The 122,074-nt window shown below is 41.2% G+C and overlaps 2 protein-coding genes, 3 long non-coding RNA genes and 1 other non-coding gene across 15 annotated transcripts; 3 read left to right on the forward strand and 3 right to left on the reverse strand.

Moving 5' to 3' along the window:
• Positions 1-37,692: 37,692 nt before the first annotated feature.
• On the forward strand, positions 37,693-39,082 carry LOC131253228 (uncharacterized). Its single transcript, XR_009175030.1, has 3 exons — positions 37,693-38,179; positions 38,380-38,701; positions 39,037-39,082. It is a non-coding gene; the product is annotated as an uncharacterized LOC131253228 (long non-coding RNA).
• A 471-nt stretch (positions 39,083-39,553) lies between these two features.
• On the forward strand, positions 39,554-43,571 carry LOC131253229 (uncharacterized). Of its 4 annotated transcripts, XM_058254139.1 has the most exons (7): positions 39,575-39,677; positions 39,834-39,928; positions 40,476-40,635; positions 40,780-40,854; positions 41,584-41,651; positions 43,040-43,128; positions 43,234-43,571. In XM_058254139.1, exons 2-6 carry the CDS (start codon positions 39,891-39,893, stop codon positions 43,086-43,088), a joined length of 390 nt encoding a protein of 129 aa, XP_058110122.1. In that variant the 5' UTR covers positions 39,575-39,677; positions 39,834-39,890; the 3' UTR covers positions 43,089-43,128; positions 43,234-43,571. The 4 variants fall into 4 exon arrangements, with proteins under 4 accessions (XP_058110123.1, XP_058110122.1, XP_058110121.1 ...); XM_058254140.1 differs by having other exon boundaries at positions 39,554-39,677; positions 39,782-39,928; positions 43,040-43,571; XM_058254138.1 differs by having other exon boundaries at positions 43,040-43,571.
• A 20,346-nt stretch (positions 43,572-63,917) lies between these two features.
• On the reverse strand, positions 63,918-117,373 carry LOC131253231 (uncharacterized). Of its 3 annotated transcripts, none has more exons than XM_058254142.1 (3): positions 116,303-117,373; positions 64,339-64,377; positions 63,918-64,250 (listed from the first exon to the last, which is right to left on the reverse strand). In XM_058254142.1, exons 1-3 carry the CDS (start codon positions 116,714-116,716, stop codon positions 64,164-64,166), a joined length of 540 nt encoding a protein of 179 aa, XP_058110125.1. In that variant the 5' UTR covers positions 116,717-117,373; the 3' UTR covers positions 63,918-64,163. The 3 variants fall into 3 exon arrangements, with proteins under 3 accessions (XP_058110125.1, XP_058110127.1, XP_058110126.1); XM_058254144.1 differs by having other exon boundaries at positions 64,334-64,377; XM_058254143.1 differs by lacking the exon at positions 64,339-64,377.
• Positions 69,664-70,141, reverse strand: LOC131253233 (uncharacterized). Its single transcript, XR_009175036.1, has 2 exons — positions 70,054-70,141; positions 69,664-69,939 (listed from the first exon to the last, which is right to left on the reverse strand). It is a non-coding gene; the product is annotated as an uncharacterized LOC131253233 (long non-coding RNA).
• On the reverse strand, positions 70,823-73,424 carry LOC131253232 (uncharacterized). 5 transcript variants are annotated; one of them, XR_009175035.1, is made up of 6 exons: positions 73,018-73,422; positions 72,615-72,935; positions 72,246-72,577; positions 72,001-72,100; positions 71,732-71,810; positions 70,823-71,598 (listed from the first exon to the last, which is right to left on the reverse strand). It is a non-coding gene; the product is annotated as an uncharacterized LOC131253232 (long non-coding RNA). The 5 variants fall into 5 exon arrangements; XR_009175034.1 differs by having other exon boundaries at positions 70,825-71,598; positions 72,246-72,289; positions 72,391-72,577; positions 72,615-73,424; XR_009175033.1 differs by having other exon boundaries at positions 70,824-71,598; positions 72,246-72,580; positions 72,615-73,423.
• On the forward strand, positions 106,650-106,756 carry LOC131254481 (small nucleolar RNA R71). Its single transcript, XR_009175595.1, has one exon. It is a non-coding gene; the product is annotated as a small nucleolar RNA R71 (small nucleolar RNA).
• Positions 117,374-122,074: the final 4,701 nt, after the last annotated feature.

Consider the following 122,074-nt stretch of genomic DNA (forward strand, 5'->3'; position numbering starts at 1 on the left):
ACATGTAATGTTGTTTTTGGTTATTCCCGAGTTATGCTCTGATACCAACTTCTGTCACGCCCCAAACTCGGAGACCGGGCTCACAAAATTCCCGATCGCCGAATCCGGCGCCGACAGCCTCCGTAGAACCCCATTCTCGGCTCCCAGCGCCCATTCGCCAGGTTCCGATCCTGAGATGCTACAAGGAGGATTTTCAACTTCAGTTTGATTCGTAATAAGCATATCCAAAGGCATAACCCACAACAACAACCAAAAACTCCATCACATTTTCACTATAAACAAAAACTTTACAAGTACAATGAGCATAAGGGAAATACAACGATGATAGACCAAAAGCTCCAAAAAGATCAGCTATGCGCCCAAGCCTCAGCGCTGCTGCGATCCTACGTCACCTGCACGCAACGGTCGTGCATAAGCTTATAGAAAGCTCAGAGGGTGGTGAAAGTGTATGCTCAAGGTGGTAATGCAGCTATACAGTATCAGAGTAATGCGGAACAAGCTGATGAATGCCAAGAATACTATAGTCGTACCAAGGCCATGCGGTGCAAGGAATGATGTCGGCCATACCAAGGCCATGCAATGCGAAATGCAAGTCAAGCATACAAATCCTCATCTAAGTCCACATGTCAATACGGCTCAAATCTGGAATATCACCGGGGTCTAGTACACTCCAAGCCAGATTGCCGCCCCATCGCGCGCAATAAGGTGAGTGGAAAAGACCTCACTATCCGCCTGCCAATATCGGGCTCGGCTCGTCAATAGCGGACCCATTCCTCGAGCCGGTCGAACTCAACCTAGCATTGCCCCCTACTCTCGGGCGGGTAAGGCCACACCCCTTCCAACCGACCACGACACAGTGGAAAGCGCAACCGTCTGGTAATCGGCACTCAGCGCTCATGCATCCACTCGGTCTAGACGTTGGAGCAACCTCCTGGTACCATAAGGGTTTAGGGACTTTCACCGAGGGATATCTATCGCACCCCATGTAGAACGGTATTTCCGGTATCCAATCCTGCCAACCACGATGCGTCTGTGGAGGCTATGGCCCTGATGTCGCTAGGGCGTATAGTAACCATATCACACAATGCGAATGCATGAATCACACTATTCAGTCATGCGGAAATCCTACGCGTATCGTGCGCTCATGTAGGGCAACACCCCTTGTACGGGAGCCCCTAAACCATCTGCCCGAAGGCATATGCTATGATCAGGCATTTCTCATATCAAGCATACGTATGATGCATATGAATCATGGAAATTAAACATGTTATATGGGATGGATGATCATCATAACAAAGATGGGCCTAGACGGCCTACATACCAGACGTACGAGCCTAACAATGGCCCTAGGGAAAGTCATAATGCGGACATTTAACCACACTATACTTGCAATGTGGACGTCAAACCACCATTGCTCCCAAGGCACGACTGTCATAAATATCATTATATAAATCATCTTGGGACTGCACATTGCAATGAACCTTAGGTATATCTCATTGGGCCTTCAATACATCAAATGGGCCGTATCTCATGGGCCTTATATTCATTAAGTGGGCCACATCAATGGGCCGCATCAATGGGCCTTATGTTCATCGCAATGGGCTATAACCCGCGGGCCTTAGAGTGCATCAAATGGGCCTACTCACATGGGCCTTATATGCATCAAGTGGGCCTGCTCACATGGGCCTTATATGCATCAAATGGGCCTACCCATATGGGCCTTATATGTATCAAATGGGCCTCACCAATTGGGCCCCATACGTGCATCAAATGGGCCTACCCATATGGGCCTTGTATATATCAAATGGGCCTCGCCAATTGGGCCCCATACGTGCATCAAATGGGCCCCGACTCATAGGCCCCAATACATTTTAATGGGCCTCGACCCATGGGCCCCTAATGCATTAAATGGCCTCTTCCCATGGGCCTTATATATAAATCAAAGTGGGCCTCAATCACGGGCCAAAATAATTGAGATGGGCCTCCCTCCATCATTATATTAAATATAATATAATATATAATATATATGTAGTGCATATAATATTATATATAATATAATATTTTATATACATATAAATATACACATATATATATATATATACACACGCACGCACCCAGCACGCACGCACCCACACCCATCACAGTGGGCTCCACCGTCCAGGCGGACGGTGGAGATAAAACACTTACATCACTGTGGGCTCCATGTGGGGCCCACCATAATGTTTAGATGCCATCCAACCCGCTGATAAGGTCACATGGGCCCAGTTGAAGGGTGAAAACAAATCTCACCCTGATCCAAAACTTCTGTGCACCCCAAAAGGATTTCAAAGGTAGAAGTCTAATCCCACTGTTTACCAAGGTGGGGCCCACGGCTACAGCCGTGCTGGGCTGCTGGTACGTCCGTCCGCCCGGACGCTGGCGTGCGCAGGCAGCGCTGCTGCACTTCTGACGCAGCAGCAGCAGCAGCTGCTGTTATATTTATTATTATTATTATTTTTGTTTTCCCATGGATTTTGCAGGTGGGGTCCACCTCTTGCAGATCTGCTCCGTCCAATGGCTCTCCATGCCTCACGACAGTCAAAACAAGCCCGATATTGGGCCTGTTTCAGTGGATAAAATAATATGGGACATTTCAATGGTAAACTCACCGTTTACCATGTTATGGCCCGCCTGAAAATCTGATCGGTCCCATCTTTGGGCTCAACGCCTAAAAATGGCTTGGGAAGGGAATGGATGGTGTGGATTGGAGACATGCATCAAGGTGGGGCCTACATGAATGGGCCTCCTCCATGACCTTGAACCAAGCTTTTATTTGTGTTTTCACCAATCGTCCAGCGTCTCTGGACGCTGGACTCTCTGGTCGAGCAAGGTGGGCCTACTCATGAGGGTCACCACTGATGGATGGCGTGGGTACAATACACGCAAAGTGGGCCCCACAGGTAAATGGTTTAGATAACCTACTAACTTCATGGTGGGGTCCATTCAAGTGGGCCACATAACCTCATTAACATAAAAAATAAAAATAAAAATAAAACAATTAAAATAAAAAGGGAGAGAGATAGAGAGTGAGACCGTGTGATGGAGGGACCCCGGCACTATGGGCCCTCCCTTGCACTAAATCATACATCAAGTGGGTCCCATTACATGTGGGCCCATTAAATTAAAATTCAACGGTAGAGATTCCTTCTCCACTAAATCAGACGGTCTAGATGACCCTAAATATGCAAGAAAGTAAACATCATGATGGGGTCCATGGAGAATGGCCCCATCATGGAATGATCATGATGATCCAAGTGGGCCATTGGCCACATCATAGGGTCCAAAGTGAGATCCGAACCATTGATCGGTTGGCCTCACTTGGCCCATCTTAAAAACATCAAAAAAACTATCCTATCCAAACACCCACCGCTTGATCTTCTTGCTCCCTTGGCTTCCTTAGCTCCTTGTGCTACTCTTTGATGGAGGAAGATGGGAAATGGATGGTTGAGATGAGAGATGAAGGGGTGGGAAAGGTGGGCCTCACAAATACAAATTTCTCACCATGGGAGGGCTTGGAGAAGTTCATACATATGGGACTTGCTATGGGAGAGTTTGAAATGAGAGAGAGACTTGTAAGGGAGAGAGAGAGAGAGAGAGAGAGAGAGAAAGAGATGGGTGATGGAGTGATGGGGGATGGTTTGGGTTGAAAATTGTAAAAGGAGGTATGGTTGATGTTGAAAATGGGAAAAAGAGGAGTGGTGAGGTGAAAAGAGGGTAGACTTTTGTAAAAGGTGGAGATGGGTTGTTGTACTTAAGGTATGAGATGCTTTAATGGTTGATTGATGGGACTAATTGTAGAGATTCCATCGAAATCCGTAACGCGCGGTGTTTCTTCAGAATAAACGCTGATCGGCATCTTCTAGCCTGGGTATCGGTTCGGTGCGCAAGTCACGACGTTGGAACCGCGGCGACGACGCGGTCGCTATGATATAACTTTCGGACCAAGCCGACGTCGGTGCGCGGAACCTGGCTTAGGATCGTGCGCAAACACCGAATACGGTGCGAAGGTTGCCGGAATTTGACCGGAAGGACCGCGGAACAGAACGGATTAGGACACGGGTCTTACACACGCCACATAATATAATGGAGAGGGGTTTCCTTAAAACACTCATAACCATATATTGGGCCTGCCTAAATGTGATTCACATATCCAACCCACTCATTATGTGTGTCCCACTTGGATGAGGGGTCAGACCAATTTTCAACCGCATCCAAAACTCATGTGGGCCCCACCAAGTGCTTTTATATTTTTTAGGATGTCTTCACATAGTTTTAGATGGTATGGCCCACTTGAGTTTCGTATACAGATGATTTTTGAGATATCTCATAACTTAAAGGGGACACATCAAATCCATAGTGTTGATGTTCGACACATCATGATCGGCCCCACAAAACTTACTAACATCAATTCTTAGGTTCTCACGAGGTCAGTAAGTTGGGTCACAATTTTGACTAGAATATTTGGCCCATTTTACATGTCTGGTCCATTCACTCTATTTTACTGATCAATACCCTCAATTTTGGAACCTCAATCACGCTACATATGAGAAAAGATATTGGGTATACCAAGATTGATCAACAATTTTAGTGAAATTTGATTTAAACATCCGAAGTATTTACTCTTCAATTTGAACAAATTAGATTATCCAAAAATGATTAAAGGTTCGATTAGTGGATGTGGCTAATAATTTAGTAATTTTATTTTTCACAGATAAATTTCAATTTCCATATAAAAATAACATTTTTTTTCAAAATGTATATCTTTTTTACTCTTTTAACAAAATATCCTTTTTATTATAAAATATTTCAAAAAAAAAATTTAAAATACAAATTCTGAATTTTTATTTTCAAAATCGCAAAAAAATTCTCATATTTTAATTTTTTTCTCAAAAATTTCAGAATGCCGATTTTTTCTTCAAAAGCATCATTTTGTTCTCAAAATTTTTCTCAAACATTGTTAAAATTTCTAAACTTCTCAATATTCTTTTCACGTGATATTACAAATCAATTAAATATTACCTTTTAATTATATATATAAAAAAATTTCCACTCATATGATATAAAAACTATATATATATATATATATATATATATATATATATATATATATATATATATATGGGAAAAAGTACTATGCGCTCGACCTCACGATAAGCTACCGTGAGGTTGAGCTGTGTGGGCCCCACTGTGATGCGTGTCAACCATTAACACCGTGCATTTGATGGGTCCCCTCTAAATTATGGGATATCCTAAAAATCAGTCGTATACAGAACTCAGGTAGGCCGTACCATTTAAAATCATGTGAAGACACTGTTAAAATATATAAAAGCACATGGTGGGGCCCACCTGAAATTTGCATGCATTTGAAACTTGGTCCGAACCCTCATCCAAGTGGGACACACATAATGGATGGGCTGGATTTGCAAACCACATCTCGGTGGGCCTAAAAAATGGTTATGAATGTTTTAATGGTGCACGGCCCCTCTCCACTTCTGTATGTGGTGTGGCCCACACAAGTCATGGATTGACTTGATTTTTGAGACCTAGGCCCACGATGGAATGGTGCATGTGACTGATGGGTTAGATGTTCGAAACGCCTCACGGTGGGGCCCACACAGTTCGACCTCATGGGACGGACTCATGAGGTCGAGTGCATAGTACCTTTTCCCATATATATATATATATATGTGTGTGTGTGTGTGTGTGTATACACACACACACACAAACATATTATATATATGACTAATTTTAGTTATTGACTTGTTTTTGTTCGTAAGTTAAAAACATTAGCGACAGTTTTCATCCGTCGGGAATATTTATTTTTAGCGACCAATTTTCATCGGTAAGTGTTTTTACCAACGCAAATTGAATTTCGTTAGTAAAATATTATTCCTGACAACTTTAGTTTCTCAGTAAAACCCTTACCATGAAAGTTTTTATGGCGCGAAAATTTTCTATCTAAAAAATTATAACCGTTTTATAGACGAAATTTTTCGTCGGTGAAAACATTATTACCGACGGTTTTCAGCCGTCGGGAAAAAATATACCAATGAAAAAACGACGAAATTGTTTTTCGTTGGTAAAAACATTATTCCCGACAGTTTTAGTTCGTCGTCAAAACTCTTACCAAGAAAGTTTTAGCGATAGTGTGAAAATTTCCCGTCTTAAAAATTAAAATCGTTTTATCAACAAAATTTTTGTTGGTAAAGACATTATTACCGACGGTTTTCAGCTGTCGGGAAAACTTTTACTGAAAAGAAATCGTTGATAATAAACTGACGATTTTTTTCGATGGGAAACACATTATTCCCGACGGTTTTGATTCGTCGGTAAAAGTCTTACCACGAAGTTTTCAAAATAGCGTGAAAATTTTTAACACTTTTACCAACGAAATTTTTCGTGGCGAAACGTCTTTCCCGATATGTAATTTTTTTGAAAAAATTTCGTGGGAAATGTTTTTGCGATGATAATTATAACTCGTCGCAAAAACGTCGACTATTTGCGATGATTTACAATGTTGTTGTCGATACTCTAACATTTCGCAATGAAACTACATTCGTCGTAAAAAGTTTTAGTTGGTATTTGTTGTACAAGTTAACCTGGTCGTAGCTAAAACAAACTAGTTGTTGCAATAAGTTAACCTAGTCGTCGTTAAAACAAAAAATAATATTTTGCGATGACAATCAATTTATTGCATAAAGTGGACATTAGCGATGACTATTAAAATGCGTGGCGAAACGTCTTTCCTACCATTTAATTTTTTCAGAAAAAATTGGTAGAAAATGTTTTAGCGACGATAATTATAGCTCGTCGCAAAAAGTCGAATATTTGCAATGATTTATAATGTTGTTGCAAAAATTCTAACATTTCACAATGAAACTACATTGTCGTAAAAATTATAATTTGGTATTTTTTGCAATGAGTTGAACTAATCGTTGTAAAGAGAACTGTGGAAAAAAGTTTAATGTTGTATTTTCGCAACGAGCTTAACCAGTTGTCGTAAAAGCTACTATTTGGGACAACTTTGGTATCATCGTAAGAAGGTTTTTTTATTTTTATTTTATTTTTATTTTTTTTATTTTTTTACGATACCTAATTTGTCACAAAAAGTGGCTATTAGTGAACTGGTTAAGCTCGTTGTGAAAAATTCATATAATAACTTTTCGCGACAAGTTTTGCGACGACAATTGAAGCTCGTCACAAAAAAGTTAACTATTAGCGACGATTTAAACTGTCATCATAAATAATCTATTTTTTACAACGACTTGAAATGTCATTATAAAAAATTAACTTTTTGCAATGAAATTAGACTCGTAGCTAAAAAATTCGTTGCAAAAAGTCTAATTTGTTGTAGTGGATTCTAGTTCATTCATGTCTATGGTTGGCTAAACCTCTTAGCTAGGGCTAGAAGGTGAAGCTTATAGTGAGATCCAGATCTGTGCCCCAATAATTGCTTTAATACCACTTGTTGGGTATTGGGCTACGAAATCACACGGAGATGGATCTAGGATAGCAATCCAAGAGCACCAAGCAAACACAAGAGAGCACAAAGATTTAACGTGGAAAACCCTTTTGAGAAAAAACCACGGCACAAAGTGACAAAAATCCACTATGAAAGCATAAATTACAAAGAGAAAAGACTTACACGATTCGAACAACCTTTAATCTCACCCTTGTTACACCCTTTGAAACCATAAAAATATTTTAGAAACCCTCTGGAATAGTTTAGGAAACCTTAGAATATCTTAGAATGGCCCTAGGAACTCCAATTTATAGTTGAGAAATTCCAACTTTCGCACCGACTTGGAATAGTCCGGAAACCGCCTTCAACTAATCAAACCAAGGCTAGGGCTAGTCCTCGGGCTAGTCGAAGGGCACTTCGACTAGTCGAACTTATCCTCCGACTGGTCGAATTTCTGGAAAGTTCCAAAATAAATTGTTACCGAACTTTCACCCGAACTTTCTTGGGCTAGTTGAATTTCCTCAAATTTAAGACATCTATTAACAACAATTTTTAATTACTTGAGTAACTATTGGAAACTTACTCTCAGTGTAGCTATAGGAATATAGTCTCACTTACGTCTAGGAATGTGCTATGGCCTAGAATTTTGGATTGTCTTATCTAAACATTTGTAATAGTCATACTAATTAGAAAAAAAAAAAAAGGAGTGGTCCACATTCAACTTGCACGAGTGGCCTACCTGATCACCAGAAAGATCAGGCAAAGGCAATATACCAGCTAAAGCCCACTGAGAACATGCCTCCGTCGTATGTGGAGTGCATGAACGTGTGCCATTCAACAAGTTGGACCCACTATTAAAATAGCAGACGAAGACAACAAGAAGTTCAATTAATTAATTGGGCCACAAGTATGAGAAAATTTGGAAACTTAGAAGCTATATGTGTGGCTAATGTTTGATATTCAAGGTATCATGTAGCTGATGAATGTACATCGGTTTACCAATTCAACATGGAAGTATGATGTTAGCCTTATGCTTGTTTGAAATGGGTCTCAGTGGATGGATGGCTCTGTTTTTATGAATGTGTATCACAATGCCATAATATAATATTGTTGTACATGTGCTACCAAGAGAATCCATCCATTCATATGATAATCCATACATCTCTGGCTAGATAAATTTAATCTTTAATGTAACTTTTACAACTCAAACTTCCAACTCGACTTATTCCGATCCTGAAGAAACTAACTCTCTGTTGTTCTTTTTTCTTTTTTCTTTTTTACCTTTTTTTAGCCAAGCACAGCAAAAAGATCCAGCCTCACCTATCATATAAACTGCATACAGAATCCCCAAGCCAATCCTTTGACAAAGGCATGGAGCTACCAAAATCAATCCATACATCTCTGGCTAGTTAAACTTAATGTTTTATGTAACTTTTACAACTTAATCTTCCAACTCAACTGATTCCAATCGTGACGAAACGAATAGCAGGCTGCCTAGCTCCCTCTGTTTTTTGTTTTGTTTTTGTTTGAGGGGCGCAAGGTTAAAAAAGAAAAAAGAAAACATGAGGCTAGATCCTAAGGTTTTGTGCAAGGCCCCCAACACTTTGGCCTACCAAAATCAAAATTTTGAAACGGCCAGACTCGAAATAGTTCAAATTTTGGGCCAATGCCAACCTTAGGCCCAGCTCATTGAAAGGCCTACTAAGCATCCCATACCTGCATTGTCCATAGCCAGCAAGCCCTCAATCTCATGCAGGAGCTCACCCCAACTATGGAACAAATGATTAGGCTTGCTCACAAGTATTCCCAAACCATCTGCCACTGAATTTCCTTATCTAAAAGCACCGGATTTCCTAAAATTTATAACAATTTTCAAATGGGAAATATCCCCCACCTGATACCAAATCTTCCATGGGGCTGGTGTAAGGGGATTAGAAATGGCATTAAAAAAAAATGGAATCTGATAACACAATAACATTCCTTAGCCCTAGGTCAATGCAATACTAATTAATGCTGTCAAAGCCTGCATGTGTTTCAGCCACATTATTAGTGACCCTGTCATAGAAGTTATGAAAGGTAGAGATAACTTAATCTATGTGATCTCTAAAGATTCTACCCCTTCCATCCTCATCAGGATTCCCACGGGAGGATCAATTAACATTTAGTTTTATCCATTCCTGTTCCGGCTTAGCCCATTTTTATTCCGGCCTATCCCATCCTTGTTGGTATTCATGGTTTTATGTGTACCATCCATTTCATCAGAGATTACTATGGTCTGATAATTCTAACCATCTTGTTAGTTGTACATCAACATACATTTGAAAACATAGCAATGATTCACATTCGTCAGGCGAAAGAATTACTTACATCAATTAGATGAACCATTGGATCATACAAGTTCATTCATTTTTTTTTTTTTTTTGCCAAAACCAAGGTAGAATTCATTGGACGAATACCTCATCAAACTTATATCAAGTTGGTAGTCCAAATGCTAGACTAATTTCTTAACATTGTAAGGTTTTATTAAATTCATGATACAATCTCCCTTTGCCTAACATAAGATTTTTTTTTTTTTTTTTTTTAAAAGAAAACATCTTCTCATATATTCAATATCAATACAAATACACTCTTAACCTAAGTCTAAATAATATATTTAGAGCTTGTTTAGGGAAGGATTCAACAAACTCATTTCATTTGCAAATCTTTCTCAAAATAACTACTAACAATAACTTAGTAATGTCTGAGGTAAGACAAACCTTCATCTAATATTTGCGACCTAACTTGCTTGTCTCGATGAATCATGACCCCGAGATACAAGTCCTTGATTGTGTGCATTTCAGCAACAACATCTCTCATTTGCATTCGTTTTCTTGGAGATTCTGCAGAGCACAACACACCGATTTTGACCATTGAAATCAAACAGTCATGCATTCTATTTCTTGTATTGATTTGATTTTCATTGCCTTGAATAGCTTCAGCTTCTTCTAATAGCAGTTGTGGATCAACAATCTCCATTACTTGTTCAGCCAAAGCCAGCTTAGCAAAATGATGAAGGCTTAGATTGTCCTTAAACATGTCATCAGCAGTCATGCATTCTATTTCTTGTATTGATTTGATTTTCATTGCCTTGAATAAATTCGGCTTCTTCTAATAGCAGTTGTGGATCAACAATCTCCATTACTTGTTCAGCCAAAGCCAGCTTAGCAAAATGATGAAGGCTTAGATTGTCCTTAAACACGTCATCAGTTGGCCCCTTTCCAGTGATCATCTCTAGTAGAAGGATTCTGTAGCTATAAACATCTCCTTGTGTAGATGCTTTTCCACCCATCGCATACTCTACAATTTATACAACTTATGTTAGAATCTAAGTGACCATGGCTCACTGGTAGATAATGAGTTTCAACACCTAGGTCATGGGTTCGAGTAATGGGTTCGAGTACACATGTGGTGCGTGTGGGCAAAAAAGACTGTTTGGATATAAATAATATCAAAGGTTAGAATTTTGAGAGAGAGAGTGAGAGGGAGAGAGAGGAAATATTCTATTTAAACAAGTAATTTGCCTTTTTTCCTTTACTAAAGATCTGAATTCCTCACATCGATTGGTGTGCTATGAAGTTATATGTCCCTATCTAAAAGGAGCTGACAAAATAAATGGATGGTATGGATACAACACATATATATCACGGTGGGCCCAATAGATCCAAGGACACTAACTAATCTGCTTCCAACGAGGATCACACCAATACAATGATAAGCCAGGGAACATCATACCATGCACCATAAGATCCATTGCAGCACCAAAATTAGCCTATATATCACTCATCACCGCACCAATTTTCTATCCAGCTAGTGGTATACGATTTTTTTTCACACACCGCCACATGAACACTTGAAAACTAGTGGCATGCCAATTTAATTTTTTCACATACCCTCACATGGGCACTTGAACCTATGATGTGAGTGTTGAAACGCAATACATATACAACTATGTCATACGATCGAAACCCACAATCCCACTACTAATCCAAATAGCTGACAATGGACGACAATGAACAAGCTTGAGTTGGGTGATTTTTCCTAACCTAGGTTTGGCTTATTGCCCGCCCTAATTATTCCCTATATCCAATGTCTATGACTTATATATATAGTTCTATGCGGCCGGGCTCATGGGAACTATGTGCTCGACCACATAGTACCTTTCTATGAGGTCGTGTGCTGGAAACACTCTAGCGGTTGGATGTTAAAAAATTCCAAACCAACTGTGAGATTTTATAGGATGAGTAGAGAAACAAAACCAATTAAATTGGTTATTAAAATAAGACTCTGGTATCTCCTCCGAAAGCCTTTAGCATGAAGTACAGTTATGGAAACCTAAGTGGAGCCTACCGTGGGTTTTGTGGAGAAATACACCTATCCATCCATTTTTCTATATCATTTAAGGGGTTGAGCCTAAAATTGAACCAAATTCAAGTCTCAAGTTGATCATATAGCAGGAAACAATGGGAATAATGATTTCAACCCTTGAAATCTTGCTAGGCCCCACAGTGATGTTTATTTGTCATCTAATCTGCTCATAAGATCATACAAACATGGATGAAGAAAAAAAACAAATATAAGATTGATCCAAAACTTCGGTGGCCCCAAGAATTTTTCAATAGTAAATTCAATTGTTTCATGTGGTGTGGTCCATTTGAATATTTTATATGATTAATTTTTGGGCTTAGGCCCTAAAATTATATGTAAAATGGATGGACGGAGTAGACCAGATACATAAATCATGGTGGACCTCACAGAGTTTACTCAGTACGCTAAGCTCTACTTCCGTCAAACATGGGCGCGGATTAGCGGATTAGCTACCAAAAGTTGAGTAGCACTAGCTACCAAAGTGACGTCACCAAGTTCCATGGACCCACAATGATCAATGTTTTGTATCCAGGCCTTCCAAATCATTTTAGGGCAATATGCGAAGAATGAGTTAAATCTAAAGCTCTAGTGGACCCCAACACAGAAAACAGTGGGGACAGTGCCTCCCACTATTAAAAACTTCTAAAGGCCGCAAAAGTTTTGGATCAAGCTGATATTTGTGTTTCTCTTATTTTATGTCTTTTTAAACTTTTGAAAAGGTTGGATTTTAAATAAACATTATGGTGGGCTTTAGGATAGTTTTAACGGTGGGAATCACTCTACCCGCTGTTTTCTGTGGTGGGGTCCACTACAGTTTTTTATCTACCTCATTCTTTGGCTCATGACTTAAAATGATATCTCAAAATGGATGGACGGCGTGGATATAACACATACATTATAGTGGGGCCCACAAAACTTGGCTACGTCACTTCAGTACCCCACTCGCTACTCAACCTGTAAGTATCTAATCCCCGTCCGTCAAACACGGACCGTTCCGGAAACGGATTGGCTACTCCCCTGCCACCAGCAAATGGCGGTTGGTCAGTGCTTTGTCGGCCCCACAATGATGTATGTGTTTCATCCATGCTGTTCATCTATTTTTCTAGATCATTTTCGAGTATGAGACCAAAAATAAGGTATAACCCAATCTCAAGTGGACCACATTATATGAAACAGTGTTGATTGAACTTCGACCATTAAAAACTTTTTGGGAGCTAAAAAAGTTTTGGATCAAGATGATATTTGTTTTTTCACTTCATCTATGTCGGTGTGATCTAATCAACGGATTGGATGTCAAATAAACATTATTGTGCGCCTTGAGAGGATTTTAATGGTGGATATCGAATCACTATTGTTTTCTTATGGTGTAGTCCACATGATATTTATATCCCTTTCATTCTGGGGATAAAGCATTAACATGATATGTAAAAGTGGATGAACAACATGGATGAAACACATACATCATGGTGGGGCCCATAGAGCATCGACCACCACCACTAGGCTAGTGGCAGGGGAGTAGCCAATCCGTTTCCACCCGTTCTGCACTACCCAAAAGAAAGAGGATGTGGATTGCGTCCTACCCCCGCTAGGGCTATGTGGGGCCAACGTGATGTAAGTGTTTTATCCACGTCATCCTAAAAATGTAGCAGGTCCAACTTCAGTGGACCACACCAAAGGAAGTTACAGTGATAATGACACCCACCGTTGAAACCTTTTTAAGGTCCACCGTAATATATATATATATATATATATATATATATATATATATATATATATATATATATATATATATATATATATATATATATATATATATACATACCTTATATATCCGAGGTATGTATCGATGGATGAAGTGAAAACACAAATATCAGGTTGATCTGAAACTTCTCCATCTCTCCCAAGAAGTTTTTAATGGTGGACGTTCAATCCCCAACTTGTGGTCAACTTGATCCCTGGCCTGACTCATTTTTTGGATCATATATTAAAATGATAAGAGAAAAACAGATGGACGGGGTGGATCTCAACCCCATGGTAGGCCTCACCTAAGTTTCTAAGGCAGGACCTTCATGCAGGAGGCTTTCTTAGGAAATATACATCAGAGAGAGTCAGTTTAACCAGTTTCACTGGTCTTGTTTCTCCACTCTCATATAAAATCTAACCTTTCTTCCTATGAAATCTCACCATTCTTTTGAAACTTTCATCATCAGAGCGCTAGCATAGTACCCACACTTGACCTCATGGGAAGATAACATGTGGTCGAGCGTATGTGTGTATGTGTGTATATATATATATATATATAATATCCACACCATCCATCCATCATGATAAACATGCTGCAAAATTGTAGTAGATCCGAAGCTCAAGCGGATCAGATATCGGTGGGGATTGAAAGCTTGTCATTGAAAACAATTCATCTAAGTTTGTGTGACCCTATGAACACGTTGTATGACAAATAAACATCACAAGTGGCCCAAGAAAAATTTCAACGGTGATCATCATTGCCCTCCTCAATGCTTTCTGTGGTGTGGTCCACTTGAGCCTTGGAACTGCCTCATTTTTGGTCTTATGGCTTAAAATGATATGGTAAAATGGATGGATGGTTTGAATATAACACATACATCATAGTGGGGCGTACAGAACTTTGCCACATCAAGTGTGTGACACACCACGCAATCCTATTGGGGAAAGTAATGGATGACTTCTATAGATCACTTCCTTTCCACATCCGGTAAAGATTCAGTGACCCATGGAGCACGGGGATCCAACCGGTGTTACTTTTCTTTTCGCGTATCATGCATCCAGGTTGTGGTAAAGATAAAAAAGTGTTGAGTCATACATGTGCATCGCATTCATCATGATCCACGCCAATTTTACTGTTGACTCGGAGGCATGCAGCTTTTTTCGTTTTTCTTTCTGGTCTTTTTTTTTTCTCCTTGATTTTATATTTGGATTCAATGGACCATAGACTGCCCTTAATTTTGCATCTCTTTTCCATTGAGACTTTCGTTTCTGCAGTCGCGAAATAACCGTCCGTTTTTTACATCGTTCTGCACCGCGTTGGGACGGGCCAAAAGTCTTTTTAACCTTTAATGTTAATAATTTCAAAATCCTTTACTAGTCTCTTTATATGATTTCAGGGGATGCGACCAAAAATAATGCATCTAAAACTCTGATGAACCACATGGTTAAAAATATTGAGTATTAAACGCCCACTGGTGAATGCTAGTGGTACCATTAAATTAAGGTTTGAATTATGTTACTATGTATGTGTTTTTAGCTCATACAAGTGGGAATGACAATATGAACAATTTGATAAACCGTTTCAACGATTTAGATGGCAAATAAGCATCATGTTGGACCTAAGAAGGTTTCAACAGTAGGTATTTTCCACTCCTCTTTTTCCTCTTCTTTGACCCACTTAGGCTTCAGATCTGCCTCAATCTTTCAACCTGGCCATAAAATAATCTAGTGAAACTGATGGATGGTATGGATTTATCACGAACATCACCAAGGTTGCCCCACCTAGATTGATGGGTTGCATGAAAGGAATTACTGGAAGTGTGTATTTGTTGAGAAATGGATATTATCGTCAATATCAGCTTTCAAAATGTATGGAATATCTTCGTCAGATTCACAAACTCGATACTGCTAACTTTAGAGCTTACCATTACTGAGCTCGGTACTGGAGGGGTCACTACCAAATCCGAGTCTTCTCTATATATGGAGTAGAATCCACTTCACATTTCTCTCATCATCACTTTGGCTTTCCTGCATCCACAAAGTCGTCAATGTGAAATACACTCCAACCATTGGACGTGTGATCCCGAGTTAGGTTCAGGGCCAAAAGATCAAGCTGACTTATGATTAAAGTGGACCACACCAAAAGAAACGGGTGGGAGAGATATATTCACCCTTGAATTTTTATAGGGCCTACCATGATGATAACATGAAATCTACTCCAACCATTAGAGGGCACACTCAAATCTAGGCCTGGCCCAAAAATAAGCTATCCGTGATGCAGGTGGTCCACATGAAGGGAAATAGTTTAGAGGTGAACATCGCCCTTAGTACACGGTTCCAATCATGTGGTTGACCTGAATCACAGATTGGGTTGATTTTTGGGCCATGGGCCTAACATGGTGTAACACACTTGCTAGGGTGGTTGGGTGTGGGCTCCAACAGTGGTACAAAAGCAGAGGTAGCTAATTGCCCCCATATTACCCATGGTCCTGCATAATAAGAGCATCTATGCACAAGCTTTTCACAGCTGCCTCACTATGCAAATATTTCCAGCTTGTGAGCAGATAATCCCAATTGAAATGAAGGTCACCAACCTGATTTTATTCAAATCGGGGTCCTTAAAGAATGACCCCAAATTTGAAGGACCCACACCCAGCAAGATTCACAAAGATCTAGATATACAAAGTGGCTACTCACTTGCACCCCCACATGAATCACACCATAGTAAGGCATCAATAATTCTTTTCTGTTAATGGCTTTAGTTGTGATATTTGTTAGATTAAAATCATAACAGCAACTCGTATGTTCAGTTGATGACGGAGGAGTTGAGTTCTTTCATTCTGAGTAGCAGATCCTTCTTCAATGTAGAACATCTTTATGAGAACGTATAAGTTTATAGCACACCAATTGATGCTAGGAATTCACAACCTCAGTAAAGCAAAAAGGCAAATTACTTGTTTGAATATTATTATTATTATTATTATTATTCTTATTAGTATTATTATATAAATGCACATTATGATATATATATATATATATATATATATATATATATATATATATATATATATATACACGCACACGAGGTACTGCTCCACATGACCTCGGTGTTGAATCACACTCTGTCTACCATGAACATATGGTCACTTAGATTCTAATATAAGTTGTATAAATTTAAGAATATGCAATGGGCGAAAAGCATCTAAACAAGGAGATGTTTACAGCTATGGAATCCTTCTATTGGAGATGATCACTAGAAAGGGGCCAACTGACAACATGTTTAAGGATAATTTAAGCCTTCATCATTTTGCTAAGTTGGCTTTGGCTGAATGAGTAATGAAGATTGTTGATCCACAACTGCTCTTAAAAGAAGTTATTCAAGGCAAGGAAAATCATATCAACACAAGAAACAGAATGCATGGCTGCTTGATTTCAATGGTCAAAATCTGTCCGCGACCCGCTCTACATCAATCTCCAAGAAAACGAATGCATATGGGAGATGTTGTTGCTAAAATGCATGCAATCAAGGACTTGTATCTCAGGGTTGGTATTCACCGAGACAGACAAGTTAGGCTGCAAATATTAGATGAAGGTTTGTCTAACCTTAGTCATTAATACGCTATTATTAGTAGTTATGTTGAGAAAGATTTCCAAATAAAAGGAGTTTGTTGAATGCTTCTATAAACAAGCTCTATATATATTTAATCTTGGCTTAAGAGTCTACTTGTATTGCTATTGAATATATAAGATGTATTTCTCTTCTTCTTCTTTTTTCCTTCTTTTTTTTTTTTTTTTTGGACTTATGTTAGTAAAAGGGAGATTGTATCATGAATTTAATAAGAAAAAGACAACATCATATTATAATAAGAATAGCATTGACTCACTAATATGTTTAATGCAAAAAATTTCAAAATGACTTTACAATCTTAAGGAATCAATTTAGCATTTGGACTACCGATTACTTGATATTAGTTACAATCTTGAGGAATTAATTCAGCATTTGGACTACCAACTTGATATTAGTTTGATGAGGCATTCATCCAGTGAGTTTGACCATGATTTGGAAAAAGGAAAAAGAAAGAATCAATTTCTATGATCCAATGGTTTGATCCAACTGATGTAATTCTTTTGCCTAACGAATGTGTGAATCATTGCTTCGTTTTCAAATGTATATAGATGTACAACTCACAAGATGGTTAGAATTATCAAACCATAGTAGTCTCTAACATAATGGATGGTACAGATAAAACTGTGAATACCAATAGGGATGGGCTAGGCACGAACAGGAATGGGTTAATATAAAATGGGCTAAGCCGGAACAGGGATAGATAAACTAAACGTTAATAAATCCTTCAGTGGAAATCTTGGTGAGGGTGGAGGGGGTGGAATCTATAGAGATCACGCAGGCAAAGTTATCTTTGCCTCTTTTTTTTTTTTTGAAAATGAATATGTATATTTCCTGTAATATGCAACTTTACAGAGGTGTCCCACCATTACAAAAAGGAGAGGAGGACACCAATGAAAAGATCATAACTAGAGAACTGATGGGAGGAGACTAGGAGTCCCTCATAGAGCCAAGCCCCGTGCGGTCGAGGAGGTACTCTCCACGAGTCAAAAAGTTATCTTTGCCTCTCATAACTTCTATGGCAGGGTCACTAAATCTATACATCGTTTACTCTTTTCAACAAAGATACAGGGGTGTGGCCCTTTTTTTTTTTATTTATTTATTTTAAAAAAAGGTATTGCATCAACTTGAGGCTCGGTAATGGATGGTTGAGCTTGAATTTTTGACGCAGGAGGATAACTGTTCCGAATCCACGGAACTTCTCTGGACTCCTCCCAGAGGCTTCTCGAATCCACAAGAAAGAAAGCAAGCAAAATAAAAAATAAATTCTATAAAATTTGAGTTTGATTAATGAATTAAATAAATGAGTTCACAACCCTTTAAATAGGGACACCAAGCAATGGGAGAGAAATCAGAAGCAAACTACAACTAAAACTCCTAGAATTTGCAACTTACTATAAATAGTAAACTTACTATTTATAGACGGTCGCGATGTCTACTAGTGTGCAAGGTTTTCGCCCATAAATAGTAAGTGTCCTATTTGGCTTCACCAAACCATTCTCCTAATTATTCTAAGCTCTTTTCACATTGGATGCAACTCCTAAAGCTCGACGGAATAAGAGTTATAATCAAACTAAAACTTATTATTTATAGTAAAAACAGAATTAAAATAGGAAAACGCTCGTGATCCAGGGGTATTTCGCAAATCCGGCTTGCGCAACGCGGTGTGGCGGGGTTGGGTGGCTAAAGTGGCTCGTTTTACCCCAAAATCATATATTTTATGCCCAATAACTCATTCCGGATTGTGAGATGCGCCCGATCTAAGTTCAACAAAGATACAGGGGTGTAGCCCTTTTTATTAAAAAAATAAAGTATTGCATCGACTTGGGGCTCGGTAATGGTATTCCATAATAACTCCAAAATTGTTTTTTATGCCATCTTTAATCCCCTTGCACCAGCTTAGTGGAAAATTTTGTACCGGGTGCAGGCTATTGCCCGCTTGAGAATTGTTATAAATTTTAGGATTGCCCACACCTTTAGAGAAGGAAATTCATTGGCGGATGGTCTAGGAGATCTTGTGAGTAGTGGAAAAGCCTAATCATTTGTTCCATAGTTGGGGTGAGCTCCTGCATGAGATTGAGGGCTTGCTGGCTATGGACAATGCAGGTATGGGATGCTTAGTAGGCCTTTCAATGAGCTGGGCCTAAGGTTGGCATTGGCCCAAAATTTGAACTATTTCGAGTCTGGCCGTTTCAAAATTTTGATTTTGGTAGGCCAAAGTGTTGGGGGCCTTGCACAAAACCTTAGGATCTAGCCTCCCGAAACAAACCAAAATTATGGATAATAAAGCAATGAAATAAATCAAATTTCAGGTGGGCTCCACAAAAGGAAAACGGGCCTCACCTATCATTTAATAGCTGTGCCCACTATTGAGGGCCTTGCACAAAAACTTAGGATCTAGCCTCCCAAAACAAATCAGAATTATAGGATAATAAAGCAATGAAATAAATCAAAGCATAAACCACATGACACAAGAGATTTTTACGTGGAAAAGCCTTAAAGAGGTAAAAACCACGGGATCTTGTCCAGATCAACAATTCACTATGAAGTAGAACATTACAACATTCTTCACTCACACAGGAGTGGATAAACAATAAGAGAATAAAAGAAAAACGGAGAGATCTCACCAATCACGAGGATGTAAAAGCGCTGAGATGTTGATTGCACAGTAGATCACCTCCACGAGCATAACCTCCATTCCACAAGCTTTCTCTCTCTCTCTCTCTCTCTCTCTCACACCTTTGATACCCCTAAACCCTTTACCAAACTCTTGCAAAGCTTTGGGATACTCTCTTGCATACATAGAACAGCCCTAGGGACTCATATTTATAATTTAGAAAACTCTTTTCCACACCTCTGTGAAAACCACCTCAAATTTACGCGGTCTGCACAAAATTCGGACTCAAATCTACATAACCTCGACTAATCAAGCAGGGTCCTCGACCTGTCGAGCAGCCCACTCGACTGGTCAATCACCTCCCTCGACTGGTCGAGCACCTTGGAATTTCTAAACCAAAACTCCTTGTACTTTGAGTTAAGTACCACTCGACTGGTTGAGCAGATCTGTCTGCTCTTCTAACCTGGGGAGGAAAAATCTCATCAAATCTTTCCCTTTCTGACTTAGGAGGAATTCACATTCTTCAAGCCAATCTGGTTTCTACAAACCTCAAACTTACCCTTGAGCAATGCCTTGGTCATCATGTCTAACCCGTCATTGTCCGTGTGGACCTTCTCAAGTTATAACACCTTCTGTTCCAAAGTATCCCTGACCCAGGGATACCGAATCTCTATGTCTTCGACTTAGAGTGCTGACTTGGATTCTTTCTCAAGTGTATAACACTTTGACTATCGCAATAAACCACGTGCTGCTCCTGCTCCAGGTTAAGTTCCTAGAGGAACCTCTTCATCCAAAACATCTCTTTACATGCCTTTGTGACCGCAATGTACTCGGCCTCTATCGTCGACAATGTTACGACCTTCTGTAACTTGCTCTGCCAAGAGACCACTCCCCCTGCAAATGTGAACATGAACCCTGATGTAGACTTCTTAGAGTCTATGTCACCTGCCATATCTGTATCTGTGAATTCTTCTGCTCAGTCTTCTTTCTGAACACCCACTTATTGCTTAGAGCTTTCTTGCCCTTAGGCAGTTTCACCATGTTATAGGTGTGGTTCTTATGCAAGGATTCCATCTCCTCTTGCATAGCTTTCAACCACTCCCCCTTATGCTCGTCGGCTAGGGCTTAGGAATAATCTTTTAGCTTTCCCCTATCAGTCAACATAATATACTCATGTGGCGAGTACCTCTTGGATGACTGTATGTCCCTAGATGACCTCCTCACCTGTGGCTCAACCGGTGGATCAAGTGGGGGCTGCTCCCCTGGTCCATCTTCTGAAGGAACTCCCTCATCCTCTGCACCTTACTATACTCCCCCGTCATCAGGCACCACGGGAGGAATAACCGGATCCATGTCCTCTAGCTCACCTGAACTAGGCTGGTTCTTTTCTGGCTTACCAATGTCTTCTATACACTGATCTTCAAAGAAAACCACATCTCTGCTCCTGACGAGCTTCTTCTCAGTCGGATCCCACAATCTGTAGCCGAACTTTTCATCATCGTACCCCAAGAACACACATTGTCTGATCTTCATATCGAGCTTGGACCTCTCGTCCTTTGGTACGTGAACGGATGCCCTGCATCCAAACACCCTGAGATGACTGTATGATGGATCCTGTCCAGTCCACACCTTCTCAGGTACTTCTCCATTCAACGGGGCTGATGGAGACCTGTTTATCAAATACACTGCCGTGTGCATTGCTTCTCCCCAGAACGTCTTGGGCAATTTCGCATGGGATAACATGCATCTGATTCTCTCTATAATGGTGCGATTCATTCGCTCAGCTACACCATTATGCTGGGGGGTCTTGGGAACCGTCTGTTCATGCCGTATACCCAGGGACTTACAATACTCATGAAAGTCGCCAATGTATTCACCACCATTATCAGTGCGGATGCACTTCAATGATCTACTTGTCTCTCTCTCGACCATAGCATGAAACAATTTAAACACACCAAAGACCTCGTCCTTGGATTTCAAAGCATAAACCCAAACCCTCCTAGATGCATCATCTATAAAAGTGACAAAATACAATGCCTCACCCAAGATTTTTGTCCTCATAGGACCACAAACATCAGAATAAACCAAATCTAATGCATGCACTTTATTAACATGAGAAGCAGTTTTAACAAATGAAACTTTATGCTGTTTTCCTGATAAACAATCGATATAAGTTTTGAGAGGTATACCTATCATGTTTGGAAGGAGCCGTTTCTTTGCTAGTACATGAAGCCTTTTTTCACTCATGTAGCCTAGATGCCTGTGCCATATGTCAATAGCTAAATCTTCCACTACGTTCAACCCACCCTTGCACACACTGACCCATGTCTTGTAAAGGGTTCAATACTTCTTTCCTCTAGCTGCGATCAATGAACCTTTGATGAGCTTTCAGTGGCCATCAACAAATTGACTTTCATAACCATCATCATCCAACCTTTCCATCGACATCAAGTTGAGGCGAAGGTTTGGGATATGCCTCACATCCCTGAGAACCAATGTGCAGCCCACATCGGTCTTCACATAAATATCACCGACCCCTACGATCTTCGATACGCCAGAATTTCTCATATTCATAGTCTCATAGTCACCTGACTTGTAACTTGTGAAGAAATCCATGTGTGGAGTCCCATGAAACGAGGCTCCCGAGTCTATCACCCAGTCGGTGTCCTGACTCGTAACCGCGAGACAAACAACATGATCTACTGAAAGAATAACTACAACGTCGCCATTTGAAACAACCGCAGTGGAATCTGATTTATCTTCCTTCTCATTTCTTTTTCCTTTCTTGTCGTTCTTATTCTTACGACACTTATGCTTATAGTGGCCCTTCTTGCTACAATTCCAGCATTCGACATCCTTCTTGGTACTCGACTTGCCTCTTGATTTATCTTAAGCCTTCCCGCCCTTTCTGTTCTTTCCTATCCCACGATCTTGTGTCGTAAGGGCCTCTTGCTGAGTAGACCCCTGAGACTTCTTCCTTATCTCCTCATTGAAGAAACAGCTAGTTACCTGTTCCATGGACACCTTTCCGTCTGGCGCGGAGTTACTCAGAGACACCACTAATGTTTCCTAACTATCAGACAATAAACTATGCAATAGCAAAGCCTGTAATTCATCGTCCAGGACCATCTTCATAGCAGAGAGTTGGTTCAATATGTTGCTGACCTCATTCATGTGCTCAGCTACATAACCACCATCTTTGAACTTGAGATTCACAAGTCGTCTTATCAGGAAGATTTTATTACCGGCTGTCTTCCTCTCATACAGCCCTTCCAATTTCAGTCATAGGCTAGCGGCTGAGGTCTCTGTAGACACATGGTGGAACACAGAATCATCCAGTCATTGTCTAATAAACCCCACCGCTTTTCGGTCTAACTTCTTCCAATCATCATCAAACATATCCTTGAATTTTGGTAATATGCCTTCCATATGGTTCGGTTAGAACCATTGAGGTTGATCATCCTTGATGAGCCACCTTCCATAATTCAAAATCGATCCCATTCTATTCAATGAACTTAGCTTTGATACCACTTTCTTAGGGGCCTTGTACAAAACCTTGGGATCTAGCCTCCCAAAATAAACCAGAATTATGGGATAATAAAGTAATAAAATAAATCAAAGCATAAACTACACCACACAAGATATTTTTACGTGGAAAATCCTCAAAGAGGTAAAAACTACGAGACCTTATCCAGATCAACAATTCACTATGAAGTAAAACGTTACAACCTTATTCACTCACGCATGAGTGAATAAATATAAGAAAATAAAAGAAAAATGGAGAGATCTCACGGATTACGAGGATGTTGAAGCGCTGAGATGTTGATTGCATAGTAGATCACCTCCACCAACATAACCTTCCTTCTACAAGCTTCCTCTCTCTCATTCTCTTTCTCTCTCTCTCACACACCTTTGATAGCCTTAAACCCTTTAACAAACCCTTGCAAAGCTTTAGGAAACCCTCTTGCATTGCCTAGAAATGCCCTAGGCACTCCTATTTATAGTTTAGGAATCTCCATTTTATGCCCCTTGTGAAAGAGCCTCAGATTTTCGCAGTCCGCACAAGATCCGGACTCAAATCTGCGTAAGCTCAACTGGTCGAGCCGAGTCCTCGACTGGTCGAGCACCTCCCTCGACTGGTTGAGCAGCTCGGAGAAAATACATCAATTGGTCGCTGGACTTTGAGTCGAGCGCCACCCACGACCGATCGAGCAGCGCGGTGAATTACTCCGAATTTTCAACCTGCTGCACTGTCTCTCCCCAGAAAACACAAGATGGGAATAGAAATGCCTACCCCATCCTGAAGAGCTTGAACCGGCCTCTCTTACTAACAAAGGCCCTGCTCCACTCAATGGGATTGCAAGCTGCAACCACACAAACATCACATGCCACTCCCCATCCTGAAATCCAACGGCCCCAGGATACAAAACCAAAAAACCCCAATGCCAAAATTTCCAATCCAACAACCACACTACTGGTTCAAACTACCCACCCACAACGGCCATTTCTCAGCCATTTCAGTCACCGAGCAACAGAGACTTATGTAACAGCCCCTACGCAGGGCCAGCTGCATCAATACGGCAGAGCAGGGACCTTCTGATGCAAAAAGAGCAACTGAAACAACCCAAAGGAAAACTGTGAACTGCGCTACTTCTCGGCTGCCTGCCGCTAAGATATCCTGCCAGTAGTCACAGATAACAGCAATACACAGCTAACAGAGGAACACAGCCAATCGTCTATCAAACCAGCCATGCTGCATATGCCCAACTGTACCTGAGCCCAACCAGCAAGGGTGCCTACTCTGTGTTTTTTAGAAGCATGTTGAATGCTGAAACAGAGAGGGCGGCTTGAGACCGCATTCGGCCGAACTTGACAGTACCCAGCCCCACCCTGTCTAAGAATAGAGTACCCCGAGCAGGAAAGGGGAGTTCGGAGGCGGAGTGAAAGAGAATCCTCTGCTCGACTTCGCTTCCTAATTTGGCTAGCCCATCTGCCACTCCATTAGCCTCTCAAGTTGCTTGTCGGATGAAGCTGCCCAGGCCCTGCTGTCAGATGCTGCTTGTGCTGAATGTTGACCCAACGCTGCTGGAATTTCTGCAGGTTGTTGAGGCTAAGGTGGTGTCCACCATGAGCTCCAGGCTGTCATCCAGCGTTTTTTTTTTTTTTTTTTTTTGTTTCCTTTTCAGCTTTGCTTTTTGTGGATGTCTGTATAGCTACTCCTGCTCGAATATCTCCGGGCAGCTGCAGTATGTGCGTTGTGCTGCATCTTTGGTGCTTCATTGAATATGGTCAGTGTGTTGTTGTGGCAGGCTTGCTTCTGATTTAAATAATTAAAAAACAAAAGACTCTGAATACTAGCAAGTGCAATACAAACTACCTCTCTCCTCGTGTAAATATAGATTGAAAGGCGTTTGAAAGGAGGAATTCGTTTTATCTATTTGAAGAAAAATCGACGGAGGTTTTCAGGGAGGATTAGTAGAGCATGGCATCAGAAAGCACGGGTTTGTTGGGAGCACAAGCGAATAGAGCCCCGTCCATCATGAGAAATCACACGTCCCAATATGGAGTATGGGTGGCATCTAAGCGTTTCACCAGCTGAGCCCCACTTATTAGCTCTCGTGACTCAAAATAGAGCCATCTCACCCCTCAGGTGAGCCAAAACGTGAAAGACAAATGACCAGCCCAATCAATTTCAGAAATTAACCGGCCTGATTGATAGGCCAAAACATCCAAACTTCTTGCCTACATGATGGAGAGTTCATGTCTCATACCCTCTCGCTATATTGGCACATGTGCTTGCTTGTAGATGGGCAGGGCTTCACACGAATGTAGGCAAAACTATTTAGAGATTCAATCTTTAAAATGGAGCAGTTCCACAGTCAGTGGGATCTCCTAAGTAAATTCTCTCTCCTCAAGGCAAGGTCTCCAATTTTGTCTGGCTCTAGAGCCAGAGGTTGAGCATTCAGTTAAAGACGATGATTGCTGGTTCACCCAAGAAAAGGCTGTTGCTCGCATAATTGCAAAGCCAAAAGCAATGGACAGCTGCTTGTTTTGCACAATGGAGAACCTGAGAGTGAGTGAAATGGCCTGATTTTTAGAATAGAAAAATCTCAAAAAGTGTGACCATATAATAAAATGTCACTTCTCCTACATAAAAATCTCAATGTCGTGACCATCAGTATTGCATTTGAAGTTGGATGGACCATTAAAAGAAAATGTCAATAGTTCACATTCAACTAACAAATCAATGTCTTTGAATCATCCTTTAGCATGGCCAATCTACAAATCCATGAATGGCAGGTGACAATCATCTGACCATCACTTCTAGTGGCCCTATGGATCAACAAAAATTATCTAGCCTCACTCGCAACTCTGTTTTTTCTTTTCTTTTCTAAGGTTTCCTGAAAAACGTCCATACATGTTGCAATAGGATGCAACCCTACTTTAGCAGTTGGAACAGGTTTTAAATAGCTGAGTATTTGCTGCTGTATCAGGCTCTTTCCTATCAAATCAGGCCATATGTTCATGAGCAATACCAATATTTGGGTTAGATTTTTTAAAATTCATTTAAGAACCACTTTAATATTAGAGGAATGTTTAAGGGCTCTGATTCCTCGCTCTTTATCACCACGGAGTACACCTCGCCGGTTTCCATGAATTCCTCCATGAAATCTCGAATGTTGATCAAGAGTGAGCTCCTCTCTACTTTAGAAGCTTCAGGGTAGTTCTCCAGTGCCATAGGAGTAAGAATCGTCTTCTTACAATCCACGATGAAGACATATACATTGACTCGTCTTCGGTGGGTTGTATCACCATTGGATTGCTATGATTTTTATTTTTTATTTTTTTTTTTGAAATGGAAGCATGTCTTTTTATTTTATTTTATTTTGTTGTAAAATGGACTGATGCTACCTACTATGTGGGTTGGTTGACCTCAGATGACCCATTACAATAAAGATCGATAAGTTGTATATTCTGTAACGATACTCGGATCAAAAGTTACGGTCGATTTACAACAATTTCTTCCTATTCGGATTAAATTTCATTGAATAGATGTGTTTGCGGCCCAGTTATGTCATGCCTTACTAATGTAGAGTGGGTCGTGGACACTTTCATGTCCAAGATGGATTAAAGAAGGCTCAATCAGAGGCAGAAATCATTAAGACCATTAGAACCATAAAATAGACATATCTCGTAAACCAGAATGAGTTACTTGACGTACCATATATGATTTTGGGGTAGGATGAGCTACTTTAGCCAACCAATCCGAATATGTCAGATTGCCCTCGACGAATTTGCAAGATTCCATCAAATCGACGATCAAATTGCATGCATATTTGAATTTTTATTATAAATAGTAAGTTTTAGTTTGATTATGACTCTTCATCTGTTGGGCTTTAGGAGAATAACGTGGTTAAGCCACATAAAAAACTTACTATAAAAAGTAAATTTACTATTTATAGTAAGTTACGAATTTCTAGGAGTTTTAGTTTTCTCTCATGTTGCTTATCCATAAAGGGAATCATGACTCACCATAAATAGTAAACTTACTACTTATAGACAGTCGTGAATCCTACTAAACATCACGGTTTTCAGCCAAAAATAGTGTCCTATTTGGCTTAACCATACTATTCTCCTAATTATTCTAAATACTCTTCATGTTGGACACAACTCCTAAAACCCAGTGGATAAAGAGTTATAATCAAAACTAAAACTTACTATAAATAGTAAAAACGAAAATAAAATGGGATTTCAACCAAAGATCTAATAGAATCTCACAAATTCGGCATGGGCAACCCGGCACGGCCTAGTTGGGTGGCTAAACTAGCTCGTCGTACCCCAAAATCATATATGGCATGTCGGATAACTCATTCTGGTTTATGAGAGACGCTTGTTTAAGGTGCTGACAGTCCGGATCACTTCCGCCTCCAATTGGGCCTTTTCTGATCCATCTTGGCCATGAAATAGTCTACAACCCGTCTATGTCATATAGTGCCTGAACAATTGATGCCATACGAAATATTTTTCCCTACTTGGGGATGGTAAAATGGTGCAAATCAAACTTTGATGGGATGGTACTAGCCTTCTTATTATGCTGAGAAATTGAAGTTTGATAGATTCGTGGACGGTGGAAGGGAGCTATGTTTATCATTAACACGAAGGAACGGGGACTACAATCTCTCGAGTGATCTCGGCTCACGCACGAAAAAGAACTCTTTTTAAATTCCAGCCTAATTACGGTGGGACCTAGGAAGTTTTTAACGGTGGGTGTTCAATGAGAACTGTTTCCTGTGGACGGCATGGATGTGCAACACATACATCAAAGTGGGCCCCACAATGAGGGAAACACCCACTAATGTGTTACTTGGGTGCCACCTAATCCGTTTCTTTATCGGGAATAAACGTCCCACCTTGATTTTAAAATAGGATCTTCCTACGTGTGAGCATCCATGAAGGGATCCCATCGTCCGATCACCAAATATGGGCCCCACTCCTACAAACTCAAGGACCTGACTTCCGACGGAAAGGATCGTGCAACCGAGCTTCTCTTTATTTTCTATTTTCATATATCCTCTTAAATTATAAAGAAAAATATTAGAAAAGCTTTTAATTTGGATACCCTATCCTAAAATAGTAGTGTTTTGTAATGAGGACTTACAAAGTATAATAGCATAATGATATAAGAAATTTCAGTGAAAATGCACAAACAAACATAATGTAGTGAATGCTAGCTGAAAAACATGATGGGGTCTAAATTCAAAGAAGAAAGGAAAATGTAGCAACCATTGGATCGGTTCTACGGTTCGGATCAACGGTCCGGTTAACGGTTCGGATCAATGGTTCGGTTCGGTTCTACAGGACCCTAAATCGGAACCGATCCGTAATCAACGGTTTTCAAAATTTGGGAACTGGAACCGGACCGTTAGCACCCTAGAACCGGACCAAATCGGACCGATCCAACGGTTCCAGTCCGGTTACATGGTTCCAACGGTTAAATGTGCACCCCTAGCCAAGGTACTAGCCTTTTGATTACGCTGAGAAATTGAAGTTTGATGGATTGAAAGTTAATTAAGGAAATACAAAGAAAAGTTGAAAATACATCACAGTGGCAGATAAACTCACATCAGCACTGAGAAAGCAAACTATTTGTACTAACAAAAAAAAAAAAAAAAACTAAAACATGCCCTATAAAGCATGCATAGAGGGTACATCTAATGGGTGAATCAGATATCACTCAAACATCATACCAGATCCCACGTAACTTGAATGTATGGTAATTGTCATGATGTGTATGTGAAATTCATTCTGATCATTGGATGGAAAATTCCACATTACGCACAAGGCCAAAACATTAGACTAACTCGTGATTCAGTAGGCCACACCAAAGAAAACAATTGGGAGAGGAGTCCACTCTTGATTTTTACAAGCACCCATTGCAATGATTATATGAAATCAGCTCTAACCATTAGATTGGCCTATCAAAATTTACCATGGATGCCCAAACATCAGGCCCATCTGTTATTCAGGTAGGCCACACCAAGTGTAACCGTTTGGAAAGTGAGGATTGTACTACACATTTTTTGCAATTGTGTGGTCCACATGAATCATAGAATGACCATATTTTTGAGCCCTGTTCCTGATATAGGCTGATGCCCTTGGTGGTTGGAGTGGATTTCACATAAACATCATGGCGAGGCCCACCCAAGCTGCCCATGCCATGCTCAAACTTTTTGGAAGAGCCCTCTCATTATGGGTTTGAATCATACAGATAGTGGGCCCAGCTTAGATTGCCTAGGATTCCAAAGAAACACCCTTGGTCCAATGATGAGAACAACTGACCGATCAAAGAAGCTTATGCTGTTAAAGGGAGACCCAGCCGGACAGAATGAAAAACATGTGAAATGAAAATGTATCAATTGATTACTATCTAAATAGTTTTCCCTACTTGGGTGGTCCAAATCAAACTTTGGTGGGATTTCTCAGCTGAAAAAAAAAAAAAAAAAAGAACGGCCCCAAAACATCTGAAAATATTCTGGCAATGGTAGGAAGAAGATCTACCGATTGCTTTGGACCCACTCCACTTAAAAGTCAATCTGATAGTTTAATACAACGAGGGAAGCTGATTCCCTGGTGACCATGCCACTAGGATGCTGTGGGGCCCAGCTTGATATTTGCGTTTTGTATCAACACCATACCATCTATTCTCCAATGGCAATTTATTTTTATTTTTTTCTCAAAAAAATAAAAGAAGAGGGTATTCATAAAACAAATGGGCATTATATTACGTCCATAATGAACAGACGAGATTTTAAATTTATTCTATTTTATCCATGTGGTGCAGGGCCATTTACCATCTTCCTTTGGGTGAGTGTTGTTAGAAGGCCACAAGTGCCGCTGTTGGGCTTGGGGTGTCAACGGGCCTAGTTTAGGCTGGGCTAATTAAGCTCCGCACAAAGCCGGCCTGCATCTTTCAAGCGAAGCCCAAACCCAGCCTGAGCCCGTGATGGGCCAAAAAGTACAGCTCATGCCAGACTAGATTTTCATAGAAGGTGCGGTCGCCCCATAGCCCATGAAATTTTGTAAAGGGTGCACACCCTTTATTTTTTCAGGAGACCCACTGTGATGTGTATATAAGATTTACTATGACTATTAGTGTGTAATCCCATGCCAAGCCAAGGGCAAAACAATTATCCTCTTTTGGTTTTTAAGGAGGCCCACCTTCATGTGTTAGTGAGATCCACCATGGAACATCTCCTGCAAGTGTTACAAGTCTTGACAATTAACAAGTTGTACATCAACTTGAAGAAGTGTTGTTTTTTAACAAATAACTTGTTATTTTCGGATTTTTTGTGACATATGCGGGCATTCATGTGGACGATAAAAAGGTGCGAGCCATTAGGGAATGGCCGATTCCGACGAACCTTCATGAAGTAAGAAGTTTCTACGGGTTGACAACATTCTATCGATGATTTGTACAGAATTTCAGCAATATAGTTGCACACATTACAGATTGCATGAAAAAGGGTCGTTTCAATGGACTGATGAGGCTAACAGAAGCTTTGCTAAAATCAAGCAACGATTGTCCACAACCCTAGTTCTTAGTTCTTCCTAGTTTCCATAAGTCGTTTGAGGTTGAGTGTGACGCCTCATATATCGAAATTGGAAGAGTCTTATCACAGGAATGACTCATAATTCCAATTATACTGGTTAGAACACCATGCACATGCTTGAGAAATGATTGACATATGAGCACTAATGATCATCATGCACATGTGCAACAGTTCTAACACAATTAGACCCATTTGTAAGCCTCCGCATGCAGGGTACATGACTCATAATTTAGTCTAATGTGAACTGCGTGCATGTTAGAAAGATCGCATTTTTTTATATAGGAATTCATATTTGTTCTTAAGATGATTTTCTCTTCAATGAGAATCAACTATGCATCCCCCAAAGTTCTTTGAAGGAGCAGATATCCAAGAGCTACATGGAGGTCGCCTTGGTGGACACCTTGGGTGAGACAAGACGTGGGCTCTTATTGATGAATAATATTATTGGCTACAATTGGTAAGTGACATGGGTAAAACGATGCAGCGCTGTCATGTTTATCAGACCTCTAATGGGCAATCTCAAAATATGAGCCTTTACACTTCATTACCTGTGCCTCACAACCCTTGAGAGGACTTATCTATGGACTTCGTACTTTGTATCCTACAAACACAACGCTGCATGGATTCATTAATCATTGTGGTAGATTGTTTTTCAAATATTGTGCACTTTATCCCATACAAAAGGACACTCGATGCAACATACATGGGTTATCTATTCTTCAGAGAGGTCGTACGGCTACATAGGGTTTCCAAGACCATTACTTCTAACTGTAATATGAAGTTCACTAGTCACTTTTGGCGGAATTTATGGAATCGGTTCGATATGCGACTTGAGTTTAGTAGTGCCTATCACCCGTAGACCGATAGGCAAACTAAAGTTGCAAATTGTACGCTGGGAAACTTCCTTCGATGTATTTTAAGTTCCAAGCTGAAGTCGTGAGATTTGACATTGTCTCAAGTGGAGTTTGTATTCAACAATATGTTGAACCGCTCGACAAAAAAAGTCCCCGTTGCAAATTGTTTATGATCGAGTGCCCCCGCCACATACTTAATTTGGTCTCTTTGCCCAAGCCATCGAGTATGAGTATTGCAGCAGAATATATGACAGACCAAATCATGGGCATTTATGCGAATGTAAGCCAAGTTGCAAGCTTCAAACAATAAGTAGAAAGAGTAAACCGACAAGCATCGGCAGCAAAAGGTGTTCGAGGTGGGCGACAATATTATAATTTATTTACACAGGAGAGATTTTCGACCGGGACTTATAGCAAGTTGAAAACCAAGAAGATTGGACCAGTACCGATCCTTTGAAATATCAATGGCAACGCTTACATTGATAATCTTCTAGATGACATGGAGATCTCGCGTACTTTCAACTCTTTTGGATGACAGAATATTCTTTTTAAGAGTAAGGACCTGCACACACCTCTAGGGAGGCCAATGGGGTTGACGATAGCCTAGCAAAATTTGGTATTAGTTCCTAATCGTCTTTGGTTCTCACCTCTCTGGTGGAAGTCCCCTTTATTCCCAAATGGCTTCTTTTCCTTGACAGGGTGGGGCTAGATAATCTGAGAGCGAGATAACCTTCTGTGTTTCATTCCTTCTTATGATAGGTGGGCCCTTGTTCTTTTTTGTCATTGGGCCTGCCCGAAATCTCTTTTGTAATTATCTCCATTCCATATATATAATCTAATTTTGATAAATAAAATTTAAAAAAATAATAATAATTAAAAAAAGGCTATGGACCTGAATGAGTATCATAAGCTGAAGCTGGACGAGAACTTGAGGTTGAATTCTTTTGAAGTAGAGAAGACTGATGTAGAGCAGGCCATATATACTTTCATGTCAAAGATGGGCAAGTGACGGCCTGATCAAAGGCGGAAATGATTCAGACCGTCAAAATCTTATATCAATTGTATCTCGCAAACCGGGATTGAGTTTTTTGACATATTATATATGATTTTGGGTAGGAAAATATTAAATCATATACAATTGCTGTCTTTAAATAATAATTACACCATCTACAATTGAATTCAGAGATTGTGAAATGGGTTGCAGCAATTTACATTTAACTCTATAGTACACAACTAGAGGGCTGTCGAAAATTGTCTTCACAGTTTCTTTACACCACCAGTTTTAATTCCTCTGTATACGAATTTCTGAAACTTTTGGTGGTAGAAGTGCTGCAATACATGGTATACACGTGCATCTCCAATCTTTTGCAAGTAGTTTTGTTTGATTCTACAGTGTTTTTTTAAAAAAATTAAATTAAATAATGTGCATTTCAGCTTGCAACTCAACTTTTACAACAAAAAACCTGCCAGAACTCTTGATGTTGGGGGAGATCTGGGCGATCTGATTCCCAGGCCGATAGGATGCTGCTGCCAAATTATGAGATAAGAATGACACCTCAGTTGTGATTGGGGAAGGAAAGGGTGGCAAATGCTAACATGATTAATGAGTTCTTCCCAAGTACCAAATGTACTGACTGCACTTTGGAAGCCTTGCCAACCACAACTTGGTGGTGCGCCTAAATAATCCTTATCATCAATGTTTTTCAGCATTCCTTAATAAGTAGATGAGACGCTGTAACATTACCAATCATAATCATTTTTCTTGCTGGGAGAACCGCCTGGTTTCGACCCTGTTATCCAGAAACATTTGCAAGTTAGAAGATGGAAAAGATCTATTACTTTGTGGATAAGTCCAGTTTTACAAGATTGATAACACTAATTAACAATAGGTGATTTTGATACGCACATTTCCAAATGCAGCCATACATGTCTAAATGGCACGTGTTTGGGACATCCAAGCCGTGCATCAGCTGGCCCCCACCTCGTAGATGACCCAACCTAAAAAGCAGGCCGGTCCACCCATCATGTGGGCTACACTTGTATGCTTAATGTGCACCAGATAGAAACTTGCTACCGAACATCTATTTGTGTGTGTCCTACACCATATCTGATGAGTAGACTGGCCCAATGTCGGGAGTAAGTCATCTACATGGAGGGGTCCACTAACAATGTTTGTAAAACCACCATACCTTTATGGGGTTGAGTTTTCCATTTATATAGACGTATACAAAACAGAGTAGAGTTTGAATACAGAGATAAAATAGGAAAGATAGCTACAAATGAAAACCGTATAACAAACAAATGGAAACTGTATAATCTAAATTATGTCTCCTATAATCAAGGAGGATTCCGTAAATCAAGAACTGATTTACTGGAATTCTCTACAGCTCCCCGCAAGCTAAGAGTGGGATTAACACAAACTCGTAGCTTGGATCGAAAGAAGATATAAAGATCACGTGAGACACTCTTGGTGAAGACGTCAGCCAGTTGTAAGTGAGACGGAACATGCTGGAGACGTAGAGTGCCAGCAACAACGAGCTCACGGAGAAAATGGTAATCAAGGTCGATGTGCTTGGCGCACTTGTGGGACACGGGATTGGAACTAAAAAAATTGCACTCTTGTTGTTACAAAGAAGGAGAGACCGGTGAGTTAAAGGAACTCGAAGATCTTGTAGGAGATGAGTGAGCCATAAGACTTCAGCAGCAGCAAGGGCGAGAGCTCGGTACTCGGATTCGCAGCTTGAACAAGAAACTGTCGGCTGTTTCTTGGCACTCCAAGAGACAAGATTTTTGCCAAGAAAAACTGAGTAGCCAGAGGTGGAGCGTCTAGTGTCCGGGCAGCCAGCTCAATCAGCGTCCGAGTATGCAACTAAGCCCATGGAAGAGGAGGAAGTGAACTGGAGACCAAAATTAAGTGTTCCGTTGACATAGCGAAGGATTCGCTTGACTGCCTGAAAGTGAACATCAATAGGCGCATGAAGGAACTGACTTACAGAGTTGACTGAATGGGCAAGATCAGGACGCGTGATCGTTAAATACTGCAAGGCTCCCACTAAGGAACGATAGAGAGTCGGATCCGCAAATGGAGTACCTTCAGAGGAGAGTCGTTGAGAGACAATCATGCGAGTAGTAATCGGTTTGCTATCCAACAATTGAGCACGGGCCAAGACATCAGTAGCATATTTAACTTGGCTGAGAAAAATACCGTCTGGTGTGGAAGATGCCTCTAGTCCAAGAAAAAAATTCAGCGGGCCTAAGTCCTTGACAGCAAATTCAGAGTGCAGCTGGGAGATAAATCGGTTGATGAGAGCAGAGTTATTCCCAGTGAGTACGATGTCATCAACATAAAGGAGGAGATAAATAAGATCATCTTACCTATTAAAGACAAATAAAGAAGTGTCCGCGCGGCTGCAAAAAAAACCAAGTTTTAGAAGAAATGAATTAAACCGTTGAAACCAAGCACGGGGTGCTTGTTTCAAGCCGTAGAGGGCCTTCTTTAATTTGCAAACATGAAGGGGATGGCAAGGATCAACATAGCCCGGGGGCTGCTCCATATAGACAGTTTCATGAAGAATGCCATTGAGAAAGGCATTTTTGACGTTAAGTTGACGTATGGGTCACTTGTGAGACACGGCGAGAGAGAGAACAACACGAACTGTGGAGGTTTTGACCACAGGGCTAAAGGTATCCGTGTAATCAAGACCGGGAAGTTGAGTGTAGCCCTTTGCAACGAGGCGAGCTTTGAAACGCTCAATGGATCCATCAGAAAGAAATTTAGTCCGAAAAACCCATTTGGAACCGACAATATTGGTGTTGGAGGGCTGGGGAACAAGATCCCAAGTATCATTGGTTTGAAGCGCCTTCATCTCTTCATCCATGGCAGCAAGCCAAGCTGGGTTTTTGGCAGCTGATTTAAATCCCTTGGGCTTAGAGGTGGCAAGTAGTGCATGGATCAATGGAGAAGACTGCACAAGGCTGAGATGCGCAGGATGCCGGGGCTTAAAAATTCCGAGTTTTGATCATGTAGTCATGGGATGAGAAGTAGAAGGAACTGATGAAGTAATGGCATGTATCGGGTCCATGGGAGCTACAGGAGGAGCCAAGTCCATAGAAGTTGCAGGTGCAGGCGAGTTACAGCAGATGGGGATGTGGACTCCGTAGCAGAAGAAGGAACCTGCAAGGACTCAACAACAGAGTCATCTGCACAAAAATGACAAGGAGAAGGAGGGACCTGCGTAGTAAGTTAACATAGAGATAGATGAAGTGAAAACAAAAATATCAACTTCATCGGAAACTACTGTGGCCCCTGAGAAGTTTTGAACGGTGGATGTCACTGTCCCCACTATTTTCTATGGTGGGTCCACTTGAACTTTAGATCTATCTCATTCTCTTTGTAATGCCATAAAACAATCTCTACAAATGGTTGGACGGTATGGATACAACACATGCATCATGGTGGAGTCCACAGAGCTTGGTGACGTCACTTCAGTAGCGATTTGGCTACTGGCCTTGTAGTATCCAATCCGCGCCCTTTCATCCCGGTCTGCTTGACACTATCAACAGGTTACATTATCAAACGTTAGGTTCGACCTTGGAAGTTTTTAACGGTAAACACACGTGTCAAGTCTATGGGATTAAATGGTATTGAATTGTATTCAATGGGTTTTGCACAATAATCATTGCATGTTAGAAATATGATGGTATTTTAATTATCAATCCATGTTTAGGATAAAAATCTTGATATGGAAAAAATATTGGATTAAGAAAAATCCTGTTTAGTGGATCATGAAATTATAATCAATGAATTAAATTCATAATTAATGTTGGTCACTTGTATAGATAAACATGTATATCAATGTAAGACGTACATGTGTAGTGGATTTCAAAATTTTAAAAAATCTTAAATAAGACCAAGTGCCCACTCCACTCAATCCCAACCTTTACTATCCTCCCCAAAAGCCCGATGGAATTTAGACAAATCAAATACAATTCCATCCCACTTTATCTCACTTAATACTATGCATGGAATGAGCTCATTTAGATACCATCAAATAAGTTAGGTTTATGATCAAATTATAAATATTTTTTCTAAAAAAAAAATTTTAAGTTACTTAATCACTTCAGTTTTATAAGTAAAAATAAAGATAAGCTTTTCTTAAATAACTTGTAATCAAAATGCCACTTACATTCACATAGAATAACTCACCTGCAATTTGACATCTTCATCATGGTTAGACACATCATGTAAATGGATTGAAATCCATGTAAACTCCACCATAGGCCCCTTCTACCTGTCTCTAGTCTTCAAATACCTAAATTCCAAATCAAGGGAATTTAAAGTCAAGGATAATTTTAAAATCTTTAGTTATATTTAGCAACTTGTATATGGAATTACTAATAATTCAAAAATACTAATGCATTGAAATTATGTAGCATATTTACAAGAGTTTGAATGTAATTACTAAATTAATATTAATATGCTTAATGAGGGGACATGTAATGTTTAATATAGTGATTGTAATAAATTAATTAAAATATATATGTTGATAAAAAATGATGAAATTTCATATTTCGGATTGACCACAGCATAGGATCACAATTGAACCACTAGCTTTTTTAATCATTGATTTATAGGGCTAATTTATGGACTGCTCAAATCATTCCATTAATATAATTTTAGTTATGTAGCCGATGGTGAATTAATAGCTTAGTCATGACAACAATATATGTTACACATCCTACTCTCGTTCTTTCAAAAATAAACAAACGCGGCAGAGGGTCCCTATAATATAAATAAAATAAAAAAAGAAGGAAAAAAGAAAGCAGAAAGCCCTAATTAGCGCGACTCTCTCGCTTTCGCTATCTTTTCCTCTCACTTTCTCTCTCCCTCTCCATCTCCATCTCCGCCGTCTCGTCTCTCCCTCTCCCGTCCTCGATCTCTCTCTCCCATACTCTCTCGATCTCTCTCCCTTCCTCTCCCTACCCCTCTCGATCTCCCGCCCCCGCACGACTCCCCTCTCTCTCTCTCTCTCTCTCTCTCTCTCTCTCTCCCACACGACTCCACCTTCTTCTTGGCAGTGCAAGAGCTCGAAGAGCTTGATCAGCCTCCATCGAGATCGAGAGACAAAGTTATTGGGCATTTGGAAGGAAAGCGCTAGGGTGCCTCTATCGATAACATGCTCACATGGAACTTCTGATTCCCATCGATCTCTCTGTACAAATCATCGGATCAACGTAAAATGGAGAAAATCGATATCTCCTGCTTCTTTTGGATTATACAGAGGATTAGGGTTTTCATGTTGGGACCTCGAGCACAACATCCAGGTCAGTGAGTTTCCCTCAGATCTGATAGCTTTTTCCTGCGATGTCTGCGTTTTCTGCCCTTCTGCTTTGATTTTCCTTGATTTCTTGTCAGATCTAAGGTTCTTATGTGATATATGGTGTAGATATCTTGAAAAATGAATGATATCTTTTTATAAATCACCGATAAAATGCTCTATACCCTGTCCATTGTCTTCCTACAGGGATGCTAACACTGTAATGATGTTATGGAATTTGTACTTCAAAACTTCACAGAGATGAATAAACTTTGGGTCCGAATGCATCATCAGGTTAGTTGAAATTTTAGAGAACTATCGCTATTGTGTTTGGGCACAAACAGTAAGTGCATGCCATAAATGAAAAACTGGAGCATGGGGGTTTGTGAAGGGAAGATGCAGTGCAGTTTGAATTTCATGCTATTCTACATGTTTGACGAAATTCCTCAACCAGACTCTGTTTCTCACCAATGAATGATACCAGCTCCAAGTTGATTTCCCCAAGCATTACCTCATGGAAGCACCTCAAGTCAGAAAAAAATTCTTCTTCTTCTTCTTCTTCTTCTTTTTTTTTTTTTTTTTTGTAGAAATTGGTTATCTGAAATGTTGATCAATTGCTTGAAATGTCTGACCACATTAGATTTTTTAATACAAAAAAGGCTGACCAATTACTCAACTCTGTATTGGATTGTTATTGTAGGGCCCCCTAATCTCTTATCAAACAGCTTGTGGGGCCCACTCCTGGGCTTTCGTGGAACCAACTCCTAGGTTGCAGCATCATGCGTCATCAAGTTCAAAATCAAAATGGACATTTCCAATTACACATTTCTTAAGTTGCTTATGTTTTATAGTTATCTGCTCTAGGAGTAGCTGAATAATTTTTAAGACCTACGACAATCCACTCAAATATCTACATTTCCTACACATTCGGCTTGAGATTAGTTTGCTGTAAAATTGGCTAATTTGTAGTTGTAGTTTCTCTTTTCTTTGGTTTTTCTTTTCCTGTAACTCTTTTGGCTTTTGGCCTTTTGTGCAATAAAATCTTCTAAGTTAAAAAAAAATAAAAAAATCATCTCGTTGACCTGTTGGTAAACAAGGGGCTTGCTATCCCCATATGCATGCTCTCCACATGCAAATGCAGCAGAGTGCCAACATGGCTGGTCCACTCATCAGGCAGCCACCCCTATATGAAAGCAAAGGATATGGTTTAAGATAACTTGCCAACAATGTTAAAAAAGAAGAAGAAGAAAAAGAAAAAAGAAAGATTACTTGCTAACAGTCAATTGTCAACATAGATAAATCTATGAGTCCTTTGGAGAAAATCCTTTCCTTAAAATGCTTCCTATGACGGTGGATTGTTTAAGATTAACTTGCCAACAGGTCACTTAATGTTTCAGGGAGGACAAGTGGTCAAGTACACTACCCTGTTAGCTTGTGGCAACTATCATGGAGTTGTGGGCTTTGCAAAAGGAAAAGGCCCAACAATTCCCATTGCCCTCCAGAAGGTATCTATTTGATGCATTTGTAAATATCAGCTCAAATTTTAAGTCCTTGTTAATTGGGAAATCGATTATTTATGGTTAATTCTGCATTGTGGCTCATCCATCAGCAAAAGAGTGACTATTTTACCTCCATTTGTTGCCATTCTGAGACGCTGGCAGCCACTTTTGGCAGGTATTCATGAACTTTTTCAGATGGTCTGAATCCCCTTGTTGTTGATGATCATGCTTTGGCAGCAAATGCACTGCCTCTTGAGGTGATTGAACTTCCACACTCCTATCTCTTTCCAGTTTCATGGAAACTGTGAGTTGTATACACTCTCATTGAAGAGTTTTGTGATTGAATTCTATACTCTCTCACAGTTTTAATCCACTATATTTCTTCTCTGCCATTTGTAATTGATCTTAATTGGATTAGTTGAGAGTTTTCACTGCATGAATGCTAATAAGATTGATACTTTGTAAAGAAATTTGATATAATTGATGTAATTAGTGTTTCTTCCTGGTTCTTGTGATGTCACTCTAGCGAAATCCATATCTAGATAATTAGATTATTAGATGTAGCTATGTCTGGTAATATATAGTATACTGGAGCTTGTCATGACCATTATGCTTGTGAAAATTTTAGGGAATTCCACAAATTATTTTGTTGACGCTATACTGTTTTATCAGTCTAACTGTTTTTGTTTTTCCTGAAAATTGGTTTGACGTTCTTGTGTATTTCATCTGTGGAGGTATTTAATTCACTTATAGAGTAGGTGCAGATCTTGCATGATTAAAATCATGTTCCTCTTTCTCTCTTAGGGAGGAGGATGGTGCAACAATGTTACGACTTGCCTCTCATGAAAAGAAAACCATTTGGGTTCATCCAAGAAGACTGGGTTTGATGTCTACTTCTCCATGGCTAGGGGGGGAATGCCACTTTGCCTGCTATGGAAATGACCAAGTGCTTCGACATCAGCTAGTAAGCCATTGTTATTAAGGTGTCTCTTGCTTGATTTTATACATTAAGTATCTGTTATCATATTCAATTCGTAAGATGCTCCAAGTGTACAAGTATGAGCTTGAGCAAAACCCAGTATAATTTCTATTCTTGATCCCATGAAAGGCGAATGTTGATGCAGCAGCAGTTAAAATAGTCATGGCTGGAGCTGGATGTGAAAATGGTAGTAAAGTGGAACAAGTGAGAAATGGCCTTCATATTGTTATATTTAACATTGTTGCTTTGTGAAATAAAACTATAATTTCTCACATGTTCTTTCATTTTGTGTTTTCCCTTGTCAAACTCACAACCTTTCTCCATCCTCAGATAACATATGCAGTAGTTGTTGCATGGATTTTGAATGCTATTCTAGTCTCAGAATGATAGAGCCAGAATGGTTGTCCTGCTCTCCTCTTTTAAATAAACCTGAAATGCCAGCTGGAATAAATCTGTGAAGTTGTTGATAGCTCTACAAGGCTATTACCAAACATTCTTTTTGAAGCCGTCTCTGTTACAACTAGCTTCATTGGCTCCTTATTACAGTGCCTGCCATGAAACCAAAATGCATACCTGGTTAGACCCAATTTTTATCTTTTTTATTTTTTTAGCCCTGATTTCTAGTGAATACCTTTGTCATTGGCTTGTTGATTTTACTCAGCCTATGTAATTGATTATTACATAGCAGCTGTGGGAGTTTTGTGCTCACATTGCCAGTCCTAGGCCCCGGTAAAGGAGAAGGGTTGCATCAGGTTGGCAGCCAGTGTGAAACTTTTTCCACAACTTTATCATTGATTTAGTAGTGACACTATATTCAAATGATCGTACTGTTGTTTAATTTGTTGCTATGGGAATTATCAGCAACTGAAATTTTCTTATCTCTTGAGAGTGTGGTCTCTTTACTGATTGAATCTTGACATTTTCTTGTTCCAGGTGCCATTTACCAAATTTATATATTGGAATGGAATACATGCGGACACAGTTTTAAACTTGTTGGACAGGTGAAATTCATGCTTCTTGACATCATGCAGTTGTGATTTTATAATGGTAACAGATTCATAAATTTGTTTAGTTAATTCACTGTTCACTTATTTTGTGGATTATGGTCCTTGTACAAGTTGATGTGGAAGGGAGATGCATAAAGGCCCTAATATATGTGTTAAAATCTTTAGTACACAATGAGTTGACATATGCACTGAGTCAACCTATCTCAGGCTCTTGAAATGCATGTCAAATGTTAGTTTCATTCGAGTAAAGGCGAATCAGGGGATTGCCTGGTGCATATTATATTATTTCGTGTATTTGAAGGACAAGAAATAAGTAGCTTTGGTGAGCTGTTTGTGTTCTAATTTCTAAATGAAGTGAGGGTGGATGTTCATGAGTTGGACCTGAAGTTGTGGATGTTGGACTGCAAAAAAGGTTGACTGGGCTAGTGCCTGGTTGAGTCATGCTGAATTGTACAGAGTCGGTTGAGTTTTTGAGCCGAATTGACACGACTCATCAAGTCATGACTGAGTCATGCTGGCCAGTGAGTTTCTGTGAAACCTGGCCTGGAATCTCATTGAACCAAGTCGACTCAACATGGTTGAGTCGACCCACCAAGTTTTAGTACCATGATCTCTGGATGGATGGCTCTGATTGATACATCACCTGCTGAGTGTGCCATGGATGGAAGGAGCAGTGTATGTTCTTTCGATAAAAATTTTTCTCCACATGGAGCGCCCGATGCACACAGAACAAGGAAACACCTAGGTAGAGAAGCAAAGAAAAACCACCAGCATATAGATCTATAAAAGACTAGTTGTGGTTAGATATTTTAGCCCCCACAATTAGGTTTTGAGGTTCTTATATTCAAAGGATGTGGGGGAATCTCTTTTAAATTAAGGTTAGGGTTATATTAGGAAAGTGAAAATGTGGCTGCTGCTCAAGGGCCAACTCTGATTTCACCCGGAATTGCCAACCAATGGCTCTGTTTTCACCGACGAAAGCCAACATAGGCTTACGTTTTACCCACAAGCAACCTCTCCACTCTAGTTTTTTCTTGTACCCTGGTGGTCCTTTTGACTATTAGTAGTTCACTACTTGGGAAATAATTCAAATCATAAATGAATGTTCCCTCTTTTTTTTTTTTTTCTTTTTCTTTTCCTGCTACCATTTATTTTGTATATTCATGCCTATTCCTTATTTTGGAGCTAATTTGTTCAATCTCCATTCGATAAATGGTTGTCATGGCTTTTCGTGGAATGCATGTGTCATATCATTATTCAGGATTGTCCCAACTATTTGGCGTTGGCTATTGAATGCATCTGTTTCTTCATGCTTGTGGTGGTAAGCATCTTCTTTGCTGCATCTCATATATGACGAGTGAACTGTGACATTCTGTTTGAAGCTCAACTTTAGGGAACTATTCAGGACCACCTACAAATATTCAACATTAAGATGAAGGCAAAAATGAAATCACATCAGATGCCTGAGCAGGTGATAATGTCATCCACTTTAAACTTTATTAGCTCACTTTTCTATTTGTTTCATAGGTTGTTTCGTTTCTCAATTAGTTTCCATGCTATATTGTTATATTCACAGGTTGTGTTTTGGAAGTGGATTACGCCAAAGATGTTGGGGCTGGTCACACAAACATCAGTGTATCATTGGTCAATAGAAGGTAATATTGCATTTTTCTTTTCGTACAAGGGTTCTTTTGAACTACATTCAGTTTCTCGCTTTTCTTTTTTGATAGATCAATTTATATTTCAGTTAGGAACTTCCATTACATTGTTGAATTGCTGGCTTTAAAATTTACAAAACTTATTTGTAGGTGATTCAGAGTGTATAAAGATTTGTTTCAGATATTTTGATATGTAACCATGTGCTAATATTTGTTATATGTTCTGTACTTTAATTCACAGAAACTGTTCAATTAAGGTTTGATTTATTTCACTATAGGCATTGTCTGCCTATAATATGTTAGTTAAAAACTGAAATAGGAAGCAATTTCTTTACAGTATATGCCTAGGAGGGCTTCCATGAATTTTATTTATTGCCTATCATATACCTAGAATAACTAAGAGTTTCCCTGTATCTTATTGGGGTAAGCTGATATGGATTCAACACTGCCGTATCAACTAATGTGAAATTGATTTTCTGAACCACATTCAGTAGGCTATGCATCTACCGTGGCTACGGTACCAATGGCTACGGTTGTACGTAGGGCTACTCATATGTAGCTATGGATTTTATCGGTAGCTTTTGATCATTTTTGCAACAAAAACTGATGATTTAGCGGCGTCCAGCACAACTGTCAGTAAAGGTCTTGGCCGCCGGTAAAGCCTTTACCGACTGAGGCTTTACCGGCTGTTAGATAACCGCAGGCAAAGGTTTTACCGGCGGTTTTATTGGCCTCTGCCGGCGGTTTTGACCGCCGGTAAAGGCCAGTTTTCTTGTAGTGATGGGTCTACACATCCCACTCTCTTTCTTTCAAAAATAAACAAAAAAGGAAAATAATTGATAATCCCACTGAAAAGAGAGAATGCAAAATCAGCATGAGAGATGATTGACAATTCCCTTAATTCCAAATACATCCCTTCTATGCTTTCAAATGACTTTTGGATTCTGAAAACCCTTCAATGCCATCGAATCCTCCCAATCTATGCTGCCAAAGGAGACTTGATTCGCTCCACACGCCTGCCTCGGTGATGCAGACACGTGCCAATTTTGGACGTTGTTAGGACGGGTGGTAATATCAAACGTTTATGCTTTTCAAATGGGTGGGGACACTGTTTTAAAAAGTAGCCTGTTTCACTCACGTGGACCACGTATCTCTAGTAAACTTAAACTACTAGTTTAAAGAATTTTCTTGCCGTCCATTAGTCCAGAAATGAAGTAGATTCATTTCTCAGGTGGACCATACTAGCGGTGATTGATCATTAATGTGCCAAAAAACATTGGGATCAAGCCAATATATGTTTTGTCCCTTCGCTCAGGCTTACATGATCTTATCAGCAGGTTGGATGGAAAATAAACTTCATGGAAACTTTACTATAGCCTCTAAGAAGTTTTTAATAATAAAGTGTTCAATCACCACTGTTTCTTATAATATGGTCCACCTGAAATTTGTGTTTTTTATTTGTTAATCTCATTTCCTATATTGATCTTGGAAAAAGGGATGAAAGACATGGATACAAGATAACGGGTGTTCCAAAATGGTAATGGTGGCCATAACACCCACCACCATTATCGTTATAACACGGGCGTAACAGCCATTACAGTCCCTGTATCAACAATTACGGCTTTTTTCATTTTTTAAAAAAATCGTTATAAAATTGTTACGGACTATTACAAGGCTGCTATGATCATTTTGACACTTCAACCCCGCAATGCATAACGGTTATTACTATTATCACTGCATAATGGCTGGCTGTTGGGTAACCGAATGTGAATGCCATTACATATTTCAAGTTGGGCCGGACAATAATGACAGCACCTTTTAAGGGTGAGGTCCGGCCTAAAATGCACTTTTAAAATTCCATATAACCAAGCTACCCTTCCATGGTACTTCAAGCACGGATTGGATGGTTAGGATCATTTGCCAGGATCATAGCTCAGAATCAACCTGACATAACATGAATACAGGGTTTTTTTTTTTGTTTTTTTTTTTTTGTTTTTTGTTTTTTGTTTTTCCACAACTGGCCCCGCCTGTACCGCTTAAAAAATTTGAAGGCAATTTTGAAAAACGCTTTAGTGGGCTAATACGTGCATGGGGACCTTTCAATACATTAGTTGCAGTTGGGAAATGTGTATAGTTCACATCATCAATCTGGACCGTTCATTTGGTCTAATTATTGATTAGGTGGTTCTCACCATCCAACCAATAGCTTGAAGAAATGCTCGAATGCCATTTTTTTGCCAAGCGTAGGTGGGATTATCAAAGCCAATCATACTTTGGAGGGGCAATTCTTGATTTTTAATTTCCCCGATAAATACAGGGAAATAAGTAATTATACTTACCCCACCTGTTTGAAATTCGCCCGGAATTACGTTTCGATAAGCGGTCCATTTAGTATATGTTATTACTGATGGGGATCAGTGAGAGAGACAGGAGCAACAAGAGAGGAGCAGTGAGAGAGAGGAGCAACGAGAGAGAGAGAGAGAGAGAGAGAGAGAGAGAGAGAGAGAGAGAGAGAGAAGGAGGAGCACCCACATCATAAAAATGGAAATCTTCCCTAAAGATGCATCCACATTCCTTCTTTCTCCTCTATAGGGTTTTATTTTTTTGAGTCATTTTTTGTTTTTGTTTTTGTTTTGTTGCTTTTGTTTTAAATTCTAGTTTGTTTCCTGGTTCGATTTCATGGTTCGGATCATTGGTTCTACATACCCCTAAATCGGAACCGAACCAAACTAAACGGTTCTATTGGTTCGATGTGCACCCCTACTTTGGAGGGGCATTTATTGGAGAATGAATGCGGACCACTTGATGGGTGTCTCCTAAAATGAACGCAGAAAGGACCAAGTTAAGGACGACTAGAATTATCTAGTATGTGTGATTTCTCACTGACGCCTAGGAAGAGTGTGCTGGACCCATGGACGGTCCAGATCAATGGTCTGGTATATCCAAATATAAATGCAGCTATAGGTTTGATGGTTGGCCCACCGTTGTCTTTCAAGGCCCAGCAAAGAAAAAACAACAACAGCAGCTGCCGCATACCTTACAACATCTTGCAGGGAAATTGGGTGGAATTTTTTGAGTGAAATGACAGAATTGACCTCAGCTTCCTTTAGCCATTAACAGAAAAAGTCACTTTAAACCATTAAAGCATAGCTTATTAATGAAAAGGTGGCTAAGTGTATGGGACCCATACATGCCCATATTTTAGTCTGTTGGCATCCAAACTACCTACCTGGACCGTCCATTAGGTCCAGTGCACTCTCCCTGTAGACTGCCTTGCAAAATACATACTGATCATATGATTGAAATCGTCCAATATAGTGACATACAACATGGATGTAGAATTTTGTTATTGGAAGATAGAATCAGTCATGCATGTATAGAACCATCTGATTGCTGTGATTTTTCTCTTAATATCCAAATAAGTGGGTCGACGAGATCTAATGGACGGTTCTGATAGGTGATTTGAATATCCAGAGTCCAAAATCAACTATATACATTGTGCACCATAAGGTTTTTAGTAAATCAAGGTCGCTGAATCCTTACCCAACATAGATCGCGTGTAGTCACATCGGCAGTGATATGCCGAAAACTACATTTCACTGCATGGTGCGATGGATGAGTTAATCAAATCTCACCTCATCATCACACCACCACCAATGGGTGGCTCAGCAACCTAATCGCATCCAAGAAGGTACGTGGATTTCCTGCCAAAATTAAGCCTTTGGCAGTAGGGTCGTTCGAACCTACGTGGGGCTACTGTGATGTTTGCGATAAATTCACCTATTCATCCGTTTTGTGAGCCCATTTGAAGACATTAGGATAAAACATGATTGGGATGTGATACTCAAGTAGATCGAAAACCTGGCATCCTCGGTTGAAATACACATATAAGACATATGTAAGCCACAGCACGTGGAGGGATCCACCACTGATGGACGTGTTCCATCCAAGACCGTCTATCCATTCCACGAGCTTGTTCTGACAGTGGGCCATGTGCATGGGCTCCACCATGATATAAGAGCTTGTTTGCATGGCCTATGCAGTGGACCACACCATGAAAATCACGGTGGGCCACGCCACTTAGATATGGGCTAGCGCCATTGCATGTGGGCATGTGGGCCTCACCAAACTCGAAAAATTTATCACTGCGGAGTGTAGACAATACCTTTTATCCAGCGGTTTTTATGAGGGAATACAAACTTAAGTTACCAACTTAGACTAGCATGTGCGGACAGCGAATTTGAGGATGAAAGTACCCCTGCTTTTATAACCGTAGCTAAAGGTACTATAGCTGATCTGGTAGTCGACCCAACAGTGGGACAGGACATTGAATCGAGGTCGACTGGGTTAGTGGGACAGTGACTCGGGGTCGACCAGGTGGACCCGGTCGACCGGGTCAGTGGGATGTGGCTTTTCAAGGCAAAATCAGATAGTTAGCATCATCTTCCCAATGTAATTTTTGAATTATTCTCCATAATCAATTATTCATGCACTACTCATGTTTTTATTTTTATTTTAAAAAAAATTAGTCATTTTCTTCAATTTTGGAATGAGAAAACTAGTTTGGTTCCATGTCTCTAAATTCAGATTGATCATATAATCTTAACCATCCAATTGATGGACATCAAATGGAGGGTTATAGTAAAATAGCCAGTGGTCCAAAATCCGACTATTAATATCACCATCTCAATGCGATATTTGGGTTATGCTTATACATTATGTAGCTATCGAATTCTTATGTTAGTTGTCTCGTTTTAGAGTGGTTATACTGAAAAATCTAAATCCCTAATAACCCATAAGTACATAAGCAATGTTGACATGCAGTTGGTGATTAAGGTGGATGATTGCAACATTTTATATTGAATGCATTTGTACTAGCATCTTTTACCCGGATAAAATGATGGTCCGTCTCGATGTGTTTTGTCCTTGTTCTATAGCTAAGATATGGATGCAAGTTGATGATCCATCTCAATGTGTTTTGTCCTTTCTCTATACATGAGATACTGATGCAAACAGTCATATCTTTATCGAACATATCAGATTGGTTAATGGCCCATCTTACAACCTTAACGATCAAGACTAATTTGCTCAAGAAAACTCAATTTAACTGTATGTTTTAAAGTCGTTGTGATATCTTGAATATCTTATTGTAATTTGAGGAGCATGCATGAATTGACTAACCACTCTGTTTATCTAATCGAGGAATTGCTTATTGGTTGGTGGTGAGATAAGAATCTTTTCATTTCTTACCAAACAATTCTGAGCAAAAATTCTTCAATTTTCGAATATAAACATTATATTTAAGCCATTGTTTATTGTTTATTGGTACGCTCTCAAGTCATCATTCCTATTGGATTATCATAGATAAAACTCATGTGCTAAATGATATCGAAAATGGAGTTTTTATAAAAATCGAAAGAGAATTTAACCACTTTTATAGAAAATCTTAGGTTCTTCAATTTTCTATTTTGCAATAAAAATATATTCAAATCATACTTTTAAAATACAAATTCGACTCAAACCCTCTCGAGTCAAGTCAACTAAAACAAAAACTCAGGCAAGTTTCTTGAAAACTCACACTAGTTAAATTGAGTGGGGCAAACTGAAATTTGAGCGAGGCAAGCATGACATTGAGCGAGGCAAGCATGAAATTCAGCAGGGCAAACTAAAATTTGAGCGAGGCAAGCATGAAATTCAGCGGGGCAAACATGAAATTCAGCGGGACAAACATGAAATTCAGCGAGTCAAACATGAAATTAAGCGGGGCAAACATGAAATTCAGCGGGGCAAATATGAAATTCAGTGGGAGAAACTGGAAATTGAGTAGGGCAAACATGAAATTGAGTGGGGTAAACTAGAAATTCAGCTGGGCAAACTGAAAATTTAGCGGGGCAACCTAGAAATTAAGCGAGAGAACCTAGGAATTGAGTGAGGCAACCTAGGAATTGAGTGAGGGAAGCTAGATATTGAGTGAGGGAACCTAGGAATTGGGCGAGGGAACCTAGAAATTGAGTGAGGGAACCTAGGAATTGAGCGAGGGAACCAAGGAATTGAGCATGGCAACCTAGGAATTGAGCGATGCAACCAAGAAATTCAGCGAGGCAACATAGGAATTCAGTGAGGCAAGCTCAAAATTCAGCGAGGGAAGCTAGAAATTGAATGAGGCAACTTAGGAATTGAGCGAGGGAAGCTAGAAATTGAGCGAGGGAAGCTAGAAATTGAGCGAGGGAAGCTAGAAATTGAGCGAGGGAACTTAGGAATTGATCAAGGGAACCTAGAAATTGAGGGAGGGAACCTAGGAATTGAGCGAGGGAAACTATAAATTGAGCGACAGAAACTATAAATTGAACGAGGCAACCTAGGAATTGAGTGAGGGAAGCTAGCAATTGAGTGAGACAACCTATAAATTGAGCGAGGGAACATAGGATTTGAGCAAGGCAACCTACAAATTGAGCGAGGTAACCTAGGAATTGAGCGAGGGAACGTAGAAATTGAGCGAGGTAACGTAGAAATTCAGTGAGGTAACATAAGAATTGAGCGAGGGAAGCTAGAAATTGAGCGAGGGAACTTAAAAATTCAGCGAGGCAAACTATAAATTGAACGAAGCAACCTACGAATTGAGCGAGAGAAGCTAGAAATTGAGTGAGGCAACCTAGAAACTGAATGAGGAACCTAGGAATTCAGCGAGGCAACGTAGAAATTCAGTGAGGCAACCTAGGAATTGAGCGAGGGAAGCTAAAAATTGAGCAAGGGAACCTAAAAATTCAGCGAGGCAACCAAAGATTTGAGCGAGTTAACCTAGGAATTGAGCAAGAGAAGCTAGAAATTGAGCAAGGGAACCTAGAAATTGAACGAGGCAATGTTGAAATTGAGTAATGGAACCTAGAAATTCAGCGAGGCAATGTAGAAATTGAGCGAGGCAATGTAGAATTTGATTGAGGGAAACTAGAAATTGAGCAAGGCAAACATGAAATTAAGCGAGGGAACCAGGAATTCAGTAAGGTAACCTAGAAATTTAACGAGGCGACCTAGCAATTAAGCGAGGCAAACTAGAAATTCAGCGGGGTAAACATGAAATTCAGCGGGGCAAACATGAAATTCAGCAAACATGAAATTAAATAGGGCAAACATAAAATTCAGCGGGACAAACATGAAATTCTCGTGCTCTTCAATCTACCAGCTAAGGGACCACATGTGGTATCCCATTGGATAACCAAACTTTCTTGCATCACTAATGAAGTTCAAAACAAGATCAATCGAACCTCAAACATAATTTTAGGACATTTACTTGTAGTCATAACGGTCCATAGAAGTCTAAAAGGATGGAAATTAGCTAATCAACGTTAGTATATGAAAATTTTCAAAATTCGCTGTTAATCAATGGTAGGTTAATATCATTCCTGGCCTCTACAACTGAACCATACAACTAATAGGCAAAACTTAGGAAAATCTCACTATTTGGAAATTTAGAATTAAGGTTGTTGCCATGGATACACATAGTTCCGACACTTGGCTCATCTTTGAAACGCGGAATATAATGCCAGTCTCTGATTCTCTAACCTTGGTGAGTAGATATCTAGAAGAGATTCTGGTTATTGAAAGTCCTAGATAATTGATGTGGAAATTGCCATTAATGACCTTAGTTCTAATATATGGTAGCAGATGAGGCTTCTATTCAAAGAAAAGAGAACTATACAAGATTCCAGAGTGCCCAGACAAAAAGGGACGGGCCACTCCTATCATATCAACTCTATCCTCGATGAGACAAAACAAAAAGGAAAACAGAGCACGTCTCAACTCGAGAGCAAACAGGGCACGCCTCAAACCGAGAGCAACACCCTAGAGCACACCGAGCTAAGGCCTTCGTAGATAGCCAAGTCCGGCGATCCATAATAAGGGAACCTCGAATGTGCCTAGGGAGATCCGAAGAAGACATGTAGGTTCTGTTAAGGGATCCCTCACTTGCCACGGCTGGCTAAGGCATCCACCACGACATTGGCTTCCCGAAAAATGTGCTTGAAGTGAAGATTCATGGAAATCCTTTTGGCATGGATTCTGCCCATCACGTACCAAAATTTTTATGGGCAGGCTTGGAAAAGATCCTCCGCCGCTTTTGGAGTGATTTTGGAATCAAATTCGACTATCACATTGTTAGGCCCATGTTGGAACAAATGATCAGGCCATCAAACATGGCCTGAGCTTCCGCTACTGTGTTTGAAACGACCCCATAATATTTGCAGAAGGCAAAGATCAGTCTGCTTGTATGGTCTCTGCAGACATCTCCTCCACCACTTTTCCCTGGATTATTTCTCGAAGAACCGTCTATGTTTAATTTTAGCCAGCCCATGGGAGGTTTTAACCATCTGACAATAAAAGGATTACCTGCAGGTGGGGGGTTTGAGCTTTTGATCTTTAAAATCTGGAGGATAATGTTGTCGGCCATGAAATTCCTATCCTCCACTTGAATGGATGATCCTATTTCTCTCAGCCAGCAGGAAACCTTTGAGATGATAAGGTTGTTTGACATTTTGTGGCCCTCGAACTGGCCGACATTTCTTCTTAGCCAAATTTTGCATATAACTAGACAGGGGAGGAGACCAATGAGAGTGGAAATGCGTGATTGCGCACTAGCCTTTAGGGTCCATTGCCGTATGCACTGAGGGATGGGTTGGTTCAGGATGAAAGGGATATCAAACAGCTGATAGAAGTACCACCAGACGTTTCCTACTATTGTTCCCTTGAAAAACAGATGGTCTGATGTCTCCACTGCGTCGAACGTATGGTCAGAGACGGAACTCTGTTACTGGCCGCTGTTTTGCTAGTATTGGAGGGGACTGAGCGAAGAGGATGCTGGAGAGAGAATCCCATTCCCCCGATGAAAAGCTAAGGGAGGAATTGATAGAGACAGGTGGAGAGTGGGAGCTGATCTACAACATTCACATCTGGATACGATGTTGACACCAAATTTCTGCACCGTCGATTGGAACAGCCATATGAACCGTTTTCTAAGTAAAAATTAAAATTTTTGAAGGAAGGAGGTTATGCCAAATCCATTTTGTCCACTGGAGCTTGGGCTGATGCTGTCTAATTCCATTCCAAACAGATTTAAGAGAAAAACTACCTGATGGAGATAAGTCCCATATTAACTTGTCTACACGGTCAAACAGGGCCACCTTTGATGCTAAAATTGTCAACATTGTTGTTGGGGTACCGAAGTCCTGTATGTCTGAAAAATTCCATATGCCTGATAGGGGGTTGAAATCCCTTACCTTGGTAATCAGGAATGGATGAGGAACGGGCCTCACAATTGCCCCTGCAAGCATCCCACCACCCGACCAGTTTTGTATCCAGAAGCTGATGTTGCCTTCTCCAATGAGCCATTTGGAATGTAGGAAGGTGAATGGTAATGCTTTGAGGAGTTCCTTCCAGGCTAGAGAGGAGACTGAGCCTACTACTCCTTTATTCGAGATGAGTTTCCAGAGGTATTTTGCTGAAATGAATTTGGCCCAAAGGGACTTGCTCTCCAGAGGATTCCAACACATTTTGGTTCTGAAAGCACACATGACTTCTTCTATGTTCCTGATTCCTAAACCACCTTCTTGTATTGGAATACATAGGTTCGACCATTTAACCCAATGTCTTTTATTTCCTTCTTCAGTGCTGCCCTAAAAGAAATTGTCGAAAGCTCTATCCAAAAATTTACTGATAAACTTTGGAATGTTGATTGCAGATAGAAGATAGCAGACGAATGGGGATGTTGTTTAGAACGTGTTTAATGAGGATCAATTTCGCTACCTAATTAAGGAGTTTTGCTTTCCAACCTTCAAATTTACTGATGATTTTCTGAACGATCGGCTACAAGAGCAGACTTTTGATTTTAGCTTTAAAAAGAGGGACTCCCAGGTATGTAGTTGGAAGGAAGGCTTCTTTGAATCCTGTAAGCTTGGTTAAACTTTGGACTTTAACTTTTGGTTGTTTTTTTCGGGGTGATGAAGGAAGTTTTGGATGTGTTCACCTTCTGACCAGAGGCACTCTCGTACTTGCGAATGAAGCTGAGAAGAACTCTCATGATTAGATTGCATGCCATTAAGAAATAGAATAGCATCATCAGCAAAAAAATAGGTGAGAGATTCTGGGGCAAGAAAGGGGAAGTTTGAACGGTTGGTAGCCCCCTGAAGTGAACAAATGGTGCACTCCTCGGCTGAACACCTCTGTTGCGATGATGAATATGGACGGCAAAAGCAGGTCCCCCTGTCTTAGGCCTCTGCTAGATTGACAGAACCCAAAACTTCTACCATTGATAAGGATTGAAAACCACACGTCCTGCCAACAATGTTGAATTTGGCTGATCCAAAGTGGATCGAAACCAAATTTCTCAAGAACCTGGGCTATAAAGTTCCATTCCATGTGGTCGTATGCCTTCTCCTTATCAAGTTTGATGATTAGGTTTCCCCCGAAGACCTTCCGATCAATCTCATGAGCCATCTCCCTAGCAATGGTGATGTTTTCAGCTATTGATCACCCTTTAACAAATGCTCACTGTTCCTTGGAAATCAGCTGCGAGAGGATGTGGGAGAGCCTGGATGCCATAATTTTCGAAAAGATCTCTATGATACAGTTACAAAGGCTGTTCGGCCTATAGTCCATAATGCATTCCGGGTTCCTCTTCTTAGGAATAACATAGAGGAGAGTGCTTTGGAAAGCTTTGGGGATCGGCCCACCCTGGAAAAAATCGTTGGCAGCCGAAAATAAGTCGTCCCTTATGACATCCTAGCAAGAAGAGTAAAAGGCACCCCCAAAGTCGTCCGGGCCAGGAGCATTATCAGGCAAGATGGAGGCGGCTGCAACCCTCACTTCGTCCATAGAGAGGGGCCTCAATAGTCCAACATTCATCTAGGAGCTAACCATTCTCGAGATGCACGTTAGGAGCTCATCTGCGATAGTAGAACCTTCTGAAGAGAATAGGTTCTTGAAGTAACTTTCTGCCTCTCTCCCTATGTCTTTGATTTGGTCTACTATGTCACCCGTGGCTGTCTTCATTTTCTGGATGGCTAACCTCCTATGATTATCCAACACAGAATCGTGGAAAAACCTAGTGTTTCTGTCACCCTCCTTGAGCCACATATTCCTAGACCTCTGCTTCCAAAAAATCTCCTCTTGAAGATGAGCCTTTTTCAGCTTCGCCTGGGCATAGCTGAGCGTGATTGAGTCTGCTACCGATTGCGAGTTGATAAAGTTGAATTCAGCCCTATTGACTTCATCCTCAGCTTTTTGAACATTGGTATTGACGTCTCTAAATACCTCCTTGTTCCAAGATTTGAGCATTGCTTTCAGATATTTCAGTTTGAGGAAGAACTTATACAATGGAGCAGCAACCACATCTTAGTCCCAGCAATGTTTAACCACCTGCATGAAGTCCTCATGAACTGTCCACATACGCTGAAATCTGAATAGACAAAGGACTTTCGCTACTTAATCTTGGAAGCTGAGAAGAATAGGAGAGTGGTCGGAGTGAGCTCTCGTGAGGTGTTCAACTTTGACAGCTGGTAGAGTTTGCATCCAATCTGAATTGAGTAGCATCCTGTCCAGTCTGGCCCATCGATGCCTGCTACCAACTCAGTTGTTACACCAGGTGTAAGGAGAGCCTGAGAATCCATCGTCGATAAAGCCCGTGTCATTAATCACGTCCTAGAATTCAATCATATAGCTCGGGTCAAGGTAGTAGGACCACTAAGCCGTTCTCCTGGGATGGTTGTGGAATTGAAATCTCCACAGACCAACCACGGACCCACAATAGCGTTATTAAGCCTCCTCATCCCCTCCCAAAGGAGCTTTCACTGGTCTTTAAAGCAACTGGCATAAACTGTGGTGATGAATACTGAGCACGGAAGGCTTTCTGATGAAATTTCGAGAGTGATGCATTGTCTGTTGGCCCAATGGGTTTGAAGTTGGATATGATCCTTGGCTAGGATTCATATTCTATTCTCCGCTCTCTCTTCTACAATCTGCTTGTCAAAGCCCAGTTTGGCAGCAACAACAACTCTTTTGGTGTCCCTGATCATGGGCTCTTAGAGCAGGAGGATCACTATGTTGTGTTTTCTGATCAGACGTCCCAAGTAACGGGTAGTTTGAGCATTACCTACCCCCCTCATGTTCCATGAAAGAAGACTAGTCATCAGTAAACGAGCCCTTTTGCTCAGCCATTCTTTGTAAGCTCTTCAGTCTTTGGCTCTTCTTGTTGGTGAAGTTGATTTTGGGATGATTTTTTAGCTTCTTTTTTTTCTCGTCTATTATGCCTGATCCTTCTTCCTAAGAGCTGCAGCTTATGCCTGATGTGATAGCTGCCTGTGTGTTGGACTTACCTTGAATGTCCACCTAGAGGGTTAAAGCTTCATCCTGCTTCTTGTTTTTCCTCCTGTTGCAATCCTAACATTCCTGTTGGGCTATTGTCGGTCCCTCTGTTTCCTCGGTGGTTTGTCATAACTCAGCTTCGAACATGGGGTCTTGAATTTGAGTGTGGGTTGGGGTCCTACTGATCCCATTGACTGGATCTGAAGGCTGATTCCTGGCTGCTGGCAAAATGTGGCAATCCTGCTTGGCCACTGAGTCTTTGAAAAGGCCTTTAATTCCTGATAGCCATTTTTCCCATGCTTCCATAACAGCAGGGGTAGGGTGAGGTAAGAGGATTGGGGTGTGCAAGTCGTTGAAGGGGGTTAGTGGGTCGGGATGGGTCCAGGTCTAGAGGGAATAGGTGGGAAGGACTTTGGAAATAGGATTGGGAATTAGGAGGGCAGGCCTGATAAGGTTGAAGATGTAGATAAGAAGGAGACTAGGTAGGTGACTGGGCAGGGAGTGAGGTTTTTGACTGTTTTGGTAGTCAAATGGGGGAGTGAGGGGCCGACAAGAATAGGCCATGTCAAGAGTTTGAGGATCCTGTAATGGCGAGGGGCCTTGTATAGAGGTGGGGGTAATAGAGGGGAGTCGATCGACTTAGGAACTAATGGGTCAATGGGATTCATAAGGGGGATGCTCCTCTGACTGAAATAGGTGGGGGCTGTTCGGCTGAGTAACATTTTCCCCAGGTGGGCATGTGGTGTGGCTCGGAAGAGGTTGAGCATGCTGTTACTCGTAAAAGCCCTGGATACCCACTGTTTGGTGTACTCGCAAGGATTGACAGAGAGCTTACCTGAGACTTGATGGTCACCCTGAGATTGGCCACACATTTCTACTGAGAGAGATATCAGATGAGGTCTGCCGTCTACCTGCAGAGTTAATTTTTGAAGGGGCTGAGCATCCTGGAGAGGAATGATCTTGGCCCTTGCATACCATCTGTTTGGGCCTTCTATCAAGCACTGTCGAGCTCCGAACAGTCCCCACTTCTCTGCAATTTCGCCAATTGTGTGCTCGCTCCAGCGTGGATGGGGATCCCTTCTATCCGAATCTAGGATACCCTCCCCGGGACCAAAGAAGTCGGGGTTCAGCTTCTCACATGGTTCAGGCCTAATTTGCTCTGCAGGATCTTATCCCTTAAGAAGGCAAGTTCAAAAGATAGCCAAATGGCTGACAGTCGAAAATCTCCATTCGTGTTTTGCGTAATCTAGGGAACAAATCCCTCGATGAGGTCTTGTGTGGCATTATCCGCCTTGAGAACTCCCTCTAGCACATAGTTGAGGGAGACCCTCCCTTTATCCGTGATCCATTTGAGAACAACGATGGATTCGTAAAGCTTGGGAGCCGGAGGGGGTTGAAGCACTTCTACAAACGACTTGGTGCGAGCGGTGGCGTCGATCGTCCCCTTAAGGGGAGTTAGCTGAAGTTGGACCGTGTCTCTGTTTGATGAAGAGGAGAGGGGAGTCACACTGGGTTTCGAGCCGAGTGTAGGTGGAGAAGAGGGTCTTGTTCATGGATTGCGTCATTCACCACCATTTGCCACCTGGAGAGAAAATGATCATGGAGCATCTCCTTAGCTGAAAGTTCGTCCTCCTTCCTCTTGAATTGGACGAAGCCATAGCCCTTCTTATGTCCTGTGACTGCAAAACTAGGGATGTAAATGTCGATAGTTCTCCAAATTGCCTAAACGATGGTTGACTTCCTCCACCGAGATATTAAAGTCTAGGTTACCAACGAAGAGGCTCTAGCTTACCTCCTTAGATCGCTTGTCTGCGGTCTCCAACCCTCTTCATTGGGATCTTTGGACAGAGAAGGTGGTGGGTTGCCTCCATCTCTCACCTCATGCCCACAGCTACCGGAGGAGAAGAAGAAACAGCCCTAAGAGAGCAGAGGTTAGATTGCCGAGAGGGAGCGGCTCCGGCGGGGCTCGCCACTAGGCAGGATGCGGCGGTATCTCCCGCCTAGGGAATTCAAAAATTTTCAAAATTTTCAAAAGCTGAAACTGCCATTAATGACCTTAGTTTTGATATATGGTAGCAGATGAGGCTGAAAAATGTATAGTAGTTGGACATTGAATGATTAAAAGCATTCACTACTTCTGTTGCTTTTCTGCATATACATAAGATTCATAGGCTGAAAAATTGCCATTGAGTTCGTGTTTTATGTTCGGTTAGTAGAGAAGGACAAGCTCTTTATACCAGATGACCTACAGCTGATGAAAATTTCTAAGTAAATTGTACAATTCCGGCGATTATGTAGAAAATTTTCAAGTATGTGCATTTTAGTCCGAGTTCTTTCTCTAATCACGATAGCCTTGAGAGGGTTGATCCAAGGGATGGGTTGATTGCAAAAGGGCCGATTAAAACTATATTGAGTTATCTTGCTGGCTGGAACAATGATTTTAGAACTAGCAAGATAACCCAATTTAGTTTTAATTGACCCTTTTGCAGTCAACCCATCCCTCGGATCAACCCTCCCAAGGCCATTGTGATTAGAGTTGCCTCGCTGAATTTCTAGCTTCCCTTGCTCAATTCCTAGGTTGCCTTGCTAAATTTTCTAGGTTCCCTCTCTCAATTTCTAGATTCCCTCGCTTAATTTCTAGCTTCCTCTAGCTTCCCTAGCTCAATTCCTAGGTTTCCTCGCTGAATTTTCACGTTGCCTCACTCAATTCCTAGGTTGCCTCGCTCAATTTCTAGCTTCCCTTGCTCAATTCCTAGGTTGCCTCGTTCAATTTATAGGTTGCCTCGCTGAATTTCTAGCTTCACTCGCTCAATTCCTAGGTTGCATCACTGAATTTCTATGTTACCTCGATCAATTCCTAGGTTGCCTCGCTCAATTTATAGGTTGCCTCGCTGAATTTCTAGGTTCCCTCGCTAAATTTCTAGCTTCGCTCAGTCAATTCCTAGGTTCCCTCGCTCAAATCCTAGGTTGCCTCGCTCAATTTCTAGCTTCCCTCGCTCAATTCCTAGGTTAGCTCGCTAAATTTCTACGTTGCCTCTCTCAATTCCTAGGTTCCCTCTCGCTCAATTCCTAGGTTCCCTCTTGATCAATTCTTAGGGTTGCCTCGCTCAATTTCTAGCTTCCCTCACTCAATTTCTAGCTTCCCTTGCTCAATTCCTAGGTTGCCTCACTCAAATCCTAGGTTGCCTCGCTCAATTTCTAGATTCCCTCGCTCATTGTCTCTGTTCCCTCGCTGAATTTCTTGGTTGCCTCGCTCAAATTCTAGGTTTTTCACTCAATTTCACCTTGCCTCGCTCAATTTCTAGCTTTCCTTGCTCAATTTCTAGGTTCCCTCACTGAATTTCTACGTTGCCTCCCTCAATTCCTACGTTCCCTCGCTCAATTCCTATGTTCCCTCGCTCAGTTTCTAGCTTACCTCGCTTAATTGATAGGTTGCTTCGCTGAATTTCTACGTTGCCTCGCTCAATTCCTAGGTTACCACGCCTAATTGATAGGTTGCCTGGCTCAATTTCTAGCTTTCCTTGCTCAATTTCTAGGTTCCCTCGCTCAAATCTTTAGTTTCCTCGCTCAATTTCTAGGTTGCCTCGCTCAATTTCTAGGTTCCCTAGCTCAATTTGTAGCGTTCCTCGCTCAATTCTTAGGTTTCCTCGCTCAAATCCTATGTTCCCTTGCTCAAATTCTAGCTTCCCTCGCTCAATTTCTAGCTTCCCTCACTCAATTCCTAGGTTGCCTCGTTGAATTTCTATGTTGCCTCGCTCAATTCCCAGGTTCCCTCACTCAATTTCTAGGTTCCCTCGCCCAATTCCTAGGTTCCCTCACTCAATTCTTAGGTTGCCTCATTTAATTTATAGTTTGCCTCGCTGAATTTCTAGGTTCCTTACTCAATTTCTAACTTTCCTCTCTCAATTCCTAGGTTGCCTCGCTGAATTTCTACGTTACCTCGCTCAATTTCTAGGTTGCCTCACTCAATTCTTAGGTTCCCTTGCTCAATTTCTAGGTTCCCTCGCTCAATTCCTAGGTTCTCTCGCTCAATTTTTAGCTTGCCCTACTCAATTTCATGTTTGCCCTACTTAATTTCATGTTTCCCCACTCAAATTCTCGTTTGCCCCGCTGAATTTCTAGTTTACCCCACTCAATTTCTAGTTTGCCCCGCTCAAATTCCAGTTTGCTTCACTGAATTTTCAGTTTGCCCTGCTGAATTTTTAGTTTACCCTGCTGAATTTATAGTTTCCCCCGTTGAATTTCATGTTTCCTCCGCTGAATTTCTAGTTTGTCCCACTCAATTTCATGCTTGCCCCGCTAAATTTCTAGTTTGCCCCGCTCAAATTTAGTTTGCCCCGCTGATTTTCTAGTTTCCCCCGTTGATTTTCCAGTTTGCCCTGCTCAATTTCATGTTTGCCCCGCTCAATTTCATGCTTGCCCCGCTCAATTTCATGCTTGCCCCTCTCAATTTTCAGTTTCCTCCGCTCGATTTCATGTTTGCCCCACTCCATTTCATGCTTGCCTCGCTCAAATTCAAGTTTGCCCCGCTGAATTTCATGTTTGCCCCGCTGAATTTCATGCTTGCCCCACTCAAATTCAAGTTTGCCCCACTAAATTTCATGTTTATCCCACTGAATTTCATGCTTGCCCCGCTCAAATTCAAGTTTACCCCGCTGAATTTCATGTTTGCCCCGCTCAATTTAACTAGTGTGAGTTTTCAAGAAACTTGCCTGAGTTTTTGTTTTACTTGACTCAACTCGATAGGGTTTGAGTCGAATTTGTATTTTAAAAGTATGATCTCAATATACTTTTATTGTGAAATAGAAAATTAAAGTACCCAAGATTTTCTACAAAAGTGGTTAAATTCTCTTTCGATTTTTGTAGAAACTCCATTTTCGATATCATTTAGCACATGGGTTCTGTATATAATAATCCAATAGGAATGATGACTCGAGAACGTACCAATAAACAATAAACAATAGCTTAAATATAATGTTTATATTCGAAAATTGAAGAATTTTTGCTCGGAATTGTTTGGTAAGAAATGAAAAGATTCTTATCTCACCACCAACCAATAAGCAATTCATCGGTTAGATAAATAGAGTGGTTAGTCAGTTCATGCATGCTCCTCAAATTACAATCAGATATTCAAGATATCACAACGACTTTAAAACATACAGTTAAACTGAGTTTTCTTGAGCAAATTAGTCTTGATCGTTAAGGTTGCAGGACGGGCCATTAACCAATCTGACATGTTCGATAAAGATGTGACTGTTTGCATCAATATCTCATGTATAGAGAAAGGACAAAACACATTGAGATGGATCATCAACTTGCATCCATATCTTAACTGTAGAACAAGGACAAAACACATCGAGACGGACCATCATTTTATCCGGGTAAAAGGTGCTAGTACAAATGCATTCAATACAAAATGTTGCAATCATCCACCTTAATCACCAACTACATGTCAACATTGCTTATGTACTCATGGGTTATCAAGGATGTAGATTTTTCAATATAACCACTCCAAAATGAGACAACCAACATAGGAATTTGATAGCTACATAATGCATGCACAATTGCTGATGAAGCATAACCCAAATATCACATCAAGATGGTGATATTAATAGTCGAATTTTGGACCACTGGCTATTTTACTATAACCCTCCATTTGATGTCCATCAATTGGATGGTTAGGATTATATGATCAATCTGAATTTAGAGACATGGAACCAAACTAGTTTTCTCATTCCAAAATCGAAGAAAATGGCTAATTTTTTTTTTTTTTAAAAAAAAAAAAACATGAGTGGTGCATGGATAATTGATTATGTAAAAGGAGGGGTAGTATCGTCCTCGAAGTCGCTGTCTGCATGTGCTAGTCTAAGTTGGTAACTTAAGTTTGTATTCCTTTGTAAAAACCGCTGGATAAAAGGTTTTATCTACAGTGGTTATTTTCTCTACTCTAGGACTATGCACGTGGGATAATCTAGTCGTTCGATATTTATACTCTGTCTGGCTTGAATGCAGAGACCACTCTATGTTTATCAAAACCCTCTATTTACGGGACACTAACCAAAGGGTTGCAATCTGCGGACTTGGAGCTCTTTCGAGGTTTTTGTTTTGGCTTGCTTGAGTTGTAAATCTATCCTATGTTTGAAGTAACGTCTTAACATTAGCTAACATTAGGCATCCCAACAAATATGCGGATGGATACTACACAGGCATCATGGTAGGCTCCACATATCAATTATTGGAAAGGGCTTGAGAAACACAAGATAATACATAAATCCAAAAAGAAGCTTAGCAAGCGAGGATAGATAAAATGCAAGTTGCAACTAATATTTAAGCCTTTGGGTCTCTACTCATGACTTAGTGGTAGACTCACAAGGGTTTTATTGCTAAGGTCATGGGTTCAAGCACATACTGTAGTGTGTGTGGGTGTCCAAAAGAATTAAAAAATAAAAGAAGAAAAAACTCATATTTAATTAAGTCCTTACTTTCTAAGCAAGTAGATTTTCAACGTTTGGGCAATTATCAATGGTTTATATATTACAAATCTTATTTAATTTCCTAATATCTCAAAGGTTAGCACTCTTTTAAAGCTAATTATATAAACAAACTTGTACATATACTCCTTGATGTCTACATCATTATACTTGGTAGAAAAAAAATACTTAATTAATTATATGACATGATTATAGGATCAATAGGCATATGAATGGTTGAAATGACACATATTCATTGGTGGTATTGTAAGACTCTTATCAAGTGGGTTATATATGATCATCGGTTTAGATTTGACCGTTGAATTATTTAGACTGAGCGATTCAGTAAGCCCTAGTATAGTTGTGATCATTGTAAATAGTTTGGGGTAGGACCCTTGGATCGTGATCCCTATATATTGTTATTAAACAGAATATGTAAATCTATTGTGTGGAGACCCCAAAGGAGAGAAGCGTTATGAGTAAGCTTTTCTAACCATCTTTCCTATAAATAGATGTCTTGGTTCCCTCAACAATAAGAGAAAACCCTAATGTTTTTTGAGAGATTCTATTAAAATTGTAAGGTGTGGAAGATCAATATTCCATTTGGCGACATTTAGGCATCAGAAATGTCTTTCCAATCAAGTACACTTTAAAATTATTATTTTAAATCTTCATTATTGATGCATAAATGATCCATGTATTGTGGATCTAACACTTATATCAACAAAACAAGTGCATTACAAATTTGGAAGTAGGGCTGTAAGTGGGCTTGGGCCATCAAAATTTTAAATGTCCCCACTTGAACTGTTCATAATCTAGGCCCGATCTCTTGACAACTCTGGGTAAGAGGATAGTTCAACCATTATGACTTTGTACCTGCCGCTTATTTATAGTGGGTTTAGTAATTTAAGTAGTGTAATTTGTGTGATTGAGTGACCAATATACAACTATCCAGTGCATGCATATCAAATACCACACAACTTTGGTAAAGCTGGGAAAACTATGGGGACCACCTCGGCTTATGTATTGTACATCCAAGCCTTCCATCCATTTCGCTAGCTTATTTTAGGGCATGCAAAACTTTTGTGGTCCACAAGAAGTTTTTAATGGTGGATGTTCAATCACCACTATTTCGTGTGGTGCGGTCTACTTGATATTTGAATTGGCTTCAATTTTGGGCCCATGCCCTAAAATGGTCTATCAAAATGGATGTATGACATGGATATAGAACACATTATCAAGGTGGGCCACTGTCACGAACTCACCGGAATCCGCGATCTCACATGCTGGCCAATGCAGTACTAAAATGAAGTCCTCGAGATGAAAAGCAGGGCCATTTTGATAGTTTTGTGAAAGATGAGTCCGTCTTGTGTAGCTAGTCCCTGGTTGTGATATTAAAAGATATAAAGTGAGATTAAATCTGCCTGCCAAACACGAGGAGGGGCCCAAGACATAACCCTCCTCTACCAAACACCTGAGTCATAAATACCCAATAAAAAAACAACTGACGGCTGCAGTCAGATATTACAGCCTCCATTGTTTCCAACTAAGACTAAATCCAAATTTAGCCTCAAATGCCTCCAACCGAAGCTAAAACTATTTAAAACCTCGGTTCTCAACAATCAAGGCTAAAGCCTTTAGCTACGGGAGTTGTAGTCTCTGTTTAGATAACTAAGGCAAAACCGAGACTAAAGATGGATTTAGCCTCTTTTGGCATTAACCGAGGCTGAATTCGGTTTTTGACCTCATTTATCTATCAACCAAAGCTAATAATATCATAATCAACAAATGATTGAACATGTGCATATTTCACCCATTTAACATTCATCAAGACAACAATCAGCACAATATCAACAAAACAATTAATGATCTATTTAAAGTTTTCAAAATAAACTACAAATGTCTTCCTTTTCTAGCCTTTCACATGAACTATTTCAATAAGGTCCCCTTCTAGACCGATCAGATGTCTTCTTTTCCTAGCCACATCTTCTGGCAGATGTCTACAACACCAACCTCACTGGCCATGATCACGTGTCCACTATGTGTGATGTAAAAGCAACCGGGGCGCAATCCATTCCAGTCCAATGTCGCTCTAGGATAGCGGCCATCAGTAACTATATTTATGCAATAAATATAAGTTCAGAATACTCATGTCACATGCAGAATCATTAAAGCATGAAGCAGTTCCAGCACAAACTTCACATGATATAAGTGCAGGTCCATCCCACGGCTCCATAAGAGCTGAAAAATATTCACACAAGGCCTCAATTACAGCATAATCATTTTCAAAACTGGAAAACCTCAATTAAATAATCAGACAGTTGCCCATGTTGAAGTCGAAGACCTCGGATTAGGGCCACAGAGAATCGAGTTCGTGTTTTAGAACCTTACTCCAGTCATAATTATATCGACGGGAAGTTGCTGACAGTGGATATGGATGTATTAGAATGGGCAGCAGTGGTTGATCATGTTAAAAATCATTTTACTTTTTGTTTGGGTCTGTAATGCAGACCATCTCTGGTTGTATTCTTTGTAATTTTCGTTACCTCGTTTGTTGCAGTGCAGTTTTTTAATGAAAGTGCTTGTCATCCTTCAAATTTTGTTGTTATCTATATATATTCTAAAAGTTAAAAGATTCTGACCAATTTGTAAATCAGTTCCCAGTCATCAATATGTATTTTTTCTACAGTTATATACCAATTTTAAAGGGTAAAAACAGAAGAAATTTGGTTTTCCTCAATTTCTTTCTTTCACTTTGCAAATAAATTTAGTTGCTTGAAATCTATTTCAATGCATGCAGCATGAATCTTAACTTGTTAAAAAAATGAATTTAAGCAAACAGAGAATCACAATTTCTTGCGAAGTTAGATACATAGAGGGCAAAGTCCTGTTTCGAGTGGAAGGCACACCTATTGCTGGGTGTGGGTCTACCGCCATTCACCACCAGATAGTTATATACAAGAAATCTAATTCAGGACATGGGAAATATTGACACTAAGATTGCATGAAAAGAGGACACATTGGTGGAATCAAGTGTGAGACATCAAATCTGAATACATCGGATGGTAAGTTAAAAAATGTAGTGCTTGACGTGGATCCACTCCAAATATACAGTTGGGATTTAAAATGCTACTGTGGGCTGCATCCTGCTTTAAAGCCACATTTTTCTCCAAATTCTCTCCAAGCAGAGGATCCTTCTCACTCGGCACAGTATTTGCAAATAACTTGATTTATCAAAGGGAAACAATCATAGTTAAAAGCTTAGTACAAGTATTATAAGAAGCAAAACTTACTCAAATGAAATAAAAAAGAAAATGCATGCATTTTCCTTCAAAAAGTTTACTTTTGGAGATGACCATGCTAAAGCAAATGCAATAGTGCACTTTCCATGAGGCTCTACCCAGGCTCTAACCAGATTAAAAACTCACACCTCAAATTAAGGCTCATATTTTTATTTCAATATATGACAAACATTTCTCATTTTGATAATTAGAAAGAAAAATTGAGAGCAGTTGTACAAATGGAAAGCAACTGATCATGAAACACCAATAACTAGAGTGAATCTTATCACTGTTCAATCAAATCCAAATGATGAGAGACAGGCCCCATTCCATCACAACATAGAGAGGTGATTGCCAAATTAAAATAAACATCTCAATTGAAAACACCAAAAAAACACTTTACAAAAGAACATTGAGAAGAGACACATAAATACCCAGATACACACATGCATACTTGTAGGAAAATACTCACAAATGGAGTCTCACAACATTCACACTGAAGAAGTAAATTATAAAATTCATCAGGCCCTTTCTAGGAACTGCCAAGAAACCTAAAAGTTCATCATCATCCATACAAGTTCACTGTTATGCTTTCAATATCTAGTGGAGCTATTGTATCTAAGTGTATTTGCTTTGCACTTTTCAGAGGATGACTTAGACACTGGTCTTCCATAACGTTCAGGATTCTCGCCGATTTATTAAATAACAGGAACAAAATCTAGAATCTTGAGCTACTATAACTGACCACACAATCTGTTTTCTTCTTCTCTATTGTTTTTCCGTGCTGGAAGTAGGCTTGGACGTTGTGGAATAAACAGGATGAAGATATTGCAGGGAAAAAAAAAAGAAGCAAAGGCAAACTGAACCCGATTTCCTAAACCTAAACATTAACCTATTCTCAATTCCCTAAACCTATATGTAACGCCCCGTGTTTTTAGGACCCGAGTATATGACTCGTTTCCCAAAAACCCGAGTGTTAACTTTAAAGGATGGTCAAATTCACGTATATTTTTTTCTCCTTATCAGAGTAAGCAGATAAGCGTAAAATGGACAAGTAAGCTAAAAGGGAAGTTTAAATTTTCATTTAGAATATACAAGTGGTTACCCATAATGACTTATACAAACCATTGTCCCCATCCTCACGAATACAAAATGAAATAATATTACATGTGAAATAAGGTAAACTGTAAAAATCTTGAATTGTGAAATCCTATAGCAACCCTTAGCAAATAGAATCATGCACCCTTGTCAACCATAGCCTGCTCCTCACCAATATACGGGGCCACCTGCACTACCTGTACGGTTGTATATTTGATGGATGAGTGGCCAGCTCAGTGTGAATTCCCTTCAAGATTACACACCGCCGCATCAGGTAAGCATAGTTATAAAACAACAAAGCAATCAAAACAATACATGATGCAATCTTTTTAAATGCATGGATGCATGAATGCACATCGGCCTGGGGATGCACATCCAGCCGGACTTGGTCTCGTCATCCATGTAAATCATCGACCTGGGAAAACCATCCAATCGGACAGGGGTCGATAGTCAGTGGTCTAGGAGCTAGCAAAACGATATCCCGAAGATCCTAAGGGCACGTGCTACAGCATCCAGATTAGCCACCCGTCATCGCCAACATGGTATGGATGCATGATTAGTTAAACCGTTATTAGTCCAGTTACAATCAGCCAATTTAAGTAAGCTCAAGGTCACTACGGAGAGCTCAGAACTAAGCGTAGGCCAACAGCTCAGGCAGTGTCTCATTACCACCATCCCCGGCTCATAAGGCTACTACCTTAGGATGTTTAATGGAAAACCTCGACTAGTGGTCAATCATATTACAACATATGGGGCTTGCCATCGCATGGTTGCACAGTATAAAAACATCGAGCCCATATAGGGAAAATACCAGGACAAGGACACATGCGGTGATATCAAAGCAAGACACATAAGGCAAATATCAAAATAAGCCACATAGGGCGAGTATCAAAATCATGTGATAAAAGACCATCCTTGAAAACCGTTGGACACAACAACCCTGGATGGTAGGCCCACATCACTGGTTAATTTAAACCACCATTTAATAACCACTAAGCCGAAGGTCTATTACTATCACAACCAGTCGGGTTACATCCCAAGTATGGGTGTACACATATAGGTGGCGGTTTTCCACTGGTGTACCAATTCAAGTTCCATAAGCAATCCACAAATAATCCATGAACAATTATATAAGATGAACATTAAGCAGGCAATATAGCAATTCAATTTCCACCAGCTAACACATGTGACTATAAAAGAGATATATCAAATATAAATTTAAATAAAAACTATAACTTAAGCTAATGAGAAGATGGAAAGCTCAAAGGGAAGAATCATCACCTGTATGGTAATGTTTTCGAACTTGGTCTGAGCCTTGATTTGGTCCGAGGTTACTCAGGGAGTCTCCTAGAGTTATAATTTACATTTGTCAGGTATTCCCACGACTTAGATTAACAGATATATCACAGTGAAGTCCCGTGGATGGTGCAGATATGCAACACATCACGAGGTGGCAGTTTGGATGAATCATGTATAGCAGGGTGGAGTCCACATGTATGGCACGTAGAAGTTTTAGAAGGTAGTTTGATATCTCGGCCATCTCTGACCAATCATAGGGTGTATCTAACGGATGGTTTAGATGGCACTGACGCTACCCCTGATAGTACACACATTCCATGTTAGCCTTCAAAACCTCAAGTGTTGAAGTGAGATATCTCCGCACAGCCTACCAGTGGGGCTATGGATCTGGGTACTCACATCTGGCGCTGGATGTCCATAGATGGATGATCCGGCGACGTCCATTGATGGACGGCCAGGGATCCATGGTTCTTGAAGGACGGAGTGGATGTATAATACACACATTAAGGTGGGTCCTATGTAAGTGGGGCCCACTTCTAGCTGGACTGGGTGGTGTGGATAAGGTACGTGCGACGTGGTGGCCCACGCACCACAGTCCAAGGATGGACGTTTGTGCATACATACATAACAGCGCTCCCCTGCCTTACCATTTATCCTACCTGGACGGTTGAGATACCACATATACCTCATGGGCATGACCCACCAGGGATATGACTCGGCCTCTTGGATGGTGTGGATGCACCATACGCCCATGACAAATGGAGCCTGCAGTCTGGACAGTTGAGAGGTATTACATACCTTAAGATGGCATCCCATCTTACTGATGTCAGTTAATCAGTGAAATCCACCGTCCAGAAGAAAACAGATGGACGGCTGGGTGAGTTTATGTGTAAGTGGTCCCTACCACAACACGTGCTATACAATACTTCCTAATTATTTATTATATCACTTTATTTTTTTATTTTCATCATATGCATTTATATATATACATTTTATTATTATTATTCTTTTTTTGAATGTGTAGGGCAGCCCAGCTCAGAACGTCTTTTGATGGAGGGTCCTGGGCACATCGTTTTTAGATGGGCGTTTGGGCATTGTGCGGCCCACTGTGGCTTGATGGTGTGGCCCGCCAGCAGTGCAGGCCACCAGCTTTTTAGTTGGGCCCACCACATGTGTCTATTATACATATAATTATTATATTAATGCCACATGCACTATATATATATTTGAACATCATATATTACATGCATCTGATATATATTCCAGTATTATATAACGTTACATGCATCTGATGCCTATCTAAACGTTATACATCATTTGTACTTGATATAAATCTGAATATTTTATCAACATGGGTTTCACATGGGTGTGGGGCCCACATATAATACTTTATTACATGAAATGGAGGGGACTCCATACTATCACAACAGGTGGGGCCGAGAATGGACAGTTTGGATGAACTCCTCAAGTCCAACCCACAGAAAAACCTCTGACGGACAGCCTATAAGTAATCCTCATGCATTACATTGCATGGAACGGTTTCAAACCGTCCCTAAATGAGGCGTCACAGAAAAACAGGAACGGTTCATAACCGTTTTGGGTACCGTTTCAATTTTTAGGAACGAAATTTTAGGAACGGTTTTAAACCGTTCTGGTGCCAACAAACATTTCAGGCACAAATTTAGAAACGTTTTTGAATGCCTATTAATGTTGCCAACGGTCAAATTTTAGGACAGAATTTTAAAAACAATTTAAAACCCCTTTGTTCATTGTATGAGAGAGAGTGGGGTATGTAATCTACTTGTATTATATGCCAGATAATTACACATAAAAGAAAAACACAATAGAATGATTCACACAATAATTTTTTCTTTCTTTTCTAGTACACATTTCAACTTCAATTCCAATTTCCAATTTCAATTCAACATTTCATTTCCAGGCTTCTATAATCCAACAATTCCTTGCTCTTTTCTAGAATGATCACTGCCTTCAGATATGACATCCACTACAAATCATCCTCTTCAATGTTTTCTCATCCATCCCCCACAACCCAATCAATCTCTTCCACCAGCTTCGCTGCACATCCTGATGCTTCACCAGGTTCGCCATGATCCACTGCAAGAGACTAAAAGCCCCAAAAATAGTTACAACAAGATGATTACCTAACAATAAGAATCTTTCTTTGATAGTTCTTATTTATATGGGCTACTAAAATCACAGGGTGTGTAAATCAAGTTACCCAGGAATGATCCTTTCAGCAGCAATGTATGTGAGAGATTGATGCACCACTTGGAACATTACATGGACCAACTGTATACACTACTAAAAATAACAGCCGATGTTTTTTTACAATTGGGGCCTGATAGACTTAGAAGGGAAAAGCCAACAAAATCTTATATGATAACAAGAGCAACATGAAGAACTAACCATCCAAAAGTGCATTGGGGCAACAGGCTTGACATTGCGATCAAGCTCGCCAAACACATCTAATACTCGAAGAAAGGCATCTCCAATGAAGCGGTCTGGTTAATAAATTCCATTGAACCTCCAATGTCACACGTTATATCAGAAATTCCAACTAGTGGGCTACCTTTCCTCTTTAGTTCTAGCAACTGCTTGGTAGTAAAGAACCGAGGAAACCTTTTCTCCTAATACATGCAATTAACTGCCACAACCAAAACCAAGTATTATATATGTATAAACAGAAGTTCCAGGCAATTTGGATTGGGAAGGAATAATAGAAGTCATGAGAGGTAACAGGCTGTTACAGTCCTAAAAGTCTAATCCTAGAGAATTTTGATTAAAATAACAGAAACATAATAGAAGCAAAACAAAACAAGAAAAAAAAACAAACAAACAAAATTGCACAAGGGAATTGGGAAACCTCATTAAACTACACAATAGTCCATTCCAGAGCTGACAAACTAACGAGTATTGGAAACCGTCCAATAAATTCTGGTATCAAACCATATGCAATAAGATCACCGCGTTGACGACCTGGATAAAGTTGGATCGAATTTCAAAAAAGCGAGCCAAGAAAGTCAAAGTGGAAATTTTTAAAAATGTCCACCATCAGAACTAGCACAGATGTTTTCAAAAACCATCAGTCATAATCCCAAACATTTCAAAAACCATTGTTGGGTATTCTAGAAAAAGGCACAAAGAGAAGAAAAAATGCCTACCCTCTCAACCAGACTGTGACTATCAGTAGCTTGACCCCTTCTCATTCTCACATGGATGTAATCTTGCTTTGCTGCCTCTGAAGAAAAAACTTTCTTTTTTTCTTTCTTTTTTTTTTTTTTTGAAAGATTCTATTACTTTCCCACTTATTGCATGATTCCCACCTTTTCTACAGCAGTTATAAATAACCAGCCAATCTAGTACCATATTGGGCAACATCCAATATGATTTTTCAATCTTGCATGATTACTAAATACATTGCTGCTGCATACAGTCACGCTATAAAGATTTAGTCATTAACTATATTCGGCAATTGCATGCTTTGTACACAACTAGACTGCTTCTAGACCACAATCTAATCTGGAGTCTAAAAGAAATAAAATAAGTACACAAAAGAACTCACCTTTCCAGTCCGTCTTGGATCAGCATTAAGGAAGGTTGTGAACGACAACAAATCTCCATATTCCCACCCTGTTAGTGCTGTCAAGTGCACTAGAATTCTTTATATATGCTTCCGTCTCTTCATCCACAAACATATAAAAGCAAGCATTTCCCTTTGCAGCCTCACTAATATTTCTTGGCTGTTGTATTATGTCATAGTTTCCTGGTAAATGACATATTCATGAGGAAAGAAGAAAATTTACACTCGCTTGAAGACAACCAAACAATACAAGGAACACATATTAACAAGAATAAAATAAATAAATAAAGAAGACTTCTAATGCTCATATCAGTACCAAATACAGCTGATGCAACAACTATTCCACGGCATTGCTCCATTTCAAGAATATCAACATAATTAATCCTTTAACAAATCTAATGACAAAATGTGTCAGTTAAAACACAACATGAGTAATCAATCAATTGAAAGAAATCCCATCATTCATAGCTATAAGCAAAATCTTCTCTCTTTTCTTTTTTTCCTTTCTTTTTTTTATTCGTCCTTAAAAACACACTTATAAACACAATCAAAGATATGGACGAAAAAACAATTAAACAGGATCACCTGGAAAGTATTCTATCATAAGACAGAAGCACGCCAGCATCCTTTGCAGCTTTCATTGCAGCAACATCGCCTGCTCTGTATCTCATGCTACTCTCACCACCTGCAAGTTACAAAGACAAGGTTCATATAACCAGTGAATAAGCAAGCAGATAAAATGGAAGCTGAACAAATGAAACAGTATTCTAATCCATTTAACTGTCCACAGTTACAGAAATCAACACACACTACCAATGCCATCTAAACACCTTTAATATCCTCCATCCATCAAGATCCTGGCAACAGGTGGTAGCTCCAAGGATGATGGACAGTTTGCTTGTCAGTTGGGCCACAACTCGTTTGCAAGGCCTGCTTTGACTCTCAAATGAGGGTTCAGACCTATTATCTACTCACAAAATCAGCAAGAACAGAAACATGATCACAATCCAAAGCTTGATACTCTGGCAAGAACATGGTGGATGATGCACAGGCACCTAGAAATTGCATTGTTGGCATACAACTAAGTCAGATAAATGATTAGGAAATACATATAACAGATGATTAGGAAATACATAGAACATGGTTTCTTCTTCTTCTTCTTCTTCTTTTTTAAAATTTATTTATTTATTTATTTTTACAGATCTGATCTAAAAGCTTAGAATGACAACAATCCGAGCTAAAGATATGATGGTGCTGGAGCAGATTTTTCAATCCTTCGAGCTCTTTACAATGAGAGATTTTTTAGGAAAGCCCTAATCCGTTTATCTACAGATCTAGATAACAGGGAGACTCAAAATTTTGGGAAAAAAAAAAACAATAGATCTTGTTCCAGGACTAAGATCTGAACCTATTTCACCTAAAATCCTTATCCGGTTACAGATTTACAGGAAACGGAACCAAATTCCAGTATTCTATCCTCTGGTAATCTGTGGATTTGCAGATCTAGGGCTTATGAAGACCTGAAGATCAGAAAATGAGCTACGATTCAGAGAGCTGAGATTGAATCGTGATTAATAAAACGAGATCTGAACCTTCACTAACCTTATTATCGATTTCCACAACCGATTCGAACAGAAACGCTGAAATTTCAACGATTTGCAGATCTGGAAGATCTGGATTGAGGGAGCGGGAGAGAGAGAGAGAGAGAGAGAGAGGGAAATCAGGTGTGAGGGAGCGGGAGAGAGGGAAATCAGGCGTAAGGGAGCGGGAGCGGGAGCGGGAGAGAGAGAGAGGGATAGAGATTGAAAGGGAGGGAGTGAGAGATCGAGGGAGCGGGAGAGAGATGGGGAGTGATGGAGAGGGAGAGAGAGAGAGGGGTGAGGGAACGGGAGAGAGTTGGAATATTATTTTATTTTATTTTTATTATTTTTTGTGGTACGGCTCCAAGTCTGGAACGGCTTAAAACGTTAAACCGTTTCAGAACGAAAATCACGTTTCGTTCCAAAATTGATATTTTGGTGTAGTGGAAGTGACAATGGCAAGAGTTCGAAGAGAAGGACGCATTCAACAGCGGTGCTGTATGCAATATAGTATATTATATTATGTTGTATCCACATGCACGTAAAGATGCATGCTTATATATATTACAATATACTATTATATGATATATATATATATATATATATATATATATATATATATATATATATATATATATATATATATATATATATATATATATCTTTAAAGTAGGACGTCCAAGGCCTGGGAAAATGGACGAACGGCCTGGACGAGCTGCCTCATCAAGGTGGGGCCATATATGTGGCCCACAAATTGTGGTACGGTGGGGTCCACCTGTTGACACTGTGTGTGGCACGCCTGCATTTGTGTAGGGCCTAAAACCAAAGAAGCCGCCCACAGGCACTTCTTCCTTGCTTTGCAACATGTACAGCACCCTACCTATCGTGAAAACGGTCCCTGCTTCAGCCGTTTTGGAAATCATTCCCGGCTCTGATTTTCAGCTCAACCACGGCTCTTTTCCCCGCCGTTTCACACTCATGTCGATGCCCAAATGGTGGCATGGTGATTGCCACTTCTCTCAGCCAAAGAATGGTTGGATCAGGGTCGTTTTCATGCCGAAAAATGACCGTTTCTCAGTCCGATTTTTGAGGTGTGCAGCAGCTCAACAGAGCCCCATTTTTAGGCTGTCCTAGAACTCAGCCTAGACTACTTCTTGACGCCATTTATACGTCACTGCTTGGCCTAAAAATAGGGCCATACTCGGGCCGGTTTCGGCCCCAAAGCAGTGCCTGAACGCAGGCCACCATCGACACCAAAACAGGGCCTGTTCTTTGTCCGACGTATGGTTCCAGCTGCAGGTGTTTTTTAGTTATGAACAGGGCTTTGTTTGGGGGTTTGTTTAAGGTGTGGGAGAGGCATGGTGGAGCTTTAGTCCCAGTTCATTTTAGAGTTCCTAGAGAAAGAAGTTTTACCTGGTGCAGTTGGGTCCGACCCGGTCTTGGTTTGTCACGCACACAGCCACCACCCTCACCTTCTTCCTCTCTTTTCTCTCACTTTCCTTTCTCTTTCACCCCTCAAGTGGTGTGGCTGCAGACTTACACTGACTCGGCTGGGTCCGTTCTCATGGACTGAGTGGGGCAGTGCGAGCCGAGCTCACCGTACGCTCAGTTTTCCTCTTTGATTCCTCCCTCTCTCAGTTTTCTCTCCCTGTTTCCTTCATCCTTCCTTGGATGTGGATTTTGAGGGCACTAACGTCTCCCTTTATAGGCAAGGAGATGGAGATCCAAAGGCTGGGATTGGTTCTGCCCATCCCCAATCGACGGCCGCCGGTGCCAGACGCCGCTTTCTATAAATGGAAAGCTCTGTTTCCACTTTTTATCTATGTCAGGGAGTTTATGGCTCGAGAGAGAGAATTCTCTTTGGCTGGCGGTGCACGTCAGTGATTCCTTGGGTAAACCGACGCCGCCTTGCCCTTCACGCCAGCAATCCGTCCGCCCTTTAAAGACCCAGCTGTGTTTGCTAAAAATGGACGGCTCAAAGCTATTTCCTTCGTTCCTCTGCAGGGGCCCTTATCCTAATATGGTTTTGTTGGGGTGGATCCCACCAACAAAATGAATGGTTTGGATTACCCGGAAAGTGGCCATGGTGGCCCACTTTGAAGCTCAAAGATACTTATTTTTAAATCGTACGTTGGCGGGAGATTTGCTTTAAGAAATTGTATTTGAGTCGGTCAAACATTGTTTGACCGCAGAGAGTTGTTCAATGTACATCGTGCATTAGAGCTTGGGTGTACGTGCACCTATCTTTGGGGCACATCACGGCTCCGGTGTCTGATCTGCTCCGATCAATTATCTTGGGGTTCAATCTTAAAGGTCCTACCTAGGTTTGGGGCGGAGCCGAGGCCCAGGTGGGCTGTATTATTACATTCGGGGCCTTCCTTTGTCCTTATGGCACGTTCCACTGGTCAGATGGGCACGATGTTTTCCCTCAACAGTGGATTCTCGTCGATCTAATGGTCGGATTGTTTTGAAATTGAATGTCAACGGCTAAAATGGGTCTACGGAACCATTTAATTAGATTTTAATTGTCAGATTATGAATTAAATGGTCTAATATATATTTATAACATTAAATAACATTTTTGGAATATTTCATATTTCATTTTAATTTATTATATATATATATATATATATATATTATCAATTATTCGTATTTAATTCTCATGGTTCTTTCTTTGGAGATGTTCTTCATGTTTTTTTTTTTTTTTTCTACGATAAATTATTTATTTGTTTTTAGATTTATATATATACAAATATATGTACATTTCTAATTTGTTCATGTGGATAACAGCCCAATTAGAGCCATTTATTTATTTATTCAGTCTTCTATAAGTATTTGATTATAAGGATTAAATTATTCGGGCTTCTAAGTGGGCCAAAATGCATGGGATTTTAACATTTAGTTACCAATTTATTTAAATCAACGGTGGGATATGAGATATTGGCATTCTGACTATTGACACTAAGTAATGAGTTGTGACTTATCAAATGATGGCGAACAGTGTACGTTATTTGTATCTTCATACAAATACGCTAACCTAGATTATAATAGTAACACTCGAGTACTGAAAATTACGGGATGTTACACTATAGCTTATAACCTTAACCTAAACCTAAACCAATAACCTATATCCTAAACCTAAACCTAAAACTTAATGAAAGGGGGACACAGGCTCCACCAAAATACCAGAAAAGGCAAAGGAAAAGGAGGGGAAACTGAGTTAGGTAATCAATCTGAGCGATCCTAGCCCGGCCCTATCCAAGAAGATCATTCCTCGGATGAGAAGAGGAAGGGACCTAGAATGAAGATAAATTGAAGACTGTTGAAGGAGACTCCCTTCCCTAACCATACCATCTGCTGGACTGTTACCTTCTCTGAGAATGTGAGCGAAAGAAAAATTACCCAGGCAACATAAACGGTTGATTCTAGACAGCCAAGGATTCCACTTCCAAGGGGTCTTAGATTGATTTATGAGACTGAAACACCAATTTAGAATCCGTTTTAGCAATTACCTTGTCCAAACCTTTTTCCAAACAGAGCATCATCCCGTCATAAATAGAACGAAGTTCCGCCATATTGTTAGAACCAACCCCTGAAGGCCGCAGTGAAACCGAAAACAAAGACACCGTTGTCGTTCCTGCGGATGCCACCCCCGCCTGAGGGGCCAGGGTTGCCGAGCGCCGATCCATCCACATTTAATTTTACCCAACCTGGGGAAGGCTGGCTCCATTTCACCAAGAATAGAGGAGGGACGTCGATGGTTGTTCACCGAAGACATCGGTCTTAAGCCGCGAGGCTAACCAATGCTATCCATTAAATCCGCTCCCAAAGCCAGGTTCACCCACCATCTTACTCTGGCTATTGATTTTGTGAAGATCATAGGAGAATTGTCATAGGTTGTGCTGTTTCTAGAGCGCCAGATTTCCCATAGAATGAGGATTGGCAGCAGATTTCTGACAAAATTTGGCGCAGCTTCTGGCACTGATGCATTCCTCCAATGGTTTAGCTTGCTTACGATTGAGCTGTGGAGAAGAGGTGGGACACCACACAGCTGATTGAAAGAAGCCAAAAGAGCTTGAGCATGGCGACTAAAAAGAAAGAGATGAGAGATGGATTCCAGTTGAGGGGAGGGATTCAAATCTTCAAGACAACATCTACATTTGGAGGCAATGGCCACGCCTATGGCTTGGACGTAGCTGTCAACAAGTATCGCATTTTGAAGAGTTCTCCATAAGAAAATGGAGATCTTTGGGGGGAGATGGCCGAGCCATATCCAAGAAGGCCAAATCAGGGGTAGGCCTGGAGGTCTCAGCAATTTCTTAGCTGATCGAACAGAGAAGTTACCAGTAACTTCGAGCGGCCAGAAGCACTGAGGAGGATCATCCGAGATTGCAAACCCGCCATTGAAAATATCATTAATTATTGATTAAGGCAGAAGGGAGAACACCCGTGCTGGAGGGAGGGGGTCAGAACGACTAAAAACATCTTTCAGTTGCAGATCTTGAAGTTCAGGAGGAATTGGACCTTTTGGAGGGGGCCCCTACCCAGCCAATTGTGAGACCAAAAGTTAAGTTTGCCGTTACCAATCAACCACTGAACCGACTCAGAGAGCATGGGAAGAAAGGACCTAACACGCTTCCAAAGCGGGGATGGGATAGGAGAGGAGGTTGTTGGCGCATTGGAATGAATATCCCTGCTATATTTGCTTCGCATTAACTGAACCCAAGGACCATGAGGATCTCCATATTTCGCTGACCAGGCCATTTTCATACGATGGGCTGACATTACTTCCTTTAAACTGTGCACTCCCAATCTGCCTTCCTCTGTAGGGCAAGAGATGTTCTGCCACGCAATCCAATGCAACTTGTTTTTCCCTTTAGCCGAGCCCCAGAAGAAGTTTCAGATGGCTAGGATCATTGGATCTCCGTATATCTTGAACTAGCCAATCATAGTAGGGCCACCTGGATGGCGCTGATTGAGAAATCGCCTTCCCACGTCCACTGTAGCATCGAGATGGAACTACCATATATAGTCTGGTTCTTCCAACGTATCATCTCCTCTCTGACAAGAGGTGCCCCCAAATAGGTGATATCGTCCCTGGCTTTCTGAAAATCGAGAATACGCTCCATAGATCTGATTCTAGTAGGAGATAGAGAGTTAGAACAAGTGAATCGACTCTTTTGGAGGCTAATTTTTTGGCCTGTCACTGCCTGGAAAAGAGCTAGAAAGTTGTTGAGATGCAGGAGGAAATCTCTACTACCGTTTGTGAATAGAAGAATATCATCGGCGAAGTGCAAATGAGAGGAGACGGGACAACCCCTGCGTATAGAAAATTGATGATATCCGCCACTGGCAATCATAAGGTTAAGATTTACTGAAAATGATTCCATTGCAATGAGAAACAGCATAGGGAAGAGAGGGTCCCCTTGCCTTAAGCCCTTATTATATTTGAAGAAGCCTGTCGATTCCCCGTTGATAAGGATTAAGAACCGGTTATTACCCCAACAACTCTCCATGAGGAGAACCCATCTCTGGCTGAACCAGAATTTGAGAAGCACTTACTTAAGGTAAGCCCAATTCACTTTGTCGTAGGCTTTTTCGAGGTCGAGCTTGAGAATGAGATTGCCTCCCTGGACTTTTCTGATGTCGCGCATCAATTCTTGCGCTAACGCAATATTTTCAGAAATTGATCTCCCTTGAATGAACGCACCCTGTTCCTGCGAGATCATCTTAGGCAGCAGCAAGCTTAATCTGTTAGATAGGAGCTTTGCAAAAATTTTATAAATAACATTGCACGAGCTTATGAGACGGAAGTCAGCAAAACATGCAGCTGCAGTGGACTTTGGGATAAGGCTAATGATATTTGAAGTAAACACTCTAGGAAGAGTGATCCCCTCCATGAGATCCTTTGCTGCTTTAAGGATATCAGCACCAACAGTGTCCCAGCAAGTAGCATAAAAAGCCGCGGAGAAACCATCAGGACCCATGGCCCCATCTCTAGGCATAGAAAAAGCCACAGCTTTAACCTCCTCCATAGAGGGGGAAGAAAGCAGGGAAATGTTATCCTGATGGGAGATGACTTGGGGGATAGCTTGAAGAAAATCGATGTCGAAGTCGATGGGGCCAGCCTGAAAAAGATCTTCGAAGTATTTGATTGCCTTATCTTTTATCTCCTGACTAGAGGTAATCAACACCCCTGCCCCATTTTTTATGGAAGAAATGTTGGATCTTCTGGCTCTTTCATTTGCATAGGAGTAAAAGTTAGCTTTCTGCTACGGATATAAACCTTAGCTATGATTGCTACGGTGTTAATCCGTAGCTAAAAAGTGGATACACCATTAATAATTAATGGTGTAGTAAGGGGCTCTATGAGGCTTAAAAAAAAAATTTATGTTATATCTAATCCGTCTATATATTTGTAAATATTACATTAGAGGATTTTTAAAAAAAAAAAAATCAGCTAGATCGAAGGCTCAAGTGGACCACACGGTATGAAACATGGATATTAATTACAGTTGCTTCTTATGGTGTGGTCCACTTGGTCCTTCAATGTACCTGAAATTTGGTGTCATAAACTAAAATTATTTATTAAAATTATTTATCAGAATGGATCAACCAAATACATCATGGTGGGCCTCACGGAGCCCCTGTCTGGACCGTCTGCTCCGGCCCAAATTTGGGCGCGCGCTCAAAACAGAGCCGCGCCCAAAGAGGGTATTTCACTCTCTCTCTCTCTCTCTCTCTCTCTCTCTCTCTCTCTAATCAGAGCATTCCCTAAGCTCTTCTTTCCCTAATCCTCTCTTTCCCTCCCGATCTCTGCTCCATCTCTCTCATTCTCCTCCCTCTCTCTCCAATGCATCAGCTGTGAAGAAACACAGGCCGTGAACACCCTCCTCTCTCTCTCTCTCTCTCTCCCTCTCTCTCTCTCTCTCTCGAAGAACACACGCCGTGAAGCTCCTCTCCATAGGTTTGATATCTTCTATTTCTATCTCTTTTCCTGTCTTTCAGATTTGATATACGCTGACTGTTTAATGAAATGGCATGCTATCTGTGTGTTGAAATGGCTGGATGAGATTTTTTTTTAATCTTTTGTAATTTTAGATACATGCTAATAGTTGTTCACGCTCTTTAAATCTTCTATAATTTAAAAAGAATATATTAATACACACTTATGTGGGGTAGTGAAATCCCTTGAGTTCATGGTTGCATCAATATTGGAGCACAAATCACTGAACTCCTCAATGGATTTTCCAAACTCGGAAACCGGGCTCACAAAATTTTCAATCGCCGAATCCGGTGCCGACAGCCTCCATAGTACCCCATTCTAAGCTCCCAGCGTCCATACGCCAGATTCTGATCCTGGGATCCTACAAGGAGGATTTTTCAATGTACATTTAACTCATAATAAGCATAACCACAAGTTTACCCAAATCACAAAGGCAACATCATCATCACATATCCACTAATATAATCATTTGAATAATGTCGAAAGGGAAATACATATGTCAAAAATTAAAACTCCATACGTACCTTTGCTAGATCCCCAAGGTCCATTGTAACGCCCCGTGTTTTCAAGACCTGAGTATAAAACCCGTTTTCCAAAAAACCGAGTGTTAGCTTATAAAATCCAGTGTAAATTTGAACCGTTTGTCATTAATCAGAGTTAACAGTAACGAAGATAGACTAAACCATGCATTAAATAAAAACATTCTGATCATCACCACTTTTCAAATGTGGCGCCCATACAGGACTTATACAATCTCAAATAACAAAGTTCACGTAAGCAAAAATATGAGTGTATTAACTAGTAGTCGAGATCAATGCGGGCCGCAAGGGCCCCGCCTAGCTCCTTAATTACTCGATCTGCTCCAGCAACCTAGTGAACAGCATCGGCTTGCCTTATACCTACATCAACTGTTATGGTTTGATAGCGTCAATGGCTATCGCAATGAGGAGCAACCTCTAAGATTACGCACTCATCATTCCCAATCCAATATAGATCACAAGTCATGAAGTTAGATACACTAAACAGGACATTTCATAGTCATACTCATACTTAAGGAAATCAAACCAATCAACGGAGTTTCATTATAAACAATATATAATGGCAGTCGCAATACAAGGAAACATATCCAAATAACCAAACAATCAAACATACGATTTTCTATTGCGCCCGAAATTCCATTATACGTGAACTCCGCAAGATGGCTAGAAAATCGAGAAGCGAACTTCAGCTCCACCCGAAAATTATGGTACAAGTGGAATTCGCAAGGCGAATAGAAAAACACCCTTTAAACCCCCACTTCATCCGGGAATTAGGTCGTACGTGAACTCCGCAAGATGGCTAGAAAATCGAGAAGCGAATTTCAACTCCACCCGAAAATCATGGTACGACTGACACCACAGATGAAGAGACAAACAACATACAAACCCTAGACCACCCGGAAATCATGTCGTACGTGAACTCCGCAAGATGGCTAGAAAATTGAAAAGCGAACTTCAACTCCACCCGAAAATCATGGTACGACTGAACTCCGCAAAATGGCTAGGAAACAACGGATGTGTAAATGTAACCAATAAGCCACAAAGGGCACCAATGACACATCCAAGCCACAAAGGGCAAATGTAGACCGCAAGATCATAAGTCTAAGGTAAGTTCCATTCAGTTCATCATTCAAGCACAAGTGGTAGCATATTAATGAATTAATACATATACAATAAAGGATAACATGTTATCATCGAACCATTCATGCATATTGCATTTTAAAAGAAACATTTATCATCCAATACATGAATTAACTATACCACAAGTTAGCATATTCTATAGTAAAGTAAGAAACTCAGTTAAGGAAATCATGCCATCATCTATATCTAGATTGATGAAATCAAGTGGGAAGCTCAAAGGGTGAGTCCTCACCTTATGTTTGAACTGCTTGCACCCTCGCTACGAAATGCGTGCTTCCTTGGAATCAATTCCTACCATCAATTGTAAGGTTGTACAATTAGACCTAAGCTTACACACTTTTTAAGATTAAAGTCTTAACCTAGGGTTTGGATTACATAGGTTTAGGATTTTGAACCCTAGTTGGTGTGCCATTAATTATGATATAAATTTAATAATTACGAAGTAAATATTAGTATTATTGTTATTATTTATATTGGCTAACGTAGTAATAACAATCGTTATGATGATAACTAATGTTATGACCTACTATTAATAATAACATTTGAGAGTGGCAAAACAAGGCACTAGGATTTAATAATGACATTGTAATTATTATTATTATTATTATTATTAGTATTATTATATTTCTATAATAACTATTATTAGTATAAATAATTGCTAATGGCCATGCACTTTATTATGAATGCTTGAGATTGTAAGGGCCCATAAACATGGAAATTGGGCCCACATCAAGGTGGTCAGGCCCATCAATTGTGGCCCAACAAGGTGGCCCGGACCGGGCCTGAAATTTCCCATTACTAAGGCCCGAACTGGGCCTAGTTCGGCCCAGCCTGGTGGTCACGAGGGTGGCCTAAAGTTCGACCAGGCCCACCAGATTTATGGTGAAGCCCATAGCACCTTTAAATGAGGTGTGGCCCACATGTTTTGAGTATGGTGTAGCCCACCCATTTTTGGACGTGCGGCCCACTAGATTTACATATGGTGTGGCCCATTTTTTCAGGCTGATTCCCAGCCCAAAACACCATCCAATGCAGGGCTTATTTGAGGCCTGACCCTAGCCAACATGAAGGCCCATTATTGGCTGATTCTAGGCCCATTCCAGATGTCATTTTTCTGGGCCGTTTTAGGCCCTGATTCAACCTATTGTAGGGACGGCCGAAGGATATTTTCAGCTGAGAACATGGCTCATTTTTCACCTCGTTTCAAGGCCTATCTTAGGGCTGATTTCAGCTTAGATTTATGGGCGTTTTCAGCTTGATATTGACCCAACCAGTGGCCTGGTTTCATCCTAGTTTGGAGGCCCAACTGAAGGCCATTTTCAGCTTGAATCACCATTCTTTTTGGAGGCCATTTTCAGTCCAAACAAAGGCCTTGCTGAGGGATGGTTTCAGCTTTGTTTGGGACCCAAGGAGATGGAGGCAAGGGATTACCTGACTCAGACTCAGGCTCAACCTGAGCTGAATCGTGTTGGTGTGGGATGACGTTAGTCACCCCACTCTACTTCTTCCTTCTTCTTCTTTTCTTCTGCTTCCTCTCTCCCTCTCCGAAGTACAACAACACTACTGGACTCGACCCAGTCATGACCCGAGTGAGTCGGGCAGCAGCTTGGTGTGGCATGACCCGAACTCAAACTCACGCTCCCTCCTTCTTCTCTTATTTCTCTCTTTTTCCTTCTTGTTTTCCTTCGTTGGATGGTGGTCATATGGGTTACACATTGACGGTTTCAGATCTGGAATCCGCAGCCTCACAAGCACCAGTAGTGGTGTAGGTTCGACGTGGAAGATGGTTGAGCTTCAATGGCAGGTTCATATCAGGGATGCATTTCTTCGATCCGTCTCTTCTGGGTAGTCCAGATGAACCCCATAGAGCTCCTCGATGCGTTAAAATGAAGGTTGGAAATGGTTAGGTTGAGGGGTTCGATGTTGGGAGAAACGACTGTGTTTTCTCTTTCTTTCTTGAGCGTGGCTGCAAGGAACGGAGAACCCTCTTGCTATATAGGATCCCCTTTCCTTTGAAACCTAGACCTCTCAGCACCGTCAGATGAGGGACGGATGGTCTGGATTGAATCTGTGGTAGAGAGAAACCGTTGGCGCAACAAAAACCGGCGTCGATTTCCACTGACAGCCCTAGCCTGCGTGAAACGGATGGTCGGGACGAGCTCATTCCAATGGCTAGGATGAAGGGAGAGCTTTTGACAAGGATCTGTCCAGCTGAAAAGCAAGAAATTGGATTTCTTTCCTTTTTTGGAAATGAAACAAACACAAACAACCTGTTTTCACCGGCGTTTGTGCTCGCACGCGATCGAAACATGGGGTGAACCAAACATGGTTTTGGTCAGACCCCTCAATGCATGCCAGATGGACGGATCAGATCGACTCTTTGGGTTGATCATGGTGGGCCACAACGGTTGCAAATGGTCAGTTATCTAACCATTTCAAAAACGTGTCTAGAGAGAGAAATTCCCTTTTTTTGGAATATCGATCAAAGCCAATTTGACTGGGTCTCTTGGACCAGTGCACAGCGAGTGCACACATGGGCCGTGCACGCACATTGAAAGTGGGGCCCACAGAGTTGGCCCAACAGCAATCCATCCTGTTCATTCGTCTTGAAGGGTCAAATTAGGGCCTGGCCCAAAGAATGAGGCCAATCCATGGCTTAGGCTGGCCATACTAATAGAATTTAGGTCCTTTATTGTCGATTGCGTCAATCTAGTGGTCGGATTAGTTCCATCTCGACCATCAACAGTCAAAACACCCTAAGGGATCATTGGTGTGTCTAAGGACTCCATCACATCTTACTATTTGAATAGTATATTAATTTTAATTTTTGTTATAATTACTTGTAAATATATACATATATTCATTGTATATTTAAGTACAATTACTAATATATTATATCTTTTATATTAATAATCATTTATCAATTAATAAAATATTATAGATAAATATCATCAACAATATTCCGGGTGTACTATAGGTGGTTAACATACTATTCTGATATATTCATTATGATAACTATTAGTGAATAATATCTTATATTAAAATATATTTACATATTTGTTTAGTGTAATACATTAATGTACATAATTTATTTAATTTATGTAGCATACATATTTTTACAAATACTTATAAAATTATTATTTTTTTATATAATATATATACAATTATATCCCATTTAAAATGAATTATTTGGTTTTCCTAGTAACACCCGAGTATTGAAAAGTATGGGGTGTTACAGTGCAAGTGCCACCTGCACGCATCTATCGTGCATAAGCTTATGGAAAGCTTAGTGAGTGGTGAAAGTGTGTGCACAAGGTAAGTGCCAAGTAAGCAATATCGAAGTGATTAAAGTAAGCGGAAATACTAACAGGCCCATAAATCATACAATATCAGAATAATGCAAAAACATGCTGAAAGGCCCATAAATACCATCAACCTTTTCTAGGCTATGCGATGCAAAAATATAATAATCAATATCATATACTGAGGAAGCAATGCTAAGTACTGTGGATGCAATGTAATATGCGGTGCGAATGAAATGACCAAGCTGGAGTGAAGTCGGGATGATAATACGTAGTATCACAGGCTATGGGGTCCATCACAAGGGACTTTTATCCAAACCAGTCTCATACCTAAATTTGAATAGTCAGACTCAATGTAGTGAACTCCTGATCTCAGGTTAGTCACGCGCCCAACCTAAATCCTAGCTATGCGAAGGTACACAACAATTAGTTGCGCACCATCAGCCCGAGTGGATAGTGAATAAAACGAATGCATGAGTATGCAACTCCTACTCAATAAGTCCACATATCAGTACGGTTCCTTTCTGGGATCATCATCGGGGTCTAGTACACTCCACGCCACCTGCCGCCTCATCAAGCACACAACTGGGTAAGTGGAAGAGACCTCACTATCCCCCTGGCCAGTAGTCTACCAATACTACCCGGCTCGTCGATAGCCGACCCATTCCTCGAGCTGGTCAAACTCAGCCTAGCTATGGCTACTCCCTCGGGCAGGTAAGGCCACACCCCCTCCCAACCGACCACGACACAGTGGGACACGCGGCCTCCTGGTATTCGGCACTCGGGCGCTCATGTACATCCACTTGGTCTCGACGTTAGTGTATCCTCTGGTACCAAGAGGGTTTTAGGGATTTTCACCCAGGGCCATCTATGGCAGCCCGGTGCTCGAACCAAATATTTTCAGTATCCCATCTAGCCATCCACAATATGCCTGTAGAGGCTACGACCCTGATGTGGCTAGGGCATACAGTAATCACAACCCACAATGTAAGATGTATGAGTCATACAATCCAGTCATACATCAATCCTACGCATACCGTGCGCTCATGTGAGATAAACTCCACCTATTACGGAGTCTCATAACAACTTGCCCAATGACATATGCAATGGTCAACCATATCTCATAACAAACTTGCAGATGATGAGTATGGGCATGTATCATGATGCTATATGATCACATACTCATAATCGGTATCGAATAACCGACATCGACAATTGGCCTCGATAATGTGGACATTTAACCAGCATTACCCCCAAGGAGTGGCCCACATAGAGCCTCACATATAGTGGATTCATGGCCTCACACCAGGGCCAAATATACAACACCATGGGCCTCACTCAAGAGCTTAATACACATCGCGATGGGCCTCACTCATGGGCCACATATACATCAAGTGGGTCGCATCCCACGGGTCTAATATACATCGCAATGGGCCGCTCCCATGGGCATAATATAACCTAATATACATCAAGTCGGGCCTCACCATATGGGCCGAAAATATATCACAATGGGCCACATCCCATGGGCCTCGAATACATCACAATGGGCCTTGACAATCGGAATCGGCCTCAACAATTGGAATCGACACTCAGAATCGGCCTCGAAACTCGGCCTCGACAATCGAAATCGATAAATCAGAATCGATCGATAATTGAAATCGGCAAACCGGTCACGTCAATCGAAAATTGGCAATCGGTCACGATAATCGGCCTCGATCACTAATCAGCAATCGGCCACGACAATCAGAATAGGCAAATCGGTCACGTCAATCGAAAATCGGCAATCGGTCACGATAATTGGCCTCGATCGCTAATCGGCAATCGGCCATGACAATCAAAATCGACAAATCAGTAATCAGAATCGGCCTCGACCTCGATAATCAAAATCGGTAATCGACAATCGAAAATCGGCAATCGGTCACGATAATCGGCCTAAATTGCTAATCGGCAATCGGCCATGACAATCGGGATCAATCGATAATCAAAATCGACAAATCGGTCATGTTAACCGGAACCAGCAATCGGTCATGATAAATGGCCTCGATCGCTAATCGACAATTAGTCAAGTCAATCGGAATAGGCAATCGGCCATGATAATCAAAATGGCCTCAATCTCTAATCGGCAATCGGCCACGACAATCGGAATCGATCGATAATCGAAATCGACAAATTGGTCACGACAATCGGCACCGATAATCAGCATCAATAATTGGTGTTGGCCTCAATAATCGGCACCGATAATCAGTAGATAAACAAAGCGGGGTCCATAGATGATCAGCCGCTCAACCATAGTATAAAGATCGGCACTCAGCCATGGTTATATCAAATTCAATAGCACATAGTCATCCATCTATAGCGAATGGGGTTCACTTATTTGGGTTAACCCACGAAGAGAATGGGCCTAATAAGGCCTAAGGGAAGGTCACAATGAGGACATCTAACCATCATTGCCCCTCAATGTGGACATCTAACCAACATTTCTCCTAAGGAGTGGTCCGCATAGAGTTATATGTATAGTGTGCCCATGGTCCCAAATGGACCGAATCAAATGGACCGAATCAATGGGCGATTCGAATTGGGCCGATTCAAATGGGCCGAATCGAAAGGGCCGATTTAAATGGGCCGATCAAATGGGCCAAATGTATATCAAATTAGGCCCACCCTTATGTATTTTGAGATCCGACCTATTCATAAGTTATCATAGAGATAGATGAAATGAAAACAATTATTAGCATAATTGGAAACTATCGTGGCCCTTAGAAGTTGAACGGTAGATGTCACTATCCACTATTTAAATGGTGGGGTCCACTTGAACTTTAAATCTGACTCATTCTTTTTCCCATGCCGTAAATTGATCTCACAAATGGTTGAACGGCATGGATACAACACATGCATCATGGTGAGTCCCACCACCCAAACAGCAAATTGTGAAGATAAAGCACATAAATCCCCGTGGGGGCCTGCCGAGCTCACTGGCGTGCAGCCCATTTGTGGACGGCCCACCTATTCTGGATGGATCCCATGTAGGCAAAGGTGGGTGTACACATGCAGCCCTATTGCATTAAAGACAGAGGTGGGTCCCACGTAGGGCCCACCCTCACGTATTATATATATATATATATAATATACTACTGTACAGCAGCCTCATGTTTTAAAGAGAGGGCAGAGGTGGGTCCCACATAGGGCCCACCACAACAGGTATATATTAGATATAATATATATAATATAATGTATATATAATATAATATATATACAATATATCTGACGTCCAGGCCATCCAGGGCCTGGATGGTCACATACATCAGGGAGGGCCCCACACGTGAGGGTAGGTCCCACCGTCCAAGGACGGTGGACACCAGACGCATCACGGAGTGACCCATCTAACGGGTGGACGGCGAGGGTGGGTCCCATGGACCCCACCGTCAGCACACACCTCCCTGTTAGCTACCTGCACAGGCAATCAATGCCAAGACCTCTGCGTTAAAATGAAGACCTCTGCGTTAAAATGAGGTACCTTTCACTCAGCCTACCACTGGAGCTATGGATCTGGTGTGGATCACACCTCAAGGAGGGCCCCACACGGACGTAGGTCCCACCATCCAGGGGTGGTGGATGGTTGGATAAAACACATGCACTATGGTGTGGCCCACACATGGGGTGGAGGGCGTGGATGGGTCCCATGGACCCCACCGTCAGCACACACTCACCGTTAGCACACCTCCACTGCCAGTTGACACTTCACTGTCAGTACACCCACTGTCATGACACACCTCACTGCTGGCCACCCACACCGTCCAGTTCACACTTCACTGAGAGCGCACGTCCAGTGTCCCTGGATGCTGGACTGTGGATCCAACACAGGCATCAGGGTGGGTCCCACTTGGACGTGGCCCACCATATTTGGATCAATCTGATATTTGTGTTCTCCTACATCTAGGCCCACCCAAAGACAGTCAGCAAGGTGGGCCCTATAGATGGGATGGCGTGGATCATACATCATAGTGGGGTCCACAATACATAAGAAAGAGAGAGAGAGAGAGATATCGCCGAGGATGGAGGGGCCTCGCCACTATGGGCCCCTCTTTGATACAAAGCCTACATTAAGGTGGGTCCCATCGTAAGTGGACCCTTACATCATAAAAAGATAAAGAAATGGAGATCCAAGATCACCCACCGTCTCCTTCTTGCTCCCTTGGCTTCCTTCACTCCTTGGCTTCGATCCTAACGGAGGAGATGGAGTTTGGATGGTTGAGATGGGAGATGAGGGGGTAGGAAGTGGGCCACACATGAAGTTCTCTCATGGAGGTTTGGGAGAGCTTGGATGTTAAAAATTTTCTCTTGCTTGGAAAAGTGGTTTAAGAATGAGAGAGAGAGAGGGTTGTAAAGAGAGAGAGAGAGATGGGTGATGGAGTGATAGATGTGGTGAGTGATGGGTGTGTAAGAGATTTGTTAACTTTGGGGTAGATTGTGTAAGAACTTTTTAACTTTTGGGGTTGCTTGGGGATGAGTGAGAGGTGATGGTGTACTTGACATGTACTTGATCCTTGATGGGATTGATCGATGGATTGAGGTGGCATGTTGTAGAGATTCTCTCGGGTTTTACAACGCATGGTGTTTTCCTCGAACCGAACGCGGGCCCACATCTCCTGGCCTGGGTATCATCTCGATGCACGAGACGTGACATCGGAACCGCGGCAACGGCGCGGTCGCTAGGGTATAAGTCTCGGGTTGAGTCGACTCAGGTTTACAAGACTCGGCTTACGATGCTTGCAAACTTCATTGGAAAAAAATACAGAGAAAAAATATGGAATCAATTTACTGCACCTTGACAGCTCTTTTCCTCTTTCCAGAACCAGTTAATGTGCCTACGAGGGCATTTACCAAGTTGCTTTTCATTGATTCGTCACCAAGTTCATAAACAATGCTCATACCTTGAGATGCTAGCTCCTGTGTGAGGTCATTCTGTTCACCTAGAAGGTGAGAAAAGGCTTCCTGCAAAAGCCATGAAAGATGTGAAACCAATTCCAAGTCCCCAAAGTGGCGGTTAGAAGTACAGGACATTGTTTGAAATTAGAATTCGCAGTAGACTTGTTACGATCATATAGATCATTAATTTCACCTCTCACAACATATATGCATTTGTAATGGGATCCAGATTTTATTGAGGATTAACACTTTACATGACAGTATCTATGTAAACAACATGAATAATAAACAAGTCAGGTTATTTATCTAATTACCCCTTTAAGCTGAAATTTCAAATCAGTAAACTCAATGCTTGAAAGAGAGGGAGTCGTGTATTTCCCTTGATAATTGTGATTGTAAAAAATGTGGGTGTGTGTGCACTTATGATTTCTATATCCAAAGACAGCAAGAGCTGAAAGCAGGTAGCATGAAATATACCCAACAGATGTAAGCCGATCATAGCCAACAACAAACCTGAATTTCAGGAAGCAGTTGTTGAATTTTAGGGTGATGCCCACAATACATTGTCAGTGACAATAGCCAGACAGTTCCAGCACAACGCTCCTCTTTTCTGGTACTGTATAGTAGTACATCAAAAAGCTTCTTAGTTATCACGTCTCTGACCATGACAAGGGGGTGGTCACTTGCCTCATTCTCTTCAGTAGACTCATGTTTCAGCAAAGATGAGGGCGCATCACCAGTAAGATAGTTTGAAGAGAGTGAAAGGGAAGAATAATTGGATTTGAGTATCAAATCGGCAGTTACAGGCACCCCACCCCACATAAATGATAGAGCCTCCCCAGCAGCAAAGAGTACATCTTCAACCTGCAAATTCCAAAAGTTTAGGTATCAGAAGTTCTCCCAAACACAGCTAGTATGACGAGAACCACACACCAAATGGTCGTGCCGATAACTTTTTCATATCTTTTGATTGATTCATGCCAAGAATAATTTAAGAGGAAAATCCTTTAGCATGGCCAATCTACAAATCCATGAATGGCAGGTGACAATCATCTGACCATCACTTCTAGTGGCCCTATGGATCAACAAAAATTATCTAGCCTCACTCGCAACTCTGTTTTTTCTTTTCTTTTCTAAGGTTTCCTGAAAAACGTCCATACATGTTGCAATAGGATGCAACCCTACTTTAGCAGTTGGAACAGGTTTTAAATAGCTGAGTATTTGCTGCTGTATCAGGCTCTTTCCTATCAAATCAGGCCATATGTTCATGAGCAATACCAATATGTGGGTTAGATTTTTTAAAATTCTGTAAATCTTGTATGGGGGTTATTTTTGATAGGCATGGCAATGGTCAGACTCGAGGTTCAGGCTAGGATTTTGAATGGTTGGGCTGGTCATATTCAAAATATTGATTTTCTAGGTCTGGTCTCAGCCCATTGCTACCTCTAATTTTCAATGACCCAAAATGTTTGATGGTGGGCCTTATCGTGGCTAGAGGATTACAAAAAAAATACTCCCAGAACATTTCAAAATGTTAATTTTTTTAAGTCGAGGCCCAGCCTATAGCTAGCTCTAATTTAATTTCAATGACTCGAGATGCTTTTATGGTGGGCCTAGCCATGGATAGAGGATTAGTGTCAAATTGAAATATTTGAAGTTGTAGACTATTCAAAAATCAAAAGAGACCGGACACATTCAAAGAAAAAGAGCTAAAGGTCATATTATTAGGATAACCATAGGCTATTCCAAGTGAATTATGCTAAATCAAATGATGAGAATATTAAGCCAAAGCAGTAAAAGAACTTGTGTGGCAGTACTAGAAGAATAAATATTTCCAATATTATTCTAGCAACTAGCTAGCCTATGAAAAGTACATGGAACTTGATTTATGGTCCACATCATTATTTGAGGCTTTGTGCATCTAATAGCGCTCAGGATACCCAGTGCATCAATGTGCCCAGATCAACCATAGGTCATATGCCTATTTATGTTGTATAATTGGAAACTCCGTATCGGACTGAACCGCACGTCGAAAGTCCGATGACCGTGAAACTATACCGTTATGACTACCTTGTTGGACTTGACTACTACCTCGAAATCAAGTCCTAATAGTATCTAGAAACACACAACTTAAGCCCGGAGCGAAGTGGGTGAGAAACGCGAATATCTTTAGAAATGAACCGGGACTTAAGTGAATTAAGTCGTTTCACTTGCAAGGGCCAAATCTAAGGATTTAGACCATCGGAATCGACCCAATTATACCCTCAAATCATGGAAAATTTTCAACACGTGTCAGTGCTTGTGACCCTGATCGAGCACCGGTGACCGTTGAACTAAAATCGTCCGTCACGGTCGGTCTGTAAATCCGATCGGACCGAAAACTTAAATCGACCTAGATCCAATGTCGAGAGCTTAAGTCTGACCGCACGCGGAGAAAGGACCACCAGAAGTGTTCCATTGGGCTGAAACATTCCCATTTGGTTAGAACCTAAGTATATTATGGCCCCGGGGCCATTTCCATCAATTTTGGGCCTATATAAGCCCCTTAAACCCTCTCTCGCCCATTCCATACGAATTTTGCAAACCCTAAGGGAGAGAAGAGAGAAAAGAGAAGAAGAAAGTGAGGAAGAGAGAGAGAGAGAGTGAGAGAGAGAGAGAGTGAGTGAGTGAGATGAGAGATCTTTCCCTGAGCTTCACGTGCTTAACCACCACTCCTGTGTCGCTATACAGGCGATACCAATCCCGTTCTTAGGTAAGAAAACCCAACCCTAATATGTTTTAGGGTTTCAAATAGTGTAAGTTATGAAATAGCTAACCTAATTCATGTTATAGGTTGCCAATCCGCCGTTGACAAAGACTAAGTGTCTAAAACGAATCCGTTATGTGTTTACCGGTGTAAGGTACAGACTATAAATGTTTAGGTTATGGTTTTCAAGGCTTTCAATGTCAGTTAATGATTTATAACTACTGTGGGTGCCATTTCACATGCCAAATGCAATGTGTGTTTCACTTTACTTATATATATGAACTATATTGAGTATAGTGTATTTCATGTGGATGTGGAGAATTTTTATTGTCATGGAATTTAGATTTGTGCTTGCCATTATTATCTGTCGTGGTTATGTGCTTGTTATATATGCGACAACTCCTTGGCAAGAGGATTTGCCTTAGTATGTAATATCACCAACATACGTCAGGCATGTTGGAATGTGTAGTCTAAGTGTTTGTAAAAATGTATGAATAAGTAGTTAGTAAATTGTAATTTATATGGGTGTTGAGATATGATTCCCAACTACCTTAACTATGTGTATGGTTTCCTCCATGTACCGTATATTATAGTGTCTGTTTTATTTATGGAATGCATACGTGTAAATTCATGTTTAAGTTGTATTCCATAATATGCTCCAATGACTGTAAGATTTGAATTATTTATTCATTACTGCTTTGATTATCCCATGTGATTACTTGTTATAATTGAACGTGGTTGGGACTATGTTATAGTCCAGTCAATCGGTAAAAGGCCCTATTTTGGTGGCTGAGGTTGTTTTCGCCACACAGGACGTGTTCGATGAACCCGAGCCGTACTTCAGTTGTCGACAATGGTTAAGCCACACAGAGTGCTTACGAGCTCCATGTCGATCAATTCAACGTACGCTCATACCAGTCGAGCTTATCAAGTAACCCGATTGGCCTAATGTATGTTCACCATGTATGGACACTACTGCTTGAACCTAAGATACCAAACTCACCAGTGGAACCCCGTTAACCTTGGTACCTCGATCCGCTAAGACTCATAAGCCGGACATGGTGGTATGGGACACCGTGGTCGAGTTGTCGGCCTACGCTGGGGCAACGAGCCTCCCCGTAGTGACCAGTGAGCAACATCGCCTCGTGAGTCGAATACGGTGGTATGAGACACTGTATACCACCGTATTCGAGCTGTCGGCCTACACTAATCAGGTGACGAGCCCTTTGTAGTAGCCTCAAGCATACTTTGAGATTACGTTGAGGCGACGAGCCTTCCATAGCAACTAGAGCATAAACTAGGCCTACACTGATCAGGTGACGAGCCCTTTGTAGCGACCTAGAACCGTAACATCGTATGTGATTAGCTAGGACTAACGACCCTAGAATAGATCATTGTTTGAGAATTGATATAAGGGAGGTACCTTAGTTTCCCAATCCTGCTTTATAAATATGCTTAATAAAGTACTTGGTTAATCACGCACATGCACCGCATTGCATGTGCCTTTGGCGTTGGAGTTGAGCACAGTGGGAGTGTTGCATGCCACGATCATGAGATGAAGTCGTAGAGGGAGTGCAGGCGAGGGCATGCATCATTAATACATATCATACTTGCATTAATCAGAGTACTTAGGAATGTTTGTTGTATTGCTTTATCATTACTGCTTAACTGAATTGATAACATGTTAACCTTTGCTTTATTGTTCCACTGAGTTGATCACTCACTCCCACGTTATGGGATGGTGTTTTAAACACCAACCAGACCCTGTTGTAGTTTTAGATGATGGCGCAGCCTGTGAGGCAGAGCCGGACTTTAAGGATGACGAAGATGCATTCTCATATATGCAGTATTCAAGTGGGTTTTTATAGACCGTTTTGATCGACAGGGCTTCAGGGCTTATACTTATAGTGGACCATTACTTTTTGGACTTTTTGTATTTTAAAACAATACTTATAACTATTTGACCTGCCAATGCGTTCATACTTCGGGGACGTACAATGATTTATATATTTTATACACTGATCATAGTCTTCCGCTTGCATAAATTCAACTGTCCCTGGAGTATGATTTGCTGATTTAGCTTAATCTCATTCATGTTTTATGCACTAACATGGACAACATCAAATCATTATTATCTATGTTGCATAAGTGATGCGTTGGAACTCAGGAGTTGGGTACCTGCTTGACCTTCGATTTTCAGGGCGTTATAAGTTGGTATCAGAGGAAGTGGCCTTATCTATGAGTCTTTGGTTCTCAGCTGCAATCGAAGAATTTAATAACCCTCCGTTCAGACTTTAGGATCCCTAATTTGGTGGGGCGGCAGCTACCCCAATCTGAAAATTGACCGTAGAAATTGACCCCATAGGCTTTCCCGATCGCGTGAAATGATCCCAATGCCCTTCTAAACCGTCAATTGATGGGTTTAGATGAAAATTTAATTGCTCCCACACTCAGCAATCGATAAATGCAAATATACATCAGCAAGGAACCCGAAATGACCCGAAACGACTCAAAAGGGAGTCGGGGGCCAAACGGGGCATCTCCAGGGGGACCCAGAGTGGGACCCACATGTTTTTGGGACCCAAGGGGCAGGAGGACCTCGCCCCACCGGCGACCCCTCGCCGGAATGTCCAGAGGTCGGCGAGGACCTCGCCGGTTCCGCGAGGCCTCGCCGCCTGGCGGGCCTGGCCGGTGCAGGCCGACGCCCCTAGGGCATTGTGTGGCCCACTGTTTTGGGTTGGGGTGTTTTAAAACACCCCCATAGCTGCCCCTCTTCATATCCCACCCCTCCTAGCTCTCCTTTTCTCAAGAAAATCCAAAAATCTTCACTCAAATCGCCCCTCCAAGTGCTTCTCCTTCCATTTTCGTGCACCACTCACACCACCCTTTCAAACCTCTCTCTCATAGCTGTTCACTTCCTCCATTTCCTTTCATTTGAGCATCCAAACCCCACTTTGTGTCTCAAATTCAGGAGAACCCAATAAACCATTCCATTTCCCTATTTCCTTCCCTTTTCCATGGCCTTACTCAAGCTTGTTACGGCCATATTCTCGATTCCCACCATTCTTTCTATCATGGGAAAGAAAAGGGCTCTTGTGGATGAAGCCGACCCTAGTCGGCCTACTCGTTCAAGGAGACAAAGGGGCGCTGCCACAAGTCCAAGTGTCGATCGGGAGATAAGGACCAAGCGGGAGCTTGATCCCTAGGCTCCCCTCGAAAGGATTCTTCTGACAGATATATCTCATGAGAGATTTCATGATCGTAGGGTCCTTTTTGAAGCTCATGTGGATGAGAGGCTCTTTGGGCAATATCTGCCGATGGACCTCCTGGTCGAGGCCGATGGGTTCCCGTATTTGAGGGCGAGTACCGTGCAAATGTGGGCATTGTTCGGGCCTTCTACGCCCACATTCGAGAGCCTACACTGGAGCCCTTGCAGTTCAAGATCCCAGTGGGTAGAGATCGGGAGGCCACAATCGATGTTGGGTTGATAGCTCGGCTTATGAAAATGCTACTTGGCGAGGTCCATGCAAGCGAGAAGAATCTGAAGAGTGCACGTGAAAGGGATCGCCGCACGCGTTTCCTTTGTGGCCGACTGGTTCATTGGCAACCAAACAATAGTCTCTTGGTGTCTAATATGACAAACGACTTCTGCCTGCTTCACCACATTTTCACGTTCAACGTCTACCCCAGGTGGAGCAATCGCAGCGAGTGCACGCGCCTGATGGTAGATTTCCTGTACCAAGTGGGACAGGGAGAGAAGTTGTGCGTGCCTACGTATGTTCTGCGACAGATAGTTCTTACCGCACGCTCTACTAGAGCGTCTGATTCGCTCCCATTCGGCCGACTCATATGCAAGATTGCACGTGAGTTTGGCTACAGACTTGGGGCGAAAATGCCGGTGCCGATCCATTACATCAACGAAACTACTCTCAATCAGATGGAAATTGGGCCACGACAGCGGCAAGCTCAATTTGAGGAGAGTGAGGACGAGATGACTAGTGAGGAGTATGGAAGCGAGGAGGAAAGCAGAGAAGAGATAGAGGAGGAACAGGAAGAAGAAGAGGAGGCTCAGGACACGGATGAGAGCTCCCCTCCTACGGTACAGGAGCATGACACGGATCAGGCTGCTAGGGAAGCCCGCTTAGTTCGACTTGAGGAGGGCCAGGCTGCCCTGTGACAGGACATTATTGATACCTGGGCCCTCGTAAAATACAAGTTTAAGAAGGTGACTCGCACCTTGAAAGCTATCCTGTGCTGCCTGCAGGACAAGGGTGCCCCTCCTCCGTCGCCAGACTCGGATGTCTAGTCATCCATGCCATCGCCCTGTAGCTTATTTTTGTTGCTGTTTTAGGATGTTTGTGTTTTAATGTTGATGGGCCTAGTAGTGTAGTAGGTAGAAAGTGTGTTTGTGTTTGGTAGTTTGGGCTTAGCATAGCCGCATGCGTTCCTGTCATAATTCATGTAGAACTTTATTCCATGTATTGTGACAAATTTTGTTAAATGAAATGCATGCCATTTCTTTTGCTATAAGGTGTGTTGAATGCTTAAAGAATTGGGTATTGCTATGCTACATCTGACATGGGTTGCGCCCTATGTTATATTAGGGAAGGCCACCTAAGGCCACGAGGTGTACGGCACGTGATACACTTGGCGAGTCGTTTAACAGGGCACCTCCCCTATGCAATAGCCATACGGACCCCAGTTTGGGCCCGTCTCCCTCTGACACTATGCCGGATTCTTAGCGAGCCACTGGCCCCACTAATGGGCCGGAACACTGTGTACCACCATCTCTGCACCACCTATGGCTCCATCTGCGGCACCACCTATTACGCCACGGTCCCTGGCGAGGCCCGTGCATCTTCTTCGACGCCGCACGTGCCTCGGATGGCTCCACCAGCGATAGGTTTCGGCGGTGATATTGCGATGCGGCGGCGGCGAGATGCGGCACTAGGCGGCGACAACAACGACTCTTGGCCACCCTTGGGGAAATCTTTGCCTAAAGTATGGGTGTGGCTCCACTGCACCTTTCGTACATCCTGAAGGAAATGCAGGTGTCAACGGCCACTTTGAGCGATTCCAACGCTTACGGCCTCCTATATTTGTGGGTACTCATAGACCCAAGGAGGCCGAGTATTGGCTTGATCGCATCTCTAAGACGCTAAAGTCGTTGACCTTTGTATGGAGCCTAAGCGGTGGAGCCGGTCACCTATATGTTCGAGAAGGAAGCCAACTTATGGTGGGACGGTGTCCTACGAACTATTACCGTCAGATATGTATGGACGTGGGCGGACTTTGAGACCCGCTTCCACAAGAAATACTATCCCCTCACGTATCGCCATGAGAAAGAGAGTGAGTTCCTTTGCCTCCGACGAGGAGGGATGTTGGTGGTAGAGTATGAGAACGATTCATGGAGTGGGCCAGTGCGCTCCGTTGATCGGCCGATGAGTCGGTGCGCATGCGGCAATTTTACGAGGGTCTACGACCGAGATGCGCTTGAAGATGTCTTTGCGCTAGCATACCGATTATGCTAAGCTAGTGAGCATGTCTATGCAAGCGTGAAGCGAGGCAGACGAGATAAGCGATCCGTATGCGAGCACCAATAGCTCCTAGGCGCGACGAGATCTTCCGATCATGCCGTTCCTCTGCGAGGCGCGCGCCTGCAGAACTCACCATCGAGGCCGATGGCTTTACCTACCCGGTGAGGCGACTGATGTGTGTTCTTCTGCAAGAGACACAGCCACACGAGGTGAAGCGCTTCACCAGGATGAGAGATAGCGGTTTCTCACCACCCCAGAGTACCAATGAAAGCTTTGTTCACTCCCTAAGTATAGGGTTGTGATGTAGTAATAAACTCGGTAAGACCGAGGTCGAATCCACAGGGACTGAAACTTAGTACGTTTCCTGAAACTAGGTAGAAATAGAACTAGACTAAAATGTGATCTAAACCAAATAGAATTTAGGAAATAATTGTGGAATAATTATCTAAAACTTTAAGTAATTCAGAGGAAGGAAACTAGGGATTCAGAGGATCCACTTGTAGAGATCAGGGAGATCTTATGCCTGCATCAAGGATTATGGAATTCAAACTGAACTTACTTGATCTGGTTTTCAAGAGATGAAAGGTATATGAATTAGAATGGATTCCATCACCAAACCATGCCCAGGAGACAGAGTAAACAATAGAATTAAACTAATTACCAACCAATTAACAATGTATGAAGATCAGGAAGGTACTGTCATCCTACCATACCCATGGGACAATGATGAACAACAGGGCTTCCTGACTTCATAAATATAAAAAGAGGAAAGAAATATTCAAAGCCATTGCAAACCCATTGTAATTTCAGTCACAACAGACCATTAAAGACTAATAAAAATATTCCTTATAATAATCAACTAAATCAAATTAAGTTCAGAAATTTAATCTACTTGCATGGAATAGACTCTCCCATCTCGCTACAGGCTTCACCTCTTAGCCCTAGCTAAGAGGTTTAGCCACACATGATTGGGCTAACAAAAACAACAAAATAAAAAGGAAAAGAAAAGAATAAGAAGGAAAAAGAGAAAACCCACTCCACGTTCAGCTTCTCTTCAACCGTCTAAAACGAGAACTCCTCCGCTGCCTCCAACTCTCTGCCTTCAGCCCTTTTCCCAACCATGCACAGCAGCAGCAGCAAAACTCCCTGTTTCACGTTTCTTCCTTCCTTCCTCCTTTTTCTCATGATTCGTCCAAACCGTAGCTCCCTTTGCTCCCTCTCTTTTCTTCCTTTTTAAAGATGGAAAGCCCCCATCCAGCAGCTCTGTGGAGTCCCAAAGGGAATAGGTTGCGGAACTCTTACGCAGCTGCAACATCCGCTGCATCTTTAGCAGGAAAGACAACGTAACAAATCGTGTTTGGAGAGGCTTTTTATCTCCAAGTGCAGGATCGGAGCCATTCGGGCTCCTTGGTTCTGGTCAGTCCAGATCTGGGATGATTTTGGATGGTCCGGATCGTCGGACCGATTCTCTTTGTTGATACAAAACAGGCCGCAACGTTCGGGTTTCGGCCGCGCGGTGAACAGGGCCTGCGGACGGATCGCCACTGGACTCTCGGTGGGGCCCATTATTGACGTCGAAGGAGGAATCCATGCCGTCCATCAGTTTCCCCTCGAAAATTCGGTCGGACGTGGTCCGTTGTGGATCGGATCCGACGTGCCCCACAGAGTTCTTCATACTACCGTCCGTCCTGCGTTTAACGGCTGGAAAACCGATCTCCAGTGTCTTTTGACATTCCTCCACCTAGGTGTGGGTCACGCCTTCCCTCTGGACTTGGTGGACGGTTCAGATTGGACCGCCGAATCAAGATGGTGGCCCACTGCACCCAATCGCAAGCCGGACAGCGTACGCTGTTGCGTAAGTGAAGAGTTCGAGTTTGAGTCGGTCAGCGCCTGCTGACCGACTTTAAGTGCACGGGTGCACGGCTGGTGCACCTGATATTATGCACATTCATCACAGACGGGGCCCCACAGAGATGTTCTTGAGAAATCCGCTCCGTCCATCAGCTTTTTCACCTCATATAATGGGTTGAGAAAAATTTGAAGCATATCCAGATCTCAAGTGGGCCCAAAATCAACTGTTTATGGGCTGATCTGACAGTTGTGCCACTTCCGGAGGGATCTGAGAGTTGAAATCCGTCATATACGGTTAATTTGTGGTCTTCAGGCCATATATGGAGTTTCGAACTGATCGGATAGTGGAAACCCTATGATCTTGCATTCTGGCTGACTTTCAGGCCGTTTGAGCTTTGGTTTCTCGATTTTTTCGGGTCCCTGATGTGTAATCTTGTTGATCTTGGATCTCTGGAGTCCGTCTCATGCTTTGGTGTCATTAGAGCATTAAGTCCATGCTTTAAGCACCCTTTTCGGTCCAGGCTCGTACATACACTCTGCATTACAAACACGATTAATCAGGCCATTTAAGCGGTATCATGCGTGTAAATCTATGCAACAACTGGGTCTGATATGCAATATTTGACCCTCAACACAACCCCAACCAGACATTTTGCTAGTCCCAAGCAAAGTATGCGAAAAATAAGTTGAGATTTACAGAACAGTTTATAAACTCGAGTGATTTTTTTATTTTTTAAAAAAGTAGTCTAGATTCGAAAATTCTAAGATGCATGAATGTTGGATATTACTTCCTCCTGGAATCAAGTGCACAATAAATTTCATAATCAACTTTAAAGTATTTATGCATTAATTAGAACAATTTTAAACAATGAGTATAATAAAATCTCGGCTTATCATCATTAAGAAATCCAATGGATAATTTTTATGATAACATTGATAATCAAAACGGTATTTAGGACACTCAAAACTTAAACCAGAATTTGCCTTTTTCAGTTCTTTTTTTTTTTTTTTTTTAATCAAGGAGAGGAGAATGAACCCTCACCTATAGGAGCAAACCTACGGTGAAAATTATTCGCCTAACCTTTTCCAAAGGTATCTCTCTCTCCTTCTTTTTTTTTTTTCATGACGGGCAAATTTTCCAAGTGGTTCTTTACATGCTTAGTGATTACCAAGTTAACCCTTTAATATCAAACTGAAATCTTAATGTGAAAGCGAGATGTGACATGTGAACTCATAACTCAATCAATGTTTAAAACTTCCAATTATAGATTAATACTTCAAACTTAACTGTGAAATCTAATATAATAGATAACTGAATCTAAGAGTCATAAATTACCAACTTCACTTATCTTGTAATTTTAAATCCAAGATGGTTGTCAAAATCACTTCAAATTCAACAAAATGTCAGAAAATTTTTAAAATTTTCACAACTTTTGTACAAGACCAAGAAAATGCTGATTAGGTGACCTAATCTCCCACCCCCAACCTAAAATCTACATTGTCCTCAATGTAAAAGAAATAAGCATGCGATGCACATGGGACAAAAAGTAAATGAGAAGTGATGGAAAGATAATACCTGGATGAAAGAATCAAGAGGCTTTCCAAAGATTTCTACGTAAGAGCGGTCAGCACAAGAGAGAAACCAACAGAAGTAAAATAAAATAACAAAAATACAATCCTACCTATACCACTTTCGTAGGTGCTCTCGATTGCATTTAGCGTATGCAACAAGCCTTTAAACCCCTAGGTTTCCCCTAGTGGACGAGTTGTAGTCTCGTGAGGGTTTGCAGTAATGTTACCCACAAACATTGAAATAACTAATGATAAGAATGAAAAGAAGTGAAGAGCTGGGTTGCCTCCCAGGAGCGCTAAGTTTACCGTCTTTAGCCAGACAAATAAAGCAACTACCCTAGTCCTATGAAAGCGATAAACCTACCTATACCTCCATCAGACTAGGAGATCAATCCTGGTAAACAGGATCAGTCAGAGGCATGGACATGTCCTCTGAATCAAATTTCTCGACAAATGGTTTCAATCGATGTCCATTGACTTTAAACTCCTTGCCATTGTCGGGATCTCTTATCTCAACGGCCCCATATGGAAAAACAGTGACAACAATGTAAGGGCCGGTCCAACGAGATCGAAGCTTACCCGGAAAGAGATGTAATCGAGAATTGTACAAAAGGACCTTCTGACCAGGCGTGAATGATTTTCGCAAAATTTGTTGGTCATGAAATGCTTTCATCTTGTCCTTGTAAATTCTCGAATTATCGTACGCATCATTCCGGATTTCCTCCAGTTCATTCAATTGAAGTTTGCGTAGCGAGCCAGCGTTGTCTAGATTGAAATTGAGATTTTTGATCGCCCAGTACGCTTTATATTCCAGCTCCACGGGCAAGTGACAAGCCTTCCCATAGACAAGTCTAAAGGGAGACATTCCAATAGGGGTTTTAAAGGCAGTACGGTATGCCCATAAGGCATCGGTCAATCGGATTGACCAATCCTTACGATCTGGGTTAACCGTTTTCTCCAAAATGTGTTTGATCTCCCTATTGGAAATCTCAGCTTGTCCACTTGTCTGAGGATGGTATGGGGTGCTCACCTTATGAGAGATACCGTATTTCTTCATTAAGCTCTCAAATGGTTTATTACAGAAGTGTGAGCCCCCATCACTAATGATGGCTCGAGGCGTTCCGAATCGAGAAAGGATGTTTTCTTTTAGGAATTTAATGACCGTGCGATGGTCATTCTTTCGACATGGAATCGCTTCGACCCATTTAGTGACATAATCCACGGCGAGCAAAATATACAGATTTCCAAACGATTGGGGGAATGGTCTCATGAAATCGATGCCCCAGCAATCAAATGCTTCAATGATAAGGATGGGATTCAAAGGCATCATATTTCGACGGGACAATGCTCCCAATTTCTGACAACGCTCACAAGCTTTGCAAAACTCATGAGTGTCCCTAAACATAGTGGGCCAGTAAAAGCCACACTGCAGAATCTTGGCCGTGGTCTTTTTAGCTGTAAAGTGACCACCACAGCCTGAGAGTGACAAGGAGAGGACGCTCTGATGCTCATCGTCCGGTACACATCTCCTTAGGATTTGGTCCTGGGCAATATTTAAATAAGTAAGGATCATCCCAGAAAAAGTTGCGCACCTCGGTGAAGAATTTCTTCTTATCTTGCGCAGTCCACTGTGTCGGTATGGCACCTGTAGCAAGATAGTTAGCAATATCAGCGAACCAAGGTGAATGGGAGACTCTGAACAGTTGTTCATCAGGGAACATATCATTGATATGGGTCGCCTCAAGGGAATCAGAGGTATTAAGGCGAGAAAGGTGATCGGCCACTACGTTCTCTACTCCCTTTTTATCTTTAATTTCCAAATCAAATTCTTAGAGTAGAAGGATCCATCGTATCAAACGGGGCTTAGAATCATTCTTAGAAAGAAGATACTTAAGTGCCGCATGATCTGTGTAGATAATGATCTTGGATCCGATCAAGTAGGACCTAAATTTGTCCAAGGCGAACACTACAGCTAAGAGTTCCTTTTCCGTAGTCGAGTAGTTCACCTGGGCAGAATTTAAAGTTCTACTTGCGTAATGAATGACGTAGGGCCGCTTATCTTTTCTCTGGCCTAGGACCGCTCCAAGAGCATAATCAGAAGCGTCGCACATAAGCTCAAAATGAATGCCCCAGTCGGAGGTGCGCGGTGGTTAACGTGCCCTTAAGCTTGGTGAAAGCTTCCTGCCACCCACTCGCACGGAGCATCCTTTTGAAGAAGATTACATAAAGGACGAGAGAGAAGACTAAAGTCCTTTATGAATCGCCGGTAAAATCCTGCGTGTCCTAAGAAGGATCGCACGTCTCTGATGTTCTTGGGTGGAGGTAGGTTAGAGATAAGATCGATTTTTGCCTTATCTACCTCGATTCCTTTGGACGAGATGATATGCCCAAGGACAATTCCCTTCTGAACCATGAAATGACACTTCTCCCAATTAAGTACCAAGTTCTTTTCTTCACATCTTTTCAGCACACATTTAAGACTTTCTAAGATGGACCATAAACAGAGAAGTCGTCCATGAAGACCTCTAGATATTGCCCTACCATATCAGAAAAGATACTAAGCATACATCGCTGAAAGGTGGCAGGGGCATTACATAGTCCGAATGGCATCCTTCGATAGGCAAAGGTGCCGTAGGGACATGTAAATGTGGTCTTTTCCTGGTCTTCAGGGGCTATCTCTATCTGGTTGTAGCCCGAATACCCGTCAAGAAAACTGTAATAGGAATGACCAGCTAACCTTTCCAGGATCTGATCAATGAATGGTAAAGGAAAGTGGTCTTTCCTCGTGACGGTATTCAACTTCCTGTAGTCAATGCACATTCTCCAACTAGTAGTGACTCTAGTTGGCACGAGTTCATTATTGGCATTGACTATGATGGTGATTCCGAACTTCTTAGGGACCACTTGAGTTGGACTCACCCATTGACTATCGGATATAGGGTATATGATACCCACGTCTAATAGTTTAAGAACCTCGGCCTTAACCACTTCCTTCATGTTTGGATTTAGTCTACGTTGTGGTTGCCGAGCGATTTTTGCATTATCCTCAAGATATATGTGGTGAGTACAAATCGAGGGATCGATTCCTTTGAGGTCCGCTATCGTCCATCCCAGGGCTCCTTTATGCTCAATGAGAGTAGATATGAGCATACTCTCCTGTTCTTTCTCCAGGTGGGCAGAGATCACCACCGGGTATGTCTCATCTTGACCTAAATAGGCATATTTCAAATTAGAGGGCAAAGGTTTTAGGTCAAGCTTCGGCGGCTTGAGGTTAGACGGTAGAGGCACTACATCGGTTTGTGACAATTCTTCAAATTGTGGCCTCCATCAGTTAACTTCAAGTACCCGTACCGGATCAAGCAAGGCGCACGTCTCCCTAATCATGTCATCATCAAAATCATGGGAGTGGGCCAGGCACGTCTCTAGATGGTCGGAGGATAAGGTCAGAGGTGTCGTATCTTCCACGAAAGAGTCAATCATGTTAATGTCGTGGAAATCGTCATCATCCTCTGAGTTGCTGCCGTTATTGAAAAAAATGTTTGACTCCAATGTCAAATTTCCAAAAGACATAGTCATGATACCATTCCTGCAATTGATAATTGCATTTGACGTGGCAAGGAATGGGCGACCAAGAATGACGGGAATCTGAGTGCTCATGTTATTGATGGGTTCGGTGTCCAGGATGATAAAGTCTACAGGGTAGTAAAATCTATCAACTTGGACCAACACATCCTCAATTATCCTCTTTGTACTCGAACAGAGCGATCATAAAGTTGTAGTGTGGTTAGGGTGGGTTTTAATTCACCCAAACCTAACTGTTTGTATACCGAGTAGGGAATCAAATTGACGCTCGCTCCTAAGTCAAGAAGTGCGTGATCAATTCGATGGTTCCCGATTACACATGATATGGTTGGGCTACCGGGATCCTTGAATTTCTCGCAGACGTCTTGCTTCAGATGACACTCACTTTCTCACCAAGAAGATTTTTTTGAATAATTTTTCGTCTTTTGGTCGTGCATAAGTCTTTCAGAATTTGGCATATGAAGGTATCTTTAACGACATCAAGTAGAGGAATGTTGACTTTCACTTGTTTCAACACCTCTAGAATATCCCGAGAGTTAGAGAGAGGTTTTGGTGAAACCAACCGTTGGGGAATGGAGCAACCGGCTTCTAGAAGTTCCGGTTCTACTTTTTGTGGGGCATCACTGATCCATCATTGTTGTCCTCTTCTCGGTCCTTAGGCTTTTCTGGCCTAACCGGAAGAGTTTTATCAATGATCTTCCCACTCCTAAGAGTAGTGATGGATTTAGCATGCCCCATCTGATTTGAAGAGCTGGATCACTTATTTCATGTTGTGGTTTAGGATTGGGGAGAGGTTGCAGGAAGCATCCCTTTTCTATAACCGTCATACGAGAATCTATCTTTGGCATAAATTTTATAAGTACTCGTATTGCTCGAGCTCTTGTATGGGATTTCAACCTGCCTTCCTCGAGGTTTCACTTGATTTGGATTTTGATTGAAGAAACCTCGAGGGGAATTTGTTGTCCATTCCTCCAACTAAAGTTTGGATGATTTTTCCAGCCAGTGATTGTATGTGTTGGAGTTAGGTCCAATAAAAGGTCTTTGATAGTTATTTACTATTGGCTTGTTCATTCAACACTCCTAGAAAGGCGGGTATTGTAGGACATTTTGAATTGTTGAACGCTGCATGCTGCAAACAATTTCATTGACCTTATCCTTCTTTCCTTCCATGGCCTCAACTTTCCTTATGAGCGTAGTTACTTTACACTTGAGATCATCCTCTTCTTTCAAGAGATATAATCCACCTTTCTCCTTTAATTGAGTCGGCCTAGACGTGGTGTTCGCCATTGAGTAATAGTCCCATGATTGTGTCTTTTCAGCGAGACTATCGAGGTAATCCCATACCTCGTCAACATCTTTGTTGATGAACTCTCCATTACACATTGTCTCGACCATTTGGCGCATGGAAGATGTCAATCCATCATAGAAAAAATTTGTAATGCGCCACGTTTCAAATCCGTGTTGTGGGCATGAACTGACCAAATCTTTGAACCTTTCCCAACATTGGAAGAATATTTCATCTTCCTTTTGGGCAAAGTTCATGATTGCTTTTCTAAGGGTAATCGTTTTATGATGTGGGAAGAATTTTTTTATGAATTCCCTCTGCATGTCGTTCCATGTGCCAATGGATCTAGGACGCAGTGAATGTAACCACGTCTTAGCTTTCTCTTTTAAGGAAAAAGGAAAGAGTTTCAGCCTAATTGTATCCTCAGATACATTAGGAAAACATAATGTAGCCATAATCTCATCGAACTCTTTCAAATGTAAATATGGGCTTTCTGATTCAAGTCCATGGAATTTGGGAAGGAGTTGGATAACTCCTGGCTTGATGTCCATTTGTCCTGTGTTTTCAGGAAAAATCATGCATGAGGGCGTACTCACTCCCGCCGGTTGTAGAAAATCTCGTAAAGTACGAGGCGGGGGTGCCTGTTGCACCTCATTCTCATCTTGGGTATCCTCCACCCTGGGTGGAAGTAGAGGAGGTTGGTCTTCAGCCATAACTTCAATTAACTCAGGGGATTTCGAGCGGTGTCTAGTCCTGCGATGGATAGTCAACCCCTCAACCAATCCTCCTTCAGTCAAGAGACGTCGAGTGTTGTCACGGGCCCACTTGGGCATGAAAACACTCGCAGCCCTCAATTAAAAACCTAATCCTAAGAAAGGGAAAGAAAATCTAGAAAGAAAGAGAGAGTTGGAAAGAAATTACCAAATTGGAGTCCTAAGTTAAAAACCTGCAAAATAAAACAAAAATAAGTTAGATTCTAAAAAGAGAAGAATGATCCTTTAAAAGAAAGGTAGTAGTAAACTAATTTCTAAAAGAAAGTAGAAACTTCTAAAATAAATTAGGAAAGTCTAAACTAGAAAGTAAATTACTAAAAGAGAACTGAAAAATAGGAAGTAGAGAAGGAGTGTACCGAATTAGAGATTTCTATTTTAAAGGCCTACAAAATAGGAAGGTTAGTTTCTAAAAAAATTCTAAAAATAAATTAAGAAACAAATTAGATTCTAAAATTAGAAAGTTACTAAAAATAAAAGTAGAAAATTAATTAAGAAATAACCTAGTTCTAAGAATAAACTATTTCCTACAGATGGGAGGATACTAGAATTAGAAAATTTATAAAATTCAAACCCTAATTCTACAAATAGAAAAAGTATAAGAATTAGAAAAGGATTACCAATTTAGAAGTTTATGTCAGGATCCTACAAAACATGGAAACAAGTTAGTTTCTAAGAATAAAATAAAATAAAAACTTTTAGCCTAAAGTTAGTAAAATCCTAATCCTAACCTAATTCTAAAACTAATTAATTTCAGAGAATCGTAACCGTCAATCCCCGGCAACGGCGCCAAAAACTTGTTCACTCCCCAAGTATAGGGTTGTGATGTAGTAATAAACTCGGTAAGACCGAGGTCGAATCCACACGGACTGACACTCGTACGTTACCTGAAACTAGGTAGAAATAGAACTAGACTAAGATGTGATCTAAACCAAATAGAATTTAGGAAATAATTGTGGAATAATTATCTAAAACTTTAAGTAATTCAGAGGAAAGAAACTAGGGATTCGGAGGATCCACTTGTAGAGATCTGAGAGATATGCCCGCATCAAGGATTATGGAATTCAAGAGTAAAGTTAGTATCTAATTTCCAGAGAAAACTGTAAGTGCTATAGTTTATATTCCTGTTTGTTGTCAAATTTGTGGTGCCAAAATCACTGTTATGTTATATATAACCTGCTTAAGTGAAGCTCTCTCAAGGATCAACATACATGAACAAGCTAAGCTCACATCAAGCAAAGCTCTCAAGTACAAGACTCAGGATCTTGAATGAAAGAACTGATCACAAGACAAGATCTTGAATGCAAGAGCTGCTCACAAAACAAGACTCAAGCCGAAAAGAAAGTACAAGGCAAGACTCAAGCTGAACTCAAGACTCAAGCTGAAACTCAAGCCACTTTCAAGATTGAGCTACTTCAAGGTTTAATCTTCATCAAGACTTCAAGGCTCATTCTTCATGGTCTCTTGTTTCAATGTCCATACTTCATGATTGAGGTTTGTTTGACCATAGGATGACCTTAGAAGTAGGTCATTTCGGATACATAAACCGAATGTTATTTTACATGTGATTGGTCTGTTTCTTCGACTAGTCCTAGGCCTTCTTCGACTAGTCCTAGACTTACTTCGACCGCCTAAGAAATTCCTCGACCAGAATTGTAAGTTTGTTACAAATTCCGGATAAAATCATAGCCTTCGACTAGTCCAGAAATCTGTTCGACCAGTCATAGGAAGTGTTTCTGCATCTTCGACCAATCGTAGAATCTACGACTCGAAGTCCGAACTTTGCAGGATCTACGACCCCGAAAGGAAACCTACGACCCATCGTAGAACGATTTGCGCTTATCCCGCCTAATCTTTCAAATATCTGTTATGGCTTCGACTAGTCGAAGAGCACTCTAGACCAGTCGAAGACCTGATCTTCTCACCTATAAATAGAGCACGAATCTCAAAAGAAATCATCGATTTAATTATAGTATTCAAGCCAATCTTCGTCGAACTTCTGAGAGATAATTTTGTGCTCCATTTAAGCTAAGTGTGCTTATTTAATATCTTCTTTCCTTAGCTTTATTTTAATTGATTTTGTTTCTGCTATTCCAATCTGATTTGAAAAGAGGAATTGTTATTCCCTTTCTTTGGAATCAAAATCAATTAAGGCAAGCCCTATTTGGTTTAATTTAAAATCTATTAGAATTAGAACCATTGTAATCGAGTACTGGACATTGAACTTGGACATTCAATCATCTACTCTGATTTGGTTCTACCGGGCTGCTACAACGAAGAAGATATTCAGGTATTTTACATATTGTAAATTCCTTTCTATTATTTTGGTTTCTTTCAAGATTTGCTAGAAAAATCTTGTTATATTGGTTATCTGAGGAAAGCCAGGAAAACTCAGAAGTGGGGGTTTTTTAATTGTGTAAGCCCACATACAAAGACACAATTGTAAGGGTTTTGGGTGAACCTGGGAAAACCTATCTTTAGTGAACGCTAATATCCCCTGTGTGAGGATATTAGGAGTGGAGTAGCTTTTTGTGTGGCTGTTGGATAACAGTTAGAACACACAGGCGAACCACTATAAATCCTTTGAGTTGTGGTTGATTGATTTATTCTTTTAATTTTTTTATTCTTTTTGTGGGATGTATGTATGGTGGTGAATGTTGTAATTATTTCAAGCTTTGTGAGAATGTTGTAATAGCTTAGAATTTACTTTCGCTATTCCTTTATAAGCTTGATTTTCAATTTCATTTTGAAAGTTGTTCCAACAGTAAGGTTGCCCCGCCATTTTTATGGTGTATGGTCGTCCCTAGAACAATACATCTTTAATTACAAGTTATTTCATTTCAGTTTATATTTATTTTCGTATTCCTCTTCGATTTGAGACTTGATACAAAGACCTTTCTAGAAATAAGGTTGTCCTACCATAAACTCGTTTTGGTGTAAGGTTGTCCTTAGAATAACGTTTGTATCAACCTCTCAAGATCTGAATTTTGAGGTTGTTTTTTTTTCCTGCATTGTTATTTAATTTGGCTATCATTTTCTTTATTATTCCGCTGTTATAAGTTTTTATTTGGCATTGTCCTATTCACCCCCTCTAGGACATATAGCTTGGCCTTTTCAAGATATGAATTAGAATGGATTCCATCACCAAACCATGCCCAGGAGACAGAGTAAACAATAGAATTAAACTAATTACCAACCAATTAACAATGTATGAAGATCAGGAAGGTACTGTCATCCTACCATACCCATGGGACAATGATGAACAACAGGGCTTCCTGACTTCATAAATATAAAAAGAGGAAAGAAATATTCAAAGCCATTGCAAACCCATTGTAATTTCAGTCACAACAGACCATTAAAGACTAATAAAAATATTCCTTATAATAATCAACTAAATCAAATTAAGTTCAGAAATTTAATCTACTTGCATGGAATAGACTCTCCCATCTCGCTACAGGCTTCACCTCTTAGCCCTAGCTAAGAGGTTTAGCCACACATGATTGGGCTAACAAAAACAACAAAATAAAAAGGAAAAGAAAAGAATAAGAAGGAAAAAGAGAAAACCCACTCCACGTTCAGCTTCTCTTCAACCGTCTAAAACGAGAACTCCTCCGCTGCCTCCAACTCTCTGCCTAAAACCTAAAAAAACTGATCACCCTGCCAACGGACCAGCAGCAGCAGCAAAACTCCCTGTTTCACGTTTCTTCCTTCCTTCCTCCGTTTGATCCTGATTCGTCCAAACCGTAGCTCCTTTTGCTCTCTCTCTTTTCTTCCTTTTTAAAGATGGAAAGCCCCCATTCAGCAGCTCTGTGGAGTCCCAAAGGGAATAGGTTGCGGAACTCTTACGCAGCTGCAACATACGCTGCATCTTTAGCAGGAAAGACAACGTAACAGATCGTGTTTGGAGAGGCTTTTTGTCTCCAAGTGCAGGATCGGAGCCATTCAGGCTCCTTGGCTCTGGTCAGTCCGGATCTGGGCTGATTTTGGATGGTCCGGATCGTCGGACCGATCCTCTCTGTTGATACAAAACAGGCCGCAGCGTTCGGGTTTCGGCCGCGCGGTGAACAGGGCCTGCGGACGGATCGCCGCTGGACTCTCGGTGGGGCCCATTATTGACGTCGAAGGAGGAATCCATGCCGTCCATCAATTTCCCCTCGAAAATCCGGTCGGACGTGGTCCGTTGTGGATCGAATCCGACGTGCCCCACAGAGTTCTTCATACTACCGTCCGTCCTGCGTTTAACGGCTGGAAAACCGATCTCCGGTGTCTTTTGACATTCCTCCACCTAGGTGTGGGTCACGCCTTCCCTCTAGACTTGGTGAACGGTTCAGATTGGACCGCCGAATCAAGATGGTGGCCCACTTCACCCAATCGCAAGCCGGACAGCGTATGCTGTTGCGTACGTGAAGAGTTCGAGTTTGAGTCGGTCAGCGCCTGCTGACCGACTTTAAGTGCACGGGTGCACGGCTGGTGCACCTGATATTATGCACATTCATCACAGGCGGGGCCCCACAGAGATGTTCTTGAGAAATCCGCTCCGTCCATCAGCTTTTTCACCTCATATAATGGGTTGAGAAGAATTTGAAGTATATCCAGATCTCAAGTGGGCCCAAAATCAACTGTTTATGGGCTGATCTGACAGTTGTGCCACTTCCGGAGGGATCTGAGAGTTGAAATCCGTCATGTACGGTTAATTTGTGGTCTTCAGGCCATATATGGAGTTTCGAACTGATCGGATGGTGGAAACCCTGTGATCTTGCATTCTGGCTGACTTCCAGGCCGTTTGAGCTTTGGTTTCTCGATTTTTTCAGGTCCCTGATGTGTAATCTTGTTGATCTTGGATCTCTGAAGTCCGTCCCATGCTTTGGTGTCATTAGAGCATTAAATTCATGCTTTAAGCACCCTTTTCGTCCAGGCTCGTACATACACTCGCATTACAAACACGATTAATCAGGGCCATTTAAGCGGTATCATGCGTGTAAATTTATGCAACAACTGGGTCCGATATGCAATATTTGACCCTCAACAGCCAGCTTCCCCAGGTTATATCAGCACCACCTCTACGGTCAGTACCAGCTCATCCATCATTCCGGCCACCCGCACCTCGATCTAGGCTGCCTCAATGGCCTATGGTACCTCAGCCCAACTGTTTTCAGCAGGCTTGTGTGCACTCACTTACAGTTGAGGCATCAGAGACAGCACCTACAACACCTATGGCTTTTGATCTTACGACACATATCGAAGGTACTCCAGTCTTCTTATTAGTGGACACCGAGTCCACTATCTCTATCATATCGTGTGCAATAGTTAAGTGGCTGGGGTTAGAAACTAGTCCTATGGTTGGAGTGAGAATCCTTACCGCCACAGGGACTTTCTCGGATGCTACTAGGATCTATAAAGGGTGTTCGATAGATGTATGGAGTGGGACAGTGCTCATCGACTTGATTGTCACCCCATTACATCATTATGATGTCATTCTCAGTATGGATTGGCTCACAGAGGTGAAGGTAGAGATCGACTGTGATACTAGAGTGGTAACAACATGTGGACCAGAGGGCACGACCTGTACATTCCCAGTGCAGGTCGGTTGGCCCTATTGCATTGGTTGTTATGCTTCCATGCTGGAGGATGTTCATGGTCCAACACTTAAGGACACTCCTGTGGTCCAAGAATTCTCATATGTGTTCAGGAAGATACCTAGACTACCCCCTCAGTGCGAACTCAATTTTTCTATCGATCTAGTGCCTAGTACCACACCTCTATCTCTCCCGACCTATCGCATGGCCCTGTGTGAGGAAACAGATCGATGATCTGTTGGATGCAGGTTTTATATGGCCCAGCGTGTCTCTATGGGGAGCACCCGTGCTATTCGTAAAGAAGGATGGATCTCTGCGGTTATGTATTGATTATCGTAGATTGAACCAAGTGACAATAAAGAACAAGTATCCTTTTGCCCAGGATAGATGACCTGTTTATTTAATTGAAGGGGGCAAAGTATTTCTCGAAGATTGACTTGCAGTCGAGGTATCACCAGTTGCACGTCAGGGATGAAGACGTGCAGAAGACGGCCTTCAAGACCAGTTTTGGACACTATGAGTTTCTCGTAATGTCGTTCGGCCTTACGAACGCACCGGTCGTGTTCATGGACCTGATGAACAGGGTATTTCGGCTATTTCTATTCCGATTCATCATCGTGTTTATTGATGATATCCTGATATACTCTAAGAGTCGGGAAGAGCACGAGGAACACCTGCGAGCAGTCTTGGATACTCTGAGGAAGAACCAGTTGTTCGCCCAGTATAAGAAGTGGGACTTCTGGAAAGAGGAAGTCAAGTTCCTGGGACACGTGGTGTCCAGGGAAGGGACAACTATGGACCTTGCCAAGGTAGTCACAGTTCAGGACTAGGAGTAGCTTGGTTCGGTTACTAAGGTGAGGAGTTTTCTTGGGCTGGCAGGTTATTATCGACGATTCATTTGGGACTTCTCCAACATAGCCAGACCTTTGTCTTAGTTGACTCGGAAAGATCTTAAGTTCGCCTGGAATGAAATGGTAGAGGCAGCCTTTCAGGAGTTGAAAGACAAGTTGACGTCCGCCCCTGTTCTAGTATTGTTAGAGCAAGGGGTCAAGTATACAATATACACGGACGCGTCTCGTGCTGGCTTGGGCAGTGTTTTGATGCAGAAGGACAAGGTTATTGCCTACCTGTCATGACAGTTGAGGAATTATGAGGAAAACTACCCTACGCACGATCTGGAGTTAGTTGTCGTCATCTTTGCTTTGAAGATCTGGAGACATTACCTCTACGAAGAGGAGTTCGAGCTCTATTGCGACCACAAGAGCCTCGGATACATATTCACTCAATGGGACCTGAAATATGAGGTAACGGCGATGGATGGAAACCTCAAGGACTTCAAGTTTAAGGTTTCCTACCATCCGGTTAGTTTACGCAAGCGGCTGTACCATTCACCCAAAGATTGCACTCTATGTTGTGGTCTGCTGAACTGTTTTCTGGTTTTTCTGTTCACTGGAGGTGGAGGTTAAACATGAGAAGGAGACTGAGAAGCAGTGTTCACAGTGGATAGAAGGATAACAGAGGCTTCAGCGACAACCTGTTGGAGAGGATTGGTTTGCACTCTTTTAAAGAATGAGGATAGGTCAATTGTAATGTCACCCAGTTTTTCTATCAGGGCGCAATTGCTAGATCCTGGCTCCCCTATACCATTCCCATCATCTAGATGAGATCTGCTAAGAAACCGACTGTTGAACTGTTGATCAATTTGAAGTGGTTTACTACCCTCCGAACGAGCTTTGTGACGTCTCAAAAAACATCTGGAGAAGGAGGGCAAGATTCTCGGGATCATTTGATTGGTCTGAGGGGAGGAGCATGAGTCTGCTGTTGAGGGGTTCTTTAGGGATACTGGAATAGAAGGGTTGGGGAGGGCCACTAGGGGCTGCTTGCAGTAGGAAGGAAGTGGGCTAGAAGAGGGGTGGAATGACTTGGGTGACTTGGGTGAAGGCACTGAGGAAAGGGATGGTGAAGAAAGAGTGTGAGTAATATCAGCTTCATTGTAGGGGGGTTCTAGTAGCAGGGTAGGCTAATAAGTAGATAATGGCAGTAGTCCAGAGAGGGGTTGAACTGTGGGAATAGCTGACGTGGGGTTATGCTCGTAAGAGCAAGATTTCCTTCCACTACTGTTCCCAGCTCTTGAGTCATCCCGTTCAGTTATGTCATTTCTCTTGTGATTTGAAATGAAGCTTAGTTCTGAGGGGCGGTTCTCTTTGCCACACATTTGAACCTGGACTTGGAGCATATCCTGAGAATGTTGATGATTTTAGGAGGACATAGAAGTAGGCTAAGCAGCGACAGGCTCAATATTTCTATCCCAGAAGCCTTCAGGATAAACGATGTCCAGATGGTTGACCATAGGAATCATGCTCTGATGAGACTGGGCATAAGGTTGCATCCCATCCAGTAGGTCGGACTCACCATGAAAAAATGAAGAGTAGTCGTCTAGTAGAACAGTCTGTGAATTTTCCTGTCGCAAAGTTTGGGTATCTGATCTGCCCATCTCAGAAGCAACATCAGTTTGGGTGTCTGATCTGCCCATCTCAGAAGCAACCTCTGTTGAACCGAAATGCAGAGCTTGTTCCTGATCCTAGTGCCTTCCCCAAGAATCGTAAGTGACAATTAGTCCCACCCCTAAAGCAACCAGATCATCTAACTTAGCATTCTCGCTTGAGAAAGTATTTTCCTTTTGTTTGCCACTTCTGCAGGTAACTGATATGACTCTATCTCCAGAAGGTTCTTCTTCGCCAAATGTCGAAACTGGCAAGACTCCCGCAGCTGGAGAGGCAGCACCACCTGCATTTGAAATTGCTTGGTCACCATTGCCCATAAGATTATTATTGCGGACCCCCAGATGCTTGCCCAATATTCCGTTTTTAAGGTTTGCAACGTCTGTAGGGACATTTTGACAAACATATGATGGGGGACCTAAGTTGTAATGAAACCTTTTGATAACCCACTGCTTGGTGCTTTCCTTTGTTGTTTGTTGGGGAAAAGAGGGAGAACCACACTTGAATAGAGGCTCCATCTCTGCAATAATGGGATACTCCTTTCCCAATACGCTTAGCCTCAGTACCTGGTTGAAAGAAATACCCGGACGTGGGATAACTTTTATCCTGGCAAACGCCTGAAAGTACCCAAACCTAAAAATTATTTCTACTTATCTTTAAGGAACTCTACCATCTAGATATCCCAATTTTATTTTTTTTAAAGGGGAAGAAAGAAAGAAAGAAAAGCAACTGCTAAATACTTGGAAAGAAAGAGCAGTTAGATAATCTGTAAAGAAATATTTTAGCTCTGTAATGAGCAGAAGATCATCTGAACTTTCAGGAGGGTTTCTACAACAGGATTTCCCTTCTCTGATTTCAGTTTGAATCTCTCTCTCCCTCTGTGTGTGTGTGTGTGTGTGTGTGTGTGTGTGTGTGTGTGTGTGTGTTATACACGCTCCTGAAACTGAGAAAGAGAAAGAAGAAGAAGCACAAACCTGCTGCCATTCACTCGACCGTTCCATCCAAGCAACAGAAGCTGATGGCAAGAAATCCCTCCCAAAGTCATTCCTCTGCCCGTAAAAAAATACCATCCCGTCCGCTTCAGCAGCATTCCTTTCCATAATTCTCTCCATGAAACAAGCCTCAGGGACCGGATCCAACCCCTGCGAAACCCTAATTCTCCCAATCCTCGAAAAATCCGTGCAACACTCCCCTAAATCGCCGCCTTCTTCCACATTCCTACCAAACGTGGCCCTGCTCTTCGATCCGTGCCCATGGATCTTTGCTTCCTTCACATCCTCCTCATCATCTGCCTTCCTCGACATGAACCCGATCATCTCATCCCGCTCCTCAACGTTTTGCCGCAGTTTCTCGACACAGATCCGCAATTCGGCCTCCGATTTCTCCATATCCTCGATTCGGAGCGTCGGATCACCGATTTTAACGATACTTACCTCGATTGAGAGAGATGTTCCGAACGGAAGGTAAAGATCTTAGGAAGAGAGACGATTCGGTGGGGATGAATTGAGGTCGAGTGAGAAAAGCTAGCAGAGATGGAGTTTCACGAAATGAGAGAGAGCTGTTGAATTCGATCAAAGCTGAGAAATGAAATTGGGGATTTCAAATATATAGGGTGGGGTAGCTGCGGATTAGCTACTGACAGGTCGAGTGGCGACGTCACCAACTTCTGTGGGCCCCACCGTGATGTACGTATTATATCCACACCGTCCATCCATTTTGAGAGATCATTTTAGAGCATGATCCAAAGAACGAGTTAGATCCAAACCTCTAATGGACCCCACCACAGAAAACAGTGCGGAGAGTGACGCCCACCGTTAAAAACTTCTAACGGCCACAAAAGCTTTCGATCAAGCTGATATTTGTGTTTTCCTTCTTTCATGTCTGCGTTAACACATAAGTAGGCTGGATTTCAAAAAAATATCATGGTGGACGTTAGGAAGGTTTCAACGGTAGGCGTTACTCTCCACTGTTTTCTATGGTGGGGTCCACTCCAGCTTTGGATCTGGCTCATTCTTTGGATCATGCTCTAAAATGATCTCTCCAAATGGATGGACGGTGTGGATATAATATTGCATGATGGTGGGGCCCATATAACATGGTGACATCACTTCTGTAGCAACTCTCGCTTCTCAACCCGCCAGTAGCTAATCCGTGTCCCTGCCAACGGCCAGTTTCTTGTGGTCATTGCCTTGTGGGCCCCACCATGATGTATGTGTTTCATCCATGCCGCCCATCTATTTTTATAGATGATTTCATGGTATGAAACCAAAAATTAGGTATATCTCAATCTCAAGTGGACCACATTACAGGAAACAATGTTGAACGAATATCGACCATTAAAATTGATTTGGGGATGCCCCTTCAAAAAAGAAAAAATCAAAGACAAAGCGTGGACTATAAAAGTAATTAGTGGCCCACACCATCGAGACGAATGGACGGCCGGTGGTCCAGCTCAAAATATAGGCATAGTCACGACTGGCATATTCATGTTGGGCCCAAAACTTATGAGCCCAGATGTAGTGATTTCTACTCTAAATAATGCTTAAACAGAAAATCATGGCATGCATCGCACCAATTTGTCCGAACGGGCTCAAGGACATTCTAACAAGTCGGGCCCAAAAATCAGGTTAGCCCAATAAATCAAATCAACACAGTTGATCAATAAGCAATGGGCCCCACAACAATAATAATTATATTTCATATCTTATTATGCTTTAGATGAAATTTGCAAAACAAAAGAGAAAGTTGAAAAGGCCAAGCTATATGTCCTAGAGGGGGTGAATAGGACAATGCCAAATAAAAACTTATAACAGCGAAATAATAAAGAAAATGATAGCCAAATTAAATAACAATGCAGGAAAGAAAAACAACCTCAAAATTCAGATCTTGAGAGGTTGATACAAACGTTATTCTAAGGACAACCTTACACCAAAAACAGAGTTTATGGTAGGACAACCTTATTTCTAGAAAGGTCTTTGTATCAAGTCTCAAATCGAAGAGGAATACAAAAACAAATATGAACTGAATTGAAATAACTTGTAATTAAAGATGTATTGTTCTAGGGACAGCCATACACCATAAAAATGGCAGGGCAACCTTGCTGGAACAACTTTCAAAATGAAATTGAAAAACAAGCTTATAAAGGAATAGCAGAAAGTAAATTCTAAGCTATTACAACATTCTCACAAAGCTTGAAATAATTACAACATTCACCACCATACATACATCCCACAAAAAGAATAAAAACAATTAAAAGAATAAATCAATCAACCACAACTCAAAGGATTTATAGTGGTTCGCTTGTGTGTTCACCAACTGTTATCCAACAGCCACACAAAAAGCTACTCCACTCCTAATATCCTCACACAGGGGATATTAGCGTTTACTAAAGATAGGTTTTCCCAGGTTCACCCAAAACCCTTACAATTGTGTCTTTGTATGTGGGCTTACACAATTAAAAACCCCCACTTCGAGTTTTCCTGGCTTTCCTCGGATAACCAATATAACAAGATTTTTCCTGCAAATCTTGAAAGAAACCAAAATAATAGAAAGGAATTTACAATATGTAAAATACGAATATCTTCTTCGTTGTAGCACCGGTAGAACCAAATCAAAGTAGATGATTGAATGTCCAAGTTCAATGTCCAATCTTGATTACAATGGTTCTAGTTCTAATTGATTTTAAATTAAACCAAACAGGGCTTACCTTAATTGATTTTGATTCCAAAGAAAGGGAATAACAATTCCTCTTTTCAAATCAGATTGGAATAACGAAACAAAATCAATTAAAATAAAGCTAAGGAAAGAAGATATTAAATAAGCACACTTAGCTTAAATGGAGCACAAAATTCTCTCTCAGAAGTTCGACGAAGATTGGCTTGAATACTATAATTAAATCGATGATTTCTTCCGAGATTCGTGCTCTATTTATAGGTGAGAAGATCAGGTCTACTTGTCTAGAGTGCTCTTCGACTAGTCGAAGCCATAATAGATATTTGAAAGATTAGGCGGGATAAGCGCAGACCGTTCTACGACCGGGTCGTAGCCCTCCTACGACTCTGGTCGTAGGTTTCCTTCGATCGGTCGAAGAACCTATAACGTTGGACTTCGAGTCGTAGATTCTACGATTGGTCGAAAATGAGTCGACACTGTTCCTACGATCGGTCGAACAGTCTCCAGGAGTCGAAGGCTAACCGATTTTATCCGGAATTTGTAACAAACTTACGATTGGTCGAGGAATTTCTTAGATCGGTCGAAGCAAGTCTAGGACTAGTCGAAGGGACCTAAGACTAGTCGAAGAACAGACCAATCACATGTAAAATAACATTCGGTTTATGTATCTGAAATGACCTACTTCTAAGGTCATCCTATGGTCAAACAAACCTCAATCATGAAGTATGGACATTGAAACAAGAGACCATGAAGAATAAGCCTTGAAGTCTTGATGAAGATTAAACCTTGAAGTAGCTCAATCTTGAAAGTGGCTTGAGTTTCAGCTTGAGTCTTGATTTCAGCTTGACTTTCAACTTGAGTCTTGAGTTCAGCTTGAGTCTCAACTTGAGTCTTGCCTTGTACTTTCTTTTCGGCTTGAGTCTTGTTTTGTGAGCAGCTCTTGCATTCAAGATCTTGAGTCTTGTACTTGAGAGCTTTACTTGATGTGAGCTTAGCTTGTTCATGTATGTTGATCCTTGAGAGAGCTTCACTTAAGCAGGTTATATATAACATAACAGTGATTTTGGCACCACAAATTTGACAACAAACAGGGATATAAACTATAGCACTTACAATCTCCCCCTTTGTCAAATTAGTGACAAAACACATAACAAAAGTAAAACAACTGGTTAATACATGCAAATCAATAATCAACATTTAACATTCAACCAGTTTCAACATTCAACAAGAAACAAGATCAAACATATATTCTTCTTGACACCCCACTCCCCCTGAGTAACATAACCAATGCTACTCCTCTCACAATCACATTAACAACAAACCATTCTCCCCCTTTTTGTCACAATATGACAAAGGAGAACTAAATAAAGGAATGAGAGTAAACATGAGGAGGAAATAGAGTACAGCAAAAGAGACATAGAGATACTCAAGATAGCATCACAGATATCCAGCATAAATAGTACATTAAGAACAAATATCCAGCATAGAATCCAACTCAAACTCAATCAAACAAGAGCAAAGTAATAAAGTTATTACATACCAAAAGTCTCATAGAAACTAGTCAGAATTAGAACTTGAAGATGGAGCAGGAATAGAAGGATCAAGTTGGTGCATGCCTTTGTTCAAGCGCCTAAGATATTTGCGCATATACTTGAATTGCAAATCATGAGCAACAGACATGTTCTCCAACTTAACATTAATATTCTCAACTTTATCTTCTAATGCACTCAGACGTGCATCAACATCAGATGGTACAAAATCTGGATCATTAGCTGAGTCAGAATCCAGTTCCTCAAAAATATCATCCATATTAATATCAACACCAGCTTCTTCAGGACCACCACCACCACCACCTTGTTCAGGAAGCAGATCCAACTTCATCTTATTAATATTTGTATTGTTGAAGATCAGATGATGGATAGGTGCTTCATCAACAGGCATATCGACTAACATATGAGTAGCCAATACAGACATAAAGTATGCAAATGGAATGTCACTATGACCAGGATGGAGTCGAAACTGAAGAATGAAATGACAGATTAAGGATGGCAAACAAATCTGAGTACCATTTGAGATAGCATAGATACCATTTGAAGTGAAACCCGTGCTCCACGACTGGTCGTGGGTATCTACGACCGGTCGTAGTACGACTGGTCGTGTATACTCACGACTGGTCGTATAAACCCCAAAAATTCAATATCTTGCAATTTACACAAAAATTGAAATTTAATCTAGCAAATATATACAATAATATACAAGAAGGCATAAATTATCAATTTAAAATGCACATGCCAAGATCAAATTTCATCTTTTTGAACCTGCTTTTATCAAGAGGTTTTGTGAAAATATCAGCACGTTGATCTTCAGTAGGAATATATTCTAGAGATATAACTTTTTCTTCTACTAATTCCCTTATATAATGAAATCTAATGTCAATATGCTTAGTACGAGAATGCTGAATAGGATTTTTTGAAATATTTATCGCACTGGAATTATCACAGTGTAATAACATAGAATTCTGTTTAATTCCATAATCACTTAGCATTCGTTGCATCCAAACAAGCTGTGTACATGCATTACCAGATATATTCAGCTTCAGCTGATGAAAGTGATATAGAATTTTGTTTCTTACTAAACCAGAAACTAGACAATTTCCAATAAAAACAACCACCACCGGTTGATTTTCTATCATCTAGATTACCACCCACATCCGAGTACCCAACTAATTGAACGTTGGTTTCATGAGGATACCAGAGACCAAGATTTACGATTTGCGACATATCTAATAATTCGCTGGAGAAAGCAATCAAGTGAGATTCTTTTGGATCGATTGATATCTTGCGCAAATACCAACACTTAAAGAAATATCAGGTCTACAGTTAGATATAACAAACTACCAATCATACTCCGATAAAGTTTTGAGTCAACATTTTTACCATTAGAGTCTTTTGATAGTTTCGGGTAGTACTCATAGGAGTATCGAAATTCTTGCCATTCTCAAATCCAAATCTCTTAATTAGATTCAAGGCATACTTAGATTGAGAAATGAATATTCCTTGATTGTTGCTTTACTT

This window comes from Magnolia sinica, chromosome 8 (assembly GCF_029962835.1).
Source record: "Magnolia sinica isolate HGM2019 chromosome 8, MsV1, whole genome shotgun sequence".
In the NCBI taxonomy this organism is placed as follows: Eukaryota; Viridiplantae; Streptophyta; class Magnoliopsida; order Magnoliales; family Magnoliaceae; genus Magnolia; species Magnolia sinica.

Excerpts from the sequence above, each read along its gene's own strand:
- LOC131253229 (XM_058254140.1), top strand. The coding sequence starts at position 39,891 with ATGATCATGCTTTGGCAGCAAATGCACTGCCTCTTGAG. Across the intron at positions 39,929-40,475 it reads CAAATGCACTGCCTCTTGAG|GGAGGAGGATGGTGCAACAA; the intron begins GTGATTGAACTT and ends TTTCTCTCTTAG. Across the intron at positions 41,652-43,039 it reads GTTTTAAACTTGTTGGACAG|CTCAACTTTAGGGAACTATT; the intron begins GTGAAATTCATG and ends TTCTGTTTGAAG.
- LOC131253231 (XM_058254142.1), bottom strand. The coding sequence starts at position 116,716 with ATGGAGAAATCGGAGGCCGAATTGCGGATCTGTGTCGAGAAACTGCGG. Across the intron at positions 64,378-116,302 it reads GGTCGAGTGAATGGCAGCAG|CTCTTATGGAGCCGTGGGAT; the intron begins GTTTGTGCTTCT and ends AATATTTTTCAG. Across the intron at positions 64,251-64,338 it reads TGGACCTGCACTTATATCAT|TTACTGATGGCCGCTATCCT; the intron begins GTGAAGTTTGTG and ends GCATAAATATAG.